Source organism: Eulemur rufifrons, chromosome 1 (genome assembly GCF_041146395.1).
Source record: "Eulemur rufifrons isolate Redbay chromosome 1, OSU_ERuf_1, whole genome shotgun sequence".
Lineage (NCBI taxonomy): Eukaryota > Metazoa > Chordata > Mammalia > Primates > Lemuridae > Eulemur > Eulemur rufifrons.
In genome coordinates this window covers 76,354,834-76,499,012 of record NC_090983.1, presented here as the reverse complement: position 1 = coordinate 76,499,012, position 144,179 = coordinate 76,354,834, and the positions used below count along the sequence as shown (strand labels likewise).

The window sequence follows — 144,179 nt, the reverse complement described above, 5'->3', positions numbered from 1 at the left end:
AAAGGTAAAATGAAATTATCCATATAAAGAACATGGTACAAAGTAAGAACTCAATAATTATTTTCTTTCTCCTTTTCTCAGAGCTTGATAAAATCTGGGTATTTACAGAGATTCACTAGCGAAAATAGTCCTGTTTGCAAACAAAATATTTGTCCTGTTACTTTTTCCTTTTCCTGAACATGTCTGCTTTTCCCAAAGCTACAGGATGAAAAAAGAATCGTTGGGCTTCCTATACTGGTTGCAGTTAACCTCCAATGTGAAACCATCTAGTCATAAAGTACAAAATCCCCCACTGGTCCTTCTCTGCTTTGCCTTTCCTCTCTCCTTATGGAGAGGAATGCATTGAGTCCTCCCATTTTGCTGATAGTGACCTGAGGGAGAGAAATTAACCTTTGCTTTTGTCATTAGAAATTTTACTCTGTTGATTCTTTATTCTCAATAGATGTACTAATTCTGTGACACTGCTTTTACTAGAGTCAATTGGGTTTACATTCAGATTACATTTTGAAGGTGTAAATGGCAACACAGATAAGGGAGATAACAAGTCATCAGGCCTTTTTAAACTCAAATTTGCAAGTGGAAAAAAAAAATAAGGGAAACTATTTCTAGATAGAAGGTAACTCAATGTGAGATGTAGAGACCATCTATGTCTACTTCACCCAAGAATCCCCCCCTTCAGATTTGCACAATCATATTGATTGACTTCTTAATTGAGTGTTTTTGAAATACAATGCTTCCCAGTAGGAATATAGCCAGCATGTCGGATAATTTGGTAGTCACATCTTTAGTAACCAGTTGATTAATTACCATGTCTGAACACTTGGAGTTCTGCTTACAAACAGGGCTACAGTCACTACTGACAAGTTCAGCTGAGTAGAATTAACCTGGAGGTACAAATATAATCTTTCCTTTTTCCTGCACAAAGGATAAACCAGAAAGCTCAAGAAATCAGTTGGAAATGGTAGGCGCTTACAAAGTAAAACTAATTAGAAGCTAAATATGATTCTGAGAAACAATAGAGCAATTGGAAAGTTCGTGTTAATATAGGCAAGCTACTGTAGGACGGACAAATAAACATGAACCTCTACAAAATAGATCTGCACCAGAAACAATAATTCATCCCTCCGATCATATGAGGAGTTCTTCTGAGTTAAAAACTCAGAGGGAAAGCAGAAAATATTACCATCCCAGGAAAGGCAGTTATACAGGTTGAAATCTGACATGGTAACAGGCTTCCAGTTTCCAATCATCTGCTAAGCCTTCTTGACATTTTTTTTCTTATCAAGTCTGCAATGGGCTGAACTTTCTCTCTCCTCTTCACCAGACAAGTGATCTACGGGCATTTTGAAGTTTGATTATCTCGAGTCGTGCTACACCTAATGATAATCCAAAGTGAGAATGCACCTATAGGATGTGTTATAATGTTAAATCGCTTGGGAACTATCTGTGATGACTCCTAGATTACAAAGATTGTACATTTACCATCAACCCAAAGTGGCCATAGTTCCTTCTTGGTTACAGGTTCCTGACCCTCTCCAGTCTCTGCCAAAACCTCTACACTCTTCTTAGTGAAGTTAGACATTCTGCCATTCTTCTTTTTAATATCCATATATATTATTTTTATTTCTTATGGCAATGACGAGATGGTATTAGCATGCATTATCCATCTCACTTTTAATAAACTCCCAAATCCTTCCTGCCTTAGTTCTTAGTAGACTCTCCACTTTCCTCATTCCACTTCAGCCACGCGAGTCTACTTGTTCTTCCAGAAATATGCTGAGTCTTCTCCCTCCTCAGGCCCATGGCACTGGCTTTGTCCTATGCCTTGAAGCTCTTCCCCAATATATCGTTCAGGTCTCTCCTTAAACATCACGTCTAAATGGCCTCCTCAGACCACCTTATCTAAAATAGCACCTCAGTCTCTTCCTATCGACTCATTTTGTTCTAGTTTCCTTCTTAATTTCCATTACTCTGATGTTAGATTTGTTACAGTTGTTGACATTTTATTTTTACTCTCCCCATGGTGCACATGTAAGCTTCATGAAAGTAGGGACTCTAACAGTTTTTCTCATGTCTGTACCTTTATATTTACAACAGTGCTTGGAATATGGCAGGGGTTCAGGAAATAGATTAAATGGATAAATGAACACATAACTGAACACCTTCTATTGAACGTTAAAATTTTGAGAGTGGCAGACTAACATCACATAAAAATAAACTACCTTGTACATGACAGGTGCTTAAGATAATTTTATAAAAGAAAGAATGCATGAATAAATGAATAAATAAGACAGCTATTGGATTAACTAGAAAGTCTTATTCTCTATCCACAATTCAGTATATTAGGGAGATTTTCTGAAAGTGTTAATAACCCAGCGGGCAATGAGGGAGTATCATTGCTGGGGTTTCTGGATTAGAATTAATTAAGATTTTTACTTTCCACGTTATAATTTCTTTAGAGCAAGGGCCAAGGGATATTCACATAGCAGCTTGAAGAATGACCAGTACTGTTCTAAGAGAGGGGGAATGCCATCTGTGTTTTATGGACCCCAGAATCTCTATTAAGTGACTTGATATGATTGGGTTTCACCAGTTCTTGGGGCAAAGTCAGTTAAATCCTGATTCAAACTTTACTTTTTGAGTTCATGTTATTTTTCACAATAGGGCAAGCTATACATTGCTATTATATAATAAGAAGTTATTTGTATATTCTATTACATTGTAAACATTGTAGAAATATGGGAGCCTTTGGGGCACGGGACATTTATTGTATTTTTTATGATGTCAATCCCATTCTTCGACATAAGATATGATTACATATGTATTGCTAATAGGAGTTTATCCTTATTGAAAAATAATAAATACCTTTAAACTTTTCCCTTGAGATTTTATACTGAAGAAAACTTCAAGGCTAGCTTATTCATTATTCTATAATATGGTTAATACTTAGCCAAAAACAAACAAAAATCTTTCGGGGGAGACATTTCACATTACAAAAGCCTTTTGATGTTTGATTCTGGAATCATTAGTTGACCAAGAAAAAAAAAAAAAAAAAAGAAATCCAATATTAAATACTGAGATTCAGTTCAAAGCTCAAAGCTTACTACTTCAAATTGGCTTTAAACACACTACTGTGCTTGAGAGTGATTTTATGAGCCTATTATTTTGTAGTAATTCATATGGTGTTTATACTACCAGTATGTACCATACTTGATCTTTGGCTCTTCCAGAAAATACCTCCATAGATTATCCACAAGTTACATATTCATTGTTATCAGTGCATCATTTGTGCTTGATGGATTTCTCTTTCTTATTCATTTAAAACTGTAAGGCAGTGCTTACAGACTCTGGAAGTTCTGAATGAGGAAAAGCATTCCATTAGCTGTAATCAAAATGATACTTTGTGTCAGGTGTTACTATTTGTCACTGACCTCATCTTTATAGGCCAGTTCATTTCATGATATGAATTTCAACTCAAGTGTCATGCTTGCTATTTGCAAAATGCTGTGCAGAACTTCTCTCCCTTAAATTTGGACAGCAAAGCTAAATTGAAATAAGAAACCTGACAAAGATTTCAAGAGCCAAGATGGTGTGTGTGTGTGTGTGTGTGTGTGTGTGTCTGTGTGTGCAAGTGTATGTATGTATTTTAAGATCTAAAGTTAACCAGAACACTCCAGACATAGATCAAGGAATGAATGATTTGGTTAGTAAACCAATATTTAGCTTTTAGAAAAGAAACATGTTAGTATTTTCATTTGTCCCTTTCCAATCTGACCTCTTGAGAGCTGTACTAGAGCACAGTTTATTCAAACAGATACATTTTATGATTTGTTATATCTGTGAATTCTGTAAAGATATTTATTTTATGCTCATGTAGCCTGTATTTTTCCTGTGAATTTGGGTTCTCTGATAGGACTTTTCCTTTTCCTTTTATTATGGGTCAGAGTTAGCTGATTAGATTTATAATGTACCTTTTACTTTCATTCTCTCTCATCTCCTAAGTTTATTTTGCTCTCTTACATTTTAATATATCCTAAGCAAGTTATAGTTATATAAGTTTTAAGTTAAATGTAAAGTTTAAATATCTATAGATATAACCCTTATAAAGCTTTCCTTTCAAAGACTCTTTAAAAATCCTTGGGAAATTAAAAGACTTAGGCTAGTGTCACATGATTAGTTATTGGTAAATACAGGACTAAAGTCCTGGAAGGATGCTTGAGTTTAAACACAAGCTGCAGTATATGTTATTGAACTACTATATTTGATATATAATATTTTATTTAATAAAAACAATAACATGATACTAATTTTTTTAGCTTTTTAAATATGTATTTCTAAAACATATACCTAGGAAACTAAGGTCCAATTTTCAAAGCACATATACATTATTTTAGCTGTGGTTAGAGATCCAAATACACAAATGGGGCAATAAGACCCACAGTAGATGTAATAAAGAAATCTAATAGAATTAGCCTTAGCTATTCTGTCTTTTGTAATAACTTGAAATAGCAATTATTTTGCCTTACATCAAGTTGCTACAATTCAAGTATTATTGAATTACAATATATGTTTAAATAAAAATGGTAAATCTTCAAACTTATTACAAGAGCAATATATTATTGAATTGAGCTAGATGCTAATACATAACAGCTTTTGCTTTATATGCCATATGATTTATATCTACATCTGAAGAATAAATTCCACAATCATCCTATATTAATCAAGCCTCAAAGAGTGTCCTAAATCTCCCAATAGTTTTCCTCTTTTTGAAAAATGGATAGGTGGTATTGAAAAGATTGTAGAGTTCAAAATCTTTTTCTGCTTTTCCTGAGAATCTTGCTTTTCAGAAAATCAAGAAAAAGTTTAAAAGAGGAAAATATAAGGAAAAAAAAAGAAACAGAAAAAGAACAAGGCAGGAGGAAAAGAAGAGCAATAGTTGTTTAGAATAATTGACACCTGATGATAAATGCAAGTTATTCTAAAAAGTTTTGCAAAAACAGTTGTGCAATATTGGAATTTTAAAAATCAAAACACTCTTGAATAAGTACATAATTCATCTTGTATTCTTTATTTTCCTCTGAAGAAATATAGCGAATGGGATTAGTTTTCCTAAATAAACTAATCCTATTTCAGGGAAATGTCATTTTCCATGTGAAAACACCTGTGCAATACTTCTAACTCTTCTGCCTGAAAGTTTTCTCATTGTGTGCTGTGTTTACTTGTTCCTCAGCGGGGTCTGCTGATGCTAATGGACTCACAGCAGTGCATCCTACTTCAGTTATTACAGGTCTAATTCAGTCATTAACATTTCATTAATGGACGGGCCTCCTAGCTGCCTGCAAGGCTGTGCAGATATTGATGAGCTCTCTGCTAAAAGAACCGAGTCTTTAAGGTGGACTGCTTTAGACATGGAGTGCCTTAGTGAGGTTATGCAGGGAGAAACATGCATGGATTGTTTTCCAAGGGTTTAGCTAGGTCTTAGGTTAAGACAGAATGCAGAATGGCAAGGATTTTGTCCCATCCCTTTAGGGATTCCAAAGCATTTTATAAATTGAGCATACATTTCATTCTAAGATGAGTGGTTAACTGATAATGCCCCCCACAACAACGCACTGTGCATATGCCCCAGCAGGAAATCAAAAGCCATTTTCCCACAGCAATTTAAACATTGTTGTTTTTTGTTACTGGAAGTACAAACTTGAAGAAGTAGATTAATGAAGATGTCATTTAACCTCTGGTTTCCATGCAGCTACTGTGACCATAGTAAAACATCCTAAACTTAATGCCTCCAGTTAATTTCTATACTTTCTCAGTTCTATGCTCTCCAGTCAAGCTTTGGTTTTAACTGCCCCATCAAAGCTCAATTGCCAGGGAAGCCAGCGATTTCCATATTGTTAAACCTGATGGTCACTTAATCTGGCATTACTTGATCTTTCAGCAGCATTTAATGCAGAACCAGCATTTATTTCTTTTCTTGGGCTCCACGATCCCACACTCTCTTATTTTACCAGCTACTCCTCTGCAGCCTTCTCTGCTGGTTCCTCCTCTTCTTTTCAAAAACTACAGATTGGGGTGCACCTCCTTTTCAGTCCTTTGGTGACTGAGTCTAGCCCAATGGTTTTAAGTACCATTTCTGTACATGAGATTTCCAAATCTCAATCTTTTGCCCTAACCTCCTTTGGCAGTCTTGAGAAAGTTAAGTGGTTTCCATTTTAGCTTTTTCATTGACTTTCTATGTTGCATTGTCAAAGAACTTCCCTTAGCTTCTACTTTCTTTTCTGTTAAATGAAGTTGTTGAACTATGTGATCTCTGAGGTCTCTTCAAGCTCTAAAATTCTATGACTAGGAGTATAAGCTTTGTATAAAGCAGGACAATCAGATCTCAGAGTATGAACTGTATCCCCAGTTCTCCTATTAAACAAATTGTTATCTTCCTGTGCAACTGAGAATTGAAATATATTGTATTATACAAATTTCTAATGCAAGTACTTTGTGAAAATTACTAATTTGATACCACAATTATGCTTGTAATGTAACATTATTAAGTACAACCATATTGCTTATAACTGTACATGGAACTTATATTGATGCAATAAAGTGTGTTTAAATTCCATTACATAATCTTATTGTATTCGTTGATAGCATCCACAATTTTAATAGGAAAAAAAGAAGTGTACAATCATAAGAGAATGATTATGGGTACTGTAAATTCTATTCTGATGCTCAAAAAGGATAACTAGTGAGTTTCCAATAAGCATCTTTAAATTGTGTTTACGGTCAGCATATTCTAAGCATAGCAACTAGGAGAAGTATGATTATTCTTTGAATAAGAATAGCCATAAAAACTATTCTGTGAGAAACTATTCTATGAGACACCAAATTCTGTTAATTTGGTTTCATAAGTGGAAGTTATATTTTTGTTTGTTTTGTGTATTTTTAGACACTTTTAAATTTTGGTCTTCTAGGATATGCTTTTAAATTGTAGAAAAATATGAAAACTTGAACTTACATTTATGTGATAAAGCTAAATATGAGGAAGGTAAAAACTTAAAAATTACATAAATATGTATTCCAGGTAAATGAGTTATTGTGTTTCCTACAGAAAACTTTAATAGTAGATAAGTTCAGGACACAGATAGTGCTCATTTAACATAGGAGAAAATATGTATATAAGTTCTAGGTCAAATGGCCAAAGTTTTATTTAAACACATAGCTCTAGGTTTTGTTTTTAATTTGAGGATAGCAAAGATATAAATCACAGCTTGAAAAAAAGATGAGCTGAGTAAACAAAGTTTGCTGAAATGTCATAACTTTCTTCTTTGTATGGGACCCTTTGACTTCATTTTGATATTCTCATCATTTAAAAGCTTTTATTCCCTTAAAACAATAGAGTTCCAAATCCTCAGTTTCCAAAGATACAAATGTAACCCAGTTAAAGAATGAGAATACCTCAGCAGCACTTGAGTTTTAGTTTTATGCCTGATATGGAGAAAACCACGTAAAAGAAAATTAAATAGAAATTATGTTAAATGTTGTTTATAATTAAAAGCAAAGATCATCCAAGCAAAGTGAAAAATTACAGATTAATCATCAATAATGTTCATATTAATCAATCTATAACCTAAATCTGTAATATTTGATATTCTTTCTGGTAACTCATAATTTTAATTAAATTTTGCTCATTAACTCAAACTATATAATACCTTTATACATTTTCCTTTCCTCTGACAGGACCTTATAATGACCCTCCAAAGAAATCAAGAATACTCTGCCATGCATGTGTTTTGACAAGTATCTAAATCTAGTATCTGTCAAAGGTCTACTTTATCGGCAGTGTGAATAGGCTATGAAAGTGAATCATAAAGCAATTTCAGTTCCCTAACTCAGTCCAATTTGATTCAACAGGGTCAACTTCCCCCTACGATGATTTATTTTCAACAATTATTAATATATGAAGAACCACCATAATCTATCGCTAGTCTTGTACCTTTAGCGTTTTGTGTGGATGCCTTAAATGTGTCCAGCTGTCCCAGATGCTCCTATTGTCAATGGCATTCTAAAATTCTGGAGGGGTGAACATTACTGATTTATCACTTTGTAAGGTATTTTTTACCACTTCTGGACAATAGGAGAACAATTGTTGAATAGATATTCTCTTTTACTAACTCAGTACCTAACTATTGTGGATCCTCTACTTTAGAAATATAACTTTATTATGTTCTTCAGAAAGCAATTGGTGTCTCATTTGATCTCTGGCTACCTTTTCAAATGAATATCATCAGTTCCCTGTTACTCACATAATGCGACCAGATTGTATTAATGTACAAGAATGTGACATACTCTCTCCCCTTTCCTGATTATGAAATCAAAGTTAACCCTGCAACTCTTCTTAGAATACTTGTGCCTTGTAGACAAGCTCTTACTGATACGTTAAGTCACAGCCTAGATGTTAACTTTCCCCATCACCCTCTTTTTGCCTCTGTGATCCCAAAGCATTAGGTATGCCCTCTTTTTATGATATGTAAAACATTAGGTTAGGATCATTTGCTTGTGTATGTACTTCCCTGAACAAACTAAAAACACAATTCAAAATGAAAGACCTTTAATGTTTTTACCTTGGTGCCTCCAATGCCCAGAATGTTGCCTGATATGTATATGATGTTGGATACAAGTTGTTTGTTATACAAGTTTGCTTATGTATTGATTAAATTGGAAATTTAGTGACTATTTAGTGCTATGGACTGAATTGTGCACCCCCCTCCCCAACCACAAAATTCATATGTTGAAGCCCTAATCCTCAATAAGATGGTATTTGGATATGGGGCCTAATTAGGGTGAGATGAGGTCATGAGGGTGGGGCTATTATGATAGGATTAGTGCCCTTATAAGAAGAGACCCTAGAGAGCTTGCTTTTTCTCTCTTTTTGTCTACGTTGGGAGGACACAGGGAGAAGATGGCTATCTGTAAGTCAAGAAGAGGGTGCTCACGAGAGCCCAACCATGCTGGAACCCTGATCTCAAACTTCCAACCTCCAGAACTGTAAGAAAATAAACATCTGTTGCTTAAGCCACATATTCTATGGTATTTTCTCATGAAGGTCTATTCCCATGAGATAGACTGAAAAAATGTCTCTTTTTCATCTAAAAAAAAAAAAATCATCTACTATTTCAGTAACCAAAGTTGCCTGTCAGGAAATATACTAAATTCTGGGTAGCCATTGATATGAAACTCTAGTGGTCTTTTTTCTATTGTATAATTGAAACAATTCACATCTATCTTTAATTTCTCTTATTTATTTCCCCTTACTTTTACAGATTTTCCTGCTATAAACTTTTACTTGGGTATAAAACACAATAGAGAAAATAGTTATCCCTGAATTTTGCCAATATGGATTCAACCATTAATATTTTTGGCATCAATATTGTATTTTGAGTAGGGGTCAGTTTTTCATGATTGGTGGAAAGATTATTCCAAATTTCTCTCCTGTTACTCATAAGGAAGTCAGTCGGGGTTTACTGGGTGGTCGGGTGTTATTTGCAATTGGAAAGAAAATCCTTCTTATCTTCTATGGACAATTAACTTATGCCTGAAGAATCAGGGTTGATTTACCTTTACCATATTCACTCTGTAGCACTGAAGATGTTATTAGTGGTCATAAAATTACTTAATTCTATCTGTGTAGATTATTTAATTAAATGATCCCCTGAGCCAGAAATGCTGCAGGTTAACTATATGCTGTGTGAGAAAAGATTTTATTTGGTCTATATTTATTGCCCTTTAAATCCAGTGAGGGTCCCTTTGCTCTCATATTTCACACTACGGTGAGTAGAAGGGAGTGGTCAACAGTCATTTGACTCTGAAGGTTAGACTCAGCTCTTCCCGTATGACTGGTCTCTTCCCAAAATACTGAGCTCATTCATTTTGTATTTTAAAGTACAGAATCTGCCTCCTCCTCTCTCCCAGTTATTTTTAATATTTTCTTTACTTTCCCCTAGCGATATCACAGGTTTAAGTAAATATCTCCTACAAACATTGGGAAATAATCATCCAGGAAGAGACAGAATCCCTGGAGTTATGAAATAGATCCCACACAGGAAGTAGACATGATACCTTGTTAATCACCTCAGCTGTGCCTGAAATGAGTCAGGGTGAACAGGTGGAGTCAGTCAGGTGTTAGAATTTCCTGTTTGATTCCCATGTGGGTGTTTTTCGAGATTCACTGCTGCATGGCCTGTGAGTTCTGTCACGTGGAGAATTCTTGCCTAGTGTATATCATAGGATACTGGCTTTACTCAATTAAACAACAACAACAGCAAAAAAAAAAATAATAATAATAACGAAGAGCAGAGGGAAAGAATGTTGATTAGGTTAAATAACCTTCCTTTTTAAAGAGAATTGAACATTTGGTATGACACATTGATATGAATTCATAGTCATAGAAAGCTAGAGCAGAATATAGTCTATAGTCATTCAATATTCTGACCAATTTTTTGAAATTATGTTTACCCATTTGTTGGGCTTTTTGGGATCCCGGGAAACAAGCCATGGATCTATCTTAATGGCGTATACAAAAATACTAGAAACAATAAAAAAGTAATCACATGAAAGAAAATTCTGATGAATAAAAGAAGCAACAGCCTCAGCCTATGCCTGAGAAGGCAATGCTCTACCAGAATGTTGGTAGTCTTTTTTTTTTTTTTGAAACAGTGTCTCACTCTGTTGCCCAGGCTAGAGTGCCATGGCATTAGCCTAGCTCACAGCAACCTCAAACTCCTGGGCTCAAGTGATCCTCCTGCCTCAGCCTCCGGCATGCACCACCATGCCCGGCTAATTTTTTCTATATATATTTTTAGTTGTCCATATAATTTCTTTCTATTTTTAGTAGAGACGGGGTCTCGCTCTTGCTCAGGCTGGTCTCGAACTCCTGAGCTCAATGATCCACCCGCCTCGGCCTCCCAGAGTGCTAGGATTACAGGAGTGAGCCACCGTGCCCGGCCAAAGTCTTATTCAACATGGCTTCACAGGTAAAATGCCATCCTCTGAAGCCAAATAGCCTATCTGTGTAAGTCAGAACCTGCCTGTGATATTGGGCAAAGCACTTAACCTTTTTGTGTCCCAATTTTCTAATATTAAAATGTTGGCTTTACTGCTGCTCACATTATAGGATTGTGGGAATGATAAAATATGCTAATGTGAATATTGTTCTTAAAGTAGTTTCTGACACAGATCAAAACCTATTCCTCATTGAAGTTCCAAATTATGATTCTTTCAAAGACACAGAGTATAAATTCTTGAGATGTTGTACACATTATCTATTGCTGCTTAATAAAAATCCCAAAACCTCGATGGCATACAATAATGATTCATTTTTTCTTACACATCTATAGATAGGCTGGGGGTTCTGCTTATCTCTGCTGGGCTCCCACATATATCTGTTTAGTATTGCAGGGACTGGTTGATCTAGGAAGCTGTGAGCATGGATAATTTGACGCTGCCCCACCTGGTCTCTCATCCTGCACATGCTACCCCAGGCTTGGTCTGATATGGCAGGCTTTCCAGGGGAGTAAGTAGAAATGGACAAGTAATTCTTTAGGCCTTTGCTTATATGAAGCCTGCTCACATCTTTTTGACTAAAGCAAATTACATGTCTATGCCCAGTTCACATAATAGGCAAATAGACCTCAACTCTTAAAGGAATTTCAAAGACACAGGGCAGAGGGTGTGCATACAGGAATGAGTAAAGTATTCAGATTATCACTGCTATCAATCTACCACCGCTATGTACACAATGCCTAGGGTTATTTTAAAGAAATATTAATACAATTCATTGAAATGGTTCAATAATGTCCTTCGATAGTTCTCAAATTTGATTCTATTTCCCATCCATGAACACACATTCGTAAACTCTCCTAGGTTTGAAACTTTGAGAAGGAAGAAAGAAAAGCAAAGTCAAAAGAAAAATATATGAGGGATTGGTAAGGAGGTATGAAAGAAAATAGTTTTTTCATCTTGTTCAGAAATAAAGAGGTGCAATTTTCTGGGGGAAAAAACTATTTCTCTCATATCACTTTTACACACCACCCTAATAATGTATATACCAGAATCACTAAGCCCAATAAAAACAATAACAGTCACATAATCATTTACCAAGACTGCCTCTTTGCATTATCCCAACTCATTAAATTTTTCAACATTGCCTTTAATAGTACCTTTGTGATTTAAAAGAGAGTCTAACTTCTGGTGTCTCAGATGGTCAGAAGGCCACGATATTGTACTTGGTTTACCAATTACACTAATAAGTGGATAAAAGGAAGAATGGATGAACGGTTTTGTGGGATTCTGGAATTGTTATGTAAGTCATTTATATTGGAGTTTACTGTGCTATAATATTTCTGATTTAAAAATCCAGAAGGCTGTGGTTTTTCTGAGTATTATTACGATGGCTTACATTTAGTTTCGATCTTTTTACAAGAATCTTTACTCACAGTTTCTCATGTTATTTTACTTTTATTTTTTAAGTTTTATATTTGTTCAGTTGTTATGGTTCCACTCTCTAATTATACCTTTCCCAATTGTGCTCAAGCTAACATTCCACCATCCCCTCTCTGTGGAATGTGTCAGACATCACCATATTGACTGTGAAGCATCATCTACTTGCACAAAAACAAGGAGAAATCCGTTGGATTCTCTTTGAGCTGCACCTACAAACATATTGAGCAAGGTCATTTAGCAGCAGGTTTCAGCCTTTAACTCTCCCATTCAGAAGCAATAACACCACATTTTCAAGATAAAGTGTTTAATTTTCAAACACTTTCATGATTCCCAGTCTTCTTGGCTATGGATTTACATGAAACCCCCCTTATGACTTTGAATATAACTTTCAGCAAAACTGAAGCATGGAAGAATAAAATATTTAGAGGTAAAAATAGACAAAGAAATATATATGTGAATATACATATGCATTCACATATATGGTTTTAGGAGAAGAGAAGTGATTTTAAGATAAAATTGAAGTTTATTAAAAATCTTCATTTTGAGTTAATGCTAAACTCCTTGGTTGAAATTACAAATACTTTTGTTACCTGGTATCAGGGAAGAATAGTCTGCAAAAAGTCAGGGTCAGTAACTAAAGGAATTTTCTCCCTTGGGTCCCCAGTACTTAAACTTAGGAAAGCAAAAGTCTAGTTTGAAAACTAGTGTTCTAAACAAAATCTTTTCTGTCCTCCTAACAGTGTCTATTTTTACTATGCCACTGTTTTTATTGTAATGTGCTCAAATTTTGTACTCTATAACATAGTATTTTGCCCATTGAAAAATAATAAAAAAAAATTCTCATTCTAGGCTCAGCTAGAATGTGTTTAGAGATTATATCCAAATCTGGCACACACTTTAGCACTAACAGTTTCCTTTTTTCATCTCAATCCTCCTGGGAGAAACTTAAGTGGCAATGGCTGCAGCAGCAGTTGGAGCTAATGTACTGATGGCTGCGGGAACCATTACCACCGTGGGCCCCTCAGCTAGAACATTCCATTCAAAGGCCATTTCTAGAGAAAAATGGGCATTTCAGGGAAGACAGTTATTAGACAGGAACTGGATTATAGCCACTATAAAACAAAGAAGAAAATATGCTAGTTAAACAATGTCTTTCCTTCAGAAACTTAATACTACTATATTAATTTGTGTGTGTGCATTTATACTTACAAAGAGCATACACAGACATATGTTAAGAATGAATATATATATATATAGTGCCTGTGAGTCATATATGTATATATATGAATATGTATATAGTGCCTGTGAGTCTGTTCCCTCATCTGCAAAAAAGGGGAATTTAAAGTACCTATCCCATAAAGTTATTATTGTGCAAATCAAAGGATTGAATACCTGAATTTGGGAGACTAACTCTTAAGTTGAATAGTGTCTACCACTGTATGGATATAGTAAGTGCTTAATAAATATTTGCTATTATAATTTTTGTTAATATCATTATATCTATATATATGTTTGGAATCATAAAACAAGTAAAATTAACACCTGATTCAGAGAATTTAATAAATAACTCAATTTTATAATCCTTTATGTATTAATTTCACTTAAAAAATTTAAAACAGAATTTTGTAAAGGAAACATACCAGAAAATAGATCCATATCTTGAAAACTGTATCAATAAAGGAAGTTTGTTCCCCCTCATGTAGCAATAATAATAAAAAAATCTTTTGACTCATTTTGCGTGTTTCACACCTGATATGTATAGCCACCATCATTGTCATAAGTTCCTCAGTATATTAATTATAAAATTAACTATTTCATCTCATTTCTGAAGGATAGTATAAAATAATTATTTCATGATGCATTTACCCATTTTAAAAGTAGCGCTTCAATAGTAATTCAATAAAGGATATCAAAAGTTCTGCCAGATGTCAGTGAATACTAGTGAAACCAACAGTAAAAGAGAAGAGAGCTCAGTAATTATTGAGAATGGCAAGAAGAAAGTTAGCAGAACTGCTGTCCAGGAGAAATCAACAGGAAAGAATTGTGATTTGTCCTTCCCTAGACCCATGGTACAAAGGGAGCTGATTGGAAACGAGGCTGGAAGAATTCTGTGGCAGATCTTTAAAACATCAACATTTCTTCAGAGTAAACATCTTGAGACATCCATATGAAAGATAAGACCACTAAAAAGACTGACTCTCAAATTGTCTAGTAACAAGAACCACTTTTTTATTAACCTGAAAATCTTTCCCTTGGGATTAATGTCTGTACTTAAAATCATGTATTTGTTAGTGGAATTTGTACAATATCTTCAATTTACCTAGAAACTCTCCCAGAGATTGAAAGAATTTTACATTTTTACATCACATACAGGCCTAATATCATCATACACAAAATAGGTAGTTTTTTTTTTGTTTGTTTGTTTTTTTTTTTTTGAGACAGAGTCTCACTCTGTTGCCCAGGCTAGAGTGAGTGCCGTGGCGTCAGCCTAGCTCACAGCAACCTCAAACTCCTGGGCTCAAGCGATCCTACTGCCTCAGCCTCCCGAGTAGCTGGGACTACAGGCATGTGCCACCATGCCCGGCTAATTTTTTCTATATATATTTTTAGCTGTCCGTATAATTTCTTTCTATTTTTGGTAGAGGTGGGGTCTCGCTCTTGCTCAGGCTGGTCTCGAACTCCTGAGCTCAAACGATCCGCCCACCTCGGCCTCCCAGAGTGCTAGGATTACAGGCGTGAGCCACCGCGCCCGGCCAGTTTTTTTTTTTTTAACTACAGCGACAATTTGTATATATTCTTCCCTGTACTAATAGCTCCCATCAGTTTGTTTCAGTTCTCTTATCCCTTTCCCTCAACATAACACATTGTAAAAACTATGTCTCTAGGAGAGAAAAGGCTCATCTCCCACACATGAATAGAAAATAATATATAATATATGTATATACAGATATATATATATATATATATAAAAATATAATTTTATTTCTTGCTATATCTACTTGGAAGTATGTTCCTGTCACCCTGGCTGCATAATTAATTACCATAGTGGTCTAAGATAACTACTTATACTCTTGTTTAGGAATTTGTACAGGGCAGAACAGGGATGGCTTGTGTCTCTCTGCTCCATGATATCTGAAGCCTTAGCAGGAAAACTCAAAGAAGAGGTGCTGGAGGTGTCATCTGAAGGCTCACTCACTCCCATGACTCATGGGTGGCCCATGCTGGCTGTCGAGGTGCTCATTTTCTTTCCATGTGGGAGTCTTTCAGTGTGGGCCAATTTGGGTTTCTTTACAACATAGTGTTTGGAGTCCAAGGACGAGGGTCCTATAGGGATAGAAGCCAGACTGGTCTTTAGGACCTAACCTTGGCCATCTCAGAGCATTACTTCTGCTGCATTCTATTTGTTGGGTCAACCACAAAGTTCTGCCCAACTTCAAGGTGAGGAGAAATACACTCTGCCTTTTGATAGGGGAGTGACAAGGTTCTAGAAAAGCATTTCAGACTAGAAATATTGCTGTGACTATTTTTGAAAAATATTACCTGGCACCAAGAATGTTGGTATTTGGTGTGACAGAGAATAATTCTTTATGTGTAATATCAGATTTTTACTGTTTATGAAGCAAGGGCCCAAGTAATCCCAACCTTCCTGATATATGCATAATTCAACATTAATTAAGTACCTTTCAAGAGCAAGACACTATACTACATAATTTAGGAAACTAATAATGGAAAAAGCATGTACATGAATGGGTACAATACAAAGTGTTGGATTTATATGAAGTTGGGAGAGAGGAAGATTAACTATGTTTAGGAATCTGGATGAAATTTTACCATGACATGAATCTTGATGTGTAGGTAGGATTATTTGGACAGAGAGAAGAAAGAATATTTCTGCTCAGACAAAAAAAAAAAAAAAAAAAAGCTTAAGGAATGGTAACAAAGTGGAAAACAAAGGTATATTCAGATAATTCACTGGTCTGAAATTATGAGTGGAGAGGAAATATTTACAAGGTGGTATGGTGGGGTGAGTGAGAAGACAGCTAGAAGATCTCAACTGATCATGGAAGTTGTCACTGTCTAGGGGTTGAGGAACAACTAAAATTAGTTTTGAGCAGGAAAATTACAATTACTAATAGAATTATGCTTTGGGAAGGATACTCTTTTAGAACTACATAATTAGGGGAGGCAAAGGAAGTGTCACAGAGGCAACTGGAGAAATATCGTTAAACGTGAGCCAAAGGGTAATGAGAGACAGGGTGAGAACAGATAAAGAGGCTACTGACAGAGGTATAGGTATAAGAAGCTTTCCCAAGGAAGAAATGACTGGACAGGATGTGCAATGGAATTTGTTGGCAAATGATTATATATTGAATATAGTGAAGAGAAATCTCCCTTTTAAAACCTGGGACACCTAGAGGATGGTGAGGACAATAACAGTTAAAAGAACAGGAAACATGAACAGATTTGAAATGAGGTCACTTTTAGGTACATGGAGTTTATAAAGAGTTTAAAGTGTCAAGGCATAATTTCCAGGTGTAAATCTGGAGCTTAGAAAAGTCTGAACTTACAGGTAAAGCAATATTAAGAATCATGGTCATGAATGAAATTACGTGATGGAAGAAAAGAAACAGAGAAAAGCATCTAGAGTTGAATCTTACTAGATTCATTGAATGGCATGAAGGCAGAGGAGAGGCAGGAAATAGGCAGCTAAGAGGAGAACCAGGAGCCACACAGAAAATAAGAAAGAAAGAGCACCTTTTCAGCATTAAAGTTGTCAATGGTGTCAACTTGGCAGAGATTACTCTCCACAAGGATGGAGAAGCACTCATAAGATTTTGTGAGGTTACATGACCCATTTTCCTCCTTCTAAAGCAGTGGTCCTTAACAAGGAATGATTTTTCCCCTTCCCCTGGGACAGACATTTGGTAATATCTGGAGACATTTTTGATTGTCAAGACTGTGGGTGCTACTGGCAGCTAAAGGGGAGAGGTGAAGGATGCTGCTAAGTAATTCACAAAGCACGTCCATAACAAAGATTTATCTGCCTCAAGATTTTAATAGCACCATAGTTGAGAAAGCCTGCTCCAGATCCTGCTGAGCACAATTGACCATAAAAGTAAGATTTTGATCCCTTTCCAAATTCTCTATTTTCAAAATTCGGAAGGGAAGGTCCTCAGAATGCCACAATTTTTATGATACCTCAATTTCAAAAGTGTACTCAAGATTCATTTTTCCTTTCTAGGCTGAGTAGTAGCAACAGATCCTATATGTTTCCAACACTAAAGGTCAGGTCTATTTAGGAATCATGAACTGGGCTATATTTACCTTGTCTAATTCACTATGGATTTTTCAATGCACAGCTGGAAAGCTGGCCTGCTGTAGGTTTGTATGTTACAGGTTAATGTTCATTTTAAATGCATTAAAAAGTTACTTAAATTAAATACATCTTAAAATCTGTTTGCTAAGGTCCATGAATGAAATACACAGACCTTAGCAAAATGCAATTTTTTCAATTTTGCTTTCTAAGGCAATTATATTTTTAGAGTAGCAAAAAAAAAAAAAAAAAAAAGATGTTTATGGAATAAAATATATTGTGGGAGTAACTGACATTCTGATAAGTGATTTTTCCCCCAAATGCATATCTTAAAAATAATTTCTGATAGGTATGGTTCTCTCAACAGTGACCCATTTTTAAAAGATTCAATATCACTCATACCATCTTCACATGAAGCAAATGTCTTAAATTTACTCCCTACACAATCAAATATCTTTCAGAGGATGTTGATTTATTTATGTAAAAAGCAAGATAATACAAAGCGGCATTGGGGAATTATTTCCCTTCTGCCCTGGGCCTTTGAATCATAAGCTACATCATGCTGCTCAGCTGTTGACTCTGGACAGAGTCCAGAACAGCACAGTACTGTGGAAGATGCCAGAAACATACACCTTTCTATAGCAAATGAAGTAAGAGTTATCTTCTCTACAAACTCAGGAGGGATAACAGAGTGATTTGTATTACAGTTGATACACAGAACATTCATCTCTAATTTTCAGTGTCATTCGGGGGCACTTTGAGTTCACAAGATGGCGCACGGCTCTCCTAGGAACCGAAAGGAAGAAAGGCTTTTAGAGAACTCTTGTGCCCATTTTTGCTGATGGAACCCTAACTAATTTAAGCACACAATACTGATTTCTTCAATTAGCATTGTTCAGTCATCCTTGCCGAGAGGGTCAAGGATCATAGCAAAGGAAAACAAAAACCAATGGCTTCCACCAAGGCACAAGGCACGTCAGTAATAAACCACTGTTCTGATTGTCCTTTTAGTAGCATCCTGCTAGTTGAGATTACCCAGGTAATAAAATCGGTGTGCTTTTTGTGTTCTGTGGTGAGAGCAGCAGCACGCTGCCATTTCCAGAACTTGCTCATGGTTTCTACAGCCAGTATACTTGTTGTTTGCTTTATTAGCTTCCCAGGGCAAGGGAAGTTGCCAGGTATTGCAGCTGTGCAGAAGTATGGAGTCTCATTTTACAGGAGAGACTTTTCATGGAATTCTGTGGAAATTTTATAATGGAGAAATGCTTGGCACTTTGGAAAGAAAGAATTTGTTTTTGATTTTCTTGGCAGAGTTCCTCCATGACAATAAAGTGCCTGGAAAACAGTGCCAACTAGAGGTGAATTCATTCTAAAGCCCAATCCTTTGAAAGGTTCTTATCCCCACCTTGATCTGACCAGGAAGGGTGAATTCATTGTTTAGCTCTCTCTACATTAAAAGTCAGATGAAAAGTAAAAAAGCCAGTTACTGGGTTACCAAGTAAATCCAAGGAGCCTACCAACCATGGTTGAGCCATGCGGGATTCAGTTTGAAGGCTGAATAAATTAATTAATTGATTAATATAAATTCAAACACAAATTAAGGAGAGATGTTTTTGGAGGTGTTACAAAAATTAGTTGTATCAACACTAATTTCAGTATAGAATAATGTTCTGGGAAGCCAATTATATTGCTGGTGATTATCAAGACATGTGAAGATTGAAAAATAAAGACAGTTTGATGTTAAAGAAAGTAGCAATTTAAAAGCGATGTCTCCTGGGTTTTGGAGAGTCTGGTTTAGTTTTGGGGACTCACCACCCCTTTAGACCTTTATTAGTTATGACATTAGAAAAAACTATGCTTCTGTATCTGAAACATCTTCATATCGTCACTAAGATCTCAAGCTCACATCTTACAAGGTAGAAAGCCTACAAGGCATTTGGGCACATATCATGTGTTTTATAAATAGCAGCAATTCAAGCTCTTATTAATTCTTTGTCATAGAGCAAGAACAACATGAACAAATTAGCATTCCATAAAGTTTTCACTATGAATGTTTATAACTAAAATAATTTCTACTGTAACTCCCAAATACATACTCCACCCCATTTTCTACTCCCAAGTAAATAAAAAAATGGCTTTCCTTTTTTGGGATAAAATTTGTTACTCATAGATGCATAAATTATATATCAGATAACATATATAGGCATAGTCTTGTTTTCCTTACCTTTAAGACACCTGTAAGTTGGAGGATATTTGCAATACTTGCATTTTATTTAAATTCTTTGCAATATAAGATTTTGCTGAAATTATTGAAATTGTGGTCTAAGAACTCAAAGTACCCACAATAAAGACAGAAATGGAAAAGCTAGAGGAAGACAAAGGACAAACGTTTGAAGCAAACTGATGACTATAAATAAGATAGTCTTGACTTCTTTCATTTTCCTTTAATCAAAGCTCAAGATTCTCATTAAAGAGATCTTCAATCAAAAAAAAATCTAGGAAAGATATAGTGTGACTGACAGATTTCTGAAGGGCACATTAAAAACAACAATTCTCCTCCCTCCTACTATAAAGCACAGCATTCTCTAATGGCCAAAAAGGTTAAGATCCAAAAATCTATCATAAAGTAGTTGCTTAGAATTTAAAAATAATTTTCTTCTCTAATAACATTGATTCATTATTAGGATCTATTATAGTCTATGTACTATGCTTAACATTGGGGATATAAGGGTCCATGAGATAGAATCCTTGCCCTCAAGGAATTCATGACCTTCTTAGTAGGATAAAAACATTAATGATGGAGAAAATTGTATTTACCAGAATCCCTGGGGTGCTGGGGACAGCAGGCCAGCATGGCAGGGCTACTTCCTACATGAAAGGTCAGAGTGGTAAAGTAACCCATCCTTGTCCTTGTCCTCCGGTATCTATCTGTTCACTGGGTAGGACACATGGTAGGAAGGTAGACAGTGGAAGGAACCGGGGGAGAACAGCTCAGTATGATGTTGGGGGAGTCATACAATGTGTTCCTCTTTGGAGCCTTTGTACCCTCAGAAAAGGTCCTAAACTTATGAAAAGCAGAGTATTCTTGGATCTCTACTGGAAGACATGGATCTGTGAGGCTAAATTTGGAAGTTAGATGTGACCCAGGACAGAATGATGCAGCCTACAGAAGGCCCATGGAGTGGAGCGGGATCTCTGATAGAACAGGCGAGGGGAATAATGTCCAAGAAGACTTCATAGAATGAGGAAGAGATGACATGAGTCTTAGAGGAGTTTTTAAGACTAGATTAGGCATTCTAAGCAGGAGAGCAGGAAGGGAAAATAAATGGCATGTGACTACCGGGCAATTGCCGCTTGTTTCCAGCAGGAAGACTTTTGGAGTCAGGAGCCAGATTATAGGAGGCCTTGTGTACATTGTCAGAAAACTTGAACTTTATCTCTCAGGCTGTGGAAGACACTGAACACTTTAAAACAAGGGATTGATTTGTTTTTATAGTGGGGTTAGGCCTGCCGTTCAGTCCAAAGAACTTGTGCACGCCACAATGTGCCTGAAGCGCAGGACTGGTGGATGGTACATCAATCAAGGGCAGCAAGCAGACATCATGATTTCAACAAATCTCATCATCCCCCAAAGGCCTCAATAAGTTTCTGTCATCAGAGTCATTCCAGCAGCTGCGTTGTGTAAACAATGTGTCTATGGCAAAATATTTTGGAGTTCCACAGTAATACTTCCTACTCTGCGGTAGGATGGGGATATTCAAATGCACCGTTCCCCTCTCGGGCAGCACATTTTTGGTAGTAGAAATGGGAGTAGTTCCAGCAGTTTAAGACACGGCTACGGTCAATCAGGGCCTGGTGGATTTGGATGATTCCAAATAAGGATCCTGGAAGTGAATTGTCAGATGCAGGCTTTTCTGCCAGTGGCTCCCCCTGAACATTAAAAAAAAAAAAGTGCGAAAATCAGAAGAATTGAACTATGTTCTCCACTACCTACTAGTACTCAAAGCACCGCTATTGGTTTATTCCTAGGATTATATGTGTGCCCGAGAATATTTATGTAAATTTATATTTTTTCTACTAACATTAGGGGAGCTGACAATAATTAAAAGCCACATTATTTTGTGATCCCTTTTTGCACACATCATAAGGGTCATGGCCAACAATCCTATATAACAACACACAGGTTAACAACAAAAAAAACATAAGACATTTACTTAATAGAAGTTTTATGTGACATGGAAGGTTTTAGCAATAAAGGCCCAGGGAAAATGATCTATTTTTATGCTTAGGTTTGACGAAGAACAGACAGCCTTGTAGAAATGGGATTGGACTGAAGGGTATGATCTAATGGTAACAGACTGAGGAATAAATCCTAGCAAGACCAGGATGTTCAGATTCTTCTTGGCCTCTCTGTGTAGTAGTCCTTCCCCCTCCGTATGGGGCAGGACCCCTCTGGAAAAGAGTCTGTCAGACAAGGTAGGTCAGAGACTTTCTTTATGGCCAGCTCCTACACAGAAAGTTGCAGGAAGGTCAGAGTGACCATCCTGCTTCTGAGACCCTCCCAATCTCCTTCAGTTCAAAGTACTCTGAGGTAGCTGAGGTAGCGTTGTTCTGAGCCCTGACGCTCTCATTTTACTTATAACTGGCTTCCTTAACATTATAGTATTATATTCTTTTTTTCTTTTTCTTTTCTTTTTTTTTTTTTTTGAGACAGAGTCTCACTCTGTTGCCTGGGCTAGAGTGCCGTGGCGTCAGCCTAACTCACAGCAACCTCAAACTCCTGGGCTCAAGCAATCCTACTGCCTCAGCCTCCTGCATAGCTGGGACTACAGGCATGCGCCACTATGCCCAGCTAATTTTTTCTATATATTTTTAGTTGTCTGGTTAATTTCTTTTTATTTTTTAGCAGAGACAGGGTCTCGCTCTTGTTCAGGTTGGTCTCGAACTCCTGATCTCGAGAGATCCTCCCTTCTCAGCCTCCCAGAGTGCTAGGATTACAGGCTTGAGCCACCACACCCAGCCCATAGTATTATATTCTAAGAGCTAAAAATTGCGTGTGAGTGGAATGTAACTTTTCTGAAGAATCGCAGGGCAGGGCCCATGGAAAGAAAGGGGGCTTGAGTGGAGAAAGTTGCTAAAAGACGACCGACTGCAGAGTGGACTGATGGGGGAGTCAAGATGACGGAGGGGCGGTGGCCATATTGCTGTGCCTCCCACTCAAGCTCCCTTGGCAAGCCTTTGACCATGCCACTTTGTTCTCCTGTTACAGGGTCAAAAATTCATTAAGCCAAAGGGCGACTGTAATCTCACAGTAACAACGTAGCAATCCTAGGAAGCATAACGGTGCAGGTCTGTTTGTGCTGTTTTGTTAGTTCTCTGCTCCTCACTGCAGGGTATAACCAACAGTCACAAAACAAATGATGGAGAAACCCCAAGGTTAGATCAGACAAGGAACGATCGAGACACCAGGATGGGGTGGGAACAATGGGGGCATAGGCCATGAAGACCCTGAGTTAACTAAAGGACTGTGTACCTGTAAAAGAGCCTAAATTCCTCTCCACAAGAGGGTGATGGTGCTTTAAAATGACAGTCTGTCATCCTCCTCATTTTCTGGCAAATTCATAAATCTTCCTTCCTTTTTTCCTCAACCCACTTGTTCTCATTTTTTATTCAGCTTTGAGAACAGGTACAGAACTTTCAGTAACACTACCATTCAAGAGTTTTATCTGTTTTGTTTTTGAATTCCCAGTTCTCATGCAGAGCTTATTGTATAGCTATACTCAATAAATTTATAAAAAAATGAATGAATAGACATATCTTGCTTTGAGATGAAAAGCCAATGGGAAGATGGGAGGGACAGATGCGGGGAATTCATAGGCAAAAGTTGATTTAAGAAACCAGCAAGAGGCTGGGCACGGTGGCTCACACCTGTAATCCTAGCACTCTGGGAGGCTGAGGTGGGTGGATCGCTCCAGGTCAGGAGTTTGAGACCAGCCTGAGCAAGGGCGAGACTCCATCTCTACTAAAAATAGAAAGAAATTATATGGACAACTAAAAAAAAATATATATATATATATATATATATATATAAAAAAAATTAGCCGGGCATGGTGGCGCTACTCGGGAGACTGAGGCAGAAGGATTGCTTGAGCCTGGGAGTTTGAAGTTGCTGTGAGCTAGGCTGATGCCACGGCACTCTAGCCTGGGTAACAGAGTGAGATTCTGTCTCAAAAAAAAATAAAATAAAATAAATAAAATAAAATAAACCAGCAAGAGAGCAGATGAGCTAGTTATTCTCCATTCAATCCCCCAGGTTCCTTCTCGGCCTCCCTTTGCCCTGCTCTGTGACTGAGAGACTGGCTTCTATGGTCTTCGCTAGCAGGGTTTTTGTTATTATTATTCTGGGCTTTCAGTTGGGTTCTGTGAATTGGGAATGCATGGCGGGGCACAGGCAGGATGTGAGGGATTGGAGGAGCATTGCTTTTTGTTTATTTTCCAGCTGGGTGTCTGGTGCTGCTGCTATTCCACAGCTCCATCCCTTGTAAGACTCCAGTAACATTGTCCCCTCCCTTTTCTACTTTAGGACTAGTAGCTGTTTAAATGTATCAGAGCACTTCAAACACCTCTAGCTGGTTGCCTTCATCCTGGACTTCCCATTAAACTGTTCTCAGTTAGGCTGTTCTGAATGTACCATGTTGTCTTAGTCTGTGCTGCTATAACAAAATACCTGAACCTGAGCAATTGATAAAACACAGAAATCTATTTTCTCACAGTTCTGGAGCCTGGGAGATCTAAGATGAAGGTGTAGGCAGCTTCAGCCTGTTTGGTGAGGACTGCTCTCTGCTTCCAAGATGGCACCTCATTACAGCAGCCTACGGAGGGGAGAAACGCTGCGTCCTCACAAGGCAGAAGTTGGAAAGGCGAGCTGGCCCAACCCTGTGTGAAGCCTTTTTCATAAGGGCCTTAATCCCATTCACGCGTGGAGAAGCCCTCATGACCTGATCACTCTTAGTACTATCACAATGGTAACACCTGAACGTGAAGGGGGCACATTCAAACCATAGACTATGTATTTCTTGCTGGAACCCTGTTGATAATATAGGGAATTCTAAACAGTGAGGAAAAGGAGGAGAGCTATGTGACAGAGCTTCAGAAAAGAACTTCAAACTTGGGTGGAAAACACTTCAACATGTTAATGGTGAAAAAAAAAAAATCAGTGTACTTTAATATAATGAACTGCTCTCCTAATGGATGCAAACAGCAAGCAACCCCAAGTCTGCTCATTTATATAAAATGAGTAGGAGTATTTTTCTAGCTATCTGAAGTTATGCCCCTAATTTTAATTCCATGAGCCTAGGGAAGAGCAAAGAGGGCACACTGTGGGAAGATGGAACTGGTGCCTTCCAATGAGCTTGCTGCACTGCAGCCGCCTCCAGCTCTAATGCTGAAAGCGTGGTGTGAAGCACAGGACCAGAGGAAGCACAATCAATACAAACAAAAGTGAGTGCTTCCTGATGATTGGCAAACTTAAAAAGAAAAAAAAAATTTAATAGCTCAAAAGTGGCTTAAAGCAAAATATTAACATACCACAAAATACATTATCTGATAGAATGAAGGAAATCTTTTTAAGCTTTCTGTACTTGGCTGTCAGAGTCAGCACCCAGCCCTCCTTGAGATATTTGGAGAAATCATTAACATTAGAGGCAAATTTAAGGCTTGGTGTTCTCTTTACAACTGAAGCACAGGTTCTCAGATCAAAACTTGCAAATCAGGAATACTTTCCACTCACTTTGGATATAAAGAAAGCAGGTTTACTTGGTGAATAATGTATACCTTTAATTCAGTATCTATTTCTCACATGTTTAGACTCTAGAAAACACTGCTGTTTTTAGAAATAGTCATATAGAGATTACTGTTACTTGTATCTGTCAAAAAACAACTAAACTATCTAGCCTCACATATTCTAAACATGAGCCTGTAACCTTGTCATTGCTCATATACATAAAGTGGGGTCATATTTCATGTAAATTTGTATTATGGTAATTTGAAGTAGTGTAATATAAAATATTAATGAATTCTCAGTTTTCATGCAAAATTCGAAATAATGTAATTTTATTTCATGTTTATTCCTATGGGAAAATTAGTTTTAAATTATATGAATTTCAAATCATGTAAAGTCTTCAGGAAAGCATTCTTTGAATAAAAAAAGAGTGTACATAAGTGTCTTGCTTTGCAGGACTAACTTATCTTTTGTTCGGCATGGCGATAGGCAAGTTGTATGAGTTCACGCAGTATTTACCAACAGATTCTAAAGCAGAAGGCGCCACAAGGAATGTAAAAGCTGCCCACATTCAAAAGTTGTGGATCGCCAGGGTTCAAATTCATTTAGAAAGCTTCACAAAGCCACATTGAATGACTGGAATAAATTAGGTTGACACTTTATAATAAATGTCTTCAAAAACAATTGTAAAGATTTTGTTCTGCATGAATGGGACTTACTTGCTCAATTGTTTGGAGAACAGGGCTACTTCGGTGAGACTTAGTTAAACTGTGTGCAGGAGGATGGGACTGTTAGCCTTCTCAAGGTCAATGTTTTGTTCTCAAACCACAACCTGCGCCTGTGGCTCCAGCCAGACATCTTCAAGCTATGTGCCACTGGAATCAATCACCAATTTGAGCAAGTTCTTAACTTACAAATCAGTTGCGTTCCAGAATCATATTTGTCAATTTTTGTCTTTAGAACTTAATTTTCATTTCCCCCCCAAAATATTGCTACATATTTTGAGAAACCTTCACGGTGGTTCAGAAAGGCCTATTTAACCCATAACAGGCCCAACATTATTTGCACTGTAACTCATATTCCCAAGGCCTTTCCATTAAAAACCAGATGAGTACTAATAAAAACTCATTTTAAAAAGTGCCTTAATATTCTGCACTTTGCATCTCTATGTATGTAATGCATATTACATTGGGAGTTTCAGCTGTGGCACCAAGCTTCCATCAGGTGCTGTATTACAAAGGAGTTGTTAGACCATATGCAGAATTTCAAAATAGAAAGCCTTTAGCTGGTTTGGGAGCTCCTTTAAATCCACTGAGAGAGGAAAGGGTCATGTGAATAGATATTAGGGAAAGGTGTGTGCAGAGCATTTCTTTAGAGAACAGCTGATGGGCTGTGAGCTCCATTCCGTACCTTCCCTCCTTCCCTCTGGGGGTGGGGGGTTGATGGGGTGGTTCCTATATCTTTCTAAATGCCTGGTGACAGGGCTTCAGTAAGACCATGCAAAGGGCAAGGACTATGGTACTTCAGTTAGGGACCCAGTGGATACATTCCTGAGTTATCGCTAGAAAAGTAATGTGTCCTATAGCATCAGTGAGAGTTCTAAATCAGTGAGGGAACTACACTTTCATCCAAAAAGCAGGCAAAGTGCATGAATATTAATTAAAATTAAATAGAAATTATAGTTCCTCAGTCACAATAGCTACATATATGTTGGACAGCATGGACACAATATATCCATCGTTGCAGAGATTTCTATTGAATATCTCTGCTCTAGACCCTCAGAACCTAAATTTTTGGGGTCAGAAGACAAAGATTTCCTAAGAGGCACTCTGATGATGATGCTAAATTGGGCCACTCTCCAACTTCCATCCTTATTCTCTGAATCTCTGAAATTTATCTACCGAGAAAAAATTAAGGCACATAACATTCTGGTAGACAGTATCCCATCTTCAGAATGCAACATCTTCAAGTTGGCCCCTCGATTATACCTGCAAAAGATTGATTAATTACGTTATTAGGAGGGCAGATTCTGAATGGTGAGAAACGTGTTAGGGCCATAGTCATATGCCCATTGCTGTACCTCCTTGCTGTAAAGTGCATTCTTTTGTTTCAAGCAATGTTATACACCTTCCTGCGTTAGTGAGATCAAACACTGTCTAAGCTCTTTGTTAGTGGTGTTGGCTGAGGCAGGAAAGGACAATCAATACCTAGAACATGTGCAATGCATGTCAATATTAAATATTGTCCCTCTTGAGCAGAAATAGTTCAAAATAATTCATTTACCCCCAAATAGCATATTGGTCTCTTCAGGGGATGGTGCTGTGATGGGGACTCAGAGTTTGCCTCTGTTGCTGGAATTGAGCCATTGTCCAGAGATCGGCCTTGCTGAGTTGGAACCCAAGTTCTGAGCCTATCCATGACCTCTATTCCTACTATGTTCATGAGCCCATTATGTCAGCCAGTGACTGAGGATGGCTGAGTTACTCTGCCTACATGGTTATTTTTTAGTACTCTTTCTTTGAATGCCTTCTGGTAAGCATTAGTATGTGATACAAAGGTTTTACATGTATGTCCCCTCTCGTAGATCCATCCATCTGCCTCTTCCTTGGGTCTTACCACCAACCTTCCAGTGTTTTCCCTTCTAGGTGTCTGACTAGCCAAACCCAATAATCCCATATGTTTTCTCATCTTGAGACCCTTCTCCCTATTCTACACAAAGCCAATAATTAGGTATACCACCTAACACTGTGTCGACTGGGAAGAATTATTCTTGCTACTTTGTTTCAGGACTACTCGTGTGTGGGAAAGTAATGGCACAACAATTCATTTTTGGCTTATATTAATATACCAAGCCAGTCCATCCTGGGATCATTTTATTCTCTGTCAGCCAGTCAAAAGGGTGGCCTACAGCCTGGTATGGCAGCCCTCACCTGTAATCCCTGACCCCCCGTCCTGTAATCCCAACCTCCCTGACTAGGGAGGTTGAAGTGGGAGGATCACTTGAGACCAGAAATCCAAGACCAGCCTGGGCAACATAGCAAGCCCCCATCTGTAAAAAAATAATAAAGTTAAATTAAATTAAGTGGGCATGGTGGTGCATGCCTGTAGTCCCAGCTACTGGGAAGGCTGAGGCAAGAGGATCCCTTAAGCCCAGGAAAAGTTCAAGGTTGCAGTGCCACTGCACTCTAGCCTGGGTAACAAAGCAAGATCCCATCTCTGGGAAAAAAAAAGAAAAGAAAAGAAAGAAAAGGGAAAAAAAGCATGTCCCACCCTATGTTCATAGGCAGGCGATAAATGGAAGAAGGCACAGCTGGGACAGGGGAGCTTGATGTGGGAGCCTGGGCCACCAGCTCATACAGCTTATTTGTGCCTTCCGTCCCTTCTTGTGCTTGATGCTGCCGGTCACACTTCTATCTTGCGATGGATCACTGTGAGCCCACCCAGCTTATCACTTTATGGCCTGACAGAACCCAGCTCATCATGGACAGTCTGACCACATGCTCATGTGACCTCTCAAAAACAGCCACTCAGTCGCTGCCAAGACTCAGCACAGGCTGGGAGCTATTTTTCGAATGGTGCGTAGCTCTCCCTTCCAGATGTCACGCTCCTTCTCAAGAACCCTGGGTCTTTAAGTTGTGATTCTCTTATTGGGACTTGCCATAAACACTATACAGCGATTTTTATAGTACCTCCAGGACCATGAGGTCTGCCAGATTATGTGGCCCAAGCAGCAAGATTGCTTGCAGTTTAGCAGGGACTTGTCCAAGAGTTCTTTCCTGTCCTGAACCCAATTCAGATTTGGCTGTCCTCCATTTCACCAGGTGAAAGGGTAAAAGAGTGTTTCCAGCTGTCGATTGTGCTGCTGCCATAACCCAAAAAGGCCTAAAAAGCCTTGTGCTTACTTCTCGATGGTGCCAGGTACACGATACAGTCATTGTCCTTTACTTTGGGGAGTATGTCCAGGCATACCCCAGCCAAGTGAACTCCTGAAGCCTTATCCTTTGTAAGGTTTATCTCCCACCCTCCACAATGCATGTGTCACACCAAGACCTCTGTGTTAGTCCATTTTGCATTGCTATAAAGGAATACCCGAGACGGAGCTATTTATAAAGAAAAGAGATTTATTTGGGTCATGGTTCTGCAGGTTGTACCAAAAGCAGGGAGCCAGAATCTGCTTCTAGCAAGGGCTTCAGAGAGCTTCCAGTCAAGGTGGAATGTGACAGGGGACAGGCATGTCACAGGATGAGAAAAGAAGGAAGAGAGAGAGGAAGAAGCACCAGGTTCTTTTAAGCAACCAGCTCTCATGTGAACAGATAGAGTGAGGATTCCGTCATTACAGCAGTGGCAAAGGCACCAAGCCATTCATAAGTGATCTGCTCCCCTGACTCAAACACCTTCCACTCAGCCCTGCCTCCAACACTGGAGATGAAATTTCATCCTGAGATTTGAAGGGGACAAATTTCCAAGCTATATCAGCCTCCAGTATATTCACAGCTTCTTGGTTTTCCAGTCTGATTAACCTGATACCATTGATATTAATACAATGGACTAGGTATAAGTTATATTAGACCTAAAGAAAAGCTGAAAATGTGCACTGCTGCTATCCCATGTAAATATGAACTGCTTTGATCCTCCTTTTTCATAGTGATGGCAACAGATGCATATGTCAGTTCAATGGCACACATCTTGTACCACAGTCGATTGGCTCTAGCAAAGATATAGTCAGTCAACACAGCAGCTTCAGTTGGGGCTACCACTTGGTTGTTTGCAGTAGTCAACTTTCTTTCACTAGTTTTCACTTGTTTGTGGACAAGGGACAGACTTTTAAGTTACATAGCGATGTGTTGGGAACTACCACTCCTGCAGCCTTTGAGCCATTAAAGGTGGTGTTAATCCCAGCCATTGCACCCAAGAGTCAATATTGTTTTTGTTTTACTATGTTGATTGAAGTGGGTGACAGTTTCAGAGGCTTCCAGATCATTTACGTGGAACTAGGTGGCCATTCCTCCTTGCTGTGGTGGCCAAAGAGCAGCCAAAGTGGATGGAAGTGACAGTCCCCTCCTTTCCAGCCCCCACACACCCACTGGTAGAGATGTCAACTGTCAGGGACACGACTTAGGATGGGAGTTGGGTGCCAGGTGCTTGGGGTGTGTTCTTTGTGCCAAAGCCCTTCAGAATTCAGTTGGCCTCTGTGTATTCCTGTTCTCACCATTTTCCTCCTTTCCACCACAGTAAGGCAGTAGTCCAGGGTGGGGCCTGGCCCTCCTGCTAATCAGGCCAGTGCACTCTGAGGAGGTGAGGTCTTGGGGTGCTCCTGCCCACCCCAGGAACAGCAGGGGAAAGCACACTAGTTGGCTTCAAATGCACTTTCCTGCTTGCAATGCCATCAGTACCTTATCTGTGAATTTCCTTCATCCTGGTCCTGGCTTTATGAACATTATGTTTTCTGCATGTTTTGAGCATGTTAAACTGATAATGTGTCAAAAGCAAAAAAAAAAACAAAAAAACAAACAAACAAATAAACAACAACAACAAAAAACAAGGACAGAAAGAATCATTACCATATAGACTTACCATAGGATAGCAAAGTCTTTCCTCATTTGGCATCCAAGCTCTTCTTTAGTCAGTCAGTGGTCAGAGCGCCGCTGAGCTTCTGGCCTTACATGGTATATGCACTTTAGCATTTGCACTTTTTTGAATCTTTTGATTCTGACCCCCCAACCCCTGCACCCCTGTCTGCTGTGGTAGCCAGCATTTGTATTTCGCTTTGTATGGGCCATTGCGTTTTCTAAGCCTCTAAGAAACATCCTAGTAACATATTAGACCATCTGTCTGAGTCCTTGGCAGGATGAGTGCTCTTATATGGATAAACTCTCCCTTTCCAACTTCGTGTTCCATCCTCCTTAACCCAGCATCCTCAATATCCAGTCCCACACAGACCCTCCAGGCTGTTGTCCATATATATTGGCTAAAACCTGCAGTGCTCAGCATTTCCCAGCATGTCCCTTGATAGTATATTATTATTGGTCTGTTGGCCAAGAGGAAAGGTGGTGGTAGACTCTATAAAAAGGGTATATTATAATGCAAAACAGAGGTCTCTGTATTGTCTTCACCAAGAGAGGAGGGCTAGATTTTAACAGGGATACTTAACCATTTCTGCAGGTCTAGAATATACAGAAAGATAGAAGATTTCAAAATTCTTGAGTGCATTAACCCAGATGTAGCAATTCCAAGTCTCAGAGTCCCACTCCTTCAAACCAGTGCTCTTATCTTGGTATAGCAGATGTTCTGGGGTTAAGAATTTCACCTTCTCTGAGTATAGGCTACATTGGTAAATGCTGGATTTGATGCTTGGCTTGTTCTACCTTCTGGCTTCCAGGATAGATAACTCTACCTTTATATGATGCCAAGGTACTTCTTTGACATTCACAGTTGTTTTTTTTTTTTACATTGTCAGTAATCATTCTCAGACTATCATTATCTTTATCCAATGCTCCTAGCAAACACCTTCCAATTCCAAAGCCCTCACAATTAATATTTTTTCTGTTTCTGTAAACACCTGAGTTACTGCACTGTCCATCGCCTCCCCTCCTGCTGTTATTTAATCTCTGTTTACTACCAAAGGAAGTTTTTAACAATTGCAACCTATAACGACATGTCAGTGGCTATCAGTATTCCATGTCCCACGAGTGATGGGGTTCTCAAGGACAATAAACCAAAGGGTAATCCAGCTGCTAAATCCCGTGTTAGGATATCAGCATCTTAGGTCAATTTTCCCGGAAACATACTCTGAGATTGAGATTTGTAAACAGGAATTTTATTGGGGCTGCTCTGAGAAACAACACATAAGGGAGTGAAGGTGGCAGTACTGGGCAGATGGAGAAGTTGAGCAGTAATAAGCTACAACAGACGCATTAGCTAAAGCCAATCCCACGTGAAGTCCTGGAACTGAAAATAGCCTACCATAATTTTCCCAAATTTGGGCAAAAGGTCTGGGACTTTGTAGCCTCTCATTTGCTACTCATTCCATGCAGGCTGTCCCCAGGGAAGACAACTCACACAGAAAGATGCAACTACGAGTAGTCAGTAGCCAGTGTTCTCGGAAGCTGGCGGGATGAGCGCCTCCATTTGAAGTGGGGATCTGGATGGCACACCACAGCATCCACTACAGAGAAATCATCAGAAGCATTAAATTCTGAGATAGGAAACTTTATAGATTGGCTATAGCTGGAGATTGATTAAAGATGTTAATAGATAAAGCAGTGGCAGGTTCCAAGCTCAGGACAATTCAAGAGGCAGTAGAGGGCTCCAGGACACTGCAGAAAAGATTTGTGAATGAATAAATACCTGAGAATAACAGTGCACGTCAATAATAGAAGGCATAATGATGGAAGGAGGGAGAATGATGACAAACCTCACACCATATCCAGGGACATACTTGACCTTGAAATTTTTATCTCATTCTAGTGAAACATTAAGCCACTGGTGACTTTATTTCAACAATAGAAATTCCTGACTCACTTCCACAGTTTCCCTTCTGTAGCATGTTTTGATTTTTTATTTCTGATACTTTAAGAAATCAGCACTTCTGGCAAAAATAAACTTTAGACATTGCATTTTTTTTCTTACAACATAAAGAAACCATGGAAAAATAATAAAATTTATTGAAAAATGCTTATGTGTACTTTGCATGTGTATTTAAGCAGGATTCTTAACCTCAGCACTAAGGACATATTGATTCTTTGTTGTGGGGCCGTCCTGAATATCATGGGATGTTTAGCAGCAACCCTGGCGTCTGCCCAATAGATGCCAGTGGCATTTCCTCCTCCAGTTGTGACAAGCCAAACTGTCCCCAGACATTGTCAAATGTCCTTGCTTGAGGACCACTGATTTTTAAAGTCTTATTCAGGTGTGGTTTTGGTTTAAAATACTTGTACAGAGGAGAAATTACTACTAAACCAGGCCAATCCAGTGTGCATGACATTTGGACATGTAATTTATTTTATTTAATTGAAAAGTAAATACTAAAGGAATGAGGAGTTAAGAGAGATCATATTAAAAAGGGAAAGCCTAGATGATTTTTTAATTGGGGAAATTAATCACAGTGTTAAGTATTTGCTATTGTGGGTAACATGGAATCCTATTTTTTTTTCTTATTTGCTGTTTAGTCCATGAGAGAAACAAATGAAAAAAATTTTATTATGGAAGAAAAATTAGGATGAAAAATTTTAATCCTAAGAAAGAAGATCAAAACTTTTGAGAGGAAAACCTAGTCTTGAGAATTGCAAAAACTTGATCCTTCAAAAGACTTGGAATACCTTTGTTAGTTAGCTTAACTACATGATTGGATCTTTACTATTGGACAATATCTAGTAACATGCATTCTAAAATTAAATACAGGCAGGCACAGTGTTAAGCAAACATAAGAATAAAAATGCCATAACTCCTACCCTCAAGAATCTTACAGTGTAAAGTAGTAATTCTCAGTTTGGCCATATATTAGGATAACCTGCAGAGTTTCTAAGACTTCTAGAGCTCAGACGGTAGCCCAGACCAACTGAGTCAGAATGTCAGCTTAGAAGGAAATCCAACCGTCAGTATTTTTAAAGCTTCTCAATTAGAAAAATAGAAAAAAGAAGTGTTCCTATTATCACAGACCAGTATATATTTTACTATCAGACAACAACAATATCATAATTATCAAATTTCTCTTTCAATTTTCAGCCAAAGTTGAAAGATAAATTTATGAACAAACAAGTAAAAGTCAGCATAATAATGCTTCTGCACAGCCAAAGAAACAGTCACGAGAGTAAACAGACCACCTACAGAATGGGAAAAAATTTTCGCATACTACACATCAGATAAAGGACTGATAATAAGAATCTATTTAGAACTCAGGAAAATCAGTAAGAAAAAATCGAACAACCCTATCAAAAAGTGGGCAAAGGACATGAATAGAAATTTTTCAAAAGAAGATATAAGAATGGCTAACAAATAAATGAAAAAATGTTCAACATCTCTAATCATCAGGGAAATGCAAATCAAAACCACAATGAGCTATCATTTAACTCCAGTGAGAATGGCCTTTATCAAACAGTCCCAAAACAACACATGTTGGTGTGGATGTGGAGAGACAGGAACACTCATACACTGCTGGTGGGACTGCAAACTAGTACAACCCCTGTGGAAAGCAATATGGAGATACCTTAAACAGATTCAAGTAGACCTACCATTCGATCCAGCAATCCCATTATTGGGCATCTACCCAGAAGAATAACAGTCATTCAATAAAAAAGACACCTGCACCCGAATGTTTATAGCAGCACAATTCACAATTGCAAAGATGTGGAAACAACCCAAATGCCCATCAATTCATGAATGGATTAGTAAAATGTGGTATATGTATACCATGAAGTATTACTCAGCTATAAGAAATACCAGTGATATGGCATCTCTTTTGTTCTCCTGGAGAGAGTTGGAACTCATTCTATTAAGTGAAGTATCCCAAGAATGGAAAAATAAGCACCACATGTACTCACCAGCAAACTGGTTTCCCTGATCATCACCTAAGTGCACATTTGGGAATAACACCAATTGGGTATCGGACAGAGTGGGTGGTGGAGGAGGGGATGGCTGTATACCTACATGATGAGTGCGATGTGCACTGTCTGGGAAATGGTCACGCTTGAAGCTCAGACTCGGGGGCATGGGGGAGCATGGGCAATATATATAACCTGAACTTTTGTACCCCCATAATAAGCTGAAATAAAAAAAAATAGAAAAAAAAATAGAAGAAAATATCCGATGATATTGAGACACCGAGAAATAAATACCAAGATGTAAATTTATGAAAGTTTCATGCATTTGAGTAGTTTTTCTATTGTGAAAGAGACAGAAGTACAAGATATAGTGTTTATAAAGATATACAAAAATGCTGGATGAGTAAACTTTAAGACCATGTTAAAGCAGAGCCTTTGACAAATGAGAAAGAATTTATAAATGCATGAAATAGGCTTTGGTGCCAAGCTGCCCTGAAGTCCATAGAGCCATTTATACTTTTCAAGAAGATTTTTATCTTTATATTGAAATTTTCAGTTGAGTTGTTCTAAATGACAAAGGAGAAAATAAAAGTTATATAGAGTGATACTTGATTATAATTGCCATATACTATATATAGGTCATTTAAATTATTGGCCTAGGAATACATATTCATTAAATCCTTATAAAAACCATGCACGTCAGATATTCCAATGAGTAGTAGTGATTAATTTAATGGTCAAAGTGGGTAATCATACCTGCTCTAAATTTTTCCTGGCCAAATTAATCTAGTCTGTGCTCTGTGGTGTGGAAATTTGGCTTTGCAATTAAGAATTTATTCAGATAATCCAGCATGTCTAGTGCTACTGCTTGGGAAATATTTGGGTCAGTTTTGAGTAGCTTTTGCAACCTACTCCTACACATATGTAAGAATTATTTCCCCACCCTTTTAAGTAAAAAATAATTCAGCTTCCTAAATTATCATGTACAGAGTAAATACTGAGACTCTCACACATGATATTCAAAGAGTTGGGATAGTGTTAGTCCTTAACACAGTGTTTGTCTCCAGACATTTACTACAGCTCAGTCCTGAACTGCTGCACTGTTCCTGTTGGAAGTGTAGCTTCGAGAATCTATATTTTAAAAAGAATGGCTGAGACACTTGCTCATTATTTCTCTTTTAATTTCTAAGCTCTATGAAAAACCATTTTAGAACCAGAAATCCACATACCTAGACATGATTAGCCTATTTCTGAAGAAAAGCATCCAAATCAAATGGTCACATAAAATACATTCTTGCCTTTTCCAAAAAAGCACCATTGAAGGAATTTTCCATTATGTTGTTCAATGTTGCTCACATAAAGATCATTAATAAATTACTTTCAGAATTCAGCTTTTTAAAAAATAATGTTTCTGTTATCACAGATTAGTGCATATCTTACTGTCAGAGCAGGACAATATTATAAATGTCAAATTACTCATCTCCTGTCATTCCTATACCATAACCATTTATAACACTCTATGTTTGTGACATTTGGGGCTTCCTTTTTAATTTTTTAAAAATGTTTTTATTTCCAGAAAGCTTTGAGCTAAATTTAATGCTCAATTATGGTAACTATGTTATGCTAAGTTCTTGGAATATTTAATTTTTCCAACATCTTGTGGTTTTAAATTTTCTTTTTCTATTTTTACATTGTATATTATGTGTATTTTATTTTAAATTGTGTCAAATAACCTGTCAAAGTAGGTGGGGTAGAAATCATGTTCAAAGAAAGTACTTATAAGAGTTAAGTATTAAAGAGAAGCTAAATATATGGATTATTTGGATTTATTCTTGTTCTAATTTGTATTTTGTCTTTTAAAATGTAATATTTAAAAATAATTTCAAGTTCATTAAATAGTTCATTGTTAAATTGTAAAGTAGCTCATTTATTTTGTTTAAAATACATCCATGAAGAGTATGTCTGTTGGGGACAAAAGTTAAAATCTAGAATCTTAGTACTTATATATTCTATCTAAAGACAAAACACCTAGAACTAAGTGCCCAGACTTCCGGTGTCAGATTTACTTATTTGAACATCTAAAGGGGTGACAGATGTCATAGACATAGATTATAAAATGATAGTAAAAATAATTGCTCTTACATTTTATCAATATTAATACATTTTTACTGTAACCTTTGTAAATTAACATTCCAAATTATATTCAGCTAATGACACATATGTTAACAGGATGATAAGATAACTTGTAGGTATTTTTAAAACTTAAATATTATTTAGTTCAATTTCAATAACAAACAGTATGTAACAAAATGGCTAGTTTTTTCAACTGTGGAATAATCAGTTCTAACAATACCAGAGTTGTAGTTTATGCTTTTTTGTAGTCAGTTTTATGTCTTATTTTCTTTCCTGACACATTTTATTTTCATCATTTTTGTATCCTATGAAATTATATAAAGTGGCACCTGCGCAGTAATAGAATGGATGTCAACAGACTGTTATAGTCATTACTTTAATCGGCATTTCTAAAATAGCTCTTTCTCTTGGATAAACATTTGAAATTGATGACATAATGTAAGTCTATGCACACATGTAATGATGTAGGTTTACATCATGTCACAGAGTACATACAAAAATAATGAAGAGCTATAATGCAAGCAGCCTAATTTTCATGGATCTAGAGTAAATTCCATCCCTGTTTCCTTCCAAAGAAATTCAGATTTATAAAAATGACATCTTGAAAAGAGTTTTGCTCTTTCATCATTATCAACATATCAACAAACTCCCAGTTAATGTACTCCCAGATACAATATAAGATAGATCGGATATGTCTATTAATTTATGACCCAATTCAGAATACAAGAGAATATTCTCAAGAACGACAGTGTCCAATATGGTAGCCATTTGTCCCATATAGTTATTTAAATTAAATTAAAATTAAATAAAATTGAAATATTCAGTTCCTCAGTTGCACTAGCCAAATTTCAAGTGCTCAATAGCCTCTTGTGGCTAGCGGTTGCCATATTTGACAACACAGAACTTTTCCATCACAGTATACATTTTTGCATCATATAATGCCTTGATAACCTAGAACCTCTTGTCTCCAATTGCATTCCAATTAAAAGCACTATTATACATATAAAATGGAAAAATTGCACAAATGGTGACTGTTCCCATCACCATATCGATATGCAAATTTGTTCTAATATTGATTCATTAGTATTGCTATTGATTTGTTCTACTATCACAAGGGATTTTGCCTTACATAATATAAAGTTTTGTCATTAGGAAGTAACACAGTAGTATAAAGTTAGGAAATTTCCTAGAAGATACCTTTGGACATTGATAGATTACAGTTCTAGGAGCCTTCCAAACTAAATTAAAATTTTGGCAATTTATAAATTGAGAAAAATAATAAACTACTGCTGGACTTTGAGCAGATGAAGGATATGGTCTGACATCTATTTTAAAAGGTCAGTTCTGGCTATAAGTAGTATTTAAAAAAATTATTCTTGACACTTGTTAAGGATGGCAAGGCAGACTTTATTCAAGGCGAGGAGTGCATGGGGATAGGTACAGGGAACACTGCATTGGGGCCTTCAGTGGGAGAGAGAGATTGGGCCCAACTCTGACTCCAACAAGGACAAGTGGGAATTTATAAGCAAGGATCTGAGTCGGGGGTTAGTGGATGGAGAATTGCTAAGAGGAAGCCTCGGGGTAAAGTGGATTCTTGTTAGACTGACTCAAAAGCATTCTTGCTGAAGGCAGACCAGGATGATAAGATACACAGAGTGGTCAGATACGAAAGGTGGGGGATTTTTGCTAAACTGACTCAGGATTCTTCCTTCAAAGTGGATTCTACAAGGTCAGAGAGGGAAGCCTAAGTTTGGGCACAAACAGAGGACTAAGAAGAATCTGACTAAAGTTTTGGTCAAAGGAGAGAGTCCTTATAAGTAGGAAATGGATGTGTGGAGTGTAAGACCGAAGAGCAGAAGAAGAATTGGGCCACCATTTAGTTTAGTAAACCAAACTAAAAACAGTGATGTCTGAATTAGGGTAGGGTAGAATAGAGAAAAGGAGATATTAGAGAAATTGAGAAGGTTTTATTGATTTGAAAAAATCCACCAACTTTTATTTGGCAATTCAAATTTGATAGGCATTGCTCTTGGCATTTGAGATTCGCTGGGGAATGAAATTGACAAAGTCATCTCTCCTCAGCAAGAAGGAGACACATGCTAATATCATACATAATAAACAAGCAAAATATACAGTGTGTTAATAGATGTATAGATCTTAAAGAGCAGAGTAGGGTAAGGAGAACTGGTGGGGAAGGGATTGCAATGTTTAATAGGGAGGGCAGCATAAGCCTCACTGAGAAGGTGGTGCTGGAATGTAACCTGGAAGGCGGTGATAGAGCCGAGTGGAAACGGGGAGAACAGCAGAGCAGGCAGAAGGAATGGCAGCACAAAGGCCCCAAGACAGGAGACGCACACCTGACATGTTAGAGGAACACGAAGACCATGGAAGTCAGAGTGGTAATGAGACCCAGATCACGTAGGGTTTTGTAGATCTCTGTAAGTACATCAGCTTTACCCTGAGCAAGAAGCGGAGACATTTAAGTGCTTGGAGCAGGACATGATATGATTGGACTTCCAGGTTTAAGTATTTCATTCTGACTGGTTCATAACGACTAGACTATAGGGGGACAAGAGTGAACTGAGAGATTTGTTAAGAGACTATGGCAAGAATTCTGGCAAGAGATGGTAATGGCTACATCTGGGGTTGTAGTGGTGAAAGTGGTGAGAAGTAGTCAGAGACTGGCTTTATTTAAAATTTTGAATTAATAGGATTTCCTAAAGATTTGGATATTAAATGTTAGAAAGACACAGACACATATATAAATATACATGTATAATCTAAGCAGCAGGGAAAATGGAATTGAAATTAAGCAAAATAGGAAAGGTAAGCATGGAGCAGATTTTGAGAGGAAGATCAGAAGTATTGGGCATGCTCAGTTTGGGATGTCTACTGAATATCTGAACAGAGATGGATATAGGCATCTGGAGTTTGGAAAGATAACTGGACTAGGGGTGTAAATGTGATGTCGTCAGTATGGAGACAATATTTAAAGCCATGGACTGGATGAGATAACATAAAGAGTGGGTGTAGATCAAGAAGAGAAGAGGACTAGCGGGGTTGCCAACATTGGGAGAAAAGGACAAACAGGGGGAATGACAAAGGAGATTGAGAAGGAGTGCTCAGTAAATTGAAGGAAAAGCTAAGAGTGTGAAGTGTGCTAGAAGGCATTGAGGGAGGGTATTGATACAATCAGTGTCAAATGCTGCTGGCAGTTTGAGTAAGAGGGGAAATGAGAAAATGCGGATATGGACAGAAAGAATACACAAGAGAAAAGAGTCAAAGGGGTGCCTGGATTGCAGAGTTGGGCAACTGAATCCATGACAGTTCAAGTCAATGAGATAAAGAACTTAGGAGAAGAAGACTGTAGGGGGAGGTAATGTCCTGAGCACCTGGCTTGGATCCAGGGGTGCAAGTGCATGCCTAGGGTGGTCTAGGGCTCTCTGATGCTCTAAGGGGTAGACATACAGACTCTGGTTTGGACTGGCAGAGGAGATGATGTGAGAAGCAGCAGTCACCACATAGGTGGTGGTAGGTGCCTGGGTTAGTTGAAAGAGGAGGGATTGGAATGGGGGCAGTGTCAACACCTGGAGCCTGGATCTGTGGCGTCTGCACACATACTCTCTGGCTGGAGCGACAATGGAGGAACTGTCAGTCAGTGCTCAGGCACTAAACTTTGCCAGTGAATTATTACAAAATAAAAGTGTACACATAGACACTGAAATAAGGGATATCAGAGAGATATTGGAATTCTTCAAAGAGTTTGCAATCTCTGATTTTAAGAACTGCTGCAACATTTTGAAGTGCGTAGTCACAGACAATGGAGATTAAATTCAAGACAGCAGAATGTGACAGACAAGAACATTATTTTTATATGAAGCTTTAGGTGAATCAATTATTAATGAGAATGACAATTTTTAAATTATTTTTCCTTGTAATTATAGCTACAGCTATAAAATACATACAAAGGTGCTTTGAATTTTTGAATTTTATGCAAGTCTTAAAGCCACTTTTGGTTTCATGTACAACCTCCACAAGTTACAAGAAATGTCAGTGGAAACGTTAAAATGCTATTGTATAAATTTATATTTTAATGTGTAAATTTATGTGTTATTACATTATACTTATATATTAGTTATAACAGACTTCCACAGAACAGATTTGTATGAAGAGTTAAATACCTCTAGAAAAATTATTCCTGAGAATCATCAGCTCTAATATACTAAAATTTATATTTTAAAATAATTTATAGGAAATTTATCACAACGTTGTCAGCCTATAAACTGTTCTATTAACAGTTGCATTAGCAGACAGAGCCTCCTCAAAATTAAAAATTATTAAAAGTATTTGCAATCATTATTTGCCAAAAGTGAATGAAATCATTTTCAATCTTGTCAATTGAAATTAATGTAAATTTTGAGGGCCTAATATGCAAATTTTCAGAAAAGTAAGCCAGAAAAATCATATGACCAATCAAAATATCACACTAATAAAGTATTATTTATTGTATGTTATAAAATTATACCAAAATATTACTCCTTTCAATTTGTAAGTTTGTTGTTACTTATGTACCAGATTACCCCCCTCGTGTTTTATAAGTAATGAAAATTTTTTTTAAAGGAAAAGCTTTGCATTTTAATATCTTTAACTGTACTTTTCTTCCTGCTTCATAAGAAAGTGGCCCTGTTTTTATTTGACATGGGGCCCCACAAATGATGTAGCCAGCCCTAAGAGGGTGATTTGTTATGGTGTGCTATTTTAGAGGATAAAAAGGTTTTGAAAAGAGAAACAGAGAAAGAAACTAGCAGAAGAGAGAAAGCACAAAGTGGTTTGGGAAGGAGAGGAAGGAAGAAGTTAGATGGGGTGTGGGAGTATGCATCTTCAGCAGTGATCAGAGATATCCAGGATGTGAGTATAGCTGGATTTGAGCAGTTGAAAAGTAATTCACAGGATTAGTCCCAGCAGATCTCTAGTTGATGGGGTAGAGAGAGGGGAGAGAAAGGAGGATGGGGACTCAAACCTAACTCATTTCTATTTTCTGAATGTTAAATGGGATTAGTTAAATTCTGGTTAGCTGCTGTCTTACTGTATGATATTTCTCAACTAGCTGATGTCCCCTAAGTTTCTCAGGGGAATCAATAACTTCATTTTTTACATTAATAAGAATTTACTCTTTCTGAAGTAGTAACATAACATTGCCCATATGAGAAGCACCTTTACAGTAAATCAGTACCTTCATTCCTTGTGACTATTGCTTTGGGGCTCATATTTGAAACCAATACTTCCATTCTCTGTCCTTGGTTTACCACTAAATAAGTCACATCAATTCTTTCCCTGAACCTCACACTCTCTGAAAGGCTTACGGCCCATTATTTTTTAGTATCTCTAGGAGCCCTCAAAGGTCTTGGGAGCACATTTTATTTTAAATGTTAAATTACACCAACATGATTGGGTGAAGAACAAAGTCCAGTTCTCCATATTTGTGAAAAACTTTTCAACTCTTTTGGTGTGATACTGACTATATTAGTTTGCTAGGGCTGCCGTAACAAATACTACAGACTGGCTTAAACAACAGAGATTTATTTTCTCACAGTTCTGGAGGATGGAAGTCCAAGATCAAGGTGTCAGCAGGTTGGTTTCCATTGAGGCCTCTCTCCTTGGCTTGCAGATGGCCACCCATTTGGTGCCTCTTCAAATGGTTGTCCCTCTGTGCATACACAACCTTGGTCTCTCTCTGTGTGCCCAAATTTCCTTGTCTCATAACAACACCAGTTAGATTGAATTAGGACTTCCCCTATGGCCTTATTTTAATTTAGTCACCTCTTTAAAGGCTTCATCTCCAAATACAGTCACATTCTGAGATCCTGGGGATGAGGGCTTCGACATTTGAATCTGAGGGGAACACAATTTAGTCCGTAACATTGACAAACAAGTAATTTTATTTATATGGAGCAGGATGGCAAACTAAAATGCTTACAGGAGTAAGAAAGAAAACCCTCGTGAGTAAAGAGGGCTAGATGGGGGAAAAGGCAGTACAGAAACCCTAGCTGAAGGAAGTAGTTGCTACACAAGGCAAGCAATTTCTCTGGAAGAATCATGGGCCTTTGCATTGTGATCAAAAGAATCTAAAGATATGGATGATTATGTTAAATCTCCTGGTTTATAAATTTTGGAGGATAATTATATGCACTACATATATGTTTAGGATACGTACACACACACACACACACACACACACACAAGTCTTCCCAAATAAATGCTCTAGTAGGTGTGAAATAACCCGGAGATCACCTGAGTGCAAGCTCTGATATGCAGAGCGAGTAGAGAGTGTTGGGTTTATGTGTTTCTAAAAAGTGGCAAGGCATTCAGCAACTGTTTTTATAAACAACATAGAAATTTAAATTATTTTAAAGTAGAGACAATGAAAATGCTAATAATTTCTAAGGAAATTTAGAGAATGTGGGTTGGAGAAAGAAGAGACACACTGGAGACCAGTTAAATCGGGTAAAACAACAAACATTAAAGAAATATTTAGTAGAACGAATATGACTACCAAATATAAATCTATAGTTCCTTCCTTTCTAAGATGTCCTTAGTATGGTAATGGAGGTCAAAGGACAAGGAGAGAGGCGGCAATTGTATTCAATATGAGGTAAGAGAATTCCGTCTTTTCTGCATGTAAAGTTTTAGACTTGCATTTTATTTCAAGTTTGGTGAACAGCAATCAGTTCCCAATTGTGATTAGTCTCTGTCTTTTCACTAAAGAGAGGGTTGAGACAGAGTTTTAAAGGTTATTCTACACCAGACAAAAGGAGTACATGAAAAATAGAAAGCTTTTCAAATGATCTAAAGTGCACTTGAATCTGCCACTTTGATATCATTAGCAAATTGTGATTGATTAAGTATCACAGTTAAATCTCTTATAAGATTTTTGGTAGCAAAGCGGGTATAGAAAGTGTGGATATTCCCAGTATGTGGCATTATTTTCTAAATGTAGAAGTGGTATTTTTTTTCAGATTGTGTAATCCTATCTTTTACTCTTGAAATTATAAAGTTAGATAGAATCCTGAGAGTAGTTGTTTTTGAATCAGTGTCCGAGCAGGTGATTGTCTTGTCGTTTCAACTGGGGATTAATAAGAACAGTCTTAAAATGATGTTAAGGTTCCACTCCATACATAATGCAAAGTATGAGGTGAACATGATTTATTTTATTGTTTTTATAAATCACTCTTTTAGTTGAAAACCTTTACTAGGCATAGGGTTGGTCCATCTCAACTAAACAGGTTGAGCAATTTTTTTTTTTTTCTTTCTAGGGGCAAGAAGACACTTCTTAAAATATTGATAAAAACAACATACCCCAAAGGTTACTAAAGGTTACATTGTTTTTAAGAACCAAAGTTCTCTTAAATATGATGATGATCATAACACCTATGAAACCAAGGTGGCTTGATAAGCAAAGTTCCCTTTAATCTATGACTTTTTTCCTGATAATTTAGTGAGAAGGAGGAGAATTGGGGTAGACCAAACACAGGTTAGCATATTATAGACTGCTACAGAAATATAGAATTCACAGATCTTTTCTTTAAAGTATATGAAAGAGGATATAGTAGGTTATAATATTAATAATGAAATATATATATGTACTGTGAAAGGAAGAATCAGACACTGAAATCCAGTTGGAGTCCTGCCTATTACTGGTTGTTTGACATTGCCATCTCATTCCACTTCTCAGTGACTGAGGTTCCTTCTACGCCCTACCTTCGTAGTGCCATTTTATTGAATAGAGTGCTCAGGATAAGATTTTTCACTATCCTACTTGCTGTGACCCATTGAAAGTTATCATTAGGGGTGTTCAAAAACAATCTAGTTGTTTCTCCATGAAGGAATTTGGTAGGATCTCACTTTCTTTTTAAAGTTGGGTATGAACACATGATTTGCTCCAGCCAGTGAAATTCAAGTGGCAGTGACATTGGTTATTTCTAGGGAAAGCTTTGACAACCAAGTACGTAATTTTTCCCTGCCATCATGATCAGGGAAGATTTGTCAAGATGTATCATTCACAGTCTGGGTACTTGAGTACATAGGATGAGCTTGGATTTCCTACTAATAATGGACATGTAACATAAAGCAATAAATAAACACTCAATATTTATGCATGCCACTGAGATTTTGGAATTGTTATTGCAATATAACACATTGCTTATAACATTGTCATAACAATCCTAACATGTACAACATGTTTTTTCCCAAAAATAATTTGTTTCACAATATAATATATCCACATGTATTTAGCTTATAATTATAGCATAACTAGAACTTTTATGATTCCAAAAGTTAAAATTTAATTAAAATTATTTTTTTTTTTTTTTTTTTTTTTTTTTGAGACAGAGTCTCACTCTGTTGCCCAGGCTAGAGTGAGTGCCGTGGCGTCAGCCTAGCTCACAGCAACCTCAAACTCCTGAGCTCAAGCGATCCTCCTGTCTCAGCCTCCCGAGTAGCTGGGACTACAGGCATGCGCCACCATACCCGGCTAATTTTTTCTATATATATATTTTAGCTGTCCATATAATTTCTTTCTATTTTTAGTAGAGGTGGGGTCTCGCTCTTGCTCAGGCTGGTCTCGAACTCCTGAGCTCAAACGATCCGCCCACCTCGGCCTCCCAGAGTGCTAGGATTACAGGCGTGAGCCACCGTGCCCGGCCTTAATTAAAATTATTAACAGAAATTAATATTCAACCTTACTATAGTAATTGGTATATGAAACAAGTTAATCCTTCTTTGGCTTATTTTTTTAACCATATCTGCTAAATTTCTGGGTTTGTAGTGTCTTTTACCTCCTCTGTGGTGATTACTACAAGTGTGGCAAGTCTTTTCATTTGGGGTGCAATATGATTGAAATTCACTTTCCTGAGAGTTATTCAATAATTTCCATAATTGTCATTCCTCACAGACCACTCTGGATTTCTGGAAGCCTTCCTTAATTCCTCCTTACTGACATTCAACTGTTTATTTTCAAAACCATTCACACCAACTCAGTGCTGTTTGGTTAGAGAAAAGGATCTTGTTTTACTTCTCATTGTCACTATTCTTTCTTATGTCCCTCCCCCAGGCCTCCACCTTCCTCAGAAGACTTCCTTTGTTACTTCAGAGCCTAACTTGGAGTGCACGACAAGGTTGCTTTTCCTCCAAGCACTCAGTGACATCCCCTCTCCTACCTTCCCTTCAATTTCTTCAATATTATTACTCCTCTCTGGTGAGCTCTCAGTTTTTCTTCACACTATATGTCCATCCTGCTGAAATCCCAGGATAGCTATTTGTTGAGTAAAGAGTTACAGAACTTCCAACAGGTTCTGCACAGCAAATTCAATGCCTTTATAGTTATTTACTCATTCAATATATTGCCATCAAATGCCTACTAAAAGTCTGGCAGCATCCTGGTGATAAAATGACAAGTGAGATGTGAACCTGGACTTTGAGAGGGCTGTGTTCTAGCCAGAGACTCCAGCACCATCAGGAGAGAGTTGGATGAGAGGCCAAGGTGCTATGAGAGCACATAAGAGAGTCTTCACACACAGCTTTTCCTGAAAAGGCTTCCTGGTGGTGAGGTCTAATCTATGAATTCATCAAAGTTTGTGAAGGGATGCAGGAGGGTATGGAGGACAGGAGGAGGGTTTTCTCACAGAGGAAACATGGATTAACAGGGCTCCAAATTGAGATATTACAGGTTTTTCAAAGCATACCAAGAAAAATTCTTGTTGAAGGAGCACATGGAGGACTAGAGAGATTATATGAATCTGGTTTGGAAATAAAAACATATGGGTCTAATTATAAAAGGTAATTATGCTATGTCCAAGAATGTCATTTATCCTGAAGGCATTTCCCAGCCAGTGGAGGGATATTTATGTCTGTGATCAGATCTATGTTTTTGCCAGTTGGCTTTGGTGACAGTATGGAGACTCTCATAGATACTAGAACATGATGCATAAGTTTATTGGTTTATTGTATCAGTTTTGATGAGAGATGAGGGTGGTCTTAATTAGGTAGTGATAGGATTGTGAGAAATAAGTAGATGATGTGAAAGATTAGGGGGTAAAATGAAAAATATTTGGCAGTTTCGATGAGAGCTAAAGGATAAGAGATAAGAGGTAAGAATGATTCTGAGGTTAGAAGGTGGAGAATTTGGGCAGATATACATTCACTGGGATATGTATAAGAAGAATCAAAAGCAAGGGGACCAAATTATGTACAAAAAGCTGAGTTTTAGACAAAATAGGCTTAGTAGGATTATGGTATCATCTTCCAAGTGAAAATGCCCTATGCTGAGTTGTATGAACTGGATTGAACTCTCTCCAAAGACTGGCCAATTATACCTTCTCCATTTTGACCCCTAAGTATCTTTTCCAGAATACTTGACATTCTTCTTAGTATTTAATTATTGTCATGATATTGTTCCAATAACATGAAATACTTATCTAAAACAGTATTTGTTTTAAAAGGTATAACACCTTCCAAATCACCTTCAAATACTAACGCATACATGATTTTGATTAAGGCAACTACTTTAATTTACATTTAACAGATGAGAAAATTCATGCAAAATGGTTAAATGACCTGCTACATTTTATCATGAATAACCTGAGGATTCCTTACTCAAAATTATTTCTAATCATCTGATTTCTAATTGCTTATATTTTCCTCAGTTGTGTTTTTTTGATGAGGGATGTGAATAAAATAATACTTTAAAAATATTACTGGCATTTTTCTCTACATATAATCTTAGTCATTCACAAGTAGCTGTGATATAGATTTTAAATAATATGTAGATTTTTTTCTACAAATATTTTAATTGGCTACTGTATAAATATACTAAAATGCATATATCTTAAGTGTATAGCTCAATAAATTTTACATAGCAAAGTACTCAGAAGCCTCTGTTATGTCCATTCTCAAAAACTAAACACCCAAACTTAAACCAATATTTTGAATTTTGTTATAGAGATTGGTTATACCTTTTCCTTTCTTAATAAATGGAATCATAAGGATATACTTTTTAGTGTTTGTCTTCTTTTGCTCAACCTTATGTCTGTCATGTTCCTGTATGTGACAATAATTCTCTCTTTTAAAAAAATTCTCTTCTTCCTATGATATTTCTGTATGTAAATTCACTACAAGTTGTTTCCTTATTCTTCTGTTGATGGGCATTGAGATTGTTTTCTGTTTTTGTCTGCAGTGAGCAAAGCTACTATAAACATTCTGCATGTGTTTTGGTGCATGTATGTGCATATGTATAGCTAAGAGTGAAACTGCTAGGTGTACAGAATTATATGCATGTTCACTTTTAATAGGTACTGACAAATATTTTTACAAAGTGACATAACTAATTTATACTGCCAGCTATAGTGTATAAGAATTCCAGTTGTACCACACCCCCAACATCATTTGATATTTTCAATATTATTTTTTTTTCTTTTTGGCCATTCTAGTGGGTGTGTAATAAGTTTCATTTTGCTTTTAATTTTAATTTCCTTGATGAATAATGAAGTTGTACAACTTTTCATATGCTTATTGACCATTTGGACAGGACAATCTCTTTTGTAAAGTGTTGTTCAAGTCTTTTCGCAATTTTTCAATTGGGTCATCTGTCTTTTTTAATCTCAATTTGTAAGAGTCCTTTATACATTCTAGATAAGAGTCCATTGTTAGTTATATGCATTGCAAATTTCTTCTCCCACTCTGTGGATTGCCTTTTCACTTTCTTAATATTGTCTTATGATGAACAGAAGTTTTAAATTTTAATTTAGTCCAAATTATAAATCATTTCCTTAGTGCTTTTTTGTTCTGCTTAAGAAATCTTTACCTGTTTCAAGTTCATGAAAACCTTTTTCTTTGTTATCTGAAGTGAATTATCTTTTGAATTTAGATTATGATCCATCTGAAATTGGTTTTTGAGCATGCTGTGAGGTATTGGTCAATGTCCTTTTTTTCTGTTTAAATATTGTGACTCAACATTTTATTGAAGAGTTTTTTCTCACTAAATTACAGTACCACCTTTATCATATAACAGTTGACTGTACATATGCAATCTATTTTGTTTCTTTTATATATTTTCTGACCTATTTGTTTCAGTTTCTCTAGATGTATTGTAAGCCTTCATATGTACTTCATATAAATTCTTCAATTTTATTCTTTTTTCAAAGTTGTCTACGCTATTCTCTTTCTATTGAATTTTTTTATCAGTTTAGAAACACAACTTTTGAAATTGTGGCAATAAGTAACAATTATATAGGACAACAGATTTTTTTATTACGTTGGCAGCTAACTCATATTAGTTTATTCTCACTATGCTTTTAAAGATTTAGGGAAATTACCAAAATAACAAAAACAGTACATTACTGCTATCTTGATACTTGTCAAAATATCCAGTTTCAGATTTCTCTTTTTCCTTTATGTGCATAATATATGAGCTGTTTCCTATTTATGGTATAAAATTGCTTGTGACTCTGAAATATTATTTTAAATTAATGTTTTGCATACTCAGCAGCAATAGACCTATTCTTATCTTCTCAAATTCTTATTCCCCATATCCCTTTATTTTTACCATTTTCATATATACTGTTGAAATATGGTTTTTATCAACTTCTAAAAAAATTAGTCTTTTAAATTTTAAAATACATTATGTGACACATCCCATCTTGATAAGATAACATAGACTCATATCTCTGTCCTCCTTTCCACTACCTACAACTATAAACTCTGGAAATAATGCAATAGGCAACCAAAGGAAAATTCTGAAAGGTGGAAAGAAAAAGGAAAACTGGCTAGAAACTGCAGGCCTGCAGAGACAACAAAGTGGTAGAATAGAGCATACTGTAATCCACCACCCAGTAGAATAAGATGACCCAGACTCCATATTTCCCAACCACCAACCTAACAACAGCAGATGGCCTAGGTAGGTCATTCCTCCTCTGGATTGTCCTATCAATGACCTCAGCCTAGTCAGTCAGCACCAGCAAGGTGGATTGACCAGGAATCTCACTGCTGGTAAGAGGTCAACAGAAGTATTCTCCTTCCCCACTAGCCTAAGACTTCCTATCCCCACCAAGACAGATGATGGGTACGTTCAATAGACTGTCCTCCTATGAGTTTGATACATCATATTTTAAGATTGAAGAAGCAATTATAACACCATCTGATACTCAAGACAATCATATTTAAATGCAGGAAAAATAAAGGAAACTACATAAAGCAATTTACCCAAAGTTGTAAAATGATACCAGTAGACATTGATAAATCACATATACATCTAGAACAACCACTATGAATACTAAACAAAGAGATATATTCAATAAATAAATCAAGATGAAATCCTAAAAAAAAATTCAAGTAACCTACTGGAAATCAAGAAAAAAAACATAGAAACAAGAAATAGGAAACAAACAGAAGGTAGATAATAAAATGGCAGACTTAAGCTCTAATGTATCAATAATTACTGTAAATGTAAATAATGTACACACCAGTTAAAAGGCAGAGATCATCCAAGTTGACAAGAATATGACCCAATTATATTTATTTAAAAGAAATATTTCAAATTTGACAACATAGGTAGATGAAAAACAAAAGGATGAAAGTAGGTATACCTGAGCAAACACAAACAAAAACAAAAAGCAGGAGTGGTTATATTAATATCAATATCAGATGAAATAGACTTCAGAGCAAAGAAATTTGCTAGAGACAAAGAGGAGCATTATAAAATAATAAAAGATTGATCTACCAGGAAGACATAATGATTTTAAATGTATTAAATATATGCACTAAATGAGAATCTCAAAACACATGAAGCAAAATCTGTATAGCTTAAAGGAGAAATAAACTAATCTTCAATTATCCTTGGGAACTTAAAAACCTCCCTCTCAGTAAGTGATAGAACTGCTACACAGAAAATCAGCAAGGATATAGAAGATCTAAACAATTCAATCAACCAACAGAATCTAATTGACATATATAGAGCAAGCCACCTGACAACAATAGAATACACATCATTTTTTTGAGTACCCACATTCTGAGCCATAAAGCAAGCCCCAACATATTTAAAAGAATTGAACTCATACAGACTATGTTCTCTGAACATAATTGATTCAAACAAGTATTCAATAACAGAAAGACAACAGGAAAGTCTCTAGATACTTGGCATAATAACCAAGACAGGGAAATAAACAAAACAAACCAAAACAAAACCCAGACATCCTTCAATGAGTGAATGGTTAAATTAACTGTGGTACATCTATATCATGGAATACTACTCATAAATAAAAAGAAACAAATTATGGATACACACAACTGGAAATGAATCTTCAGTGAATTTTGTTGAGTCAAAAAAGCCGATATCAAAAGGTAATATATTGTTTGAGTCCATTAATATAATATTTTGAAGTTACAAAATTTTAGAAAGCAAGGACAGGTTAGTAGTTGACAGGGGGTATGTTGGAATGAGAGGGGAAGAAGGAGGTGGGAGTTACTAAAAAACGCCACGTGAGAGATGTGTGGTGATGGGGCTCTTTAATATACTGCCTATGGGGTTGGATACATCAGCTTATACATATGACTGAATTGTATGGATCTAAATACACACACACATGAGTACAAGCAAAACTGGGGAAATCTGAATATGATCCGTGGATTATATCAATGTAAACCTACTCCTTGTGATACTGAATTATAGTTATGAAAGTTGTTACCACTAAGGAAAACTGGATAAATGGCCCAAGGGGATCTCTCCACATTATTTCTCACAACTGCACGTGGATTTACAATTATCTCAAAATAAAAAGATTAACTAAATATAATAAGACACAGTGTACTTTAATGTATTATTAATCCTTTGATATAAGCAACATTAAGAGTATTAGTCACTTTTGAACATAGTTCAATTTACATATAAAATATTTCAAAGCATAGTTTTTCATTGGATTAGACACAAAAAAATTTTAAGAGAATTCACTAACGTGAAAGTGGAAAAACCATGAATGCTCACCGTCCTCTCATGTTTCCATACTGAACGATATTCTCTTGACCCTCCTTCCTACACATCAAGTGTTCTTTTTAACATTGTGAAAGTGAACTTCAACTTCTTTGAAAATCCTGTTACTTGCTTTACTGTAACGTAACTTTTAAATGGAATTGCTATAAGAAGTGTTGTCTTCTTTTTTTCAATCCCCATGGACAGGATGGCAAAAAATAATAATAATATATTGTAATAAGAGTAATAATAATAGCCTATGTTTATATTTTTGAATTTTAAGGCACTAGTTTGAGATGACTACTTCATTTCAAAACTGACCTATTGCCTGCTTATGGCTTGGTAATTAGACACCTTACTATACATTTTAACCATATATAACTTTGGTATGTATAAAATTAATAGATACATATACATGCATTTGGTTAAGTACATTAAAAGTTAGGTTGCTCTCTTTTCTCAAATTTATAAGCAGGCTGAATGGGTCTGTCAGTTTTTGAGAACCAGCACAGGAGTGTTGTATTCTAGCAATATTGAAATTTTGTTTTAAAATTCTTTGCTAGTAGAATGAAGGTGTAAGAATTGGCAGCTTCGACTCTTGCAGTATGTTATCACCATACTGTCAGAAGAGCTCGTTTATGCCAACTCTGACGAAACTGGGTGTGTTACAAATCAAGCATGAGCCACAAGTTTCTTATGTCAACAATGCTTTTCAACTTTTACCTTATTACCACATTTCTTGGACACTACAGGATAATATCTTTTAAACTTTTTACTGCCTGTATATGAAATCTCACATAACGTTGCCAAATGCAGTCAAAGTTCAGGGCTGTTTCTTGACATTGGTTTACTGAATGCTAATCCATGTAAGTTTGAATGCCTGGATCCTTATCTATCAATGAGATCAATTAAACCTCACCCATCACCTTGACAAAGCCTTTCTCATTGTGTAGATTGTGTTAAAAGTCTCACTTAAATAGGCAATGTCACACAAAAATCCCTTTCTCTCAAATATCGTCTCTAAATTCTGAGTACATCTGAACTGTTCTGCAGGGAATGTGTAAGTATCATGCAGTAGAAAAGAACATTACATCTGAATTTTGGAAGTTATGTTTCCTTTAAAGAAAGTCATCTAAATAGAAACTAAATGTAGAGGTATTGAGAAAAAATGCTAAAGTATATTAACAATACAAATTTGTCACAAGAGCCTGATCTAAATAGAAAACTACATTGGAAATTTCTGGAGGGAGGAGAAAGGTGAATCATCTTATAAAAAGGAGACAGTGTATGACAAGAGAAACATATGTCAAAACATACTTTATTTACTTTTCATTAGAATGTCTTCCTGTGAGAAGGTTAAATACTTCAGGAGAGGGATAGGATTTTTCTCATGTTAACTAATCCAGACAAAAGTGAATAGAGATTTGCTTTCTTCAGCATTTATTGATATTAATTGCTTTATTGAACTAGCTGTGGGAACAGGGATTTCCCAATGCCAGCATAAAGGATCATTATTTATAAGCTAACTGATCCCACAAACTCTACACTTAGCTCAACATTTCCGTTGGAAATACTGAAAGAATCTTTTAAAAAATGTTATATTTCAGCCTTCATACTGTATGCTAAATTACATAAGCTAAATGATAAAACATTTTCCAGGAAAGGGGAATTTTAAAGTCTCACATACTAGACTTCAAATCAGGCTCTGAAATGCAGCTTATTATTACGTTTTTCTTCCATTTATTTTTAATTCTTCCCCTTTGGCTCTGTCTTACAGGTGTCCCTAGTTACAACCATCAGTAAAAACAAAACACATGTGTAGGCTATAAATCTGTATTTGTGCTAATTCATAGGAGAAAAATATCTTCAGTTCCTCCTTCCAATTTCCTTTCCTTTTACCACTTAGAAGCTCTCTGTAGTGCTCTTTGCTTACGATTACAGAAACAAAACTCTGTCCCACGTGATAGGTTAACAGGAAAGCTTCTGCCTGCCATTTCTCTTTGCAACCAAAGAAGTCAAGGTGGAAATCCCCAGGTTAATTTAGAGCATGAAAGGTCTTAGAAAGGGAATTGATATTTGGTAAAAAGGAGGGAGCTGCCAATTGAGCTGTTTTGTAGGAACTAGTCGAGGCCCAAACAGGCTAATATATAGTATTAGCATTAACTTTTCACATTGGGAAGTCCTAGCCTTGAATGTCAAGTAGTTAATAAGTTTCCCAGGCACTGAAAGGGAGTCTTTCATAATTTTGTTCAGATATTCATAATATAAAGGTGCCAGAGGCAATGCTAAAGCCAAGATAGAATTGGTTATTTGCTTGTAAAGTCTAATTTGAGTGTTTACTAGATCAGCTGTTTTAAACCACATCACCTTAAAATGTGTTATGGAAATTGTCAGTTAAGAGTGTTTTCTTTTTCCTCCTTTCCTTTTATTTTGATAAGACAATAATTAGGTTTCTAACACGGTTCTTTAGTCTTGCAAGAGCACCAACAGTTAGATACAAGCAGCAGGGCTATTGTATATTATATTTTGATAAATCACTGTTTTATTTTTGTATATTATTTTTCCAGTCATTTCTTTTTCCAGTGATAGATGAATACATTCTTTTGTGAGGGAAAAGCATTTTTCACATATATAAGAATAGTCATTCTTATAAAAGTATTTTACAAATACGAGAATAGTATCAGAATAGTCATCCAAAAATTGGAGACATGAATTTATATAGTGCTTGCAGGGTGTCTTAGATTTGATTATGAAGTTATTCCATGAGTAGGTCGTGCCAAGACCATCACAGAATCAATGGACTGGACTTATTAGGTCATCATCCCTTCCTAACAGTATAGAGTTCTCAAAAGCTTTATTAGGTGCAATTGTAAGTGGCTCAGGCAAGAGGTTTCAATCATTTCTTTTTAGAGATGATTCCACAGCTTCAGAAATTTCATTGGCATGAAATGATTCCCAATGCCCAGTTGGATGTGTCATTTTTCTCCTAGAACACTTGCAATCAATCCTGCCCCCACCTTTCACCATCCACATAGTCTTAGTCTTTTTGTTCTTTTGTTCTTTTTTTTTTTTTTTGAGTTTCCATACTCTTTTCACTCCCTACATTTTGCCCACATGATCAAATACCCACATAAGAAAAAGAATAAAAATTGGACAGATTTGTATGAAGAAGGATTAGAATGAGTTGAAGTAAACCGTGGAAAGAGAATATTTAGTTTGGCTTAAATCACTGCTATAATCACTTAAACATGAACAATAACCCATTTGGAAAATCTCAGAAACTGTTTTATTTCACAGACATATCATTAAGCCACCATAATGTTCTAGAAACCTGCCCCTCTCGACCCCAGCCTACCCCCAAAGAGACTATTTCTATAATAGCATTCACAATAGATATTTCCAACATTATTTTATGTTGTAACTCACAAAGACAGAATGGTATGACAAGGGTACTATCCTGAGCTTCTCTTTCTGGAATCAAGGCTTTAAGAAACTGCTGCAAGCCAAGGACCTCTCCTATGGTCTGTAAGAAAAGCTTCTTATGAGCAAGAAACCCTACAATGAGCCTTTTTTCAGCCTATAAACAATAGGGCTGTGAGTTTTGTGGGTTAAGCATCAGGCTGGAAAATTGTAATAACGTGAGTTCTGATTTCAGATCTATAATTTACAGGCTTGTTGAGTGATAATGGGCACGTAACTTCACTGACGTGTCTTTTCTAAAGTTTAGTTTTGAAATTTGTATTGGTTACACATTTGATCCTAGTAAAATAGATCATTCTAAAAAATAAAGGAAATTATACAAAATGTTTCAAACAAAAAGACTAAGTAGATCCTTTGTAAATATAAAACACACACACTATAATTAAAGCAATAAGCCACTCATAACACCTTTTAAAAAAAATCTGGCAGAATCTTGAGCTATAAAATATTAAAATATATTGCTCAACTTCAATATTTTAAAGTATGTACTGCTGCAAAATCAATAAACAGATCAGGATATCAGATTTGTAGTTCAGAAAAAAAAATCAGTATACAAAAATAGACATCATGATTCAGTTTCTCGAATGAATTCTTACTAAATGATGCTGGAACATTAGTTAAATAATTCTAGATAAGAAATATTTGTCTTTACCCAATGCTAAAACTGTTTCCTGGTTAGTTAAAATGCTAAATTGAAACATTAAATAGAAGCATTTTAAATGAATGTGAAATCTGTGATTGTATACAGTCTTTCTAAATTTGTAAACAATGGAAGAATTCACAATCGAAAAAATCAATAGATTCTATAACATAAAATAGAATTTCTAAACAACAAAGCAATATATGAAAGCTCTGAGGTAAACAAAAACTAAGGAAAATGTTAAAATGAATATAATAGACATGTGGTAGTATTCTTAGTGTTTAACAGAAAATTAAAAAAGAAGGAATAGATGATTCACAAAATCAGAACTATAGTTAGTCAATGTATGCATTAAAAATTTATTCTCATTAGCAATCTAATAAATTTAATTCAACTACATTTTTTAATCAAAAATATCGTTTTCTAGAATGGAGCTCTCCTTAACTACTTCTAGTCATATTAGCTTTCAGAAACTTTATGGAAAGGTACAAATTGATGGAAATGCTTCTTAAGAATTTTAAATTGTTATCCCTAAGTTCTTATATATTTTATGTTATTTAGGTCCACTTCCAGAATTTATCTTAAAGAAATTTTCAAAGACTCAGACTAAGATTCATATATGAATATGTTTATTGTGACATTATTTAGAACAATAAGCCAGCGGAAAAAGTAAATGCCCATCCATTCAGCTGCATTCAGGCCCATGTTCAGTGCTCCATAATGGAATACTATGAACTCAACCAAAATGGTGTCAAATGTATTTGCTATAATGGAAAAAAAATTATGTAAAAAGCAGTTAAATTAGAAAATAATCTTATAAAATTTTACATTTACCATAATGTTCTTTGAGCTTAAAAATTACATAAAAATAAAACATTTGAAAAAAGTATATAAAAATATAAAGTGATTTTTGTCAAAGGTAGGATTATGGGGTATTCTTTTTCTTTTTTCTTTTTCAAATGTCTATAATTAGAATCCAATACTTTTATAATCAGAAGAGAAAATCATATTTTTTTAGACATGCTTTTTAAGGTGTCCTTAAATTCATGAGTACACGGTATCAAAGTAAATTGAAATTTTTTTTAAAAACCCAGAGCACTCTTCAATGGTTAGAGTTAATAAAATGTCTTTTCTTCACACAAGTGAAGCTTTACTTTTTTATTTTTTTAACATCATGATTACTGGTTTAAACAAATATAACTCTTTTAGGAAAAAAATAGAAAATTTGTAAAGGGCTAATTGTTGTGTAATCACCAATTTTCACACGCTTGGATTCATAGATCATTCTGGGGAAAACATTGGATTCTCAAATCTCTGAGAATGATACAATTGATGAATACTTCCCCAAAGCTGGAGGATGATTATTATTATATGAGATATATATATATTATATGAGAATCTTTCTCAATATTCTCTGAGTTTGTAACAGCTTTCAATGCAACACTTTATGATCATCATCTTTTTCTCTTAGAAGGAGGAAAAAAAGAAAAAGAAAGAAAGAAAGAAAGAAAGAAAGAAAGAAAGAAAGAAAACTAGAGAAAAAAATCCAATTAGGCCAATCCAAAGGGACAGGGGATGAGAACAGACCAAGAAAGCCAACGCTGGCAGACACAGAGGAAGAACAATTCTTTTGTTCAACCTCAGTTTATTATTTCTTCAACCCAAGCAACAAAATATAAGCTAAACCGTGTGTATAAAGGCAACTCATACCCAAAAGCAGCAACAACTGCTTCACTTCAGATGACTTAAATGGTCTTTGCAAACGTGTTCAATCTGATTCCTGACCAAGAAAAAAGAGACTCTTTTTCTCCTACTCCCACACAACGTGCCGCACAAACACCCAGTTCTATGACTTTATTGTTTCCTGCACAGTGACTTTTAAAGCCTGCCTACCTTATTCACAATCTCGTGATTCCACCCCCAGGCCTCCTCCACTTCCTTTGTAGATTCCAATTCCTGATCCATGGCTCAGGCAAAGCTGCACTCACTCAGCCCGGGGAGGACACCCCTAGGAATGTCTCTGTGGGGTTAGTCGAGCCTCCTCAATGTAAGTTAGATTAAACACCGGGAAAATGATATCATTTCTTCAGCTTAGAAGTCTCCAGTGAGCCCCACAATAATTTAATTGGGTTTTTCGTAGAAAACTTCCAAATAGGGCTTTGGATCCTCACAGCCCTACTATCCTATAAGAGAAGTACAGTTTGACTTAGTAGACCATTTACCCTCCTCTCCTACCAACTCTCTCCGCTCCCTGTGACATTATTTGGTGCCCTATCATCATAGAGTCTCTATCCTATGGATAGATAATCCTGAGAATGTGTTAGCTGATGTAGTTTAGTCATCTTTCTGGGTCTTTGCATTTAAAGAAAGTTTTCATGAACATGAAGATGGATTGAAGATGGACACTAATGAAGTGAAAATGTTGGAATGACAAGCAGTGCTTCTGGACAAATTTGATGCTGATACTTTTGCTCAATTAATCATCAAGTGTTTCTTGAAGACTTACTCTTCCTCCTGCTCTAGTTTCCAAGAGTACATGGTCACGTCTGACTTTCCTGGCTTTTGTAAAATGAAGGTTTTCTGCCCACTTCAAAATTAGAGAACTCAGTGCATGCTGTAGTGCATCTCAATAGATGTGTGAGATGAAAGAATAAATATATATATGTGTCTGTATGTAGACAGGTATATCATGTGTAAATATACGTACGTGTGCATATTTAAATGAGCAGATACCTCATGTGGATCATTGATTTTTTTTCCTCTCACAATTACTTTGTTGAAGAGATCATTACATGGTATGTATAAACAATTATATTATTATTTTTACTGCTCCAGTCAATGAAAGGGAAACTTTATTGAGCCATAGGGCTTGGGCAGAAAGCCTTTCTTTGGGGAAAGAAGGAAGAGCCAGTGGAGGAACTTTATTTGACCTTCCTCTTGGGGCACAGGTTATTGGCATGGTTGCACTTCTTCTTACAGCATGGGGGTACAGGCAAGTATAACACTTGTGGCAGATCATCTTGTCTCAGTTCTATTTCTGGACAAGCCAGTGAAGGGAAGGCTCTATGATGCTGCCCTCAGGTAAAGCACGAAGTGCAGGGTGGACTCTTCCTGGATGTCACAGTCTAAGAGTGTGGCCATCCTGAGCTGTTTGTCCACAAATATCAGAAGCTGCAGGTCAGGTGGGATGCCATCGTTGTTTTGGATTTTGGATTTGACGTTCTCAGTGGTATTACTGGGCTCAACCTCAAGGGTGATGGTCTTCCCTGTTAGAGTCTTCCCAAAGATCAGCTCCACCACCTTGTTGAAGAGAAAGAGCAACAATTATATTAAAATAATAATGGTTGATCTGGGTAATATATCATCAATGATACCATGTGTACATTTGTAAATGTAAACTGATCTCAACTTATTTTCCCTCTTGTCTATAGTAACCCTTTGAGTATTAGAAAAATGAGCCATAAAAAGTCACTGGTATTGGGTGTGTATTCACAAACAAAATTTGAGTCAAATTCAGGGTAACAATAGTAAGGGAAATGGTGCTTCCTAATTTCAGACAGCCAATGTAGTGTGCCTGGTCTGGCCTCGGACCATTGAATGCCTTTCATAGGAAAGTGACCATGAGGCAGGGAATAGCCCCCAGATACACATTCTGATCCTCTTTGAATGCATTGAGGGGAAAAGATGCTCAGGGAGTGATTCTCTCTACATCTAGTCACCCACTTCAAAATAGAGAAAAAGAGCAAGTTGCTGGGAGTTGTAAACCAAGGGATTTCTATCCAGGCCTACTACTAACAAGTCACTTAATAAAAATCTCAACTCTTTTGATTTAATCCTTTATTTAAATTATGTTTACATTTGCTGAATCTGTCAGTGTCTCAAAATAAAATATATGACATACAAAGAATTTGGTATTTCTTAAAGGGTTTCTTTATAAACAGACTATTTACAAAGAGTCAGTGTAGGAGAAGGAGAAGGGCATTTGTGGGGTTGTAGTGGTACCACTCCATGCTAGTGGCAATTAAAGAAACCCATGAGAGAGTCCCCTCGTGTCAGCAACCAATCCTAACCAATGTCTCTTAACTACCAAGAATTTTTTTCACTTCAATAAACTTATCATTTAGTAAAATGACCAATGAAGGCATTCACGATGTCTGAAATCCATTTTAGAAAGTAGCTTTCTACCATTCAAGGTGGATGCATGGAAACTCGGAACTGGATGGCATTCAAATATTTTTGCCAAAATTAAGACAGCAGGGAACTATTTGCATTTCTTCTCTAAGTGGAATGTCTCCTACTGGGTCCTAGAATATACTGTATAATATTGTGGTTGTTCCTATTTGTTCTTTCAATCCCCTTGATACCTTAGGCAAAATAGCTCTAAATTAAGGTTTATTGTTAATGAGTAAGTATGAATTAATCAACTTTATAAATTTCATAACTTTGAAAATTGCTTTAATACCTATTTGATATAAATGTGGGGGTCATTCTTATGTAGAATATTGAAATTAGAGGGCAGTCATTATGGAGTTACTTTTGCTCAAGAGATTTAAAAGTAAGAATGGAGAAAATATAATTAACATGAGTTATTTTCACTTTTACAAAAGATGGGCATTTCTAATAGGAATAGTTGACCAAAATTTTAAAATGTTTCTAATAGATTTCAAACACTGCCAGACTCATTTTAAAAGGAAATCCTTTAGAACAACTGAAAAATCACTGGAGCTCACAAGCTTAATTTGCTTTCATTCTGCTGCCGATAACCACATTTCCAAAATTTTGGTGCTTAATCTTCTCTGGGATTTTTCGCTTTTGGCTTTAAAAGAGCTGCAACACCGGTTTTTATGTGCAGAGCTTTTCAGAACACTTTAGTCACCAAGTCCTGGTGGAAGCATAATATGTAAGAACATTGCCATGGGCTGCCTGGACAGGGGAACCGAGGAACTAAATGATCTTTAAGATTCGGTCATCCCTAAAATTGCAGCACCCTCCTGGCTTTTTCTCTTTTGCTTGGCCATCTGTCCAGTTGTTTTTTTGTTTTTTTGTTTTTTTTTTTTAATTCTTTATTACAGTATAAACAGAATCCCCAAATAGAGTTAACATAAGAAAATTAGGATTTTGAGTGACTGAAGTTCATGGTCTACATAAGATATCCTGTTGAGACTATGCGTGATGTGTAAACCACCACCCAATGGTTGCTTTCCCAGCTCTCAGAAAAGAGTAAGTACAATGTTTGCAAACTTTGACATGAAGACAAATCCTCATGAGATCTTGTGAAACTGCAGATTCGGATTTGGTGGGTCTGGGGGAGGCAAGTTCTGAGATTCTGCATTTCTGACCAGCTCCCAGGTGATGCTGAAGCTGCCAGCCCAAGAACCAGACTCTGGACATAACATGGTTCTAAACTATTCTCCTCCTACCTTTATATCCAAATTTAAAGAGATCTTGGCTTTCTAAATGCAACGCGTGTCTCTGTACATTCTTCCAGCTTCTGATTTCTAAAAATAAAATTGGAGGGAAAGCTGGAAGGGGTATTTTAGATTCCCGAAAGCTGGATTAAATTAAGGTCAGGAAAATGCTTTAAAGATGCAGTTCAGTAGGCCCTAAATCCCAGATCACTTTCCCAACCATCCTATCTGAAGTTGACATAGGCTTTTTAATGGGATGATCTCTAATGTTCACCTTTCTTCCCTCACTTACTAAATGTACCTCTTTTCTATTATCTGCCAAAATCCTGCATCCCCTCATCTCTCAGGCTCTTCGCCTACTTGTGGCTATCCCACAGAGGTGCCCTTTCACATACGTAGAAACAATGGGGGAATTGTACATTAAACAGGAAAAAATCTTTATCATTCACAGTAACAGGAAATCCCAGACCCAGGGCAATATGTATGTGATATCTGAATACACAATCAGACCCTTTGAATAGCATTACATTGTAGGAGCAACAAACACAGCACAGAGTCCACAAAAGCTGTCTTTTTCAGAGTATTCACAATGCAAATGAGCCATGATGAAGGAGAAAATCTGGTTAAAATCACCCACGAGCTGGATATGCACATCCCACCTTTTATCTTCAATTTCAATTTTCCAATTTAATGGCTGGCATCTGTGAGAAAAGAAAAATGTAATGGTCAAAGCTGTGGAATTAAATCCATAGGCCCCCAAATTTATTAAAGGTTCTTCCCTCTATCCACCCCCCCACCACCGACCCAAAAATCTGATACACAGATTAAAATGGTTACTACCTAGTTTTGCTTTTAAACAGCGTCTGGAAATACAAATTGAAAAGATTATTTCTGAAGTTGCTATATTGCTCTAAGAATTACTGAAGATCTGAAAATGATCTCCATTTTTTGGGTTATTTACTAATGAAAATAGCATTGTAGTGCTTGTAGAAAATACTACCACCACCTACTGGCATATACTGTGCATAAAATTGAAAAGGTTTCTAAATCATTTTGAATAGTGCCAAATAAGGGCATAGAAGAAAAAAATAATTATAGTCATTTTACTACAATTTGAATTTCAAATTTAGCCAAATAATTTTATTTGCTTTTTGATAATATAACATTAATTGTTATCACCTGAATATGTAAAATACAAGCAAGAAAAGAACATAAAAAGGTTATAAGATATTTAAAAACATAGTAATAAGGAATATAGATATATACATACACATATATATGCTTGAAATGAAAAATGCCCTTGCTTTTCACTTGTTGCTGTGTTCATTTTTGTTTTTATTGGAAATTTATTTTCTTAAAACTCTGAAGAGAAAGGGAGGGCTGTGTCAATGTGGTAATTCAAGAAGACATTCATACACATTGTTGTGCAAATTATATTCAATCAACAAAAATTTCTGAAGCAGAATATAAAGATATATATATAAGTCCCCTTATGATTTCAGCAGCTATTTTGATAAAGGAAAACAGCCAAAAACTAACATACACACCAGGCTTTTGGAAATTTTTACTCTACAGTTAACTCTCATTAGCTTTTACATTAGCATTAAATCATTTTCTCCTCTTTACAATTTCCCTTGGGAACGAATTAAATCTTCATGTTATTTCCTCAGTGGTTATTTTGAATTTTATCCTCAGACAATCTAGTCTTCAGTCCTACAAATTTCCTACCTCTAAAGAAACTACCTCTTGCATAGAATCTATTTTCTTGTTCAATAGTTTAATACTTTGCATCAGTGAGTTAGATTCATGAAGAGGATGTGGGATTAAAGGCAGGGGTTTTTTTCCCAAAACTTTACTGTGACACCCCTATTTGTTAGAATCCCAATATGGGCAACTTATCATTTCAATAATAATTATAAGAACATCTATTAATATATGTATATAGAGAGGTAGAAGAATAAATTTAATGAAATCTAATGATAATATGCTTATATACTGTCATTATAGCCAAAAAACATTTTTGGACAGTGAATATGTAAATTTTATTATAAAAAAAGAGAAAAAAACTTTCCAAATATTTAATTTCAGTTATATATTTAAAGTGTGTCAATATATTATTCAATGTATATTATTTTTAATTTTCTTTCATGCATGTGAAAATGTTTATTGACAGTAATGGTAACTTATTCCTCATCATCTTATTTAAATTATATTCACCTCTCTACTAGCTTAGTGATTGTCCAATGCCCTTTTGAAAAAAAATGTTATTGTTCCCCAAATATTATTTTATATTACACTGATAATTAGGATTTATTGTGAAATACTGAATGACTGGCTTTGTTGAATTGTCTGACAGCCCAATTTTTTGCTTCTTTTCCTACTCTCTCACTTTTTGATATCTGGCACTACTTTTCCTCCATTTATTTTATCAAGAAATAATTAGGCTCATACCTATAAGCCTAGCACTTTGGGAAGCTGAGGCAGGAGGATCTCTTGAGCTCAGGAGTTCAAGATCAGCCTCAGCCCTGAGCAAGAGTGAGACCCCATCTCTACTAAAAAAATAGAAAAAATCAGCCAGGTGTGGTGGCTCATGCCTTCTGGAGAGGCTGAGGCAGGAGGATTGCTTGAGCCCAGAAGTTTGAGGTTGCTGTGAGCTACACTGATGCCATAACCTGGGTGACAGAGTGAGATTGTCAAAAAAAAAAAAAAAAAAAAAAGAGAAAGAAAGAAAGAAAAAAAGAAAAAGAATCACTGAATCCCTACAATGTGCCCAATATCAGATTAACACAACTGATTCAGTGGTGGATGTACAAGGCAGAATAGCTCCTCCTTGGCCTGTTGGAACTTAAGATAGAGTGATGGATAAATATAGTGAACAAGTAAAATACAACAAATAAAAGAAAGTGATACATTGGTATAAGTGTAAGGGAAGTAAGCAGCATGGCCTGTGGCCAGGAGGGGCCTCTTCAGCAATGTGATAACTGACCTAAAAGAGAGACAGGAGTCCAATCATGCATAGTTTCATTTTATATGAGTGATGAAAACTACTTGTTTAGCTGAGGCAAATAGATTAGCTATTAAAATATATTAAAATTATGCCTTTCTTCTATTGTATGCAATAGACTCATAATGAATCTAATATATTTCCAAAATTTATGTTGATAAGAGTTGAGTACTTTCACCTAAAATTGAAAGACAGTGTTATGGGCTGAATTGTGCCCTTCCCACAATTCATATGTTGAAGTTCCAAACCCCAGTCCTAAACTCCTTAATTAGAGATAATATATAAAGGGAGATTAGACACAGACACATATGGAGGGAAAACCGTGTAAAGACACCAGAGGAAGTGGCCATTTCCAGAGTGAAGGAGAGAGTCCTTAGAAGAAAGCAGCTCTGCAGACTCAGATTTCTAGCCTACAGAATTGTGGGAAAATAAATTTTTGTTGTTTAAGCCAGCAAGTTTGTAGTACTTTGTTATGGCAGCCCTAGCAAACTATTATTACATATAGAATTTGCAAAGCACTGATGGTGGAATAAAAGTGTTTAATTAAAAGGGCATAATAGTCTATGTGAAAAGAATGATGTGCAAAAGTTTAAAGAGGAGAAAAAAGGTGATGTAGCAAAGAAATTATGAACAGTTACTTTAGGTGTAAGTGTAAAGTGAATGGAAGAGAATCAGGGCGATGAGTGTGAAAAACCAGACTGGCATTATGTGAGAGAATATCTTGATCTGTCACTTTTGGGGGTAGCTATAGGTAGGCGAGGGCCTTGTGGTATGTGACCTAGCTCAAAGAAATTTATTTTCCTGGGAATTTTAACTAAGAGACCTAGAGATAATTTTTATAATGATTAGCTAAAAAGTCATATACACTCAATGCTATGATGAAGCACTTTGGAGGCATATGACTAATGTTATGGTATAGAGAATGGACGCCAACTAAGGGAGAACAAGCAAGAGGAAACCTGAGAGAACATGATGGCTCCTGTTGCTGCCTCAGGTTCTGCCCAGAATGAGGTCTAGTTTTGCTTTTTGCAGTTCCCAGAATACCTTTCTGTAACTTTAAGCAGCTGCCCACCCCCTTTTCATTTTATTTGAGAGGGATTTCTTTCCCCAAGTACAAAGCAAAATAAGTGTTAAAGTTTTAGAAAACCCAAACAAATGTAGTGATGGCCTAGAGTAGAGTGGTCATATTACAAATAAAAAGAGAAGACAAATGTCTTTGGACACTTAGAATCAATGTGCGGAGCTGGTAGGGCATATAGGGATAGGAAAGATTAAAAACAAAGACTTCTTTGAGGTTCCATATTTAGGTGGCTATAATACAGGAGAGCAGTTTGGAAAGAGATGCAGAAGATAGTAATGTCAGTTTCTGGACACTCTTAATGTCAGAGGCTGAGATATTTTGTTGGAGAGGTCTACCAAGCAGTTAGAATGGAAAGATGCCTACACCAAAAAAATGAATAAGCAGTCAAGCATATGTTTGCCACAGTATGTAAGGGACCACATGAAATACAAAAATAGGACCAGAAAATTTACTTATTTGAATGTTTCACTTTTTATAAGTTGAATTGTTTGTGCCAAAGCTATTGTATTCCTTTTTCTGTATTAGAGGTTATTTTTTGTGATTTTGTGAATTTAAGAGAAGGGCTAATGAATGATTGCAAAGGACATGGAGCTATTAAAAAATCTAGCATTTCTAAAGGCTTTTAGTGATTCCTTGTTTATGGTCTTCAAAAAGTGATATGGCAAAAGGTAAACTTTATATACTATTTTAACAACCCTAACGTGTTCAAAATAGGATTCCTGGAAGCTTCCAAAGAGGCATTACAACCAGATGAATATCCCTAAAACTAGGTGAAAGAATTAAAACAAAGTTTAAGGGAGAGAGCTGGTGCCAGTAATAATATTAGTTAAGAGAAGAATCATGAAGCCTTGTACATTTCCTAGAAATGGACCACAGATAATGGCTTTAAGCATTTTGTTAGCCAATGCAAAGAGAGAAATGCAGTCAGTGTTGGCTGGGTAAAACACAACTGGCTCCCCCAGGCAAAGAGAAATTTTCACAGGAGGTGACTGTATGATACATAGTTGACAGCAAAAAAACAGTTCCAAGTTTTATAGCAACTTCTTAAAGATTCCCTTCAAAGAAATGGACAGAATATCTACAGAAGTAAATCTACTAGAAAACTGATTTAATTGTACCAGGTACATAGCTTTCCAAAGGACAAGCTTAATACCAAAATAAATTTCAGGACATCAAAAGTGTATTTCTCTATTCTCCATAAATACTACATATTGTTTATCTGCAATCCTTTTTGATAATCAGTAAGTTCAAGATTGTTCTCCCTGACAAGTTCAAGGGTGCTGTGCACTAGGTGTTGGTAAGTACAGTACAGAGGCAGATGATTTCAAAATCAGCCCGGAGTCACATGCTCCTAAAGCCATTCCATTGTGTTGGATATAGGATAGACATTTTAGTGATCTTTTTCTTAAGAAAAAATTTTGAAATGATGGGTGATAGATATCTTTAATTTCTACACTAAGAAGCAACCATGATAATTTTAGCACCGAAAACTACTAAAGCACTGATAGTCAACCTGACCATCAAGTCTGAATAAAGTCATCAGAGAATACCCAACTTGGAGCAGAGCAAATTCCTCTTACATTCTCAACTAGTTGTAAAATGGAAACTTAGAATATTGAATGAGTCATATGCTTTTCAGGTTTATTAACTGAATGTTGGGGAATGTCAACCAAAAATAATGGCATAGGCTTTGGAATAGTTAATCTGTAGCCCTCTTTGCCAGCCATAATTAGATAGCAGGGTCAGTTGATATGGCAATTTAAGAAATATATTCATTTGTTAAAATGGTTCCAAGCTAAAATCATTCCAGATTGTCCCCTTTTAGCATTCTACACAGAGGCCTATCACAGCTTTGTCTTCATAATAATCATTAAATTCAGTTCAAATACTAGTCATGGGAATTGTTATTTGACATTTATTTATTTTGCAATTTATCTCAAACTGATTTTACTAGGGGAAAAATGCACTAAGGAAGTCAATCTGCTGTCTCAGCACTTATTTGTTTACAGAAAATTTCAGTGTAGGTGACCCTGTTCTGGTCGGAAACTTTACGATTAGAGCTCTTTCTGCCTCAGTGAAGAGCACATGTACTTTTCGTTTTTCTTTTCAGCTATCACCAGACTTTTAAGGGAAACAAATTAAGGCAACAGGCATTTATTAGAGGGCCAGATAAGAGACATACTTGAATTTTTAAAGTATCCAGTAATTTTAAGGTACAAACTGATTCCTATCAGATAACTTGTCATTTGATATGCTAGCATAGCACATTTCTTCCAAATAAGTAAGCAAAATTTTGGAAATTATAGGTAGAGCTTAAAAACATACAAAATAATAGCAATCCTTTTGTTAATAATAAATATGTGGTGATTTTGGTATATATATTCAAAATAATATTAATGTGCTTGGATATGTTTTTATCTTTCTTTTTATTTCTTTTAAAAATATATAAAATGGAATTCTACATATCTGATTACATGCCTATATGTATTCTCTTAGGAAGAAAAAGCCAAGATGTTCTCATTATTTTGATGTCTTCTCCAAAATTCTATCGTTCTCTCTTTGGAATTGCTTTCCTTAAATTCTATTTTATTGTACCTTAATCCATATACAAAGTTAGGATATTGGAAGGTACCTGAAGAAGGACTCAATTATCAAAGATTACCTTCTTTTTAAGTCAAAAATCTACCAATAACTATCACTTTGTTTTGTTTAATTTCCAGAGGTGTCTGTATGAAATAACCTTTTCACAAATAAATATACATTCTTTTATTATTTTGCTACTTAGCTTCACTTAGAATTAATGGTTTTAATTCTTCCCTGATGATTTCTGATGTATGGATTTTGGCCCACTTCAAAAAACAAAATGAAATTAAAAAAAACCCATAAAATAAATAGAAAAGTACTGATGGCCTATGAAGTCAGAGTGTGAGCACATAAATTACAGAAGTGTACATTCGAAAGGATCTGAAGACTTGAGAAAGTTACTAAAATATACTAAAATTAGTCAATTCATTTGAACCCAAAAATACGTCATTTGATTTTTTTTCTAACTTTTTACCTTTCGGCTTTTATTGCCCATTTAAAGAAGGCATTGACACTTACTTTACTGGTGTGCATCTGCAAGGTTAGAGCACAGGCCTTAAATTGAGATGGACTGTCCAAAACTGGTTTAGAGAAGTTTTTGTTTGATTTGCATAGGCTTATATTTATTTTAAATCTGAACATGTTGCCAACTTTTAAAAATTAAGGAATTTTATGTTGTAAAAAACAAAATCCAGATTTCAGATATTTCTTGAAAAGATATGGCTAGCTCTCAACACAGGGCACAGCAGCCATCTGCTCGGGCTGGGCTGTGTACTGGCTGCTCCTGTTAGCTGGGCTCTCCCCCCAGGTTGCCAAACTCCCATATCCTGTCTTTACCATACATGGCTATTCCACTCAGGGTTTTAGTTTCCGCCTCCTAGGAAGGATGGCCTGCAATCCTAATGATACTTGTTTCTTCTAGCCAAAGACAGAATCATAGTATTTTCATATTTCCTTCCTGGCAACTTCCCCACCCACTTCCAAGTGATAATAATATAATATGGCGATTAAAACAAGCAGAAATGTAAAATAATCCATTATGAGATAAACTGGACACAATCTCTCCCACCCACATAGAACTCATCTTCTCGATGCTCGATAATTCAGCTTGAAATGGAAAATCAATGAAAAGATCAACTACCTTCATGCCTTTCTTAACCCAGGTTTACATGGTCTTTAAAAGATACACGTTCCTGAAGGACGATAGCATCTCCATTTGTGCAAACCTACAGGCTACGCTACAGATGGTGCCATTTAGCAATGACCAAATTGCCAGTTACGACCCTCTAAAAAATGCAGGGTTTATCGTAGAAACTCTAACAGTCGCTGGAATATCATGTCTCTTTTGGGCATTGTTCTAACAAATGCGTTTGAAAGAAAAATGTTCTCAGTTAACTACAGTTCCCAGAATACCTTGTAGAACATTCTGTCTCTATTGATCATAAACTGGCATAGCCACTATGCTTCCTCTGGCAGAACTCAGGGGAGAGCAAGCAAGTGCATTACACCATGTGACTAACTCTAAATTATGAAAAACACTAGTGTGCAGTTTTATCAGTATTTGCATTCTGTTAGCACAAGATAGATCTGAAATCTATTTTTATCCAAAGGATCTTATTAAACTAAGAATATTGCCTGTTACTCTATGTAGTTGTTTCAAGCAGTAGTGCCTGATGATATTTTTTGTAAACAATTGAGAATAAATCCAAACAAGCTAAAAAATGTTTATTGCAAAATACTGTAGTTCAAGAAAAATTACATCTGCATGGACTACATATTTTAGATGCAATTTATAGTGCAGTTTCTCTTCATTAACCACATCTCAGAGAATTTTCAAAGCATCAGCTTGCATATTATTAACATGTACTTAAAATAACAATATAAAAGCCTTCAAGATTAAAATAAAAGGTTAAATGTAAAATGTAAGGTGCTTTCTGTGTGTCTGTATACCTGAATTTCCTTAGAAATTCAGCTTTTTAATTAAAGTGAACTAGACCTTACTAGACCAGCTAGATTAATAAATATCTCATTCTACTATAACTATTCTCCTTAATAAAAGCAGGTGGAATCCATTTTCAAAGAAAAAACATGTAATATTAACCATCATTGCTTCTTTTATATAGCTAAACACATATTTATTCTACAGCATTTTTCATGGAAAAGAACAGTGACAAAAAGGCAATTATAGCATTTGAACTCAATGGAAATTTTTCTTCTATTACTCTACATTATAGATACGTATTTTGTGGGATATTTGGTTGGTTTTGATTATTTTTTGCCATTTATCTGCATTTCCCATTATTTTACAGCTTGAGATTCTTAAAGAAAAATCTGTGTCATCCACTGTATTTACAAATTCATATAGCATTTTAACTCACTGAAAAGCTAAATGTGAACACTATTAATAAATGAGTCTCTGAAAATTCCAATATTATATTAGCCAAGTGTCCGCTCTTGTCATTTATACTCAGGTCCTTGAGGGCACTCCTTAGGAGTTAATAGAAGAGGATGGACTCTAATCTGTTATTTTCTCAGTGTACAATTTCCGTATATAGTATCATGGCAAGGCCATGGTCCTTGGAATTGAGAGAACTGACTTTGAATCTTGCTGTTGTCTTTTAAGCTGTGTGATGCTGGACAAGTTAATTAATCTGTCTGAGCTTCAGCTGTCTCATCAGAAAAACAAAGATAAAAATATTGACTTCATAGAACTGTTAAGAAGGTTAAAGGGATAATCTAAGCAAAGTGCCAATTACAATTCCCAGCACATAGTAGGCACTTACAAAAGCCAGAAATGGTTATACTCTCCAAAAGTAAAGTGCTATCTAAAGGTGGTCCAAGTCATCCTGGGTTTGCATAAAATGCTGGAGGGAGGGTTGTTTTAATAATAGAGTGAAAAATTCTTCACTTTTTACCTGTCAACCACTATTATTTGCAAACTCACTCTTACCTCATCAATGGTATGCCTAACCCTGTCCTGCATGGTCTGGCCCCTACCCTCCATGGTCTCCAGGCTCCTGTTTGAATGTGTTTCTCCATTTTATCACTCTAGTGAATTCCTAGTCGCCCTTTAATGATACCTTTTTTAATACAACAAGATAGAAATAATCACTCAGAGCTTCTCCATTATAGCAACATTGAAGTCTTCTCCATGTGTCTGTTGATACTTGCTTCCTCGACTATAAGCTACTTGAGCTATACCATGATATTTCCCTAGCATGAATACACCTGCAAGATGCTAGAAGAATATAAGCAAAATTATTTGAAAAATACACTGTATGAAAAAGAAAGGAGAGTCCTATTAACTAAATGGAAGGTAATAAAACAATGTCAAAAGTTAGCATAAAACCAACTTTAAGGAAAGACGAGTTGCAGTTTATGTTAATCTTCCTTAATCCTTTGTTTTCATGTCGGAACTCCCCCATTTTGTCGGTTCACTCTGTGGCAGTCCATGTTCCACAACAGCTCCAGTATCGGCCTAACCTGTGGCTCTGCTTCCTCTTCTCACCATGGGATGTTAGCTTCATGCAATCTGCCCCAATCCTGCCCAGGTAATCCAGGCTCTGGGGGAAAAAATGCAATTCCGGCAATCTAGACATTTAAAAGTAGTACTTCCAATAGTAAAATGTCACTTCAGATGTGAAAACATCATTTGATAGTCAACTTTTTCTTCTCTTATTTATTGCTGGTCTGAAAACATGGATTTTATTTGTTGTTAACATTTGTTCCAAAATGTTAGCCAACATCACTTGCCATTTTCTAGCCGGCATCTATTCATCCGGTTCCATTTGACCTGGACACTCCACTGACAGGCAGGCTAAACACCCTGCGGAGTCAGTCCGCCATGTGCTCATCAAAGATATTGGTGATTGCATTCTATTTTGGGTGCTGAGAGATGAAGTTATAAATCAGGATGTTTTTAAAATAGCTAAACTCCACATAATGCTACTGTGATTTCCAAGTGAAAAATAAACTCAGAGGGAATTTGAAATGGAAGAGTCTGTAAGTCTTTGTGAATGTTATGAATTTTGTACTATATTCATGTATGCTTATGCAAAAAAATGAATTATTTAAAATAAATTAAAACAGAAGAGTTGTATAATAATAGGTTTGAACTCGGATGAATGCAAAGTTTTAATTCTTTACTTTTCTGTCTTCTTGTCTGTGATTTATTCACAGACCAAACCAGAGAAATCTCATTGATCTTCTCTTTTAAAATAAGATAATCTGATATAGTTCTCAGTGCATTTTTATTTGAGCGGTTCCCACGTAATAGGAACCCAAGTGCTCTTAACCCTTTTACTCTCCTACTGCACAGAGCCCTTAGGCTTCAGAACAGCATTGTTCTCCCCCAACGGAATTATAAATAACTATACAATTTGCTTTTTAGCCTTGTTAGCCTTACATGTGCCACAATAAGAACTCCGAAACCAAAAATTCCCACTTGTTTCATTTGCTAGCTAGAGCTCAAATCTTGGAAGCCTATTACTATCCCCAAAATTCTAGCATTGAAGTTAAAGCAGCCCACCCCCAGGGAATACCACAGCAACTTCATTTTTAAAATATATTTGATTTTCTTTTCCTAATCATCTTGCAGCCTTTCTTTCTTTTCCTTTTTTTCCCCCCCTTACTCTGCTGCGTGCTTTAATTTTGCTTTCAGTTGGTAGTTTAAAAACTTTAGCTTCTAATAACTGGAAAAAATGGTTATTTAAAGATAACTGCAACTTGCTTAACATGCCAGGCTATCATATGCTCAGTGCTTTGAAGCTGCAAATTAATGACGAGCAGGAACAGTGACTATCTTTCAGAGGAAACTGACCTCTTTCTAATGGCACATCGCTAATGTCATCTGTCTACTGCATCTCATTATGTGAATTTCACGGAGTTAAAAAAAAAAAAAGTATCTTAAGGCTGTGCACAAATAAAAAGGACCTTCTAGTATTAAGCACTTTGAAAATTTTTGATCTCTCCAAATACCTTCCTTAGATACTGCCTCCCCCTTTTGTGCATGGCACGCTGCTTATGTCATCTATTCTCTGTGACTAATTATGTTAATTTTGAGCCATAAAAGTAACTGAAGGCTGTTAAGGAATAAAAGCTTTTGAGTGGCCTTATTTCATAAACACCCCTTTTGAACAAGGCACATTTAGTCATATTTGCAGTAACAGAAAGAGTCTTGTGCTAAAAATACAACAAAGGCTCTTGAATATGGCCATTTATTCCCACTTTATTAGGTAATTTATGAAAAAGTATGAAGGGAAGCCTTTTTGTTACTATAATTTGCATAAAGCTGGTGCCCCATTAATGAGATAACTTCCTGCCTTTTGTGTATCACCAGCTGGAAATAGGAATGGAGGAACTTTTCTGTAGCCCAATTACTTAACCTGCTGAGTTCAGAGTTGGAAAGTAAACAGGATTCCTATTTGCCAAAGAACTTTATTTTGGTTCCTCTAACCTGATTTTTAAAAATGAAAATAATTAGAAGAAGGGTGACAGCCAAATGTTAAAGCTAACTGAATTTCAGCAAGCCTTTCTGTTCAAATATATATATATATATTTCTGGAGAATATTACTTATGTACTAATCATATTTTCCTCATTAGAGCACTGTTCTGATCTACTTTTGCTTTCATTGGGTCAAATGAGTAACATTTGATCATCTATTTGAATATATGGAACCATAAATATGACAAAAGAAAAAATCTGTGAATGAATTCTAGGCTTAATTTTTTGGAGGGGAAAGGGAGCAAATATTTCTCCTTATGAATTGCAATCTCTCAATGAAAGATATTATCAATATTTCATAGTATAATCATCGTATACTACTGAAAAATACCTTGGTGAGACAATAAATAACATGATAACTATTTATTAAGGCCCACCATATGCTTGAAATAGTACATAGTTTTGCCACGAAAGGTAGAAATTCTACACATATAGTGAAAGCATAGAAGAATAAAAATAGGGGCAAAAGAAGAGGAATGATTTTGATGTTATAACTTGTATATACCTATGTGCACATATACACACATGCAAACACATTATTAGAAAAAGCTTTGTTGAACCCTCACAGAGTCTACGTAAAAGAAAATTCTGCTTATAAATATGTGATATGATTTCATTTAACCTTTGAAAACTATAGTTTAGTCAAATTAAGTTATTATACTTTTTCTCTCCAGTCCCTAATGCCAGCTCTATAAATGTGAGTCCAGATGACACATTGCATAGGTTGTACAGTGGAAAATATAACAAGAGTAATGGCAGAGGCACAAAGCCACTGTCTTTGCCTAGTGTTAACAAATAAGCTGGAAAAGTGAGTGGTCTGTCCCATGGTCTCATCATCCTCAAAAATAAGGTATTGAACCCTTTGAAATTACATTAAGAAATTATCTTACCATTGAGCCAGAAATTCTGCTTTTCTATACACCCCTTAGAACATCCTGAGTAAATTGCATTTACTGGAATAACAGAAATAATTGCAAAAGCCTTGGCCTTTGAAAACTATCACCATTCAAACGTAGTTGCATTTTTGTCAGCCACTTTGCTCACAGTGGCTAACCTTTAAGGTTAAGCATGATCGTTATACTTGTATATTTATTCTCTGGATAATCTCTCTGTAGTTGAATGCAAAGCCTGATTTCCAGTGTCTCGTTTCCTTCACTTTTTAGGAGACTGCTTGTATCTTTACACCCCTGAATGGGAATTTATTAGGCATATTGTACCCAGCCCTTCAATTACACCAGGGAAGCATTTCCCAAGCATAATAATCCACAAGGAGGTTTGTGCGTGACGTATCTACCTTCAATGCTTCCTTAGATACCAGAGAATGTGATGTGAGAAATGCTATTCTTGGGGAGTAACTTTCGTGTCTGAAGTGCTCTGCTGGGGAATTCTCTGTCTTTTCGGTTGTTTTTATGTTCTACATTGTTTGATTTTAGAGAGTTATAAATAGGCAAAGAAAATAAGTTCTACCCATTCAATCAATGCAGGTTATTTTGTTTGGTCTGTGTATATATATATATTTTTTAACATAGACTTATGGTAAAGAGCACAGATAGTTAAATAGCTATGGGAAACACCCCAAAATCTCAAACGGTTGTCTCCAGGAAGTTATCAAGGAATTGGTTGGTCCGAGTAGGCACTTTCTACTCTGCTTTCTTCCTACCTGCAGTGAAATGTATGCCACAAATTGGTCATGGATTCTAATTTCTTTGCAACTAGACTTGTGAGAAAATCTGTAATTTAGATTTTCATGAGAGTTAGTCATTTGAACCACTGGAACACAGAGGAAGAAAATAGTGTAATGAGTAATGCTTTAAGGAAAAAAAAAAAAAAAAAGCCTAGAGCAAACTTAATTAAACTCAGTGGAGAAAGTAGCCAGAATGACAAAGCAAACATATAATATTTTAATTTTAATTTTTTGGATCCCCAAAACTTTATATTCTAGCTACCCTATTAAAAGTTCTATATTTTGACTCTGCCTTTCTATATTATGACTGAAACTTTTCCAACGTAGACCTGAAAATGAGTTGATCTTCCACTGTGTGACAGTTGAATGAAGAATTTAAGTGAGTTCTATATTAGGTAAGTAATATACACTATTGAGTTTTAGAATATTAATTGAGCAATAAATTTGAGAACATGTTATACAGGTGTATTTTATTATCGTCCTACAGCCTGAAGACCTTATGAGCATGAAGGTAACCCTCCCTCCCCTTGCCACGTCTCTAAAATGTACACAAACTTTCCCACCATAGCTTATAAAAAGAAATCGCCACTCAGCATCAAGTAAACACACTGCTAAAACTATGTAGAAGTATAGGGGAAGCGATGGGGGAAAGTTTGAATCCACAAATATTTTCTACATTCCTACTGGTAACTCCAAGGCCTTTTCTTCCCTCTGTTCTTTTCCCCCCTCCTTGTCTGTTACAAGTTATGATGTGTGGATGAAGGCTTTTTCCCATGCAGTAATGACTGTATACTGAGATTTCAAGGGGCTGTTCATGACAATCCCATTTTCTGTGTAATTTCATGGTTGTCTTCTTGAATGAAGATATTGGCTGCTCTGAAGCAGGGGTCAGCCGCTCCTGCTCCCTTTCAGTATTGTTCCGGAGTATGTTTCCTTTCAGCTGATGAAAAGTAATTCATCATTTACACCCCTGAATTCTGCCAGCATTTTTTGAACAACTTTTCTTTCCCTGTGGTACCTTAGGCCCATGAAAGAGATAAATAGGTTCAATACAACACTAGGCCCCAGATCCTGTGAGCAGGTTAGGCCTCTGAGGCCCTGAGCTGCCCCTTTCTCATGATAGAGTTTGTCACCTTTCTACCTCTAGAAGTCAAATCCTGTCGACTCAGCCATCTTTCAGGCTCTCTGAAGTGGCTTTGGCACCCACTGGGGCATGTGAGCTTAAAATTGATTTTTTTTAAGATCTGTCAAGTTCCCTTAAGGGACAGAGTTGACAGCCAGCAGGCCTCAACTATCACAAAGCATTCAATGTGTAAAAGACACCTAAGGAACTTCCTTTGAGGGGCCAAAGGGTTTCAGACTTTGTGACACATTCAGAGGGTGCTGTTGCTAAGAAACTGGCTTTTGGCAATAGGATTTTTCCTGCAACTCTGCCACCTTGGGAAGTACTTTAAGCTACCTCTCTTCTTACGGCAAGAGACAACATCGCCTATTATAAAAACAAGATACCAAAAAAAGAGATGTTAAATGAACTCATTACATGGTTCTTCAGACTCCAATAGCCTATCGCTTAGGCATTTTAGGAATTAGTTAACTCTAGTATTTGTATCAGCTTTCAGAAGAATAAAGCATTCGGCAATCTAAACTTGCTCAGAATAATATCTGGCATTTGTGCTTAAATAAATAAGAATACTTATTCTATAGGAATTGGAATATTGTAGAAAATAATGCAGAAATAGATCATTCTTTCTCAACTTAAACAGTGACTGGCTCAACACCCCAGCAGTAGTATGGCCAATGTTATAATTTACTTTCACCTTGTTGAGAAATAACGCTGGGACAGTGATGGCCATTTGTTCCTAACAAAAGTCTACCAGATCAAGAATCTATTTAATTCAGCTTTTTATTTAGCCATGTCCCCTTATTTTGTATGTTCTCTTAGAAGTCAAAATGGTAGGGGCAGTGTTCTGCTATATTGTTTTAAAGGCTAAGAAAATGTTCTTTTCCTTCAGATGTTGATTTTAAATAGCTTCAATACAGCAAGTAATTTCTTTTTGTTCTAAATAAAGAAGAAAACAACTTAGCCTCTACTAGCAACCACAGCATAACCACTTTCTCTAGCCAAGCCATTCGTGCAGAGCAAGCACAGCATCCTTTGGAAGATTAGCGATTCCTCAAAAGAAGCCAGGAGACAGATTTTCAAATTCAATTCCAACCTGTGTGGTTTGAAGGCCGTGAAACTTTCAACAACAATATAAATACTGCATGTGTCTCTCTCTCCTGAGGCTGGATTTTACCGACTGGTATGTGAAAGGCCAATTGTATAAGCAGGTGTAGGTCTGAGTTGAAAGGATTTGATGGCATTAATCTCCCTTTAAGAGGTCTTGTTTTCATGGGCTGTTGTCAAACATAACTGAGTTGTTTTGAGACTATAACTGCAGTTATCTGTCCCTTGTTATAGACAGTTGCCCTAGCTTTTGAGGGAATTTCTGCACGACTTTTCCAAACACAGTTTCAGTGTTCTCTGTGGAGGGAGGCAGCATGGCAGGGTAAGATAATAATAGGCTGTGGGGGCAGACATGCCCTGGGTTTAAATATCAGCCTCCAGGAGCTGTGCTGCCTCAGTGACTCGTGAAACTTCTCTGCGACACAGCGTCCGCGTACGTAAAATGAGGACCACGATATCCTAAGGATTAAATGAAGTTGCCCATGAAATAGACCCAGCACAGTCATTGGAATAGAAGTTCAATAAACGATAATCATTATTACTCTGATTGACCAAATATATTCCATGATTTCCATGGTCTTTGCTTCTCAAGTTCAGACACCATGAATGTTAATTATGGATTTTAAGCAATTATCCTCCTAAGTCTAAAACCCTGAACATGTTAATTTCTAGACTAGAGAGATTATTACGTAGGGATTAGTCAAGACTTAACTACGATCCTTGTGAAGAGATAACCTGGTCAAAATACAAAAGGAAATGCTGAGACATTGTCTGCACCATTGATTAGACCTGAAGTTACTAATGAAAGTTCTTGAACAAAGAGGAGCAGATAAGATGTTGATACTGTCATCCTTCTTTTGTTACATTGACTTAATTAATTTGCTTCGTTGTTAGTGACTAACTAGGTCCCATAAGTGAATGCATGGCTCATGTGAGCTGAGCAAATGTGGTCCTTCTACTGGTTGATCCATTTGAGTTATTTGTGCAGCTCTGCAAGTTTCCTGGTTTATTTAGTGTAGGTAGAGCATTAGTATTTTTTAAAAAGTTTCCCAGGTAATTCTGAAGTCTAACCTAGGCTGAGCATTACTACCTTAGGTGAAGAAAATTTATAACTTAGTTATAAACTCCTTGCAAAATGTACTACATGTCAGTAGCCATAACTAACTAAATTTGTGGGACAAATATTATGGCAAGCTGGCAGTTGCTGAGTTGCTAGAGACAAAATGAAGCAGCTGAAATTGAAGAGAAGAAGAAAAGGAGTCTCCAAAGTGTAAAAAAATAAATGATATCATTCTCTAATTGTGTCCTCTTGAGAATCAGGAACACACACAACAATTGTCACTCAACAAATTGTATGATTGTACTACTGTCTACCATGTGTTAAACGTTTCTTTTAATTCCTCTTCCATGTAGGCACACTGAAGGAATAGAAATGGAGCTAATTTTCTTTCTTTCTTTTTTTTTTTCTTGAGACAGAGTCTCACCTTGTTGCCCAGGCTAGAGTGAGTGCCATGGCGTCAGCCTAGCTCACAGCAACCTCAGACTCCTCGGCTTAAGCGATCCTCCTGCCTCAGCCTCCCGAGTGACTGGGACTACAGGCATGTGCCACTATGCCCGGCTAATTTTTTCTATATAGATTTTTAGTTGACCATTTAATTTCTTTCTTTTTTTAGTAGAGACGGGGTCTCTCTCTTGCTCAGGCTGGTCTCAAACTCCTGACCTTGAGCGATCCACCCGCCTCGGCCTCCCAGAGTGCTAGGATTACAGGCATGAGCCGCCGCGCCCGACCTGGAGCTAACTTTAGACTTCCTTTTTCCACTGTAGCTTTAGATTATCCAGTGCCTTTCTCTAGGTAGCGTCCCCCCACCTCAACAACAAATTAGACGTGCCAGTTCTGTGTCTGCCTAGTGCCCTCCAGTTCCCCTATTACAGCATGGGAATGATTGAATGAAGGCTCTCAACACATGGATGTATTGACCCGTTGCATTATAGACCGTAGGAAAGAGTACCCACGTGCAGAGGGATCATCCTTGCCTCCCCAGTGCTTACTTGGTTGTTTGTCAATTGCAGGCACTTACTTAATACGCATTTGCTGAGTGTGTGAATAAATGAATGAGCTATTCCCACCAAGGCTCTTCCAGAACCAAAAGCCGCCTCAAAAGCTTAATATGTCTAGAGTCTTTGTCCAAGAATCTAGCCATTGTTCTACTAAAAAATGTTGCCATATTCTTCTAAGAGAGGCTGACAAAAAGATCCATAATTCACCAGAAAAAAGAAAAAGATGGATTTTCTATCCCGAAGTGAGAATACTTGGGAATTCATTCACTAAGGCAGAAATGAGGTGGAGCAGGCTCATCCACTTTCCATATTGGGATATAAGTTCACCAGCAGGATGGGAAGAAATAATCTGCCTGTTCATCTTGGACATTTTTATTGCTATACAATCTCTGATAAAGAAAAACTGCAAAAATTTCAGTGGTACACTTTGATGCATCTATGTGTTCACAGGGTCATCATGTTACAGTCATTATGGCAGGAGGCTCACTTCCCTCCCTGGTCTATTATAACTGACCGTAATGTACCATAGAGGCTCAAGATGTTCTCTTCTTGACTGAGCCTGGAGAGTATCTATTTCACAGTATATTCCCCTTAAAGGGAGAGTCTGAAAGTGGCAATAGACGAGGCACTTATCCGTACATAAGCATCAAAGACAGAATGGGAGTAAATGATGCACTTCATGGAGTTGCATTACTTCTTCAGTTCAATTTGTTGCACTAAAAAAAAAGAAAGAAAAGTAATTTGGTAAATGGACTCCAGTGGCCTGAAAGAGTTAATGTCCTTCTTCCTACTAGAAACAGTGAGCCATTCACATGTAGGCAATCCCTTCTCTTCTCCTGAGTCATTTCACTGCTGCAAGAGACATTTTAAAATGGATCTTCACAGACTCCAGGGATGGAAGAAGAGGGATTTTTCATTGTCAGTAGTAACTACAAAATGAGTTTATATTTTTTTTCTTGGTTTGTGTATTTTTTTTCCCTGTGGTGTCATGCTGCAATGATGATTTGAAAGACTTGTTTTCTTATATTTGAAATTACTGTTATAGGGAGGTTACCTCCTTGGTGTTCTTACTTCAACCATATTACAACTAGAGGGATTAGCAAATATTTTCTATCATTAAAAAAAAAAAAAAATCAACACAACCAAAAAAGTACTAATCTGTCCTTCAAAGATTTTGGGAGATTTCTACTAGTTAGCTTCTCTTTTTTTACCACCTATTATTAATTTAATTCTCCTTATTCGTTGTCTGTTTCTGGATATTTGAAACATAATTTTGCTTAGGGTTTTAAAAAATATCAGTTTTCTCTTTGATCATAATTCCAGTGGATATTAAATGCAGCACAACCTTTTTAATTATAATTTTCTTCCACAAATTCATCATGCATTATAAGATTCTGATAAATATGCTTTGTGTTTTTTGCATTTGTTACAAAATATCCTTTCCCAGGACAATCTTCCTGGGAATCCTCTATTTTCACAATAAATACATACCTAGGTGTTTCAATAGTAAATATTTTTCAGATGTTAAACACTTATTCTCTTGTTTTTCAAGTTCTAGGTATGATTTTACAAATCATTTTCTTTAACTGTGTGTGAATAAGAGATGTATTTTTTTTTCCCTTAACAAGTTTCAACCCTGCAAAGGACATTTTATCAAGAAAAAAAATCCTGCTCTATTTTCTCTTCATGCCCCGGAGGTGCATTTCAACATTCACAAAATACCTGACTATTCTTATTTCCCTTAATGTCTATCCAAATAGTCTCTGCTGTATCAGCTAAAACACTCACAGCTTTTCTTTTCACTGGCTATCATATCTGTGCAATATTGAACCCTCTCTCCCCCTTCTTATTTGCTTGCTACTTTCAGTAAACCTTATCCTAGCATTTTAATTCCTCAGTCATTTCTCTGACTCAACTATAGCACTTCTATTTCAATAATATCATGCTTATCCCTGATACTCATACTCATACGGATCATCGATAAGGCTTTGATGTAATAAATCCTTGATATAATATCGTACTTATCCATGCTATGAGATATAATCAAAAATGAAAGCAGAAACTTAAGATACAGAGTAAAATATATTACTTGCCAATTTTCCACAGTAACTTTTCATCATTACTCCAAAATTACTTTTTAATGCAAAGAGTAGTTTCAATCACATTGAGGCCCACATGATTCAGATACTATCATAATCACAATTAGATTACATTACTGCAATCAGGAATGGAGATCATTAAGAGAAAGAATATAAATTGCTTTAGTTTTACAAGTACTGAGCTAGCAAAATTATAATTAATCTCCATTTATAATCTTTTCTTTCATAGAATTGCAAAGCATGCTACTTTTTTTAGGCCATCAATACAAATTAGAACTAAGTAATAAAGCCCTAACTACTGCTACAGTGCTGTTCACAATTGAAGAAACTTTCGCATTATGTATAGAAGGCTTTTGATACAACCAGGGCCCATAGAGTAGATTGTTTCAATGCAATATGCTCAACTATCACAAGGTGCTGTACAGAAAACAGAATGCTGCAGAAACTATCCCTCTCCTCAGAGTAATCAGTTTTTGCATTTCATTTCTTAAATGAGATGGTTCTGCTCATGTGAGATGAAGTAATGACTTAGCAATCACAGTGAATGCGTCATTATGTGCATCCCAAGTTTTAAATATAGTCTTTTAAAAGTTCAGGAAATAAGAAGCAAAAAAAAAAAAAAAAGGAATAAATTCAGGATATTGATACCTTCAAAATGCAAGCAATTATAATTATTTTAATTGTTTCATATTTTTAAAGTTTAAAGTGAATTTAAAGTTCTGTTATACTTGATATTCTAACTCCTTATATAGTTCTATATACATATACATTTTAGTTACTAGTCTGTAAAATTTACCACAAAATATACTAGTAAGCACAGATAATAGTAAGTATAGAATATCTAATATTATTAATATATAGGTTCAGAAAGCTTTCCCCACATTTCTGAAGTCAAAACGATGCTAAAAATCAAACAACTTTTTAGAACTCATGTAGTGGTTCGTAGACCCCACAAGAATTCACTTGGGAGGAAGTTAAACTGACATTAACTTATTTGGTGGCAAAACCTGACCTGAACTATCAGGAAGTTACTCATGTTCTTTAACTATGCTGCTTTTTGACAAGTAAAAATTATATATATTTAAGATTTACAACCTGATGATTTCATGTATATATACATTATGAAAGGACCATCACAATCAAGCTAATTAACGTATCTACCCCCTCCCATAGTTAACGTGTGTGTGTGTGTGTGTGTGTGTGTGTAACACATTTTCTTTATCCATTCATTTAACAACACACACTTAGTGTTTCACAGCTTGGCTATTGTGAATAATGCTGCAATGAACATGGGAATACAGATATCTCTTCGGGACAGTGATTTTGTTTCTTATGGATATATACCCAGAATTGGGATTGCTAGATTATATGGTAGTTCAAGTTTTAATTTTTTAAGGGATCTCCATAATGTTTTTGTAATGACTGTATCAGTTTACATTTCTACCAACATTGTACAAGGGCTCGCTTTTCTTCACCTTTCTGCCAGCACTTACTATCTTTTGACTGTTTGATAAGAACTATCCTAACAGGTATGAGGTAATATCTTTTTGTGGTTTTGATTTGCATTTCTCTGGTGATTATTAATATTATGCACCTTTTTATATACCTGTTGGCCATTTCTATGTCTTCTTCGGGGGGAAAAAATGTCTATTCATATACTTTGCCTGTTCTTTTTTTATTTTTAATTTTTATTTTTTATTTCAGCATATTACAGGGTACAAATATTTAGGTTGCATATATTGCCTTTGCCCCACCCAAGTCAGAGCTTCAAGCACGTCCATCCCCCAGATGGTGCGCACGGCAACCATTAGATGTGAATATACCCATCCCCTCCTCCCCCCCACCACCTGCCTGACATCCGGTGAATGTTTCTACTATATGTGCACATAAGTGTTTGCCTGTTTTTTAATCAGATTACTTGTTTTTATGCTTTTGAGTTGCATGAGTTTCTTATACGTTTTGTATATTAACCATCTATGGTTAATATGGTTATGATTTGCGCATATTTTATCCTATTTTATAAGTTGCTGTTTAATTTTGTTGTTTCCTTGCTGAGCTGAAACATTTTAATTTTATATAGTCCCACTCATATATTTTTCCATTTGTTGCCTGTGCTTTTGAGGTTATATCCAAAATATCATTGCCAAAGCAATGCCATAGAGCTTTTGTCTCTTTTTTCATCTAGGAGTTTTACATTTTCAGATATTAAATGTATGTATTTAATCCATTTTGAGTTGATTTTAGCATAAGATAGGATATAGTTTCATTCTTTTGCATATAGGTATTTAGTTTTTTCAACAACATTTATTGAAGATACTATCCTGCCCCTATTGTGTATGCTTAGAAATTTTGTGGAAGATAAGTAGACTTTGTATATGTCAGTTTATTTCTGTATGTTCTGTTTTATTATGTTCCATTGGCATAGGTGTCTGTTTTTATTCCAGTGCCATAATGTTTTGATTACTATAGCTTTGTAATTTAAAATTAGGAAATGTGATGCTTCCAGCTTTGTTATTCTTGCCCCTTATTTCTTTAGCTATTCAGAGTCTTCCTAGATTCATACAAATTTTAGGATTGTTATTCTCTAAGAAAAATGTCATTGGGATTTTAATAGCTATGACATTGAATTTGTAAATCACTTTGAGTAGTATAGATATTTGAACAAAATTAATTCTACCAATGTATGAACATGGAAAATATTTTCACTTCTTTATATCTTTAATTTCTTTCATCAATGCTTTATAGTTCTCGGTGCACTGTTGGGGCTCAGAAACCAACACCGAAAAATATGGCATTTTGACATGTTAAACTGACTGAAGGAGCCTCAAGGTCTCTCTGACTCTCCCACCACACACACACCATGGCTCTTCCAGAAAGTGGAAGTTCTCTATCTGCCTAAGATCCAGCCCCACCTAGGAGAACAATTGTTCTTTTTCTCTCCTTTCCCTCAGTCCTGGAATGTGACTACGCCTGAATAGACTCTTTAAGAAGATAATGTCCTGTCTCTCCCACTCATTCAAATTGCAAAGAGAATTATTTACCAGTTAATCTTTCTTCCCCATCCATTAATCCTCCCTAGTTCTCCTTTATTGCCCATCAACAGAATTCTCCTTTTTTCCCTCCCATAACCCATTTTACCAGAAAGGCATATAAGATTCCAAACCCAGATGGGGAGTTGAGTCCTCATGGTGAGGGTTCCTGTGTATATAAGTTAAATAAAATATATTTGTGTCTTTTTTCTCCTATTAATCTATCTGTCGTAGTTGTCTGTTCTCGGTTCTTGGTGTGCTCTTGCCCAATGAATGACCAGCCACATCAAAAGCAAAGCAAGGGTGAAACAAAGTTTATTTAGGAAGGGCAAGATAGGTTTAACAGAGCAAGAGCAAGATACATTCGCCTCAGACAACAAACACGCCCCCCTGTTGTAACGAAAGGGCTCTGGTAATGGTCTGGGGTCCTGTTTTATAGAGTCTGGATTGGGCCCTCCTCGTGGTTCAGATGTCAGCACTGAACCACTCTGATGGACAGGTAACAACATGATAATTAGCCTTAGGTTACTCTAGGTCACTTTCCAGATTCAATTGTTCCGGTCTGCCTGGGCTGGGGAATTCCCAGCCTTCTTTTGCAAATTAGCAGGATTTTCTCCTTCCCCCAGGTGTGGCAGTTGCTCACAGCAGGATTAAGGTGGGATCAAAGCAACAAGAGGGGTGCCTGCCTTTGACCCTAACAGCGCCAGAATCCCTCACTTACTACATAACATTTCCCTTCTCTCTCTTCTAGAGGCCCAAATCATTGGGTAGGGGCGTTGACTCATCTGGCTGCCCCCACTGAGAGAGAGTAGGGTGGCCTTTTGCAGGTTCTCTGGGGGTGTCTCCAGCGGACTTCAGTATATGTCCTTTGTAAATGGTTGTGGTTGTAGGTGTGAGGAGGAGGTAGGCGCTGGAGCTGATGGAGAATGTAGAACCATTTGTAGCTTGATGGACTCTAGGTGAGATGAAATAAATTTAGTTAGAAAATTTATGAAGATCAGACCCAATATCAGAATTCACAGGGTGCAAAGTAATGGAGTAACTAAGGGAATTTGCAAGGCACATTGCCAGCAAATTTGGTTGAGCCTCAGGGTATTTGTGGTTTGGATTGCCAGGGCAAGAAGTGTCTCACCCAGGGCTAAACAGTTCGTGCTGTTTATCTGAAGGAGCCACACAGTAGAAGTCCCCTTGAACAGGTACTAGAGATCCTCCAAGAAAGTACACGAGTATTTGCCTCCAGTGTTGGAGTCCTCATCTGCGGGGACCAGGTGAGTTTCATTTTGGTCCTTCCACAGCTTCACCTGAGAATGATGGAGCCTTAATATTAACAGCAGCTGGGGTGCAAAGTAAGCCTGGATAAGGATCTTTTCATACTGGGGTTAGCTGGGATGTGGGGGACCCATTCTTCCACTGTTTGATAAGCACTAAGTCCCCTGGCTGACAGAGAAGATGAGACAAGGAAGGGTCTCTAGGTGGTAGTTTGTGTTCTTGCAATGTCTGCAAGAAATGAGCTACTTAAAGGGTATGTGGGTATCCAGCTGTTTCCTGAAAAATGAAATCCAAACTGATCAGAGAAAAAGGTCAGCATTTTCAAAGCACTCAAAGAAAAGGAGACTTTAGCTGCAATGCATAAATGCAAAGGAGTGGGAGAAGTTGTAATTAGCTGAGTCCAATCTCCTGGGTCATTTTGAGGAGGGTGAGCTTGAGGCTCTGGTTAACTTGCTCCACCTGGCCTGATGACTGAGGCCTCCAGGTAAAATGCAGATAGTAAGAGATTTGCAGGGCCCCGGAAACTCTCTGCACTATCTGTGGAGCAAAAGCAGGACCGCTGCTGCTCCGTAAGGACCAGGAAAGGCCAAAACAAGGCATGATGTCCTCCAGGAGTCTTCAGGAAACTTCAGTGGCCTTTTCAGTCCTGCAAAGGAGGCTTCAACCCACCAAGTAAGTGTCGACAAACACTAATAAGTACTCGAATCCTCTATAAGTAGGCATTTGGGTGAAATCTACAGGCGAGTTCTTGCCAGAGTAGGTTCCCTTTCATTGGGCCACAGAGGCAAGTTTTGCCTTCCAAGCCCCTTGAGGATTACTGGTTTTGGCAGATAGTACAAAGTGAGGTGACCTGTCTAATAGTGGAGGCTAGTAAAGGAGAAATGAAATGTTCCAGGAGATGTTTAAGTGGCTTTGGGCCAAAGTGGGTAGCATTGTGGTCAGCTTCTACTAAGTTTTTGACTTCTTAGCCAGTAATAGATAGAGGTTTCCTTTAACCAACCATCCAAAGGGGGTCAAGTGGTATCCTTGAATTAACACATCGGATATTTCTGAGGTGGAATAAACTGGAATAGGTAAATTGGGATTAGAAGGGTCTAGGCCTCCACGTAGGTTAGGAAGCACTTTGCCCAGGGTTGCCCGTTTGGCAGCTGTAGCTGCAGCCCAACTTCCTTGAGCTATTAGATCAGGTCCATTTATTTTATTTTATTTTATTTTACTTATTTATTTATTTGTTTTTTGAGACAGAGTCTCGCTCTGTTGCCTGGGCTAGAGTGCCGTGGCGTCAGCCTAGCTCACAGCAACCTCAAACTCCTGGGCTTAAGTAATCCTTTTGCCTCAGCCTCCTGAGTAGCTGGGACTACAGGCATGTGCCACCATGCCCGCCTAATTTTTTTCTATATATATTTTTAGCTGTCCAGATCATTTCTTTCTATTTTTTTTAGTAGGAACAGGGGTCTCGCTCTTGCTCAGGCTGATCTTGGACTCCTGACCTCGAGCCATCCTCCCACCTCAGCCTCCCAGAGTGCTAGGATTACAGGCATGAGCCACCGTACTCGGCCCATCTCCCTTTTGATATCCCTTACAATGGATGACTGTCACCTCAGCTGGTTCCTGATCGGCTTCTAAAAGCATATGAATATGTTGCCCATACTTAATTGTCATTCAGGTGGTAATGAATCCTCACTCTCTACAAATCCTCACTTTTTACATGTATGGCCATGTAACACCAAGTGAGCATATTTAGAATCTGTATAGGTGGTCACTCTCTTGTCTTTGGCTAAATGGAGAGCTCAGGTTAGAGCTATGAGTTCGGCTAATTGGGCAGATGTATTTGCTGGTAATGCCTGGGCCTCCACCACTTCTAGACTCTTAGTTACTGTTGCGTAGCCTGCATGCCATTCCGAATCATCCTTAACAAAACTGCTGCCATCAGTAAGCCATGTCCTTGATGAGGCAGTCTTTGGCTCAGTACCCTTCCTGTCAGCAAATGCAGCACCAGAGATCCATCCTTAAGGCTAAACTGAGTCTCTTGTAGGCAGCATACAGTTGGTCTAGGTTTTTTTAAATCTATTCAGCCACTATGTCTTGTGATTGAAGAATTTAATCCATTTACACTTAAAGTAACTATTGATAGGTAAAGACTTATTCTTGCCTTTTTGTTAATTGTTTTCTGATTATATAGTGATTCCTTTATTCCTTTCCTCCTCTCTTGCTATCTTCCTTTTTGATTTGATATTTTTTTATAATGGTATACTTTGATTTCTTTTTCTTTTAAGAGTATAAGTATTTTATTTATAGTTACATAAAATATCTTATAATAGTCTATTTAAGCCCATAGAAATTTAAATTTGTCCTCATGCAAAAACTTTACAATTTTATTATCCCCCCAACATTTTATATCTTTGATGTCACAGTATACTTCTTTTTATATTGTGTAACTATTAACAATTTATTGTAGTTACAGTTATGTTTAATGCTTTTGACTTACAACCTTTATATTAGAGTGACAAATAATTTGTACACCACAATTACAATATTAGAGTATTCTGAATTTTACGGTATACTTTTTCCAGTGAATTTTATAATTTCATATCTTTTCATGTTACTGACTAGAATCCTTTTAGTTCAGTGTGAAGAATCTCCTTTAACATTTGTTATAAGGTAGATCTAATGGTCATAAACTTCCTCAGTTTTTGTTTTCTGGGAAAGTCTTTGTCCTTCATTTCTGAATGAAATATTTTTTCTGGGTAAATTACTTTTTAGTTAAGTTTCTTTTACTACAGCACATGGAATATATCATCCCACTCTCTCCCCAACTGTAAAGTTTTTGCTGAGAAATCTGATGATAGGCTAATGAAGATTTTCTTGTATGCAACAAGTCTGTTTTCTTTTGTTACTTCAAAATTCCCTGCCTTTAATTTTTAACAATTTGATTATAATGTGATTCAAGGAACTTCTATTTTTATTGAACCTATTTGGGAACCTTTGAGTCTCATATACCTTAACATCCATACCTCTTCTGAGACTTGGGAAATTTTCGGCCATTATTTCCTTAAATAAGCTTTTTTCCCCTTTGTCTCAAACTTCTCCTTCTGGTACCTCCAGGATCATTACATTATTTCTTTGCATAAGTCTCATAAACTTTTTTCATTCTTTCTCATTCTTTTTTTCTTTTTCTGTCTTCTGACTGGATAATTTTAAATACCCTGTCTTCAAGATGCAGATGTTTTCTTCTGTTTGATCAAGTCTCTTGTCACAGCTCTCAATTACATTTTGTACTTCTTCATTTTATTCATTGCATTCTTCAGCTCCAGAATTTCTGGTGTTGTTGTTTGTTTGTTTATGATTTCTATCTCTTTTTTCTCTTTGTTGAACTTCACATGTTTTTTGAATTCACCACATTTTCTATCTGTGTTCTCTTGTTCACTTCCTTATTAAAGAAGTTCACTGAGTTTCCTTAAAACAATTGTTTTGAATTCTTTGTCAAACATTTTATGGATTTCCATTACTTTGGGGTCAGTTAATGGATAATTGTGTTGGTTTGGTGGTGTCATGTTTGTTCTTCATCTTCTTTAAGGTCTTTCATTGCTGTCATCACATTTGAAGAAGGAGTCACTTCCTCCAGCCTTTACTGACTAGATATGCATGAGAACAACTTCTCCAGTCAGTGGGCTAGGGATTCTGATGCTCTCTCAGATCTTTTCTATGTATTCACCCACTACATGTCTCTTTTTCCTTCTTGGGTGGGGAGAATTCTTAAGATTGTATGTCTTCTCTTTTCTCTAAAAATGGTCTGGATACTGAGAGTCTTCAATTTATTTTCCCTAGGTCATTTCCTTGAAATTCTCAAGTTTGTCTACCTTCTCCCAATTCTGTAGTCACGTTGGCTAACTGTGCATACTCATGAGCCATCTTCAAAGGCTCATATTTGCCAAGTCAGGGACACACCCAGGGAGCAGGGCATGGTGGAGGAAGGAAGTGCATGTGCATGGAATATTATTGGTGCTGTGGGCAAGTTGGCATAGGTATGCTGGTGCTAAGTCCCAAGTAACTAGTGGACAGACCTCCTGATGCAGTCTACAAAGTAGTTAATATGATATACAGCTCTTGTTGAGTTTCAAGCACTGATTTCTGTGAGTCCCCACTTCACTTCTTTTCTCTCAGCTTCTCTTAGCCATTCAGCTGTGCTGACATGCTCAGTCTTCTGGGTGGGGTGAGAAGGATGTGGGCCTTTTCAGTAGTGTCCTGGAGAGCTGATGAAGCTAGACACTCACTCACTACACAATTCCTTCAGCCATGGGAAGCCATGGTCTCTGCTGCCCTGGAAGAGGGGTGATGTGAGTACAGTGCAATCATTTCTTTTACCTTCTTCAATGTATCTATTCTAGAATTTTTTGCTTCAGTGGCGTGTTGGAACATCTCTGCTATACTCTCAGATGCCCACAAGGGTACTCTCATCCATTGGTGTTTGCAAAATTCTGTGCATTGTGGGAAGGTGACAGTAGAAAATTCCTATTGCACCATCTTGCTAATGTCTCTTTTTAACTATACTATTTCACATAAATATTCCTACAAAGTACTGCTCCAGATCCCACTGGAGAATTAAATAATATATAGCATATACACCAAGTTATCTTTTTAAAATGGGAAAAATTATTTTCAAAAAGACATATTGTACCAATTATTTTAGATAAGGAATTATGGACCCAGTAGCTGCATACAGGTGACTGGACATAGCTGAGTCAAAACTTCAGTAAAAATTGTCTCCCCTTCCTTTTGCTTCTGTGCGTTGTTCTTTTCTTTTAGTGCATTCCTGCTCTCAGCTTCCCATAAGTCAGAGGTTTTCACCACTGTACTGTGAATGGCTAGCAGTTGTGCCCAGATTCTGATCCACTTAAACTCTGAGGCAGCTGATAGGGATTTGAGTGGCTGGAAGCCTGGCAAGACAGCACCCGCTTTTAATCTGCACATCCAGTTATCCAAGTACTCAGTGGCCCTGATGAACTGTACAGATATTATTGATTTCTGTGTGCCATGACTTGTAAATGCTGGGAGACATTGTCTTGTGTATCCAGTTTCTTCATACCCTGTTCTACTTTCTCTTGTACCAGGTACAGGCTGATAATAACAATGCCTGACATATAATAGACAATAATTATTTCCTGAATGTTTAATGTATAAATGTTGCCATTCTACCACAATATTTTTACTTTTCTTATAGAAATATAAAGTAGTAATTTCAGAAAATTCAAATATCAGTGATCACCTATGGAATGATTTAATGAAAATGCTATCATCCTGATGTAGAATGGTGTATTTCTGAGACCAATCCTAAAGACATGGCCCATTTATGTAAAGGAAAAAATAGGTCTAATATTGTGTTTACCTGTAACAGAATTCTCTGTTAATGATAGAAAGCCTGTGGCAGCATAGATTTTAAAGGTCATAAATTATAAAATACCTTGACAGTTGATAAACATCTTAAATTCCAATGACTTTTAATAATCCCTAGCAAAAACAGGAATGGTGAAAAATAATTTTAAGAGAAAAACTTAGCCATCTCATTTTAACTATAAAAAATAGAACAAAAATTTTTATTTATAGATAATTGTTTTAGTTTAAATTGTTAAAAGGATATATTAGAAGGTTCTACACCAAATCAAATTTAATTACAAAATGTGCACACTTCTGGCGAATTGCATTTTTGCTGTATATATGACATAGTCATAATTTAAAAGAAGAAATTGGTAACTCTACTTGTAGGTAATGAAATTAGTTTTTAGTGCTAACAACCTCAGGCTCAGTAGCTATAATATTCCATTGTGCTATGCTAGGTAATTTTAGGAAAATTAAAAAGTTTTGTAGAAATTTTCCTTACCATGAACAACATGCAGAATTTGATACATAAAGAAAATCAAGAGGGATAGAGAAGAATGAGTAGCAAATTTAAACTTACCTCATCAATAATTATAGGAGAAATTACAAGTATTTTCTAAGATACCCTGTCAATGAAAAGAAAAAAGGGGCAATAAAGAATTAAACAAGTTATATTATTATAAAAGTAAATTATCTGTATTTTCTAGGACAATTTTGAGAAATTATGAGTATAATAAAGCAGCATTATATTTTTCCTGCCATTATTAATTAATTAACTAATACATCAGGATTAGACACTGCTAAAATATTGATATAAAAAGACATTGTGTTTCACCTTAAGGAGACACAAAATAGGCATTAAAACCCAATTCAATATAGAAAATCATAGCTCTCAGAGGATGGAGTTTGCTTCTGACTGCCATCTTTAGAGAATATCCTGTGTGTGTGTGTGTGTGTGTGTGTTTGTGTATGTATCATGCTCTCTGAAGACTACATTTCTTAGCTGACTATTTAAGTTTTAAGATTTAGTCTCAATTTGCTTTTATACTCATATAGCATACATTCCAACTAAGTAAGATTTCTTGCCAGTGTTCATTGTGAAAATCAAAAGACTAATTTGTGTTAGACAATAAATAGTATTTGTCTTAAGCAATATTGTTTGAAGAAAATTCATTTGTTAGTAGTACTTGGAATGAGTTAGAAGGGGAATGATTGAAGAGAGAGAAGCAAAGTTTAAGAGTAGGGACAAGAAAAATAAAGACCTGAAGTGGGAAAACAAATGAAAGAACAGAGCATCTATATTTTGAAAAAAATACTCACAGAACCCAGGGGATAAGGGAGAGAGGTAAGTTGAACAAAGAGCAGCAAAATCCTTCAGTGTTTTGAGTCTGTGACAGTCAGAAATATAGTTCCATTAAAGAATTAAGAGAGTGATCTTAGGAACTTTCTCTGAAGTATAGAAGAATAGAAGTTTTACTCTCTTTTCTTTCTTTAAATTTTTCTTTTTTCTGTGTTATAATACAAAATAAAAAATAAAATAATAAAAATACAAAAAAACCAAGCCAAAAGTTCATTATGTTCCTGCCATACAATTAAATTTGGAACAAAATGATAGTGAATGTTGGAGATTGTGCATATCTCCTGAGACTTTATCAGAAAATTGAGCTTTCAAAATGGAAATGCCGTAGCACAGGTCTATCCCAATGATTTTTTCCCTAGCATCCTCAGAACCAGGGACTTGACTAGCCAATTTCTCTATAGAAACATCTGGCAACACAGGATATCAGCATAAAAGTCCTGAGAAAGAAATCATGCTGATGTGCCATTTGTATTATTTATGAAACATTTCTGTTGTTCTGAATGAGGGTCCTAACCAACGTAGAAGATGGTGGGGAGGACTATGTGTGTGAAAATAGAACAAATGCAAACAACCAGTTACTTAAATATTTCTCTGCTTCCTACCCATATCTTGAAGCCAAAAATTAAAAGATAATACACTTTTAATAAAATGGAAGTAATAGAATTTATAAGTAAATTTTTTCTACATAAAAAAGTCCTGTGTGAATAAAGTCAGTTTTGTTTATTTTTTGCCAGTATGATTGAGTTTTATTTCTCTGTCCTGCCTTACTGCAAAGGCTATGAACTACAGTGCAATGTTAAACAGAAGTGTTAGGGAAAAGGCATTCAGAATTTTACCATTAAGTAGGATGTAGATGCTCTTTGTAGATCCCCTTTATTAAGTTGACAAAGCTCTAGTCTGTTCCCATTCTGCTGAGTGTTTATATAATAAACTAATGTAAATTTTATCAAATGCTTTGCCAGCACATATTGAGATGATCAATTTATCTGTTTTATTCTGCTAATATGGTAAATTTCATTGCATGATTATTATAATGAACTAACTTGTTATTTCAGAATAGATTTAGATTTACAGAGAATTTGTGAAGATACTGCAGAGTTCTCATACACCCCATACCCAGTTTTTCCTATTATTAACAGTGTACATTATTATGATACATTTGTTACAATTAAGAAGCCAATCCTGATACATTATCATTAACTCAGGTTCATATTTTATTCAGTTTCTCTCTTATTATTGAATGTCCTTCTTCTGTTCCAGTATTCTATCCAAGTGACAACTATACAGATTTTTGGAACTTTCTCTGCCTATCCTTCCTGCTGTAGCATTGGACATTGAAAATTATATACCCACAACTACAACCTCCAAATTCTGTTTCTTCATCTCACCTCAATAAAGCTAGAAAATAAGATGTGAGTGAAAACTTTAAGAAGATCTTCATTTTATTGAGCACATAAAAGATGAGCCTGAGAAGCCAGAGAAAGTTGAGCACATAGATGAGAACTGAATCAATGTAATATAAGAAGACTAGAAAATTGAGAGTAATAATACAGATGGTCTCTGTTGGACACAAAGAACTCTGTACCATTGTTTCTTTTTTTTTTTTTTTTCCCCTACGATAAACTCCTGCTGCTCCCTTTAATACTCTCTGAATATAAAGGGAGTGTGAAGACTAAAGAGTGTTTGTATTATTCTTTGGACAGTCACTTGGCTTCATGTAAGCTGACACTACTTTCCTCTCCACAGTTCTTTACCTTATTCATTTCCTCAACAACCTTGAGAATGTTAACACTGCTTGACCATTCCAGTAAAATTACTTGACATTTATAAAGTATTTGTTGAGAACTTACTACCTGCAAGATAGAAGTCCTCAAGAGGAGACAGCGGGAAATGAATCAAAACTAACTTTTCAAGGAAACAACCTTTTTGCATCAAGAGTTCAAAGGTTACTGAAGTCTTCCATGCCACTCAGTTTGGTTTTACAAATTTACCTTGTGAAACCTCTTTTTCACTAATTTCAACACTGCACTGAAACAGATAAGGTGATCTGCCACTTTTAACTTTAGGCCTTCCCTTTTCTTGCTGAATGGCTAAAAATTATTTATGGGGTCTCACAAGCTATTAAGGCAAAAAAGACACTATACAGAGATCTAGATAAATAATTATAATAATAGTAGTGATGATAATAATATATTTTATATATTTTGAATTGCCATGTTTGATGATTTAATAAAATGACAAAGAGTTTTAGAAGTATCTAATAGCAATTAAGTACCTGGGGGTTAGTTTGGATACTGAGGTTATGGTATAGATTTTAATTTGCTCATTTTCTTCAATTGAATCTAAACCTATAATAGCTCTTAAATTGTTTAAAGTGTTTTTATCTTTTTTACATATGCCATAGACTATGCTAAGATCATTCATGCACTTATTAGATAAATTGTCACTCTGGAAGATTGTACTGATTTAGGCCTATAAAAACTCTGAAGTCCTCAAGACAGGTTTTGTCTTAACATTTCTTTCTTGGACAATTAGTACTCTGACTGATAGGAGATTGGTTTTCAATGAATATTTGTTGAATTAGTGAATGGCATATAAATGGCTTAATAGACAAATGCATAAGTATATTTTATTGAGTGACTTCAATGTGCCAGACAGTAAATCAAATTCAATTAAACAAACATTTATTGAGGGTGTTTTATGCCCTAGACACTGTACAAGGTATTGTGGTAAGCAACATTCTGATAATCAGATCTTAAGTAATTTCAAGATCTGCATTAAACAAAGAAGGATCATTTCATCCAACAAACTGAAATATGTTTCTGCTAGGTTAAATATAGAAAAGTAATTCAATTAAAAATAATTATGAATTTTTATCAAATTTCTAGAGTCAAACATATCTTAAGTTTAAATGAAATAGAATTCTTGAAGGAGAAAGTAAGTTGATTTGAAAACTAAACATGATTTAATAGTTTGTAGATTAGAAAATAGAATCAATAAAAGACTAGAGCAAATTCACACCAAATATAATAAAGACCAGTGTCACTGTCGATTTTGTTATGTTCACAAATTGATGCGAGATACACTAAAACATGGATAGATATATTTTCAAAGAGCAGGAATATAAAATTAAAGCAAAAATGCAACCAGTAAGTAAACATATGAAAAATTTTCAACCCACAATCAAATATGTAAGTGAAAACATAATAATATTTTTATCACTAGCAAAATTTTGGAGGGAAGGAACCTCTTAATGCCTAGTGCTGCCAAAGATGGGAAGAAGTCTGCAATATTTATAATGCTGTTGGTAGTATAACTTACTAGGCTTTACAAAAAATTTTGCATTTAGAGCAAAAAAATAGGTATATATCATTTGATCCTCTAACATAACTTGTGGGAATTCTACTAGAAAGTGAATTATAATATATAATTTATTAAAAATGCATTGCTCATAATTATTAATAATTATAATAAATTAGAAAAGCCACTATGATTAAGAAGATGAGAATAACTTAAAAATTTGGTTACATCCACATGAGGAACTATTTAGTGGCTCATCTATCACAGTGTTAAGAATTTGAGCTTTGGAATAAAGTTCCCTTTGTTTCACAACTGAAATATATAACTATCAGTCTCACTTTATGTATTTTTAAAAATTTCTGGTCCTCAGTTTATTCATTTATAAAATGTGGATATGTATATTTGTATAGGTATTTATACATATATTTATATATATATATATTTTTCCACATACTTGTGTAAATTTGTCCTTTGCAAGGTGGAGTCTCTCTGAGTTAACTCTCATAATATTTTGATCAATAAACACCTTTTATGCTTTTATGCTATGCCAGATGCTCAGGATTCAAAGATGAATAAGAGACCATCCTTCTCCTTAAGGGAAAGATTATTTGAAAGCATACATTCAATGAAGGGGTATATTTCTGTGAACAGTATATGGCAGAGGAGGAGGGAGGGAGGGAGGGGTAAATTTTTTCTGAGATCTTATTACTGTTCTGTCAATGTGGAGGCTTTGTTTTTTCCCTTAACCTATATAAAGCTTAATTTTCAAATCCTGCTAAAAAGAATATCTATTCTTAATTAGTTTAGAAGTTATGGTAGATTATCCACTGAAAGATTAATTACATGCTTTCCAATGAAGTATTATAAACCATAAGTTTAAAGTTGGACCAGATGCATTTCAGCCCTGAAAACTCATTAACCATCTGACCATGTTGCACATATGGTAACAAAGTGAAGAATGTATCCAGTCAAACACATATAAACACTTCTTCATCATCATAGAACAACAAAGTCTTAAAGTATGCCAGTAATCCTTCTATTTCTGATACCTAAAAATTTCAGAGAAGCTGGTAAAGGAGAGCTTTCAAATGGCGAATTTGTAAACCCACACTGAAAGTCAGAACTGCTGGTCTCTAGTCTTTTTTTTGTTTTTGTTTTTGTTTTGTGTGTGTGTGCAAAATTCAGCATTCATCTCTCTAAATCTCAAGCTTAAAATAAGCTATGGGTTGGAAATGTGAAACTCCATGTTGAAAGTGGACATTTTCTCTACTGAGGAGATCATCTACAATGATTTCATTGGCCAAAACACTGCATTCCTTCAATGATCTTACCATGGATCATTCCAAGATCTTACCAATGATCTTCCTCTCTTATCTGAGAGGAACTGTCCTCTCCTCTTGCTCACTCGGGTGTCAAGCTTGAAGCATATCCCAAATCTCCTTCATAATTCCTGTTCTTACAGTACAACCACTGTCGAAGTACACATTTTGTGTAGCTCTTCCCCCATCAAAAGACAACAATCAGCCTCAACAGTCTGAAACGATTGATAGATGAGGTGGCTTCAAGGGGGGAAGTATTTGAGAGTTTCATGTATAGCCAGAATGTCTGTCCACATTCGAAACTGTAAAACTGTGATTTAGAAGACACATAATGTTTTCAGGCAAAGGTTCTCAATCCATCAAATTGATGCCATTCTTATTAATATACTAGTCAAAATCGTTTACTTTGTTGTACTTTCTTTTTTAATCTTTTTGGTAAATGTTTTAATTTGACAGGTATTTCCACATTCATAACAAACACTAGTATTAAGCTTGATCTATATTTTGATTAAACTTATTAATAAATAAAAGTTGACAATAAGAAAAAAGTCTATTCATCTTTCTTTGAATGTAGCTAATCCTTTTAAATTAACTCACAGTAACTATAATAGCTTGAAAATTTCATGTTGCATAATGCACACATTGACAAAGGAAGGTACTACCTTATGATTCTTAAAAATGTAGACATTTATTCACTGAATTTTCAGTTTTAATAGAAAGAAGTGATAGTGGGGAACAGTCTTTTATTTTGAGTTGATAATTTTGTATGTGTTCACGGGTACAAATGGGACTAAACATGATCAGCATCTGTCAAACAGATAAGGTCTTATTTTCCTCTCTATGAATGTGAATAAATAAATGGAAGTTTGGCTTATTGTTTTTTACTTTTGAAATGTAATGAATAGGACTGATGACAATTATAACTATAAACACTACATTGCTTGCATAATTTTAAAAAACAACCTGAGTTTCTTCCTTTTTAGTGGATATTTTTAGAATACTTTGTATTTATTTCCTGATTGTGGGTGTTTATTTTCATGCAAGAACTCAAAAAAATACATGCACAAAGTTATTAAAATGAAATGATTGAGAAAAAAGGGATAATATGGTGTGATATAAAATATACAGGGGAAATTAATAAACTTTTATTCTTTAAAGATATCATTGTTAAATTTCCTATATATTGATTTTCATTGTTCTCTCTCCTTTTTATGTTAGTACTGAAAGGTTGAAGTTTACCAAAAATTCAGACTGAAGGAAAAACAGTAATGGGGATTAGGTAAGCATATAGCATCATTTAATTTAATTATTTAATTTTTTTTAAGGGTTTTTTGAGCAGATGTTATCTTCAAGTTACAGACAACATATTTAAAATTTTTATATTACAAGATAGGCTTGATCATATACATGAATGAAATTCTTGTGTGTAGCGGTAGTTCACCTTTAATTTAACATAAAGAAAAGGAATCAGAGATTACAGAATTCAATAAATAACTTCTAAAGAAAAGAAATCATTGTGACTCAAAGCACACTGAGGTTGCAAAGATGAGAAAAGAGTCCACAATGTTATGTTTCCATATGAAATTTTTGTAGAAAAGTTCAAATATCTCTGCTGATTCAACAGTATTTATTTTTACCTCCACCTCATTCTTAAATAAGGTTATGTACCAACCATCAATTACAAAGTAAATCAAGTCCTGGAAATTTTTTTTTTTTTTCCTTGTGTGTGTGTGTGTGTGTGTGTTTTCTTAGTGTTGGGTATCCATTTTCTCTTGATTATCATTGAATTTTCTTAAAATCTATGTTCAGAATTCTTCTTCTGTCATTTTAGTGTTCTGCATTTGGTTGATATTCATTGCTAGAGAGCTGGTGTTCCCCTTTGGGAGTCTCCTTTCAGTTTGATTCTTCATACTTCCAGAGTTCTTTTACTGATTCCTTCCCTTCTGTAGCAGCTTTTGCTTCTTACATTTGGATTTTTGTTTAGATAATGACACACCCAGTTTAGTCTCAGAGCTCTTGTGGGTGAGATTCGACCACACCCTGTATGATGAGTCAGTAAATGCAGTAAAAGACCATGCAAATTGACTTCCCTGTCAGTAGGTAGTGCTTGCTGGGAGGATCAAGCTGCAAAGTTGTTTTTGGGTCCTGTAACTAACTCTTGTTCCTCTGGAGAGGCACCCTAGGGCCTCAGGTGGTGGGTGGGGCCCTGGGACTTCTAGGTGTGTCCTTATTCTCTACCTCAGCAGGGGTGGGTAGGGGAGTGAAGCTGGGTGGGGCTGGGTTGGGTGAACCTGCCCTGAAGCTCCAGAAATCATGTTAGCAGGGGCCAAACATTTATTCTCTGCTTCTGGCCAAAACTACCAGGGAGAAGCCGAAATGGCCCCACTCAGCCAGAAGTCTGCGTGTAGAGGTGGTACTGTCTGAGAACCACAGTCTGGCCATCTGGTGCAGGCCTCGCTTCTTTCCATCCTTCCCTTTTCTGTGGTTTCCCTTGGGCCTCTGCCGGCAGGCAGGACTTCAGTCAGGGGAGCTCCACTAGCTTGATGCTAGCTGGGAGGTTCCTGCCCAGGATCATGAAATGTTAAAAAAAATCAAACAGAACTTCTGGAAATGAAGAATTTATTCAAGAAATAACAAAATGCAGTGGAAAGCCTCAAGAATAGGAGAGATCAAGCAGAAAAAAGAGTCTCAGGAATTGAAGATAACACTTTTCAATTAAATAAGTCAGTTAAACAGATAGAGGAAATAAATAAGAGAAAAGAGCAAAGTCTACAAGAAATGTGGCATTATGTGAAGAAGCCTAACATGAGAATTATAGGTATCCCCGAAGGTAAAGAAGAAAATACACAAGGGTTGGATAAGCTATTTGAGGATATAATGGAGGAAAATTTCCCTGGCCTTGCTTGAGATCTAGATATCCAGGTAGAAGAAGCTCAAAGGACTCCTGGGAGATTCATTGTAAAAAGGAAGATACCATGACACATAGTCATCATACTGGCCAAAATAACCACCAAAGAGGCCCTCCTCTGAGCTGTAAGGTGAAAGAAGCAGGTAACCTACAAAGGTAAACCCATTAGACTGACTGCAGACTTCTCAACTGAGAACTTACAGTCTCTTCTGGCAGAAGAGACTGGGGCCCCATTCTCACTCTTCCCAAACAGAATAATGCTCATCCTAGAATCTTGTATCCTACAAAACTAAGTTTCTTATATAAAGGAGAAATAAAGACCTTCTCAGATAAGCAAAAACTGAGCAAATTCATCAAAACAAGACCTGCCCTCCAGGAAGTACTCAGAACAGCATTACTCACAGATCAGCACAATACGCACTTACAAGTATAAAGTCATCCAAAAGCTAAAGGTCAAAGGCCAGATACCACAATGACTCAAGAGAGAAAACACAGCAACAAAATTCAACTCAACAGGATGAACAGAAATCTGCCCCAATTATCAATTCTTTCAATAAATGTGAATGGCTTGAACTGCCCACTAAAGAGACATAGGCTTGCCAAATGGATAAATACACACAAGCCAAGTGTCTGCTGTCTTCAGGAAACACATCTAACCCACAAGGATGCATTCAGACTCGAGGTGAAGGGATAGAAAACAATATTACATGCAAATGGAAGCCAAAAGAAAGCTGTTGTAGCAGTTCTGATTTCAGATAACTTAGTCTTCAAATCAATAAAAAGTAATGAAAGACAAAGATGGTCACTATATGATGGTGAAGGGTACAATTCAGCAAGAAGACATACCAATTCTAAATATTTATGCACCTAACTCAGGTGCACCCAGATTCATAAAGCAAATCTTCTTAATCTAAACAAAATGATAAACAGCAACACAGTAATAGCCAGGGACTTCAGTACTCCTCTGATGGAACAGGAGAGATCCTCTAAACAGAAAATAAACAAAGAAACAATGGACTTAAACAGAACTCTAGAACAAATGGGCCTGACTGACATTTACAGAACATTCTACCCAAAACCCACTAAATATACATTTTTTTTCATCAGCTCATGGGACATTCTCTAAGACCAATCATATCCTAGGCCACAAAACATGTCTCAATAAATTAAAAAAATATACAAATTATACCATGCATCTTCTCAGACCACAGAGGAAGAAAATTAAAAATCAACTCCAACAGGAACTCTCATCTCTATACAAAGTCATGGAAATTCAACAACTTTCTGCTGAACAATTATTGGGCTAAGGAGGAAATTAAGATGGTAATAAAAAGAGTCTTTGAACTAAATGATAAAGGAGATACATGTTTTCAAAATATAAAGCAGTCCTGAGAGGAAAATTTATATCCATACATGCCTACATCTAAAAGACAGAATGATCACAAATCGACAATCTAATGAATGATCTCAAAGAACTGGAAAAGGATAAGCAAACCAACCCCAAACTCAGCAGAAGAAAGGAAATAACAAAGATCAGAGCAGAACTAAATGAAATCAATAAGAAAACTGTATGGAAGATTAATAAAACAAGTTGGTTCTTGGAAAAAATAAACAAAATTGACATGCCTCTGGCTATATTAATGAGAAGCAGAAAAGAAAACACTTTAATAAGCTCTGTCAGGAATGAAAAAGGAGAAATTGCAGTTGATACCATGGAAATACAAAATATCATCTATGAATACTATAAAAACCTCTATGCACATAAACTTGAAAATGAGGAGGAAATGGACTAATTCTTAGAAACATGCAGCTTCCCTGGGCTAAATCAAGAAGCAATAGAATTCCTGAACAGACCAATATTAAGTATCAAATTGAAATGGCAATAAAAACCTTCCTAAAAAGAAAAGTCCTGGACCAGATGGTTTCACGGCTGAATTTGACCAGACCTACAAAGCAAAACTGGTGCCTATCCTGCAGAAATTATTCCACAACATTGAGAAGGAACGAATCCTCCCCAACATGATAGAAGTTGGAAGATGGAAGTGTGCAAAATTTAGTATAATAAAATAAAATAAAATATCTTCTTAAACTTTTGATCATGAATCTTGATCAGTATCATTTTATTATTTCAACTCTTTAAAATCTTATACATTAGGTAGCTTAGTTATATGTAATATAAATTATTTTTTTAAGTTTATGAAATATATCTAAATTAACTAATATGTCTACAAAAAATATTCATCTTATATTCTGCAATGTTAGCATATTAAGTGGTGTTTTACCTCTCAATATAAATCCTACACTAATACGGAGATTATATATCAAGAATATACCATGGACAAATTGATAATTTCCTTGTAAGGTATTACAATACTGAAGGAATGTTTTTAATTGAGGTTTAGATATCAGAGCTGCAATTTATGACTCCTTTGATGTTAAAATGGAAAAGCAGGTATAAACAAGAAAAATAGGAAGGAGAAGTACAAGCCATTGAGAACGTACTGTGTATTAGACACCATGCTAGGCAAGTTCAGATTGATTTTTCTCATTTAATTCTTAATAAAAAACTACAAAATTGTTTTTTTTATTCCTATTTGCATACGAGGACATTGTGATTTAAGTGGGTTGATTTTCTTGCTAAATATCATACAACATTGATCAGGTGGCAAAACGTGGGTCTTTTTGGCTTTAAAGCCTATTTTTGCACCATATCACACTTACAAATAAGTAAACATGTTTCTTAATCTTTACCTCTTCTCATTTAAATCTTAGACAACTTATTCTATTGACCATAATGCTCCCTGCTCTCTCATGCTGAATCCTGTTCAACTTCCCATCTGATATGCCCTTTCAGCCATATCTCCTTTGCCTTGACATATTTTCGTCTCACACTCACAATTTTCAAAGCATCTTCACCTATATTTCAGTAAGATCACATTCTAACCTGCAATTCCATAAAAATTTGGGAACCAAATTTATCAATTCATACATATATATATATATTTTTTTTTCAGGATAGGACAGAAAGCTAATGTGCCTTAATGCCTGCTCAACTCTAGTTTAGATAAATATGTGAATCCTAAGGTATTATACCGTGACTTGATCATTTACTATATTACAAAGCATTCAGTATCAAAAATATGTGGGGCTTGTGAAGATATGAAATTGTAACACTTTTATACTATTGATGGGATTATAAAATGGTGTGACCACTATGGAAAACCATATAGTGGTTGTTTAAAAACCTGAAACTAGAACTACCACATAACCCTGTGATCCCATCTGGCATCTATCCACTGATGGATAAATGGATAAACAAAATGCAGTGTGTGTGTGTGTGTGTGTGTGTGTGTACACACAGTGGAATATGATTCAGCCTTAAAAATTAAGGAAGCTCTGTTACATGCTATACCATGGATGAACCTTGAAAACATCATACTAAGTGAAACAAGCCAGGCACGAAACAACAAATACCATATGATTCCAATTATATGAGATATCTAAAGTAGACAAATTCATACAAACAGAAAGCAAGATGGTTGTTAGCAGGGGAGGGGGAGAGGAGAAAATGGGGAGTTTGTTTAAGTAGAATTTTAGCTTTAAAAAATGGAAAAAGTTCTGGAGATATGTTGCATATTAGTGTGAATACACTTAATGCTACTGAACTGTAAACTTAAAAATAATTAAAATGGTAAACTTAATATAGGCTGATTTTACCACAATTAAAAAAAAAGATAAAAGATAAACAAAGAGATGTGCCTCATAAAAAGTGAAAGAAAAACTTGCCTTGTATTATTGGAAGTGGGAAATACTATATAGCATCAAATGGCCTGATTATGTCATCCCAGTGGTTTGACTTCTCAGAAATGGTACATTCATTTCTCTGGCAGTCTTCATGAAATACTCTACCTTTTGCTAACATTCTCTTAAATCCTTTGTGTTGAATTACAATTATTGTGGAAATGTTACTATACAGATTGTGTCGGTGAAATATTTTCAGCCTTGTTACCACCTGTTCATTGTAAACTTCTTGCTACAGTTAGCAGTGTCATTCTCACTTTTCTATTTTGGTCCTATTTATAGTGGGAATCATGCACAGTTGGGTGGTATAGGACTGTAAGAGTCATTAAAGAAAAAAACAAGTGGGTAGTAGCCTGATTTTATATGACTGGTATTATGTGAGAAATAAAAAACTATGCTCTTCATTAAAAACTACCATCTGAATTTTAGATTTTATAAGAAATCCCAGTATACTTGATATAGTTAGGAACTATAATTTAGCTTTCTTCTTCATTGTTACATACTGTACTGTTAGTAATACCTTGCTTCATTAGTTATTGCACAGAAACCTTTTATGAAAAATGATATTTAGCAGAAGTGCTAATATATTTTAAATGATATCATATATTCAAAGTTAATTTTTTATTTCTCTATTATGAAACTTAAAATTGATTTAATACTATTGAACTGAAGTATACTAATGATTTAGTATTACTATGGGTATATATTTATTTAACTAGGTCCTTTCTTCATGTTTATGAACCGCTTCATTTCTCTAAAATTCTCAATTAATTTATCTAACTTTTATCTTCCAACTGTTCTGTTTTTGTCTTTAAAAAAATAATTCCTTAGAATATATATTTGTTTTTAAGTAGCTTATTTTTATGGATAGTTTGCAATATCTTTCTTGAAATATCTTCCATTAATCATAGGCAATGCTTCTCCAGTTTTAACCTTCCTACCTAATCAGTTCAACCTCTTTAAGAATGAAACTCTCAGTTCGGGTGGGATCTTCCTTTATATACTGTTAATTGCTTTCAAAAATTTATGGTTGTCTGAAATCCCCAAGCTTATTCATTTCCTTTTGCTACCAAATAGCTTCAAGTCTGGATCATTACCCTTAGCTAAGCAGGTATTACTCTCTATATTATTAATATTGCAAAATAGGTAAATAATATTATGTATGATTCTTCAAGTATGTTCTTTACCTTAAGAAGTTCACTTTAAATACCATTGGCATTTAGAAAATAGTATAATTTTCAAATAGATCATTCAAATTCTTTTTGATGAATTGTTGCATTTTTTTCTAATATATATAACTAATTATTTGCATAAAGGGTAGAAAAGGTATTCCTTCTCAGCATACATCTTCTGGTTCTGGTTCAAGACAACACATGATCTGAACATTTGACAATATCATCATTACTTAGCCTTCCACAAGCTGCATTAAATTCTCTAGGTATGTATGTCCATCAATATGACAATATAGATTTAACACATTACCAGTTATTCTGTTTAAAAAAGTAAATTTATTATCATTTGATTTGAATTTCAAGGCCTTTTACCATAACTTCAGTTGAAATAGAGATATTCAAAATGTAATTTTCTGCAAGAAAAACAAAAATCAAACTAAGAAAATGTAGCAACAGATGCTTCGAGAACATCTTCACTCCGGGGTACATATGTTTGCTTTATGAATCCTGTGATGCTTGAAAGTATGGCTTTGCAAATCCTGCAGCCTAGAAATAGCATAGTAGGAAGAAAGCACCCAGATAGAAGTAATACAGACAGTGGTCATTAAACTTATGTCCCCAGTGATACCCTGAATTAATGGCATAGTGTCCACCTAAGAGAGTTCCCATTTCTTTCTCCTGCCTCCTAAACTCTTTTCTCAGTGACATTTTGCATCATTCTTACGTGGATTTTTTCTTTTTAAAGTATCTTTATAAACTCTATCTTGCCATTTTTTGGTATGCTTCAATTATTCCATATTTATTATTCAATTTGCAGACCATTATATCTTCAGAATGAAAAATATATAGAAATTCAAATAGATTCCAAATTTCTCAGGTAATATTTCCTGCATGTTGACTAAAGTGGAAATTATTAATGATATAAGTATATATGAAGAAAATTGCTAGTTTCAATTGCTCCGATGGAAACTAGATCCTACAGAATGCTAGTTTAAGAATTGACTACACAGCAGTTACATGTTAGTCAAACCCTTCTGCTAAAAAAAATTATAATTTGCCTTTTGGTTTCTGTTTAGATGTCTTTCCCCATTTTAAGCCTCCATATGTGTAAACATACTTATTTTAGAATATTCCTTTTTTTATCCTGATAATGCCCGTGAAAAATAACATTGTATGTAAATGTATCTAAAATTGAGTAAAGGCAAGAGTTCTGTCTTGATGATGGCTGGCAGGTGCTAAGTAAATATTAGTGGATTAATTAATCAATCATACAAAAATAATACATTGACTCAAACAATTCCCTAAACATATAAAACCAAATTAACTAGACAATTCTGTGAAAGTGGCCTAATACGTAACTGCTGTGTAGTCAGTGTAAATCAGTGATGGGCAATGGGCTGTCTATTGACTACCTGCCTCCCGTCTAGATGCTGGAATCTTTCTGTAATCTGTTTTCAGATAGGATTTTCGAGTTCATAAAAGAAGAGGAAGAGGAATTAAGTGAAAAACAAAGATAAACAGACAAAGAAAGAAAAACACTTTCCACATCAGTGACCTCTGACGAGAAGAGAAGTCCTTCGAGAATGTCTTCACTCTGTGCCAATGAGTTCTAGCAGGGTAAGAAGTTAAATAGTGTAGGAGGCTGGAGATTGTCCAGGAGAATCATTGCCAGAAAGAATAGTAGCAAAAATTTTTATTCCCGTTTCATCCTAGTCCATAACGCTGAAGCATCTAGCTGTTCTGGAAAATGCGGGTGATGGCGCTGCCCTGGCTTGTTTAATTTTGCCTTGTTTCCCCAAACAGCAATAATCCGACAGCCATAGGAAAGGAAGATCCATAATGGAGAAGGTCTACTTTGGTCTTTTTATTATTTTCAGTTTCAGAAATAATGCTTGTCACATGCTAAGCTCTCAGCAAATGGCCTATGGATAGAAGTTAACAAATTCTAGCCACAGATCGGATCTTAATACCTGATTGACTCTCATAAAGTTTCTTGATCTGTCTAAATATGTTTCTCCATATAAAGTGGGAATAATGATGCCCATCTCTCAGTGTTTCATGGTTGCCAAAGGATAAAGAAGGTGAATGTGCTCTTTGAACTCTTAAGGAGTATGGAAACCCAAGGTCTGAAAAATAACAGAGCTGTCTCCATCTAAAGTATGCCTACCCATTCATGTATTTTCTATGTTTAAAACAGCTTTATTGAGGAATGATTAACATACAACGTCTAGCACATATAGCATATAGTTTGATAAATCTTAATATTTGGATATATTGGAAAAATATCACCACAATCAAGATATTAATAAGAAAAATATCCATCACCCTCAAACACTTCCCTGTGCCTCTCACCCCTCCTTCCAACCCCTTCCCCTTCGCCCAGACACTGACCTGCTATCTCGCTATAAATTACTTTCCATTTCTAGAATTCTGTATAAATGAAGTTATTTAAATTCAAATGAGTATGTACTACTTTTTTTCCTTTTTACCCCCTAACTTCTCTCGCTTGTCATGATTATTTTGAGATTCAGCCATGCTTTGGTAGGTATCAGTAGTTTATTACTTTTATCGTTGATCATATTCTATTGTATACATATAACATAATTTGTTGATATATTTAAATCCCAGTGAGTATTTGGGTTCAATGATTTATGGAATCCAAAGTAAAGGCAAAGGAAGAAATGGATACTACAGATAATACTATGTTCACTACGGTATGAATTTTTCACGTTGCTCACATGTTCGCGGTATGCTGAGAACTAGCCAGTGTCAGCTAAGGTGCCCCATTTCTCTTCCACGTAGTCTCTCTTCTTCCAACAGGCTAATTTAGGCACATTTACATGGCAGTGGTGACACTTCCACGTCCAACAAAAGCAGAAGCTGCAAGCGGTTTGAGGCCCAAACTCTGACGAAGAGAAAATATAGATAAAATCTTTTTCTCAGGTATACATCATTGAATCAGTATTTGATTAAAATACTTCCGATTCTTATAAGGTACATTTAATATTGAACAGTGACATATATGACATAAACAAAAGTGACAAATTGTAATTGTATAACTTGATGAATATTTACAAAGCAAACATATCGGTTTAATCATCCAGATCATGAAATAGCCCATTGCCTGTCTCAAGGATAATATCTGAATCAGGAAACACTCCCACAAACTAATTGCTATTTTGATTTTTAGCAATATAGTTTCATCAGTTTTTGAACTTTAAATACATGGAATCATACAGCATATGCTCTTTATTCTTGGATACTTTTAGTCTATGTTAGTTTGAAGGAGTCACTCATGTACTTAAAGTAGTATAAGTATAAACCCCATGTTGTATAAATACTCCACTGATGGATATTTATTTTTTTAGAGATTAGAGCAATTAAAAATAAGGTTGATATAATGTTTGCCATGTATTTTGGGCACATTTATGCAAATTTCTCTTGGATCTATAATTGGGAGTATAGGGAATGTATACTATAAAATTGTTTTCAAGAGCAGTGTGCAGTTTGCATTCCTACGACAAGTCAGGAATGTTCCAATTGTTCTTCCACTTTATTGACATTTGGTATTATTATTATTTCATTTTAGCAATATTTAAAGGTATAGCACGTCTTCTCTTTGTGGCATTAATTTGTATTTTCCTGATGAATAATGATCTGAGTAATTTTTCATATGTATATTATAATTTGGATATTCTCTTGAGAACACCTTAAGAGTTGTGTGTATTTTTGTGGGGGGATGTCTTTTTATTATCAATTTGTAGATGCTCTTTCTGTAAACTGGATAATGACAATCCCTTTTCAGATACCTCTTTTGAAAATACTTCATCCTACTCAAGTTTGCCTGTTCACTTTCTTACTGGTATTCTTTTATAAAGAGAAATTATTACATTTATTGAACTATTTATCAATATCTTCTTATATGGTTATTGCTTTGGGAGTCTGGTTTAAGAAATGTTTGCCTTCTCAAGGTTATGAATATATTGTCCTATATTATATCCAGGACTCTTCATTGTTTTCATTTTCATAGATCTACATTTTACATGGATTTTATTTTTGTGTGTGGTGTCAGGTAAGAGTTAAGATAAGTTATTTTTCTATATGAATATCCAATTGAGCCAGCACTATTTGTCTATTTTTCTATTCTTGTACCAACACCACAGGATATTAACTACTGTACCTTTAAAATAGAAATTGTTATAGGGTGGTAAGAGTCTCCCAGCTTTGTTCTTTTTCTTAAAGATTTTCTTGGTTATTCTTGGCCTTTTCCATTTCCATATAGATTTTAGAGTCAGTTTTCAGTTTTAAATAGATATCTTTGGAGAAAATTAACATGTTTAAAAATTAAGTCTTTTGATACATGGATATCATATATCCTTTTGTTTGTTTAGATTTTCTGTAAATACTTAGTAATATTTTGTAATTTTCTCTGTAGAGTTTTTATATATTTTTCATTATATTTCTTCCTTTGAGTTAGATATTTTGGAGTTAGTGTAAATAATGTTTCTAAATGTAAGTTTCTAATTATTTGTGGCTAGAATATAGAAATACAGTTCATATATTAACATTGTATACAGCAAACTTGCAAAATTTACTTATTAATTCTATTAGTTTGACAATAGATATTTTGGATTCCTACTATTCACAATTAAATCATCTATAAATATTATTTTACTTATTTTTATTTTCAATGCTAATAAATTTTACCTTTTTTTCTTGATTTATTATATTGGTTAGGACATCCAATATAATGTTGAAGCTATGTAGTGATATTAGCCATCCTTTTCTCATTCTCAGATTAAGAGATAATATTTTCAATGTTTCATCACTGAGTATAGTGATTGCCACATTTGGGGGGATAAACAGGCTTCATACAATTTAGGGAACTTCCTTAAATTTCTACTCTGCTAAGAGTGAATCAATATTGAATTTTATCAGATTCTTTATGTGTATTGTTTTATTCATGCTTTTTCAAACTTATGTAGTGAATTACAATGATGGATTTTCAAACTTTAACTTACTATGATATTTATTGAACTATCATGCTGTATTCCTTTTAATTTTTCATTTGGTATACATGAATTTTGTTTGGTATTTTTTTTCTTGCATGTATATGAGAAATATGGACTTGTAATTTCACTTTCTTGTTTCCTTGTTGAGTTTTTCCATCAATATTATGCTTTCTTTATAAAATAAAATAAATTGAGAAGTGTATCTTTTAAAAATTTTTCTGCAGACATTTACATAGCATTGCAAAGATTTCTTTCCTAAATACTTGCAGTATACACCAGTGATGCCTGTTCCTGGAGTTGTTTTTATGGGAAGGTTTTAATTTGGGGGTTCAGTTTCTTTCTTCCATACAAAAATAATCAGATATTTTTTTCTTGAATCAGTTACAGTAACTTGCATGTTTTTTCAAGGAGTTTGTTAATATAGTTTAAATATGCAAGTTCACTAACATAAAATTGTTGATAAAATCCTCTTGTTTTAATGCATATAGGATTAATAGTGGTGTCCTGTTTTCCATTCCTAGTTTTGGTGATTTGAGACTTTGATTGTTGTTGTTTAGTAGTGTATTAGGTGTTGATTAATTTTATTTTCAAAGAACAGATTTTACCTTTATCAATATCTCCATTTTTTGTTTATTTCTATTTATTTTGGATCTTATTTTTATTATTTCCTTCTGTGTATGTATATTTTTAAGATCTTCAGTTGAATACTTAAGGCAGTGATATTTTGCATTTCTTTCTTTTTTTTCTAATACAGCCATTCAAGACTATTTTTCTGTCTAAATACGGCTTTAGGTACAGCTCATTAAGTTTTCATATGTCTTGTTTCCATCAAAATTCATTTCAAAAAATTCTCTAATTTACTGCCATTGAAATTTTAGGTTATGTTTGCCAATTATGCTTTTCAATTCTCCTATATTACTTCTGATTTTTCTGTTATTATTTTTTTGTCTGTTTATTCTGTCATTTACCAAGAGGAGTTTGCTAATATCTGGTTATGATTCTGAACTTTTCTATGTATTTTTTAACTTCTGTTAGTTTTTGGTTTATATATTTCAAGGCCATGGGTCATTAGGTACATACCAATTTAGAACAGCTATATCTTTGTAGTGTATTAATCCTTTTATCATTATGCAATGTTCCTTTTTTTCTATAGTAATGCTTCTTGCTGTAAAGTTTACATTGGCTTATATATAGCTATACTAATTTTGCATTTATTTTAATGGTATATATTTTTCACAATTTATTTTCACTTTTTGTGTTTATGTTAATAATTTTGGTATATGTGTTGCCACAGTGAGCACTGTATTTATGAAAATATCTTTTATAAAATAAGATATAACTGGATTATGTTTTAATCCAGTCTAATGATCTTTTTCTTTAAAATTGAAGAACTAAGTATATTCATATTTAATGTAATTGCTAATAGATTTGAGTTAAAATCTACCATATTATTCTTTGCTTCTATTTTCTATTTTTTAAATCTTTGCCTTCATTGCATTGATAAAACTATATTTTTCAAGTTTCTATTCTTTCTTAACTTGCCAGTTATAGATTATTTTATTCTTTTTGTGATTTGTTTTCAAGCATTTTATTCTTAAGACCTTGCTACACTCTTAAAATTCTTGAGATACCCAAAGAATTTTTCTTTATATGGGTTATAGCTATACATGATTACATATTAGAAATTAAAACAGAGAAAATGTAAAAATACATCATCATTAATTGACTTAAATAATGAAAATTCATTGCCTATTAACATAAATAATATTTGATGAGAAACAACATTTTCATTAGAAAAAATTTAGTGCATTGGCATACTTTTGCAGTCTTACAAAACTCTATATCATTTGATTTAAAGAAAGACAGCTGGATTTTTTTATATCTGCTTCTCCATTCATAGATACTTGTAATTTTTTTATTAAAGTAAATAAATAAAATCTGGTCTCACAGAGACATGTAATTGGAAAAGAAAAGTTTATTAATCATCTTGTTAAATAATTGTAGATATTGTTGTTTGATATCAGAACAAATCTCAACAAATGGTAGTTTCTTAGAGGTTAGTTGTAATGTGGAAATTGAAACCATACCAATATATTTTGCTTATACTGTTGCATTAAACGCATTAGCTTATCTGCACTTTGATAACATTAATTTTACCATTGCATGTTTTGATAAAATGCATTAGTCTTTTGTAAAATATTGGTTTACTGACTTGTACATATATCTTTCAAATGTTGATGCATTTCATAAAAAATCATATTTGTAATTATCCTCACCAAGTACTGAAGAGCTATAAATCTCATGGTATTAGATACAAATTTCAATAATTCTTATTTTTTCTTGAGAATTCAAACTTTACGATTAATAACAAACACTGTTAACTGTTTTTCTTGCAGAGGTAGGCTTACTTGATTTATTCTTAAGAAATCTCTGCCAAACACCAGGTTTGAATTTTCATATTTTCCTGTCAGTCATTCTTTTAAGTAAAAACAATGCTTTATGAGAAAAGCAGCTAGTTCAGCTGGCAATCAAATAATTGCATATGTACTTTTCCTTCAGATAACCATTATACGATGATGTGCAGGAGAATAGCTTTATGTGGGCTTCCCATTTCAGCACACACGATAGTAATGATGTTTACTCAAAGCCATGCTTAAGTGAAACTTTTTTGTTTTCCTTCAACTGTTTGAGAATACAATGACTACTGATATCATTTAGTGCCCCTGACTCGATTCAGACCAACATGACAGCAGTTTCATTCACCAGTACTTTTGCACAGTGTCAATCCAGTGAAAATGATAAATAATGTATTCAAATTGGGAAAATAGTTTCGATTTTGTGGACCTCTAGAAGGTTCTCAGGGATTCCCGGGGGTTTATGGACCACACTTTGAAAACTATTGTCACAGTGTTCAGACGATGCATTGGAATCCACTACCAATTAGAACTTTTACCGAATCACAGAAAATTCAAGCACATTACAATACTTTGACTCCATTTAACCCTCTAATGCCTTCTATGCTATTATTGACATATATATAAATACATATATATTGTCAAAACCTATAGAAGCTTGTTATTACTTTGTACAATCACTGTTTATGTAGATTTATCCATGTTGACCATTTCCATTGTTCTTTATTTTGTATTGCATATATGTACCTCTGTCTGAAATCATTTTTCTTTTGCCTAAAGAACTTCATTTTGAGGCTCCATCTACATGAGCTCCAAAGAATGAAATCTAAAGAATGTTTTCATATGTTTGAACACATCTTTATTTTGCGTTTACTTTTATAGAATATTTTCGCTAAAGGTAGAATTTTAGGTTGTCATTTATTGTTGTTGTTTTATTATTATTTTAAATCTTTAGAGATGTCATTCCACTGTCTTCCAGTTTCTGCCATTTCTCAATCTTACCTGAATATTGGCCCCTCCTCCAATTACTGCAAAGAAGTGTTTTGTTTGTTTGTTCTGTATTTTGTCTAGTTTTTCTAATTGTTCTTGGGAAGGCTTTTTTTTTTTTTTTTTTTTTTATCTTTCATATAAGCTGCTCACCACAACCAGGAGCAGAATTCCCTTATAATTAATTTTTAATTGTAAACTAAAATAATGGAAGAAAGGTGTTATCTAATTCTAATTGATTTAATTATTTTAAGTATTCAAGTATCTCAGTAATTGTTTAACCTTAATAAGTAGAAGATTTGAGGGAAAAAAATGAGCTACATTTAGTCTGCCTACACTTTACTTCCTGTGGTTCTAAGGCAGAAAGCTAAAATTTGTCTTTGTGTCAGACTCTTGTACTTTGGAATGAATCATTTTGATAAACCCTCTTAGTCATGGATACGTAAGCCAAGTACCTTCACATTGTTTGGCAGCAGGCCCAAATATTTGTTGAGTGACAAAAATGTCAGTTCTTTAAAAGAGATTGATAATAGTGTGAAAGATTATGCCAGTTGAATAGTGTGAAATGGGCATCTCATCAGAGGGCCTGTTTGCGTATGATGAAGGTATCTTCAGAATCCTGTGGAAAGAAATCTGAGGAAGGAGACAGAGGGAAGAGAGGAAGTGAGAATGGAGGGCCTCGTGGAAGAAAAGGAATAGGAAGACATGAGGGAAAATAGGGAAATACCCATTGAGAACCTCCCCAATGTAAGGGGGAAAAAAACACAATGAACTGTAGGGAAAGGGAACTCGCTGGACAATTTTCAGCATTTCATTATTTTCATTTCAATTTCCTATTTCCTAATGATATTCCTTGAAGGAACTATAGTGTTGCTCTCTGGAGTATCACTCAATGTAGACATTTGAAGTGGTACAGAGGAGCAAAGATGAAGCCACCGGACATTGCCTGAGAGGGACAGTTTATAGACAAGATGAAAAGAAACATCAGGAGATGTCTGCATTCCCTAGAGAGTCTAGGAATTACTTTAGGAAGTTACTGGATTTATTGTGCTATTTCAAGAGGGGTCTTGAGTTATTTCATTTTGATACAAAAAGAAAAAATAACTTTATAGGTTTAGAAACTGTGGGCACACTCCATTTCTAATGTCTATGAAATAAGGACCAAATTACAGAATTCACGTAGAAAAAATTTCATGGGAGGATATTTTATACATAAAGAATAAAACAAAAGCAATCCGTGTTTGTAACGAAAATACTAAAATATGCAATCACAAAATAAACAATGACTATAACTAAATTAAACTCAATATTCATTTTTTTCTATTTTTAGAATTACCACCTATAAATCTTTGATGATATGCTACAACTTTGAGAAAAGTAGTTCATATTGATAAGAAGTTCCAGTCTTTAACCCAGAGAGTTGCCTAGAATGAACAGGCCTCTGGTTATAGCTTCTAATATACAAGTTAAGTAGATTTTTAGTTATGCTCTTTTCTGTAAAATCACAAAATGGCAAATCTCTAAAATTTGAAAACTTCAAAGCGTTGTTGGAAATTGATTTATAGTGTAAAACTGTACATACTATTAGGAGGGAAGGTAAGTTTTCTTCTCTTTCATTCTTTCTTCTTAAAAATGTCTGCAAATGTTAAAGGAATTTTTGCAGTTTGTAGAAATAGAGGGAAGCAAAATAATAATAGCATTTTTCATTTCATTTTCTCTACCACCTTTATACCACAATATGCATATTGTATTAAACCACTGGGGAAAACAATTTGCAAAAACCGTCAACCAACTAGTTGTTTCAGTCCTACGTATATCATTTAATTATTTAGTAAATGAACTAAAAAAAAACAGTTTTATGGCTTGGTGTCAAAATATCATTATTTTATTCATTTAACTATCCCAATTTTAAATAGAGATTCCTACCTTTCTTTTTCTGTCTCTTCTCTCTCTCTCTCTCTGTCTGTCTCTTGCCCCTCCCCCAATAAATACATATTTGACATTTGTATATATGTCAGATTTACATTAATCTAAATTTATCTATTTATATATCTATATTCCATATTAATACAGGTAGGTATAGATATAATAAATACATAAAACTTCCATAGGCTCTATATTTCTATGGTTTTGTTTTCAGTTCCCAGCACACATTCAATTCAATACATTTATTAATCAACCATTAGAAATGTGTTACAATGTTAAGGCAGCCATGGCCTTTGTTCCATGTCAGTTGTGTTGACTTAGGCTGACACATAGCTACAAGGCATGACGGATCAAAGTAATTAAAGTTCCAATCATTTACCTTTCTATGTTCAATGTCAACTCAGCTGGCCTTCCCCCTGAGTTCCTAATAATTTTAATATTGCCAGATATGTGTGTGTGCTTGTAAATAATTTAGAAGTGTCATTACTTTTGCTGTATTGAAAGAATTTGTCAGCACTTGTTTTAAAGTTTGTGTATGTATTACTAAATTCTTTCAGCATTAAAATTCAGGAAAAAAAACCTTGATTTTCAGTGAATTTACATTTCATCCAAATCTGAGACTATCTTTACCTTGGTATGTAAGACAAGAGTCACCAGTAGGTAGAAGTTATGCCCATATACAGAATTATAGAAGTTAGAAGAAACCTTGTATGGTTTTCTGACCATTTCTTCTGCACTAAGCCAGATAAATGAGTTCATCTGTGAACGCTGTTAACATAATCAACTTCTTAACAGATTTCTCAGATGAAGACATTGTTTACAATTAAAGTTTACATCACTAGGAGCCAGCATTTGTAATTTAAGAAGGTAAATATGAAATAATTGGTTTAGATTAAAAATTTAGGTTTCAACATTCACTTTATTCACATAATGTTCAATTTTGAACACTAGCTAAGTTGATGGACTCCAAGTAATGTTTCCCATTACTATTTAATAGTTTCTGTTTTCTAGAGGCAAGAAACTAAGACTGTAACTGGATTTACATTTTAATAGTACGATCAACACCACATTAACACTTACCAGGAGAATCTATTCAATGACACTAATTAATAATCTCCATTCCCACCCCTTGGTTTTACACCTTGGCTTTATTTTATTTGATCTTGCCCTAACACTTCTAATTTACCATAATTAAATGATTATTTTTAACTTCTTGGTCATAAAACTTCTTAAGTATTTGTACTTATTCAATTTAAATGGCATTTGACAAAGGTCTCCATATGTATTTCTTTCAGTCTTTTTAATTCATCTTTTTTGTTTGTTTACTGGCAGCTTAAGTGGAAGTAAACTGTACTTATAAAATATCTACTAAAAAAAAGAACCCAAGCATTTCTCAATAGGGAATAAAAGGCCTATTTTATTATATAACTATTATTTGGAAAGAATATTATATCAATGGAATTACTACTTTTACTAACTATCAGTTAAAGAATTATATCTTTAAAAGATTTGTAGAAATAATAATGCATTCATTGTTAGTATTTGATTAGTGTCATGCATTAATTGTTTTTTGTTGGTATATGGCTTTAGGATAATATATTTGTTCCAAGTTTTCTACATGAAGCCTTCTTTTGATCCTGAAAGTTATCCTGTTAGGATCTCCTAGCCTCTGGCATTCAGTTGCTTAAAGCAGCATGTTCATTTAGCTGTGGATGCTGTGATACTTTAGTGCAATGTTCAGTCAACACAACTCCGAGTCACATGTGATAAATTAATAATGCAAGATTCTTTTCATAGCGTTGCCTTGCCTTTTTAAGTCAGTGAAAGATTACAACATGCGTTATTTTTGTTGCTTTATTAAACAGAAGTCACAACAAATTGTCTGGCCTTTTAGTTAGGCTGACCTTTCTGGCCCATGAATACCAGCTGTAAAAGCTAGATAGAATAGTTACCCTATATTTGCCAGACTTTTAATAAAGCAATTTTGAGTGTAGGAAAAAAATGGAGAATCGATAAATGGCACATACACACACACGTGCACACACGCACACACACGTATATGTATGAGTGTGATAATTTATGCACACATATATTATCTATGTATCTATTTCTCTTTGCAAGGTGTAGATATGAAAACAAAATTAATTTTTTTATATCTATTCACTGTCATTCAAATAATCAAACACAGTTTAATGAAAGCTGTATAACAGACCTAATTTCAGAATTAAAAAACAGACTTTCTAAAATATTGGCAATTGAAAACTTACCCAACAATGTATTTTAGAGTTTCTTTATTTTAAAATAAAATGGCAGTGACACAGCATTGTTCTGGGTATAAATTTGACAGTTTGTGAATCTGTATTTGACAAAATATCAACAGGATATAACAAAAAAGCCTTATTTTTTACAGATCTCTCTTTCATAATTTTACATTAAAAACATGGTCATCATTAAAAAAAATAGGTACATGTAAAATTTTTCAAAGTGTAAGAAGCATTGTCAATTAAAAATATTATGGGCAAATAAAAAAATCTATGGAAAAGCCAACCATATGACTTGTCACAATGGCTCTTTTGCCTCTGCCTCTCTAGAATTTATATCTTTTATTTCTTCTTCAATACTTGATTATATGAACTAGAATAGCCAATACCATATGAATAGCAAAGTGTTAGGATCTTATTTTGGACATATAGATAAAATTACTCTGGGATTTTAGAAGTGAATATAATAAAAGCTCTTGGTTTAAAATAAGTTGTTTTTATTACCTAAAGAAGATTTTCATTCTTATTTATATATTTTTATCAGGAATGGTTGTTGAATTTTATCAAATGTCAGTTCTATATATATTCAAATGCTTTTATGATTTTTAATCAACATGATATAAAAAAGTTAATAATTTTTTATTAGATCATCTTCATAACCCTAGGTTAAACTAGGATTGAGTATAATGAGGTATTCTTAACATGGGAATCACTTTTATTTTATTTAAGTTTTAAGTTTTTATTAATATGAGAATCTGATCTATAGTTTTCTCTTGGATTTTTTTTTAAGTTTAGCTCCCCATACTTTTTTCATTCTTAAAAATTAAGAGAAACTCTTGTCTCTTTTTCCCTATCATCCCCAATTTTAACCACTGCAAAATAGAAAATAAAAAAATAATGCAAAGTAAAGTTATATTTGACTATGATGAAGAAATTGTGACCAATTTAATAAAACTTTAAGTTGAACTTATATCAGCAACTATGTATCCATAGTCCTCTTCATGATTGCGTTATAGTATTGGTTGCTATGAAATAATTATCAGCATCAATACATAACATCAGAAACTAATCTGAGAAATCGTCCCAGATGACTTTATTACTAGCACTTGTTGTATCCCAGGAGGGCTTCAATTCTTCCAAATATCCAGTATATTTTTATTAGAAGCAAAATGGCATTTATTTTGAAATACTACACAGGCATTTGCATTTTCCATTTTTAATTATGAATTCCTATATATCTACCATTCATTATCTCTTCTAACTTGCACCAATATGTCAATTTTGATTGATCAATTTTAATACTATTTTGGGGGCTAAGCCTGCTTAAATATAACTTAAGGCATTTGTTCTTAACTTTTTTCTTTTTGGTTTTGATCACAGACACAACTGAGTATCTGATGAAGTTCTTGACCTTTCCATAGGAAAAATAAATACAAACCTAAAACTGTACATTAAATATCAAGGTTTTAATCAATCCATTATAATTCATTGACGGGACGTGTGTTAAGTTAGGCAGTCCCCAGGTTATGGACAAGATACGTTCCTGAGAAATTTTTAAGTTTTTAGGTGAGATTTGTATGTAACTTGGATCCTTGATGAACTATGCATATATGATAATAATATACCATAATGGCTCATAGGTGATATAATAATACAGTGTGATGTTGGGTAGACAGCAAGGGAGCTCTAGCCCCTCCTGCGGACAAAGGCGGTGGAGCAATTGCCACATCTGAGGGAGGAGGGAACACCTTACTAATCTACCAATCAGAACTTAGCCTGCCAAACGCAAAAGAATGCAGAGAATTCCCCAGTCCGCCGGCCAAGCAGTACAGGTACAATAGGGTTTGGAAGGTGACCTAGAACAACCTAAGGGTAATTATCAGGACCTAGAACAACCTAAGGCTTAAATCTACATTGCAGTTCACTCCCACTGAATGGGCTTTCAGAGAGGCTCACAAGAGATCCGCATGTGTGGTAAGATTCAGGTTATATAACTCCCAACTGTCCATCAAAGTGGTTTGATGGTGACATCTGAACCATGAGGAGGGTCCAATTCAAACAGTATAAAACAAGACCTCAGACCATAACCAAGGCCTTTTTGTTATGACTAGGGGTCCATTGTTTGTCTGTGGCGAACGTATCTTGCTCTTGCTCTGTGAACCTATCTTGTCCTTCCTCAATAACCTTCATTTTCATGCTTACTTTGCTTTCAGTGTGTCTGGTCATTCTTCCGCCAAAAGCACACCAAGAACTGAGAACACAGACAAGATTACCAACCCAACAATAATATTGTAATAATAATAATAGTACCCCTGTATTGTAATAATTTACAGAAACTATTGTGCTTTTTCTTTTAATTCAAACAAATAGAACATAAAAACAAACATGTACAAATAGTTTAGATAAGAGATGGGAAAAATTTCAAAAAAGAATAGCAAAGTTTAACACTCATCTAATGTCACATCAACAACATCTATTAATTCATATTCAATAATAGGAATGTTATGCTTATTTTGATCTTCTAACCAAATCAACGATAACTTTAAATCATTTCAATAATTAATCCACTATGCTGCTTAGTAATAACTGATACTCTCATTGGAGCACTGCCGTTCACATGTTCAATTATTTTCACTTTATCCTTCATAATTGTTCCTACAGTCGAGTGACTGAAGCCTAATGCTTTCCCAGTGATTGATGGCATCTGGCCCTTCTCTGATTGCTTAATTATTTCTATTTGTGTTTCCACTGTAACCACCTTTCTCTTTGCTGCAGTCTCACCTGGACTTGCAGTGAACTTTTGCTTTGGAGGCAGGGTCATAAGGGTAAATACAGACTCACAAAATCAAATTAAAAAGTTATGACAAAGTGATGCTGTGTGTAAGTGACCATGAGACCTGCCCCTAGCATAAAGACACTGCTCCAATGAACCGCTTATGCCATGTGGGTTTGTTTACATGCATGGAAGAAACTAGTTCCCAAATTACCAATTTAATCATTTAATTATAAATTATCCTTATAGGCAGCTTTGAAAGCCCATTCGTGAGTACGAAATGCCATAAGTTGGGTGGTGCATAACCCAGGTTTTCTGTAGTCAGGGACTGCCTGTACCTGTAACCTAAGGAATGCATTAACTACTTAAAGTGTCTTTGGGATATTTTGACTTTCAACAGGATTTAATAAGAGGCGAGATTAAAACTTGATTCTGAATAAACATTTTATGCTATAGATAATGTAGATTTTATATCAAGTATAACAAAAAATTTTCAAGGATAGTGACATATATTCTATAGTTAATACCTTTTAGATCTGAAAAATACAGGAGAAATTTTCCTGGAATCATAGAGATGAAAAGAACTATTTCTTTTTTCTCATGTGTGATTTTAAACCTTACTCAATTTCCAAAGTATGCATGCATTTATATATGTATGCATGCATGAACATATATATTTCTTTATCATACTCCATTTAATTTAACAACTAATTATAAGTCATAGCCTCACAATAGACATGGCTATGTTAAGGAGCACTGTCTATATTGAGTTAGGCCTCTTTTTTTAATCTAGGAAAATGTTGAGGTTTTACAAATCTGATAGATTTTGTCTAGACTGATATCTAAATTTAAATATCAAGGCCTTTGTTATGTACATCATTCATAACCATCTCTTCTATAAAATAAGAAATCACATCCCACTTTAAAATGTAATTACCTCTCTATATATCTCATTTTAAACACTAACTTTTAAACTTATAGAAATGAAAGTATGTATTTTAAATTTGTTTTCTATGTGGTGAGAAATACAGTTTCTCTGACCTATTACCCCATACTTCTATTGTACACGCTTACACACAGAGCTTCTGTAAATTCTGACATTTCTATGGTACTTTCTGTTGAAAACTTTGGCAGGCACATGTTAATAAAGGTGCTGAATGCAGCAGAGTGTTAGTGGTATCTGGAGAAGACAATTATTTTTGGCTCTAGAGGCCAGAGACAGAGGTACCAGAAAAGTATGCACACACATCTCAAATCTATAGAAATATAACTGTCAGAGGGCTTCAAGCTTCACTAAACCACCAGATTGGGAAATTAGGAGTTTGAAACAATTGCATTTAGCTCTCTTGGGCAGGCAGGTCCTATCTGACTTGGGTGTTATGAAGGAGGTATGTTTTATCTGTACAATTTTGACATATTTTTAGATGCAGTGAATCAACTTTTGGGTGATGGAAATTTGTGAGTTCTGTGCTACCTCTTGGTGTCTCATGAAGCATAAGCCTTTTACACATGCAGAATTTCAATAAGTAAAACCATTCAAAGCTTTAGGGTTAATGTGAGAAATACAGTCATCAAGGAGTATCTGCATAGGTCAAATTTTTTTCAATATGTTTACAAAATTTTCTGTGTAATTCAATGAAATTTTTTTCTATTATTATCTGAGATATAAACTCAATTTTTCATTATGTTTTAAGTGCATAGGCAAAGAATTTAAATAAATCCATATTATTCCAATTTTTTTTTTATATTTTTGTTTTCTCTGTGTGTTTTTAGGGGTCCGGATAGTCTGATGTGTACGGACAATTTATCATTTGCCCCCTTAAAATAATAGCAATTGAATAATTGCAAACAATGTTTTACTTGTGCTAATATGCTGCCCAAATTCTTGCATGCTTCAAAAGAAAGGCCACACTTTGGAAAATGTCCCTATATAAATGAACCTGTGAAAATATGGCATTTTTCTGTGTACGTACAAATAACATATTAATTGCCACATTTTTTTTTCTAATTTCACATAGAGAAAAAGCAATATTATACATAAATATAATATAAATTTCAAATAGATTCCAATATGTTATGTACTCTTATATACATCTAACATGTCACTCAATATTCACATGATGAAACAAGAATATTTCTTACAGTTATTTCCCATCTAAAGAACATCAAAATCTATAACAAGGATAATGTTAACAAAATTATACTTAACACTACTGAACAGAAAGGTGCAGGTAGCATTGTGAGAGCCATCTGGAAGTCCTAATGGATGTCTGTAGAGCTCCCCACCCCCACACATACGCAAGCACAAGGCACTCCTTTTCTGTATGGGGAACAGAAAACATCTGTTTGGGTTTTTTTTTTTTTTTTTGAAATGCTGCCAAGTATGCATTGGAGCAGGTAGCATCAGGTTAAACTGTGTAACCAAAACCAAGCACTAATTGCATTTACCATATACACATTTTTTAATGACCATGATATTTTATGTCAAAGAAACTTTTAATTATTGTTTTGCAAACATTAGATATATAAGCACTTGAGCAACTTTGGGAGAAAAACACACCAATAGGAAAAACTACATTCATTTTCAGAACGTTTTCATCAATAATTACAATTTTCTTTAATTAGATACCTATGCTTTTTTATTTGCATTTGCTTTATTTTTTCTTTACTTTTAAAGATCTGGTTTCTGAAACCATCTTTTTATAGGTCATATGGGAATAAAATTTTTGCCAATATATTGTTTAACAACTTTCCTGCATTTACTTGGGCATTTAGTCCAAGAAGATGAATTTGGAAGTTTATGACAGTGTTTCTTCAAGTATATGACTATAAATGGTATCATATAACCCATAAATAATTATTCTCAAGAAAAATATGTAATTAAAAATTACAAATAAAATTAATGTTTAGTGATATCTCTAAATAAGTTTACCAACAAAATATTTATCAGACTGCCCAAACGTGTAGGTATGGGTTTATTTTTAAAAACTACATTCATTTACAAGGTATACCAATATTACAAGTAAAATAGATTCTGATTACTTTATGTAAAGATTAAAGAGTTCATTTAATAAGAGAGCTGCATATAAATGAGTTTTTATATCTGTGGTTGAATCAGAATAAGTTTAGAATATTTGTACTTTTCTCTTTCCTTTTATTTCAGTAAATATCCAATTATAATATTGTGTTTAACTATTAAAACTTTCCAAGTGTCATAAAAAATACTATCAATAGTAGTTATGCTATTGATTATTGTATACTATATTTTTATTTTGATATAATTGAACATTTTAGAAACTCAGAATTAGTAAGAAATGGTTTACAGACTTTGACCTATCTTCTTTCATATTTCTACTTTAAGATATTTTCTATTAATGATTATTTTTAAACATTTCCAAATATATTTCCTAAACAAAGAAATTATCTTTTCACTGCTTTCAGTATGTTTGGAGGCACTTCTATGATGGAAACATGAAGAGTTACACAGACTTCTCACCTGAAAAACAACCATAACTGGTGAAAATTATATGAAAATTTTTTAAAAAAAGCATTTAAAGTCTCTGAAAAGTGTCTTAATGGCATACAGGAAATGGAGAAATGTTTATTCAAGATAAGCTCCTAAATCTCTTAAGAACAACAGTCTGTGACATTTAAGCCATTGAGCCTCTCTATTTCTCTCCTTTTTCCTTATTTAGTGAAATGAAAGCTCTACTCCTGTTGATGCAGCCAATAATACAGGGCCTCCTGTCCTTCTAACTCCCAGTCTAGGACTATGGTATTTCCTGCAAGGACAGGCTCCCAGCATTTCTCATCTCCCACGTCAGATCCATGGTGCAGAAGCTCTATTCCAGACAAAGGCAGCTTAGAGGGTTGGGGCTACCATCCTATACAACCCCCTTATAGGTTGAAAGCTCTGCACCAGGGGCAGCAGACCAAGAATACCAGACCCCAATTTTCCTCATCCTAGCTCACGGCATTTCACTTCAGGAGAGGCAAGTAAAGAAGATCACAGGCTATTACACCTGCACAGTGCCATGCCAGTAAGGCAGGGGAGTCACTCTGAGAAAATCGGGTGACTGTGTTCACTCCCAGATCCAGGGCAGCAGAATGAGGAGGGATGGTGAGGAGGGCGGTGGAGAGAGTGAGAACAAGAACTCCATAGCTATCTTAAAATAACTGACTTTATTTGGAACAGCATATTGGGAAATTCAAGACTAAGGGCACTGTTGTAAACAATGGAGATTTTGGTAGTAAACAATTAAGAGGAGCTGATAGTTGATTGAAAGCAACAAGCTCATTTGTAGACTAAGCAGTAGTTTAATAGAGAGCCAGGGAAAGATACAGCTAAGAAGAGTTCCCCTGGAACTAGAATAAACTGCAAAAACTAGCCTCAAAACTACCCCTGCAAAGGGGCCCAGATCAGACAATAGAACAATTTGTGCTCCAGGGTGTTGTAAAAAACTGTAATCATCTTACAACTAGTGCAAAGTAATAGCTAAATGTGATACTAACAGAGGCAGACATCTTAAAAGAGGGCTTGGACAAAGAAGTAATCCAATAGAGCCCTATTAAAACTATCCTTATCCTAGGGTTAATATGCATATGCCCAAGGCTGGGCCCTCTGGGAAAGAACAACAAAGGATATACACTGCATGGGAAATACTGAAATATAGTCCAGTAAGTTACTAAACAAGCAAGAAGGCAAGCAACAGCAAAAGGATTGTATCTAAAGTTGCTATTTATGTTACCTAAAATGTTTGGTTTTCAACAAAATATTATAAAACATGCAAAGAAATTGGAAAGTATGATCTGCACAAAGAAATAAGACAGGGAAGAGAAACTGCCTTTAATAGTCTCTATATGTCAGATAGCAGATAAAAACTTCAAAAGAGCAATTATAAATACATTCAAAGAACTAAAGCATAACATGCTTAAAGAAGAAAGAACAGATATGGTAACAAAATCTCATGAAATAGAAATAGCAGTAAGGAAATAGAAATTATTTTAAAAAAAGAAAAAAAAATAATGGAAATTCCGAAGGTGAAAATTTTATTAACTGAAATGAAATGTTCACTAGGCAGACAAACTAGTAGATTTACACTGGAAGAATAAAATATGAATGTGCTTGAAGATAAATCAATGGAAATGATGCATTCTAAAAAATGGATTAACTAAGGAAGAAATAAAAAGGAACAGAGCCTCAGAGGATTGTAGAACATCATTAAACACACCAGTATACATGCAATGAGAGTACTGAGAAGAGATAGTAAAGAGACACAAGGAAAATATTGAAGAAATACTGGCTTTAAACTTTGCAAATTTTCCAAAACTTTAATCCGTGGATCTCAATAAACTCCAAGTATAATAACAATAAAACAATCCACATTCAAATACATTATAGCAAAAATGTTGAATATTAAAGGCAAAGAGTTGAAAAAAGTGAGCAAAATAATTCATCATGTAAAAGGAAAATCTAGTAAGAGTAAGAGCTGAATTCTCATTAAAAACAACAGAGGCAAGAGAGCAGTGGAATCACATATTCAAAGTACTGAACCAAGCCAAAAAAACAAAAATAAAAACAAAAACAAAAAACAGCCTGTCAAACAAAAATATACATTTTGAAACAAAGTAAAGCTTTCTTTCAAAAATGTGAAATGAAGAGAGATCCAGATAAAGAAAAACTCAGAAATTTGTTGCTAGCAGACCTGCCTTAGAGACTAAAATTCAGGCTGAAACTACAGGTTGAAAACAAGTGATCCCCGATGGTAACTTAAATCCATAAAAAATTCAAGCACTCTGATAGAGTAATTATCTGATTATAAAAGATAACATAAATGTATATTCTATTTTCTTCTTCTACCTTATTTTTTGAAATGTTTAAAACAATATATTATCATATTGTTGGGTGTTTAACATTCATATACATGTAATATATTTGACAATAACACATAAATGAAGTGAATGGAAACAAAGTTATATTGAAATAAGAAAATGACATAATATTGAATTCATGGAGAAAACCAGAAATGGTAAATATGAAGTTTAATATAAGAAATTATATAAATATATACTTACTCCCCCTTTGCTTCTCTCAGCTTTTTTAAGGACATAAAATTACATAAAATGATCATTATAACACCATATTTTGGGTTTACAACTTATATAGATGTGATATGTTTAACAATAATAATGCCAGAAGGAGGAAGAGGGAAAGAGCTATGTCATATTTCATTATCTCACTGGGATTATGTTAGTATAAATCTGAAGTATGTTCTTATATATAAACTTATCATATGTGGCTTAGCAACCACTAAAAAAAACCCTCAAAGTAGTAAAAAACGTTATTAAAATGTTATTAAAAGAATTAAAATTTTACACTAGAAAATATTCACTTAATGTGAATGAGAGCAATAAAGAAGAAACAGAAATAAAAAATACATGAGACATATAGGAAACAAAAAATAAAATGCCAGAAATAAATTCAGCTATATCAATAATGGCATTATATATGAATAGGTTAAATAATTGAATAAAAAACAAATTGTCAAACTGGATTTTGGTTTTTTTTTTATTTTTTAACAGATAAATGGTTTATTCATATAATGGAAAATTACATAGCAGTTAAAATAAATGAGCTAGATATACATATATTAACAAGGTTTAATAGCAAAAACAATAATTCAAGGAAAAAACATATAAAATATTAATATATGGTGCATTAATACCAATGAGGCATATTTTTTAAACTATCCAAAGCAATCGCCTATCTTTGTTTTAGATATACATATTATAATGATTGTTCACAACATGTATGGACCTACTTCTACCAGGGGGTACTTCTGCAGAGAGAGGGAGGGCCAGCATACTTAAAAAAAAAAAGGCTCAACCACACCTGTGTCTAGGAAACACATTTATATTTACAGTTATGAAAAAGAGGAAAGCACAAGGAAAGAAAAAGATATATCATGAAAAGTGAAACCATAGAAAGCTAAAGTGGCTATACTAACATCAGAAAAAGACTAAAACGAAAAAAAGACACTGAAATAAAGAGAGTATTGATAATGATAAAAATATAAATCCATTAGGAAGACATATAAATTATAAACATGTATGTACCTAACAATAGAGCCTTAAAATACAGAAGCAAAACTGGACAGGCACATGTAGAAGAATGAAACAGGGTTCCTATCTCTTACCATATAAAAAATTAAGATGGATTAAAAACTTAAATGTAAGACCTGAAACCTTAAAAATTCTAGAAGAAAACATAGGAAAAACTCTCCTAGACATTGGCCTAGGCAAAGAATTTATGACTACGACCCCAAAAGCAAATTCAGAATAACAAAAATAAATAAATGGAACTTAGTTAAATTAAAAACTCTGCACAGCAAAGGAAATAGCAAACAGAGTAAATAGATAATCTACAGAATGGGAGAAAATATTAAGAAACTATAGGGCTAATATCTAAAATCTACTAAGAACTCAAACAAACCAGCAAGAAAAAAAACAAATTACTCCCTCAAAAAGTGGGCAAAAGACATGAACAGTTTTTTCTCAAAAAGAAAATAGACAAATGGCCAGCAAACATATGAAAAAATGCTCAATATCACTAATCATCAGGGAAATGCAAATTAAAACCATGATGAGATATGACCTTACCCCTGTCAGAATGGCTACTATTAAAAGGACAAAAAATAGTAGATGATGGCACAGATATGGTGAGGAGGGAAGGCTTATACACTGTTGGTGGCAATGTAAACTTACACAACCTCTATGGGAAGCAGTATGTAGATTCATCAGGGAACTAAAAGTAGACCTACCATTTGATCCAGCAATCCCACTACTGGGTATCTACCCAAAGAAAGTGAAGTCATTTTATTAAAAAGATACCTACACCTGAATATTTATTTTAGCATAATTCACAATTGCAAAGATATGTAACCAACCTAAGTGCCCAACAACTGATCAGTAAATAAAGAAAATGTGATACACACACGCACACACACACGCACACCATGGTGTGCTGCTCAGCCATAAAAAAGAATGAAATGATTTCTTTTGCAGTGACTTGAGTGGAACTTGAGACCATTATACTAAGTGAAGTATCTCAGGAATGGAAAAACAAATACCACATGTTCTCACTTATAAGTGGGAGCTAAGACAAAGATAAGTATAGTGATAAAGTGGTATAACGGACATTGAAGGAGAAAGGTGAGGAATAAAAATCTACCTTTTGGGTACAACGTACACTATTCTGGTAATTGATACACTAAAAGCCCTGAGTTCAGCATCGTACAATTCATCCATGAAACAAGAAAACACTTGTTTCAAATTTTTTGAAACAAAATAAATTAATTTTTAAAAATTCAAGACAATGTGGTACTATCATTAGGATAGAAATATAGAAATGTGGAATAGAATTAAAAGTCCAGAAGTACACTCTAGAATTCACAATTGATTAATTATTAATTATTAGATATAATACCAAAAACACAAGTACAAAAATAGCAAAAAGAGAGAGACAATGAGAGAATTGAAAGATGGGAAGAATATTTGAATAGCTATTTCTCCAGAGAAGATATACAAATGGCCAATAAGCACATGAAAGGATGCTCAGCGTCAACTGAAGTTAGGGAAATGCAAAATCAAAACCATAATGACGACTGGGCGCGGTGGCTCATGCCTGTAATCCTAGCACTCTGGGAGGCCGAGGCGGGTGGATCGCTCAAGGTCAGGAGTTCGAGACCAGCCTGAGCAAGAGCGAGACCCCGTCTCTACTAAAAATAGAAAGAAATTATATGGACAACTAAAAAAAATATATATATATATATAAATTAGCCGGGCATAGTGGCACATGCCTGTAGTCCCAGCTACTCGGGAGGCTGAGACAGGAGGATCGCTCGAGCTCAGGAGTTTGAGGTTGCTGTGAGCTAGGCTGACGCCACGGCACTCACTCTAGCCTGGGCAACAAAGTGAGAGTCTGTCTCAAAAAAAAAAAAAAAAAAAAAAAACCCATAATGACATACCACTTCATATGCATTAGGCCTTTAGCATGGCTATAATCAAAAAGACAGAAGTATTGAAAAGGATGTGGAGAAAATGAATTTCTCATACATTGTTGATGGGAAGGTAAAATGGGACCAGCATTTTGGAAAACAGTCTGGCAGTTCTTCAATCTGTTAAATACGGAATTAGCATATAACCCAGCAATTCCACTCACAGTATGTACTCAGGAGAAATGACAACATGTGTTCATATGAAAACTTGTATTCAGATGGTCATGACAGCATTATTTGTAATATCCAGTAGTAGAAACAACCCAACTGCCCATCTACTGATAAATAGATAAACAAAATGTCATATCTATAACTACACCATGAAAAGTTATTTGGCAAAACCAAGAGATTAAGTATTGACATAGGCAACAGGATAAATGAACCTTGGAAACACTATGCTAAGTGAAAGAAGCCAGTCTCAAAAGAACATATTTATATGATCCAACATATACAAAATTTCCAGAATAGGAAAATCCATAGAGACAGAAAATACAGTTGGCCAGAATGGGAATGGGAATCACTGTTAATAGGTTATGAGGCTTCATTTGGGAGTGATGAAAATATTCTCAAATTGTTAGTGGTGATGGTTGGACCACTCTGAATATATGGTAAACCTTTGAATTATACACTATAAATGGGTTAGTTGTATGGTATGTGGATATTAGTTTAATAAAGCAGTTAAACATTTTATTCAGTTTGTCTAATGATGCCTTTTAATCCCTACATAACCATATGTATTTTACTGTTTCTTTTTGTATTATTTAACCGAATAAATTTGAGTTCTAGGCTTTCCAATTCTCTCTGAAACCCATTCTATTTTCTATGCTGGTTGCCATGTTCATATATAATTTTAATGAATATTCTTTAAACTATTTTTTTCTTCCAAGTTGTTATAGAAATATCTGTTTCTTCTCCTATCACATATCATCATGAATATTCACTGTGTTCTTGTAATCAACAAGACAACTTTCATCACTTTGCAAAATGTTAACTGGGTGCCTTTCTTTACTTTTCTATAATTATCTAAGATAAGGCCAAATTCCCTCATTGTTTTTAGTAGTTTACTGAATGCCACTGTGGACTTGGTCCTGTGGAAAATGCTTTGTATTCAATGCTTTGTGTCAATGTTTTAGGTCCTGCTTTACAGATAAAGATAATATGGTGTCATATTAGTTTACTAGGGCCACCCTAATAAATCACCATAAACGTGGTGACTTAAAAACAGAAATTGATTCTCTCACAGTTCTGGAGGCCAGAGCTCTGAAGCCAAGTTGTTGGCAAGGCCATGCTCTCTCTTAAGGCGGTACAGGATAATCCTTCTGGCTTCTTGTGGTTCTGGCATTCCGTGGTTTATGGCAACGTAACTCTAATCTGCCTCCATGTTCACATGGCCCCCTACCTTGTCTCTCTGTGTCCTCCCTTCTCATGTGGAAGCAAGTCATTGGATTTAGGGTCCATGCAAAATGCAGGATGATTTTATTGGTTGCTGCTCAACTATTTACAACTGTGAAGATCCTATGTTCGAATACAGTCACATTCTGAGGTTCCTGGAAGACATGGGTTTTGGGGGACACTCTTTAACCTATTACAAGCGTGAAAATTTAAGTAACGGAAATTGCGTCATCAGAAATACTGGTTTGAATACTTTTCCATCATTTACTGGTTGCAGAATTTGGGGCAAAGTACTTAAACCTTATGAATCCAGTATTCTCATTAGGGATTAAAAAATAGTGATAATAATTTCTGTCTCATAAGGTAGTTATGAGGATCAAAATTATGCATATAAAACGTCTAAGACTCTGACTTGGAAATAGGGAGCATTTGATTAATGAGGATTTTTAAAAAATAAATTGTTCAAAGTAAAATTTTAATAATAGGATGTAGATCAAGGGTTTAAATTCCAGTGTCCCTGCCTCAAAAACACTTTCCCACTGATTTTTTTTTTTTTTATTCTCCTGGCACATGTGGAATTGAATTAAAATGTTAAGTCCGCTAGGAGACTGTGCAGACAAGATCCTTTTAAGTGAAGTATGTTTATATGTTTATATTAATTTTAGTTATGGTTTGTGGTTATTCCATTTAAGATAAGTTGCTAATGGCCTCTGATTCAACTTTTGCATAAACAGGGCAAAATGCCTATCATATGTAACACAACTGGAGAGCTTCCAGAACCACAAACCATGAATGATTCTAAGGAATCTCTTATAAGAAAGTGCACATTAAAATGGTGATTACAAATAATAATCAAAATCAAATCACACCTTTAAAAAATGGGAGTCTATATTATCTCACAATGCCTTAAGTTAGGAAGTTTTAAAATATATTTGTTCAAAGGGTGACAATTAAAGCACTAAATATTAAATTATAATATTTGAGACAAATATATTCAACTGATAATTGTTGGGACAACTGTAGCAATTTAATTAATACAATTATAAATATGCATATTTTATAAATTTTGTTAGTCAAACCATTTCACAATTTCCTTTGCCCCTTTATTCTTATTCATATTCTCATTAAAAACTGTATTTCTTGAATTACAATATTCAGTAAAAGAGACGTCATTTAAGACTGTGCCTTTTCACACAATGAAATATTATATGGCTGTTAAATTAACTAAATCAACATGAATCAACATGAGTGAGTCTCGGAAACTTGAGTGACATAAACAAATTGCAAAAAGAATTATATACATTTAATTTAAAATGTCAATGCTGCATATTGCTTACATATATACAAAACTCTCATATTAAAAGCACGACATATGTATGCGATTGGGCACACCAATGTTGGCAATAATTACCTCTGAGGAGTTCAGATGAAGAAGGAACTGAGGATGTGTATGGGACTTTAGCTGGATTGTTAACACTTTATTTTCTTGAAAGAGAGAAGGTAAATATTGACTTCTGTTAAGTCGTGGATTTACAGAAAAGTGTCTGCTTTAGTATTTTCTCTATATTATATATAATCTTTTAAAAAGTGTGACATTGATTTAGCCACCAAATTGTGGCAAATCTGTTGGCAGATCCTAAGAAAAACAAACGTGAAATAAAAAAAAGTGTACTAAGTACCAATGCACACTAAAAATATTTCATCTCATGTTAAAAGATGACAAATCCAATGGACAAAAATCTTTTTCTTCATTTTTCAAAAAAGAGGAAAATGCCCATAATTATTTAAGCCATTTGTTCTGTCTTCTTCCTTCTTCCCAAGCAACATAGTTTGTCTTTGAGCAGAAACGGAGTAGAAACTTACTTTGGGGACAAACTAAGCCACGGGCATCACTGATCTTAAGCGGGGTCCTGACTATCTCATGGCAACATGTGGCTCTGCATGCAGAAAAGTCAGTGTGGTTAGCGGACTTCACTTCTCCCCTTGCTTCTGCAATGTGCACGTGGTGCTCACACAATACTGCTGCAGAACTGTGTGTGTGGACGTGAAACTAACTAAAAATCAAAATGTTATGCTTTGTGGAAAAAGTGAAGGGATACTGAGCTAAACAGAAAAGTGAAGAGATAGTGCTAATTTGGGACTTGAGAAGTATAGAAATATAATATCTAAAGAACAATCTCAAACAATTTCAATCAAATGTCTCTCATTTCCACACAGAATTAAAGAATAAAGTTTATATTGCTCTAAATCGATGTAGATAGACTTGGAGAATACTTGAAACAGAAGCTACCCAAAGGAGATAAAGTAGATTATAGAATCCTCATTGGTTTAAATATTAAAACAGCAGATTACTAACTATATTAGAAGGTGTAGTGTCTGCCTTCCTGTTACATAATCCAGGTAACAAAACTAATAGGCACCTGTGTCTTTTAACTTAGAAAACAATCCTATAATTGGGAAGCTAATCCTTACTGCTGGGAAGATATATCTGAATTATGACATAATAGATGAAACAACCAGTATTATTTGCAAATTCTCAATCTCCATTGTTAATCTTATGTGTTAAGAAAGAGGAATTTGATCAAATTAAGAATATCTAATTTAGTTTACACTACTTATTTAAAAATACTTGTCTGCCTCTTCTTTGGTGTATTGATGCTATGCAAATACAGGTGCCCAAATTATTTCTTTACATTAATTAGCTGCTAAGCTGTGTGTGTGTGTGTGTGTGTGTGTGTGTGTAGTGTTAGTTTACATACATATATAGTATTATACATATGTAGTATTATATACATACATATTATATACATGTTATATACAGAGATACACATATATATGGTGGTAATTTCTACACCTATCTGGGGGTGACTAATTTAATTTTGTAATTTACTATCTGATTCAGGAGAATAATATTAATAGTCTTGATTGAAAAAAACTTGGTGTGATTAGTAATTTTATTCAAGTTGTAATCTTGAGTAATTTTATACTGAAAAGAGAAAGTATTACTTAATTGAAATAAACCTAAGGACATCTAGAGACAAGTCACAATATCTGATTTAGAATGACCTTGAATTAATTAATTTGTACATTTTCTTATGTCTGCTAAAAGTTAACTTCATCCTAAGTGAATGAGAAGAAAGATGAGAGAAAGAGTAGAGGTATAGGTTGGCCACTTTGAGTCCTTAGGGAAATCTACTGAGCTAATAAAAATGTTTACTAAGCCAGCTCTAATTTCCTTTAGAATTGCTTTTAAAGATGTTTTCTTGTACTGCTGCTTGTCAAACTTAACATTCTGGAAAACCATTTTAAGGTTATTTTCTGTGGATTTTTAAAGTCCTTTCACCAACACATTCTTTTTGATCTAGCAAATATCCTAACTTTAATAATACAAAATACACCTAATAACCCTATGCTTTCTAGGTCACTGTTAGAATAGTAATATTTTTCTTTGGGTTTTCTTTCTCTGAAGATTCTTTAACTTTTCACATAGTCTAAGATAGATATACTGGTAACAAATTTAAATTTTATATCTTATATTTCTTTCTATTTAGCATCAGTAAGTCAGCTTTAAAAGTGATACCCACATATATGAACCAATAAATTATGTATTAGAATTCTTAATATAATGGTACCACCAAAAGGCATTAAACCAAGAAAAGATGGCAAAGAGGAATTCCCTACCTCTGTACACTGACTTAGCTAATATTGTTCTCTACTTTCCTTCCATGCTGATTTGCTCAAAGTTCCTCAAACATGCCAGCTCTTTCTGGTTTCAGGTCCTTTGTATTTCCTCTTCTCTGTGCTTGTAATGCTCTTCACATGGCCCTATATTCGAATTAATCCATTACTTCCCACGACCATCTCCATCAACATTTATATCTCACTTAAAATGCCTCTTCCTCAGAGAAGACTTCCATCACTGCCTGTCACTTATCACCATCTGTAATTATTTATTTCTTTATCTGCTTAGTGTATGCCTTTTCTCCCTTTCCAACCCCTCTTCCCAAATCCAACTACTATAATAAACATAAAGAAAACAAGGATCCTGCTTCTTGTTCACCACCCTATTTCTAGATATTAAAACAGTGTTTGACACATACAAGGAACTCAAATATTGTTGATTTATGGAATAATGTTTATATAGGAATAGATTATTATATTATTAAGTGAACTTAAAATTACATTTTTCACTTAGTAGTGATAAATTTTTCTAGTTTGTTTCTATATTTCTCTTATACAGAAATGTGAGTTGAAGCAGAGTCAACAAATTACATTATATAGATTCTATTCTACTTTATTTACATTATAGTCATGGAAGTGAAAGACCAGATAGGACAGTATATTTTCCTTATAATCACACCTGCTGATATCAAATATGGAACTAGAACTTTGCTCTCTACCAGAATTGTTGCTTTCATAGAACATGCTGATATATAGTTAAAATGCTAAATGCATACTTCTATCTATTTTGAAAAAAGAAAACTTAAATAGTAAAAATGGCATGGGTACTGGATTCAAAAGAACGGATTTTCAGTCTCTACCTGTATCTTCCTAGCAGTGTGATACAAAGACATTTAACTGTTCTGAGATTCAGATGTTGTAAATGAAAATCCTAGCATTGCTTTGAGGCTGAAATAAGAAAATATATTCAAAGTGCCTAGTAGAGTCTCCAATAGTTAATAGACTCTCAATACAGTCATGCATCACTTAATGATGGGGATAAATCTGAGAAGTGCATTGTTAGGCAATTTTGCTGTCGTTCGAACATCATGGCGCCTACTTGATGGAATAGCTTGCTATAAACCTTAGCTGTGTGGTATAACCTATCACTCCTAGGCTACAAACTTGTACAGAATGTTACTGCACTGAATACTGCAGGCAATTGCAACACAATGGCAGGTATTTGTGTATCTAAACATAGAAAAAGTACAATAAAAATTATAATCTTGTGAGATCACTGTCATATATGTGGTCTATCAATGACCAAAACATCATGATGTAGTACCTGACTTTATATGGTATTTTGCTGTTATCATGTTAACGGGCAAGGTATTCAGTATAGTTTTCATGATTCCAGCTGATTGACATCAAGAATTGTATCATTCTCCTTCCAAATCTCTGTTCTATTACAAGACTGGGAACATTGCCCATCACTGCCTCAGGTTATGCTATTTGAACACTCATTGTTTACCTCCATGGCTTCATTATAGCACCGTGAAGTCCTTAAATTAAATAGAAGGTATAAAGATTATTGTTCATTGATTACCTCAATTTTTGTTTATTCGTACTTTGTTTTTGCCTCATTAAATTTCAATCAAAACTACAACTGCAAGGAAGAAAATATGGTGGTCCTCATTCTATAGGACCCTGGGGAGGCTACCTGAGAAAGGCTCTTTTGGTTTCCTAAAGAAAGATTTGGGGAGTCAGGAGGAAGGATTCTCCCACTTTAACCAAGAGAACATGGTAGTGCTTGCATTGTCAGTTTGTCTCAGTCTTCGTGACCTTTAAACCTCCATTAAATGCTGTTAACTATTGTGTAAAACCTAAATCTTTTACCTAAAGAGTTATGAGAACATCATCACTTGATAAATTGCTTCCTAATTATGCAATGCCACTATTGTCTCTTCGTTGGACCTGTAAAATATATGGCCGAAATAGAGTTGAATTAAAACGCAGGAAGGACCCAGTGAATCCTTCAAAGTGTGATGTTTAACATGAGCTTCAGAATTTCTACATCAGGTCAGTACTCTAACACTACACAAAAAATACTTAGAATAAAAGATTTTAATTTTTTTCTCCTACGATCCAGCATATTCATTACTTTCTTCCTCTTAAGTGCCTGTATTTCTTATGCACATAAGATCATGCGTGATGCTCATAACTGGCAACATACACAGTGGTTGGTAACTGCCACTAGCTGGTAAGGCACTGTGTTTCTGAATTCAAAGCTCATGGGGTAAGAGTGGTTTTTAAGTCGGGAAAGGAAAAGACCAACCCAGCATTGTAAGTAATGATTTAGTGCAATTTATTTGGAAAGTAGTTAATAAATAATGGCAGTGGTATAATTTTGCTTCTCAGATATTTAATGTATGGGCTTTGAAGGCCCCAGCCACCCCTAAAGCCACGCAACCAGCCACTGGGCTGCAGCCAGGCAGCATTGAAAGACCACTGCTTCAATTAGCTCCCCCCTACTTAGAACAGGTACTTATTGCCAGTAGCGATAGGTTAATCAACTAATGAGTCGATTAAAGAGGTAATTAAAGTGTAAAACAGCAGGAAGGGGACTGGCTTTTAAAAGATGCTGTAATACTTAAGGTTAAGTCAAATCAGCTTACTTAAAATTGCATCAGGTCTGTCTAAAATAAAATCTTCATGTGGCTCTTCTAGCTGGTGAGTTCTGAGGAATCAGTTGACTATTTCCATATAATTGACAGAAAACTTAGTCAATCTTTTTTTTTTTAATGCTCTATGAGGGCCACTCTGTGTTACAAGCTAAAAAGGATGCAGGAAAGAAAAAAGCTGATTTAAAATTTACTTTTTTAAATAATTGTGCCAAGATTATGTGGATCAATTGTTCACTTAAACTTCTTTGTAGCACTCTGTGGAAGAATAAATGCACATAAACTACACTTTGACAAAATCTGTATGCTCTTTGAAGTAGTTGGATGATTTTTAAGGGTAATGTTTATTATATCTCTGAGGCAATTCTTTTATATGAACACAACTTTGAAATTTTAATGGAAATCAATGGAATTTTATGATTAAATGTGCAAGTACTCAATCAGATACACATTTTTCTAGAATATGTACTTGTATCATATTGCTTGATACATTTGATACATAGTACATTACTACTCAGAGGCTGGAGACATTCTTATGCTAGTTCCAAAGGTGTCTGTCTACCAAGGGTAATTAGTTTACATTTCAGCAGAATATCTTTGGTTTTCTGTCTTCATTACCTTCTGTAAACAAAGAGGCTATGTATTGTTATCCTATTTTTCAGATTAGAAAAATATGGGGTACAAGGCAATTATGCACCTTGCTTAAAGTCATAGAATATTTAACTGGCATAGTGAGAGTTCATAGGCTGATCTCAAGCTACTTGTGTATACTATCAATCACTGGGTTTTGGTGTTAGCAAAACCCTTCAGCAGTTAATGTGAGGAAATTTTAACTTTTAAAAATATTGTGAATACCTTGTAGAAAAGGGAAATTTTAATGGGGCAGGGAATTTATTCATCCATTTCTGTCTAAGTAGAATCATGAAACAGGTGTGTTTGAAATTCCTTTACTGTCTAATGCTATTTTAGTAGGCCTGGTAGAATATATTACTACTTCAATCTCTTTCTTGGAGATCAATATTGTATCTATATTAAATTTGGCTGCTAAAAGTGACTTTCCTCTTGGCACTGCCTCTGGCTTTACCTATAACACAGTTGTTTCTATCTAAAAATCACTGTAGTATTCAGGTGATATTTTATACCTAATCCCATGTACATACAGGAATAACTAGACAAATCCCATCATAGTCCAGGGCAATGGTTCTCAAATTTAGCATACATGGGGAGTCATACAGGGTGCTTGCTGAAACAGATTGCTTAGCTTCCTTCCAGGGTTTCTGAGATAGCGGGTCTGGAATGGTGTCTAAGAATTTGCATTTCTAAAAATCATCAGGTGATGCTGAAGCTGCTGGTCAGGATACCACACTTTGAAGAGTATTGGAGTGGAAGAAAGAGCAAATTCTTTAGAAATGAAATATCCCGGGCTGAATCCCATTTTTGCTGCCTCAATGTATGTATAATTTGGGGCAAGACACTGTATTTCTATAAATCTGTTAATATATCTATAAAAATTATAATCTCCCTCACCATCTTGCAAAATTGAAGTCAGTCAATGTATACTACATGGCATTTCACACAGGTATTTAGATATTCCCTTTTAGAGTGCTTCCTTTAACAATTTATAAATATATTTTTGGTTCTATTAAGCATACTTGCTCTTTGTTAGGCTGCATATATTCTTTTTAAAGTCTGCCACTCTTATTTTGTATTTTATTTTATAAACCTCTCCTAATATTAAAGATATTTTAATTGATAGTCAAAATCAATATATTCCCTGTGTTTTCTGACTTTGTCTCAATATTCAATGCGTATGCACTCATATTTTCTTCTAGTAAATTTATGTTTTAATTTTTACTCTTTAATTGATCTAACAATTTGTAGTTAATGTTTGTATGTGTGTGCATATTAAAGAGAGAGAGACAGAGATTGAGAGAGATAATCCAGACCCAAATCAACTCCTAACTAGGTGGACTCAATGTACCATATTAAAGGTCTGACAAGAGAAGAGGTGCTTCTATTTCTGGCAAAAATAGCATTTACTGCAGTCTTCATCATTTTTCTATACATGATATTCAGCATTCAATTAAGAAATAGAAGGCATTAAAAATGTCTTAAAAAGGCTTTACTCATTGTCAAGAGATAAAGCAACCCATCTTATAAAGCTTATGTATCATACAAGAATTTTAAAATAACTGTGCATAACATATTTTCAAAATCTATTAGAAAAGGTAGTGGACATGAGTGAAGAGAAGAGGTATTTTGGCAGTGGCATGAAACTATTAAAAATAAAATAAATGATAGATATAAAGATCACCATATCAGAAATGAAAAAATCCATCAAAGTGCTCATCAGCTGATATCCCATGTTTGAAGATAGGTCAAAAAATTTTCCAAAATGAAAAATGAAGAGAATAAAGAATGAAAAAAAAAAAAAAAAAAACAGTGAGTTCAAGAGCTACTAGACATTATAAAACAATCTAAAGTACACATAGTTGGAGTTACAGAAGAAGAGAGAGAAACGAAAGGTAGGAGAAATATTTGAGGTAGTCATAGCTGAGAATGTTCCAAAATTAGTGAAAGAAAACAGCCTATGCATTCAAGAACCTCAGAGAATCCTCAATAGAAAGAATTAAAAAATAATCATAGTCAACCTGCTGAAAGGCAACTAGAGAGGGTTAGGAGGAAGAAAAACATAACATTGAGAGAAGCAATGAAAAGAATTAGAGGAAACTTCTTATCAAAATGATGCAAGCCAGAACACAATAGAATGACATCTTTAAAGTACTGAAAGAGGAAAATTCTCAACCGAAGATTCCATAGCCAGAAAAAAAAATCACCCTAAAATGAAGTCAACTTAAAGACTTTTTTTAAGCAAACAAAAGCTGAATGAGTATGTTTGCAGCAGACATAAACTGCAAGATATACTAGAGGATGTTGCTAAGGCAAAACCTATATGATTTCAGATTAAAATCTTGATTTGTGCAAAGAAAGAAAGAGTGGTAGAAATGATGAAAATAAAAGTAAATGTAAAAAACATTATTTTTTTCATTTTAATTACTTCAAAAGATAACTTACTGTCTAATGCAAAATAATGATGTACTATAGGATTAATATAGTATTTAAAATTAAAGTATATGTTATCAAAAACATAAATTATGAGAAAGCAAAAAGAATATGCTTTACAGTTGATTGTACATGAAATAGTAAGACACACATTTATATTTATATATGTATATGTCTATATATTTATATATTAGTACATATATCAAACATAGCACATGTATATCCATTTTATTCAAATCTATTATACTGTTTACTTCCTTTTTGTTGAACAATTAATTTTCTGAAAGGTATATATTAAAGTCTTTATCTATGTGACATCTTATTGTTTTTCTTCAGTGTGTTATATTTTCTTTTTTCTTTTGTCATCTTCCATTGGATAGACAGAATTTTCTGTTCGAATGTTATATAAACTGTTTTATTCTTCAGCTAGTTCTATCTCATGTTTAAAAATCTGTTTATTTTTATTGCCCATATCATTTCCTTAAGCATGTTAATATTTGTCTTTTGTCAAATAAGCAAGAACTTTCACACTTTATAACTGCCCTTTCCCCTTTACTCCTAAAGTTTCTTTTAAAGTTTAAATTCAGAATTATTATGATCATGTTCCTTTTATATATTTAAAACCAGTGCTTACTTCAACAACAATAAACTTTTTAAAATTAGTTACACACCACTCTTCACGATATCTACTGCTTCTTTTGGGAGTACCTTTTGTGACTGGTTTCAAAGTATTTGCACAAAAGCTTTCAGGTAAGTTATGTCCCTCAGAATGTATTTAACCGTTGCCTTTTCATGGTTATTTTCCTGGATATAAAATTCTAGGTTCTAAGTGATTTTACTCCAACATTTTGAAAATATTCCAATGCCTTTTTTCTTTTGGTACCATTGCTAAGGAATCTGATATCAGTAAGGATATTTGTTTGGGGGAAATTTAATATTTCTCTAAGGGAATGCTAGAATTTTCTTTCTTTGGAAATCATTTCCAAATTTTACCATAAAGGATTTGGTTGTGTTTTTTCTTTTCTTCTTTTTTTTTGTATGGATCCTATTTTATGGCATATGAGCCCTTTATATCTGATATCTTAATCTTTCTTTCACTTTATGATATTTCGAGTCATGACTTCAATTATTTCTTATCCTTTATTACTTTTCCTTTCATTTAGGAACTCTAGTTGTACATATTGGCATTTCTATTTGTAGATTATCTTTCAAGTCTTTTATTTTTATATAACTTAATTTTTTCCTAATCTTTTTTTGGCTTCTTTTCAGCTCACAGGTGTTGCCATTTTGCTGTATCCATTTGATTATTCAAACTGTATATTAAGCTCTTTATCTCAACAATTATTTATTTTAATACCCATATCTCTGCTTGTACCACATTTAAAGCTACCTCATGCTGTTTTATACTTTTCTTTAAGGATACTGTCTGTTTTAAATTTCTGTCTTTTCCTGTGCCATTAGCTCTGCTTTCTCCGTGGTAGATTTTTCAGCGTGTTGTCTTACTTTCATAATCTTTGTGATCTTAAGATGTCTTATTAATGTAATTTATGACCTCGTGCTACCCTGGCAGTCTTAGCTATATGCTTTTTAATTTCAAATGTTGGGATGTGGGTCAAAGGGTCAGGACATCCCTTCTAGGTGGGTTAAAGGAGTAAATGGAGATGGAGAAGCTCAAGGAAAAGACCTACTGGTGTCATAATCTGTCTTTTATCTCTTTTCTTTTATACTCCACCACGTAACTGAGTTCCTCCAGGAACTTCCCAGGGGCTCGCTCTGGTTCTTCCCAAGAACATCTTCAATGGGTTGTCATTACCTAGCACATGGTGTGGCATGAGTGTTTGGAGGAGAAGGTCTCAGAGGGTGGCTTCTGTACATGTGCTGATAGCATTCCTCAGCTAACTTGCATGAATGGACTGATGTTACTATCCTATGCTCATGCCTTCAGCAATTCTGGACTAGCATGATTGCTTGTTCTGTAGTGGCTTGGAACTAGCAGTAGCCAGAAAAGGCCACAGCTAGGAAGCTCTTCCCTAGCTTGTCTTCTATTCTTGACACCTAGCTGCTTTCTATTCTATGGCATTTTTGCCACTAGTACACTGGAACCCACTTTATTTCTATCTCCCTTGAGGGTTCTCACACTACCATAGGACTTGCATGTTAATGACTGCTTTATGTAAATATTTTTGAAAAGTCTGGTTTCAGTGTTTAATGTATTTGGGCACTCTTAAATTTACCATCTCGGGGGGAAAAAAAAAAAAAACTTTCATAATTTTCAAGGGAGAATGACAAAGGCAGAAAGATAAACATCGTTTGTGGGGCATTTTCCAAACAAACCCATACACAGACACACACAGATAGTGCTATAAATCTCACTATTACGGTGAGCAATTGTACTGTTATGCCTAAATTGTGGACCATTAGCATTTTGCTGTAAGAACATCATTAATAACTTCTACTTTGGACAAATGGAATCTCTAGACCATTTAATTTTAAAATATTACAAATAACAAATTAATTTGAAATTAAGGGCTATGTATTTAATGTCTTCATTTTTATTCAACTATATATCTATAATTATTAATTTAATTTTTAATGGACATTTCAAGTTTTTAATCAAGATTTTTATTTTTAACATACAATATAAAGTCTTTATTATATATATTTAACAATAGCTTTTGAAGTTGTCTTGAAATATTAAAAGAAGTTTTATTATCAAAGCAAAATTTATCAGATTTAATATAAAAAACAGACTTAATTGGAGAATGAGAGGCCCTAAGGTAGCCCTTAGCTTGACTTGTATACCATCATAGTTTTAAATTCAACACAGCTGAGGTTTAGATTATATTTGACTTTCAAAATCCTTACACATATATATGAATATATATACACACATATATAATTTGAAATTATAACCCTGCATGTGTTTAAAGAGTGCTCCATTTTAATATGCAAAACATGTGTTGTCCTTTATTATGAAAATGTTTACATTCATGTAAATTTTATTAGCATACTTTTTCCAAAAAAAAAAAGGAAACTTTTTTGTGACTATATTATCATTTTTTCCCAGTCATATGAAATAGTAATAAATAGTTGAAGTTGAAAAGAGAGTTGACTCCTGCGATACTTAGAAAGAGATTGATTATTATTTGGTGGATGTGCCCTATTTGTGACTGTCCTCTCAATAGGAGAGAAAACAAAAGACAAGAATTATCATCTCTCACAGAGATGCGCTAAATGAAATGAGCTAAGAGATGTGGCAAAGAATGTGAAGGATGGAAAATAGTGCTGGGTTGCAAGTGTTTTGCTTTACTACCTTTGTTTACTCTTCTTGAGTTATGCTTGATATTATTTGGATATCAAGTTTTCTTATGGGTTGCA

At 35.0% G+C, this 144,179-nt stretch overlaps 1 pseudogene; it reads right to left on the bottom strand.

Moving 5' to 3' along the window:
• Positions 1–59,315: 59,315 nt before the first annotated feature.
• On the bottom strand, positions 59,316–120,402 carry LOC138387483 (ubiquitin-ribosomal protein eL40 fusion protein-like; annotated as a pseudogene).
• Positions 120,403–144,179: the final 23,777 nt, after the last annotated feature.